The 144,179-nt window shown below is 39.7% G+C and overlaps 4 protein-coding genes across 4 annotated transcripts in view; all 4 read right to left on the reverse strand.

Moving 5' to 3' along the window:
• The window catches only part of LOC128520359 (desmoglein-2-like protein), a 25,231-nt gene extending 19,996 nt beyond the window's left edge, over positions 1–5,235 (reverse strand). Inside the window, exons 1-3 of the mRNA XM_053494563.1 lie at positions 5,047–5,235; positions 4,225–4,350; positions 642–788 (exon numbers count right to left, since the gene is read on the reverse strand). Coding sequence (XP_053350538.1) covers positions 642–788; positions 4,225–4,350; positions 5,047–5,235 — 462 coding nt within the window. The remainder of the gene's footprint in view (positions 1–641; positions 789–4,224; positions 4,351–5,046) is intronic.
• Positions 5,236–16,972: 11,737 nt separating this feature from the next.
• On the reverse strand, positions 16,973–59,846 carry LOC128509898 (desmoglein-2-like protein). Its single transcript, XM_053481802.1, has 14 exons — positions 59,762–59,846; positions 59,067–59,192; positions 55,943–56,089; positions 54,437–54,578; positions 53,168–53,334; positions 52,655–52,804; positions 47,758–47,943; positions 46,803–47,068; positions 43,074–43,216; positions 38,164–38,385; positions 37,820–38,050; positions 36,972–37,099; positions 19,209–19,472; positions 16,973–18,210 (listed from the first exon to the last, which is right to left on the reverse strand). The coding sequence occupies exons 1-14, from the start codon at positions 59,807–59,809 to the stop codon at positions 17,119–17,121; spliced, it is 3,312 nt and encodes a 1,103-aa protein (XP_053337777.1). The 5' UTR covers positions 59,810–59,846; the 3' UTR covers positions 16,973–17,118.
• A 6,225-nt stretch (positions 59,847–66,071) lies between these two features.
• Positions 66,072–105,283, reverse strand: LOC128509976 (desmoglein-2-like protein). Its single transcript, XM_053481928.1, has 13 exons — positions 105,176–105,283; positions 98,693–98,836; positions 97,056–97,200; positions 95,993–96,159; positions 95,463–95,612; positions 94,797–94,982; positions 93,821–94,086; positions 82,872–83,014; positions 81,959–82,180; positions 81,607–81,837; positions 71,148–71,275; positions 68,878–69,141; positions 66,072–67,625 (listed from the first exon to the last, which is right to left on the reverse strand). The coding sequence occupies exons 1-13, from the start codon at positions 105,245–105,247 to the stop codon at positions 66,639–66,641; spliced, it is 3,105 nt and encodes a 1,034-aa protein (XP_053337903.1). The 5' UTR covers positions 105,248–105,283; the 3' UTR covers positions 66,072–66,638.
• Positions 105,284–136,510: 31,227 nt separating this feature from the next.
• Positions 136,511–144,179, reverse strand: part of dsg2l (desmoglein 2 like) — a 23,230-nt gene continuing 15,561 nt past the window's right edge. Inside the window, exons 9-14 of the mRNA XM_053481697.1 lie at positions 143,969–144,111; positions 143,452–143,673; positions 143,073–143,303; positions 141,323–141,450; positions 139,748–140,011; positions 136,511–138,313 (exon numbers count right to left, since the gene is read on the reverse strand). Coding sequence (XP_053337672.1) covers positions 137,222–138,313; positions 139,748–140,011; positions 141,323–141,450; positions 143,073–143,303; positions 143,452–143,673; positions 143,969–144,111 — 2,080 coding nt within the window. The 3' untranslated portion in view covers positions 136,511–137,221. The remainder of the gene's footprint in view (positions 138,314–139,747; positions 140,012–141,322; positions 141,451–143,072; positions 143,304–143,451; positions 143,674–143,968; positions 144,112–144,179) is intronic.

A 144,179-nucleotide genomic window follows, 5' to 3' on the forward strand; every position in this document is an offset into this window, starting at 1 on the left:
AGTGTTGCAGACATGAAGCAGGCAGTCCGATCATCGCTTCATTGAGAAAAAGTTGAGAAAAAGTTCTATCTTGATGGTGTCCAAGGACCAGTGAAACACTGGGATGAGTGCATTAGTGTAGCCGGGGATTATATAGAGAAATAAAGTTTTTACTTTTATAAATGTGTTCTGTTATTTTTTATTTCCACTTTGAATTGAACCTTCCCCTTGTATTTAATGATGATATGCTCAACAACTTTAAAGGAAGTAAATGATGTAAATAATGGCATCTCCAATGTAATGACAATTTCTAATAGAAATGTGCTGTCAATGAAAATTTCAGTAACAAAGATAAATATTTTTTTTATACATTTAAAAAAATGTCCATGTTTAAATAATTAGACTAATATCATACTTGTTAAACAATTCAATTTGACTTGAATTTTTTTCAACATTTAAAGGGGCTCTTATATAAGTTGCAAAAACTTTAAGAACCCCTACAATAGTGGACAAATTAATGTTAGACATCTGTTAACTAACCTTTTTTCTTTACAGTAGACATAGTAAGTATATCTTTACATCTGCAGTAAAAAATTTTTTTTACCCTTTTGAGGTCCACAATAAATCCAGAAATCTGCAGAGAATGCAGTGAATCCCCTTACCTCATACGTAGCTGTCTTCTCTCTGTCCAAAATGCCATGGATCCTGACAAAGCCAGTCGTTTTGTCTACACTGAATAATCCTTCAACTACTGAAGGTCCTATCAGAGAATATACAATATCTGTCCTGGTCTCTTCATCCGATCGGATCTGAAATCAAACTCATACAATTACACACAGTACAGTATGTAACAATTATCACATGTGGGTGATATAATTGAATAAGAAATTGTTTAATTTCTAAAAAAAAAAAGTCAAATTGAGAAGCTTCTTTCTGAGAAATTATCTTTTTGCCCTCAGTGTCTTGTTTAATAAATATAGCATGATGCTGTTAAATTCTCCGTAAGTAAACTGTATGTTTTCTGCCATGGCAAAAGCCTTTGGGAAGAGTTTAGACTTTTTCCCTCCCAAAAAATGTTTTTCTTTAACAGGTGATACAAAACAACAAAAACAAGAAAGATTTTAGTATGTACTGGTACTCATTTTTCCACAAAGTGAACGAACATTCAAAACCAGGTGAGAACAAAAAGTACACCCTTATTACTTTTACGATCATTAAAAAAAAATTAGCAGGCAAGTGTTCCTCTGATAATGTACAGCACTGTGCCAAAGTCATGAGCCACACCTCATTTCTTCATGAGACAGACTTTCGTGTATTTTCAATGGAAAGCATAGTCCTCCAGGCTTTCAGAAAGACATTTTTGGCTTTTGTTTCTGGCAAGCTTGTGGGTCTAATATACAATCCAGTTTCTGTACCTGATTGGTTCAGAGGATTTTTATTTATTTGTTAAGCCACACATTGACCTATGAATCATTTAAACATGAAAAACATGCAGATGTTTTGCCAGTTTTGGAGCACTTAGCTGTGTGTCTACATTATGTCAAGAAGAACAGACCTCAGCCATGACCTGCAAAAAGCAACTGTTGCTATTCAGCAATCTGGGAACAGATATAACACCATCTCAATTTTTTTTAAATTGAAATTCATCATTGTACAGTGAGAAATATTATTTACAAATAGGGAACAATAGGGAAAAAAATGACAATTTTAGTTTTCTCAGGTAAGGGCACCCAAACAAATTCAGTCCTTGGTCAAACCCAAGAGGTACATCATGAGACATACATGCAAATGGAAGCACAAACAGGAATAAAAGGTCTGAACACGTATGTATGGCTTTCATTGAGTGGTGCCTAAAAAGCCCTTCTTTCCAACAATAACATGGTAGCATGACTTTAAACTGGAACAACATCTTTGGGAATAATGAGACCAAGGTGATGAAGGTTGTTCATTGTGTAAATACATTGTATTGCCACAAACAAGGGCATCATAGTGGTGAGAAAAGTGAAAATGCTATCCAGGGCCCCAATTGTGAGAGAGCTCTTGCAAGCCTGGAATAAAAAGTGAGAGATCATCATCACGGAAGCATCACAAAAGTAAGGGCATCCAATGAGACTGCTTATGTGTAGGAGACTTTGAAGCTCAGAGTTCTGCTTCCGGCCACAAACACCCCATACCAGCTACAAGACATGTCGGGGAAGCAGTGATAATTTGGTTTTCTTTTTTTTTTTTTTTGCAGATAACTTATAAAAAATGTGAAGCCATCTGTTTATTAGCTTAATCTACACCAAAACTGCACCATGGAATAGGAAATTAAATCCGAAAGGTATACCTTAGTATACCTTTTTAATGTTTGCCGTAATATATAAAAGATAAGGGAAGAAGTTTCTAAAACATGGTAACTGATCATTATTTATTTATAAATATAGTCAATCTTTTTTTCCATTATATTTTGCATATAACTTTATGTTATGTATAATAAAACTTTATGGTAAATGTTCACCACCCCAGATAATCCTGCATTGTTTGTCGTTAACCCATACGATTGTCTACACAGTCCAGTCCTTGCATGCACTTGTTAGCATCAACACATTGTAGCATGTGGGCTCATGTGGAAAAACACACAATCATAGCACCATGCTTGAAAGAGAGAACCAATGAGAGACGAGCTTACTTGTTGCTACCAGCCTTTGTTTGATTCCTGAGAAATTCTGATAGTGAAGTAGGTTGGTCTTGACTCTGATGTTATCTATTGTTTTATTCTACCCAAATCCGGTCATATGAGGGTATAATGTGTCAAACAAGATTTAGGAGAAAACAATCTGTAAAGATTATTTTTATGTTAGACATGTGGCTCACACATAAGCACTTCTCTTTGTCCTGTTCTAATGTAAAGTGCAGTGATGCATTTAAACAATCCTAAAAACAAGTGAAAAGTGAAACTAAACTGTTCTGCTTAACCTGATATACTGTAAGGAATGCAGAATGTCCCTCTTTCAGGTCCTCAGGTTGTAAGGCATTGCTGTCTTATGGGCCAAATAACATTCATAGATATCCTTAAGTAAGACGTGTACTTAATCTTATGAATAAAATGTTCCACCTTTGCGCTGTCATACTGGAGAGCTCTTATACAGGAAAACATGCACACAGACGGTGGAGCAAATCCAGCCCTGAACACTAAACTACTAAATAGTGCTATTGGAAACTGGGGTATCCAGGTCACAGTTAACAAGTAAGAAATCATAGAAGTTCTAACAATTCATTTAAGAATCAGGTGTAATAGGTACTTCGTAGGTAAATAGCACATGTTTTGTGATAATTCAGCATGAGGATGTGTTTTGCACGGTTTATCGGTGCATAGAATCATAGGTAATCACACTGTAATTACATCATACAGTACACTAAATTTATCTTAAAACTTTTTAAGTAGTTAGTTTTTTGGTGATTAGGGCATGTGATGTCGAATTTCAATCAAAGGCAATTTACTCCACCCCAGCAAACTCATTGAGAATGTGATGAAGAGCTCTTACTATAACCAGAGACATGCACTATGATGTAAAATTATGTATCGGTGGTGTCTTAGTTGAAATGATACAATTGTAGTGAATCTGATTTTAACCCCCTGGGTGTCTGTGTACTCAAGTATTCTTCGCATAGAGGCAGGTAAATGTAAATAAACTCTTAATACTAATTACACTAACACTAATACTAAGAATACTTAATACTCTTAATATATACGAGTAAACTAGTCTTTGCAGCTCTAGTCAGTTGGACCTGTGTTTCACATAAATAAACAAACATGATAGTAAGCAGATGAAAACAGTCTATGTAAACACAAGGATATATCCTTGTTAGAGGCAGTTAATGTTTGGTAACATTTAGACAATTGCTAAAAATTCTAAAAAAAAAAAGGGTAAAACTCCACAATTGGTAAAATGCTTTTTAAAAATATTTGAATCATACTTTCGAAAAGTCTAATTTAAAGTCAATACCAAAGTACACAAAGAGGAACTATTATAGCATTTTTATTTTTATAAGCCCCCAAGGTTACTCTTGTATTTTCTTTATGCTCTTAAAACACTTTTTTATGTTTTTTTCCATGCAACCTTTAACCACTATACTTAATTTTGGCAAATTTAATTTATTAATATGTAATTTTGCCTGCAGTGACTGTAAGGAAACTGTAATAATGGCATGTAATGATTATTCATACCAGGGACAGATAATAAGTTCAATATAACTACTCACTTTGGCAATATATTCGACTTTGGTATAATCCACATTTTCCATCAGCCTCTTTGGAGGGATGACCCAGGCCCTTTTCTGTCGATGCTTTGTTTGCATCTCTTCTTTACCACCTTGACCCCATATTACCTGTTTATTCATAAAAGCATAAATCTTGTTTTAACAATTTTGGCCATAACCAGACGTCAAACTTAAGCCGTTAAAAAATAGATCAGTGATATAGTTGAATAATAATTTATAAATTGACATGGTCAATACCAACTATTAACTATAATTTATCATGGTTATTACATTTGACATGATTAACAGTTTTCAACTGAGAACCATGCAAAGCCGGAAAAAAACAAAACAAACAAACAATAAATAAGTAAATAAATAATTTACCGAACGCACACACACGCACACATATAGTATTTTGTAAAAATAAACAACTACCTGGACTACTAAAAATTTTGGCTATAAAAATAGGCAAACAAAATTAGATATACCACTAGTACTACTATGATGACTACTACTACTACTACTACTAATAATAATAATAATTAAACAAAAACAAAAGAGCGAGTATAAATTTTATTACTCTAGTTAAGTAATAAAATTTATACTCCCTCTTTTTGTTTTTGTTTTATTAGTAGTATTATTGTTATTATCATTAGTAGTAGTATTATTGTTATTATTATTATTAGTAGTAGGGGAATTCCAGCCAATAGTTTACCCAAAAGAATACTTCCTACATATTTTACATGACTGCAACATTACATTGACAATGATGAAAGCCATGAGAAAGACATAAAATCTGTAATATCCTTCAAAACAAATACTTACAGTAGTACAAATTATAGCTGTTAAATAGAAAGTCAGAAGTGTCGCCATTAAAGCAGGAATCCAAAGAAGTAGAAGGATGTGTAAGTGAGAAGGTGGAAGTACTGTATGAGAGCTGCCAGCTGAAGGTCTCCGCTTTGCATCCTGCGTGTGGGTGGTGCCTAAATGTTGCGTCACCAGGCCATTGGTCATTGTAAGGGAGGGAGTCACATTTACTTTTTGAATTAGTACTTCTGGCGCAATTTACTTCAGTTCACACCACAAAGTACTGTCATCCACCCAGTTATAATATAATACGATATGATATGACATAATATAATAATCATTATATTTAGGTTTAACAGACATGGCCCTGTGCGGCATCAGATTTTTGTTAAATAATCTTATTTACACACAAGCCTACAGCAAAACTACAGCACTGACAGCAAATAAGAAATTAAGTACTCAAAAATCATATTATACTCAAACTATCCTAGTATTTTTTTATATTGTAATTACATAAACCAAATCTAAGATTAAATTAGACATCTTACTCATTTCCTGCAGTTAATTTGTCTTTTTTGAAAAAATGCATTTATTTTAAGCAAACTTAATCCATCAAAACTGTACATTTATTTTTTTTTTCTTTTATTTATTGTAGTCCTGTAATTGAAAATATTGAATATATTTATCCCCCTGGGAAGCTGTCAGATGACGGTTCCAGTCAAAGGTTGCACACAACTTCTAATCGACCATGCACTCCTATCACGTGAATATAAACCTTTTCGTTGTAGCCCAAGGTTGTTGTTCTACTGGAAGGTGAAGCCCCAGGTAAGTATTTTGCAGACTCTAACAGGTTTTCTTCCAAGATCGCCCTGCATTTGGCTTCATCAATCCTCTTAACAACTATGACCAGCTTCCCTGTTCCTGCTAAAGAACAGCATCCCCACAACATGATTCTGTCATCATCATGCACTGTTAGTTTTTCGCCACACATAGCATTTTGCATTTAGGCCAAAAAGTAAGATTTTGGTCTCATCTGACTAGAGGACCTTCTTCTTCTTGCTGTGTGCCCCACATGGCTTGTCGCGAACAGGACTTCTTATGTCTTTCTTTTAACAATGGCTTTCTTCTTGGCAATCTTCCATAAAGGCTAGATTTGTAGGGTGCACGACTAATAGTTGTCCTGTGGACAGATTCTCCAAGCTGAGCTGTGGATCTGTGCAGCACCTCCAGAGCAACCATGGGCCACGGATGCTTTTCTAATTAATGCTCTTCTTGCCCAGCCTGTCAGTTTAGGTAGCCATGTCTTGGTAGGCTTGCAATTGCGTTAAACTCTTTCCATTTTTGGATAATTTGGACTCTATTTACTTATTATTTCGCCTCTGAAGGCAATTGGTTCCAGTGGATTTTAGTTAGGTGTATCAAAGAAAACAGGGGCTGAATACAAATGCATGACACACTTTTTAGATTTTTATTTGACAATTTTTAAAACAAGTTATCATTTTCCTTCCACTTCACAATTATGTGACATTTTGTGTTGGTCTATCAAATAAAATCCCAATAAAATTGATTCACTTTTGTAGTAATAATGTGGCAAAATGTCTAAAAGTTTAAGGGGTATGAATACTTTTTTTATGGAACTATATACTGATTAAAAAAGTAAAACAGGTTAAGTATAATTTCTTGAATGTTAACACATAAATGAAGTTTAAAACAACTGTTTTGGATTCCACCATGCATTCTTAATAAACAATAGCACTCCTTTGCAGCCTGTACAGTTCTCTACTGTGACTGTACAACAGACAAAAACATGGTATTATATTCTCAAATTCTAGATATATGAGAGGCAGTGGAAAGGCCATGGTGTAGCTTAGAGTTAAATGAACCAAACTTTTTATTAAATTGGCCTGGTACACAGATACCACTCCACAGCAATGTTTACAGTGGTTGCTAAACAAGCCAATATGGCCTTGTAGTTTGCTGCTCTAAGAGAACTTTGTACTGTATGTGAATTTTTTAGGCTGATGTGTGGTTTGTTTTAGATGAGCTAGGCACCCAAAAATGTGAGCCTTTTCCGTAGCATTGCCATTGTGTTAATATTGGATTTACCACAATCCTGACCAGTGGATGAGAGTTTATTATAGGAGCACTGGGCTTGGTGCAGAGCCACACCCTCAGTGTTTATGCCGGGAATGGCCTACGTAAATTCCAGTTCTCAGCACACACACTTTTTGGGTTTCTAGACCTGGTATTCATAGATGCATAAATAAAAACAGCTCTGCCAACTGGGTACAAATGATGAACCTAGATTTTAGATTTAGGATCTGAAATGGAGCAGACAGATATAAGGCCTAGGAACACTGGATGTTTTTACAGGATCTGTCAGATAATACAAATACTAATGTCATCATTTCAGCAAGCAAATGTTTTTTTTTTTCAAATAAAGATTCATTTGTCAAGTTGGTATGCAATTATTAATATTGCAACATTGGAAGGATTAATGAAAATCAAACCATAATTTTGATTATAAAAACTTCTGCTAGATGGATCCAAAATAAATCCAAGGAAAGTTGAAGTACTGTATCTGACAGTTTGCTTAAAAAACACAATATAACTTATTAATATTAATTATTAATATTAGAAGAATAAAATTTACAGTACAAAAATAAGCGTAAAAGATATTAAAATACAACTTGAGAGAAAGATAAATGAACTCAAACTGTTGCTGTTTAAAGAGATGGCTGTAAGCGCTGAAGTCATCTTCTGACAAGCACAGACAGAAAGAACATGACTAATAAAAGAAATAGAACAGGATTAAATGACTTATGTTACATCTGAAGAAAGTTAGAAACTCAAATATTTGGGAGGTAAATCTTACAACACAATTAGGCCAAGAAAAACCTCATTAAAATGGCCTCGACTTTGCCATTTCTCTCAAGTCTCCAACCAAGATTGTTAAAATAGTCCCTAAATCCAATCTCATGAAAAGAAAGCTTTGGCACAGAAGAAACTAAAGAGAGATAAAAAAAAACCTGTTGGTTCCAGCAGACAAGAGAAAAACCACAGTAATAGCAGAGACTCGAAATTACAAACAGAAGATCAACAAGAAGTTGGAAGACTGAAACATCTCTAATGTATTGAAGAAAGACCATACTTTAATCTACAAGTGTAGACCAGCTAAGGTTTTCAGGTACAAAATCATCTTGGACCCACTTTACAACAGAATCTGCCCAATATCCAAGGAGATGCTGAAATTCTATGGCCTCTCTTAGGTCTATAAAAAGCCAGCCCTGTGAGGCCCATTGTATAAAGTATAGGAAGCATCACCTAAAGTGGGAGAACATCAAAAAAAAGATGATCAAGATAGACTCACACAACTAAACATCAAACTGTCATGACTGCCAGCTCCCTCTCATTTCATGTCCGAAGAAATATTCTGGTTAGACAGAGTTTCTTGTAAGGTGGTCACTCTACTTTGCTAAGCAGGAGGGAGTAGACACCAAAAGTGTTCACACTTTATCAACCTCACAGACAAAAATGCTCACCTGGGATGTCTTTTATAATCGTTGACTGAACTCATGAGCGTTTGATCATTCCCTAGAGGGGGAAGTGAATGGGGAGAAGCTCTTTAGCAGGAAATATGGCAAAGAGAATGCTGCTGATTATGCACAGGATTTAGAACACTGGCTATTGACAGTCAATGTAATAAGCCAGCATTTAAAGCTGAGTATTGACAATGATTACAGTTAAACATCTTCAGCGAGCTTCTCTGCTGTGATGAACAGAATTCATTCAATTAACTTCTTGACCTATCTGCCTTAGCCAACTTTGACTTTGGGAGCCAACAAAATGACATCACACACTGAATAAAAAAGCTATTTCTTAACTCATCATAGAACCCATGAAGGTATGTTAAACTACTAAAGAACTACAATCACTTCAAGCACCAGGAAAGTTAATTCCTTGCATTTTCTCCAACACTGATCTTGAAATTATTTAAAAGCAAATTTTCTTCTCTTATTGCATAGCCATTAAGCCTCCTTAAATTAATTACCTACTCAGTTTTTACCATAAAAGTACAGGTAAGACAATGCAGGAGATCAAATCCAGAGATAAACCGTTAAGCAGATCCAAAAACACTTGTCTTTTTTTTCCAATTGCTTCAGCAATGATGAATTCTGGAGCTGCAGTATTTTTGTCTTTCGACAAGTGTTTTTGGATCTTGCTCAGTTTGTGGGTTCATTTACTTCACTATTAATAAAACTGTTTACTTCCTCCAGATTTTCACACTGCTTAACGGTTTATCTCTGGATTTGATCTCCTGCATTGTTTTATATTTGCATGACTGGGTATGTCCTTTACTCTGTTCTTGAATTCTTAATAATTCAGTGGAATTTGGATTGTTCCAACATGTAAGTGTTTGGATTTTATTCAGCCATTACATTGTCTCACACGGAAGCATTCCCAACCACCATCGCCTTTCTCGTTTGGACCACCTCTTGCTCACGCCCCCTTGACACTGCATTGTGTCCTCTTTCTCAATCTCTCAAGCTGTTTGTTGCTGATTAGTCAATTAAACTATGAGAGTTCAACTGAACCAATTGTACATTATAGGTACAAATTGTAAAATCCACCAGTCTAAAACTTCATTTCTAGTTTGTTATCAACCATGACAGGGGTCCTAATGAACATAGACAAGGTGACCACCATCAGATAATAGGCCACTGCTATCAAAGTAAATGACCTTCGGCGAGTCCTAACTTCAAATTACTATTAATGATTTATATCTAAATTCAGCCTCATTACAATGTTGCTCACTTCCCTACTAATAAAAAGTAAAAACATTTAAAATAAATTTCACCTGTGGAACAAGCGTTTTTTTCCCATCAATTCTGTCCCCATCCTTAAGCGACATGACCCCTCTAAACAGGTAATTGTGAAGTTAGACAGCATGTACAGTGTATTTTCAAACAAGAGATTTGTGAATCTCTGTGTTGTGTCAGCAATTTGTAGACAAATCCAAACTTCATTCTGTTGGTTCTCTTTTTTTCTGTGGGTTGAATATATATGAATATGTTCAAATGATGTTTGATAGCGAGAGTGAAGACGGTTACACTCACTGATTCGTATTCAAGCCAAAAACAAAGGCAATCAAGCCGAAGCAGTTAAGAGTCCAGTTGATGTGCAAACAAAAGAATTAGGCATCGGGCGAGCTTGTAGCCAAGAATATTCACAGAGGGCGAAATTAATTAGAGCAAGCTACAAAGTAACTGACCGTAACAGCCTACTTCACAACGAAACTCTGGGCTTAAATGCAACGCAAATTAACTGGGAAAACCAAACGCAACTGTGACACATTAGGGAGGAAAAAGTAATACCAACTCGTGGCGGGTTTAAACATATTCGAATGTGAAAATCTGATATTGAGTGCGGCTTACACCACCACTTTGGGCCGTACACGCACTCACTAATGTGTTGACCATCTCTTCATTTTTAAGAATCGCAGCAACCAAGTTTCTCGCGGACTCATTCAGCCTTCCCAAAGATGGCGCTGTGTTTCAATGACGCCATGTTTCATTCAATATATTTAGACTTTTCATTCAATATATTCAGAATCCTTCAATATATATCGAGTTCATTCAATATATTCAGAATCCATTTAATATATATCGAGTTTTCATTCAATTCTCTTATGAATATTTTCCTAAACGGCTTGCCATAATATTCATATAGAGACGAGTGAGCTTCCTGGCTGCCCAATGAAAATGGCTGGGAGTACTTTATTGAGCACCAGCACAAAACAGCACATTCGATAGTCGCTACAACCCACATTCACAGTTACTAAAACAGACATCTAACACACACACATAACAACCCCTCCCGCAAAGCATGATGGTTGTCTCTCAAACCCCACCCACGCCACAATATATATATATATACATACATACTGAACAAAAATATAAACGCAACACTTTTGTTTTTGCTCCCATTTTTTATGAGATGAACTCAAAGATCTGAAACATTTTCTACATACACAAAATAACCATATCTTTCAAATATTGTTCACAAATCTGTCAAAATCTGTGATAGTGAGCACTTCTCCTTTGCCGAGATAATCCATCCCACCTCACAGGTGTGCCATATCAAGATGCTGATTAGACAGCATGATTATTGCACAGGTGTGCCTTAGACTGGCCACCTGTAAAAGGCCACTTTGAAAGGTTCAGTTGAATTACACAGCACAATGCCACAAACGTCGCAAGTTTTGAGGGAGCGTGCCATTGGCATGCTGACAGCAGGAATGTCCACCAGAGCTGTTGCTTGTGAATTGAATGTTCATTTCTCTACCATAAGCCGTCTCCAAATGTGTTTCAGAGGATTTGGCGGTACATCCAACCAGCCTCACAACTGCAAACGACGTGTAACCACACCAGCCCAGGACCTCCACATTCAGCATGTTCACCTCCATGATCGTCTGAGACCAGCCACTCAGACAGCTGCTGAAACAATCGGAGTGCATAACAAAAGAATTTCTGCACAAACTGTCAGGGAAGCTCATCTGCATGCTCATCGTCCCCTTAGGGGTCTTCGACTCCAGTTCTTCATCGTAAAGGATTTTGACAGATTTGTGAACAATATTTGAGAGATACAGTATGGTTATTTTGTTTATGTAGAAAATGTTTCAGATCTTTGAGTTCCTCTCATTAAAAATGGGAGCAAAAACAAAAGTGTTGCGCTTATATATTTGTTCAGTATATATTCATATATATTCATATGAATATATATCCAGCCCAGGGAATGCCATGATATTGCAGCCCAAACCTTCAATGATCCACCCCCATGCTTCACTGTGGGCATGCAACAGTCTGGGTGGTGCACTTCTTTGGAGCTTCTCCACACTGTAACTCTCCCGAATGTGGGAAAGACAGTGAAGGTGGACTTATCAGAAAACAGTACATGTTTCACATTGTCCACAAGATTTTTGCTGCTGGCACTATTAAAACCAACGTTTGCCATTGGCACGAGTGACCAAAAGTTTGGCTATAGCAGCCTGGCCATGTATTGGTAGTAACAGGGAAGTTGCGGTGTACATTTAATTAGTTTAGTTGGGTAGCTGTGGTTTAAATTTTTTTTTTAGGTAAAATCTAGGTTAGCACACGGACATCCCTTTCAGACAGCTTCCTCTTGCATTCACAGTTACTCCTGTTGAGTGTGCTTCGTTCTTCTTGGTAATATGCTGACATGACCCTGGATACCATGGCTCTCAACACATCACAAAGACTTGCTGTCTTGGTCAGAGATGTGACAGCGAGATATATAGTTAAGTTGGACTGCCAGGAGTTTCCCCATCCCTGATATCATAGTTACATTACGGGGAAGTGAGTTGCCAGAAGTGAGTTGTCCTGGGGGAATCTTTGTGAAGGAATGACTTCTACACCGGTCTCAGAAGTGTCTACCTCTATGACAAACTGTAGGGAGGTGTCGGGAAAGGTGAGGCTGGGTGCCGTGGTAAATCTGCGCTTAACTAGAACTACCAGGTTTTTCTGACCCCTCCAGCCCTACCAGAGGTAGGCCAAATGGCCCCTTGGTTTTAAACTAACAACTTAATCACCGACAATTGACTTCCATTCATTTAAGTAAGTAATTAAGTACAGTAAGTAATTGCCACATTTACAGAACAAAGGCAACTGTTCACTTGTGATTAAGGATATTAGGTAAAAACAACTGGGCCAAATGGCCCCTCTCTGGTAGAGCTAGGGGGATAAGGCCAAATGGCCCCTCTCTGGTAGTCCTAGCTTCTTAAAGCCTTTGTCTGCCAGGGGTTTTCAGTGAAACAGGATCTTGGTCGAAGTGAGTGTTGTGAGTGGAGTTGCCAACAAGTTGTAATATTTACATTTAGGCATTTGGCAGACGATCTTATCCAGAGCGACTTACTTTTATTTTATTTTTTTTATTTCATTACACATCTGAGCAGTGGAGGGTTAAGGGCCTTGCTCAAGGGTCCATCAGTGGCAACTTGGTGGCTGTGGGGGTTTAAACCAGGGATCTTCTGAACCGTAGTCTAATGCCTTAACCACTGAGCTACCCCTGGCCTCACGTAATACTTGTTGAACCAGTGATAAAAGTTGCCAAACCCCAGGAAGTGTTTGAATTCGAGCCTGGATGATGGTAGTGGGCAATCAGTGACCGTATTTACCTTGGTTGGGTCTATTGGGATGCCTGTCAGTGAGATGAAGTACCCTATGAAGGAGGTGGATGTGCAGTGAAATTCACAGGGTGTGAGGGGAATCTTGAATTGGTAGGCAACGGAGGAGGAGATCAGGTTTTGGTCGGCTACTAAGGTGTAAGTGACATATGACTAGTTGTCATGAATTAAGGTTATGGCTACTGTAAACATGATTGCTGGTCAGAGCACACAACATGGCTTATTTGGCGGCAGTAAAAGCAGGTGCCGTTGTCCCTCAAACGCTCCCTTGGTGAAATATGTGTGCGGCCTATCCTATCTACCTCATTTCATCAGTAAATGCTTCATATGTAAAACAAGAGATTAATCGAATCTTCAAAATTCTTTTGTGCATACATTAGCCTGCCATTTCGGCTGTCACGTGAGCCTCATCCAGTTGGAGTTTTTTAATACCTTTTATAAAGTAATTTCGCATGAGCTCTGTTCATGCTACTAATTATTCACGTTCACAAATTTTCTTTGCTTCGATTGATATCACACAATCCATATCCTGCACATATTTATTCATAGCTTTATCTAATAAAAAAGTGTTTATAAATGCTGATTACACCTTTTAAGTTATGCAGAATACTCAAACAATCACAGGAATAGAACATGAAAAATAAATGTATGCATCTAAATTTTGTCCTATTGTCATGCTTTAAAGATTGTCCAAAATAGTGTCTCTTGCCATATGTCTCTCTGTTCGTTCAGCCACGAGGAGAAACACAGGACATCCCATGTCCTGGGGTCAATGAGAGCGTCGAAGTGTGACTCGGTGGTTCCCCTTCCCAGCTCGGGGTGAAGCCGTAAAACTGTCTACTTTTTTTTTTTTAGAAGATCGCCGATTCACACCATTGTATTTGGGTTTAATTTGCGCCATCTGGTCTCGTTTTACAAACGCACCTTTATGTTTGCGTATGCGCTCCTTTATGTTCTCGGATGAGCAATAAGGTTATCAGGATGACGCCACTCGGCTGGGAGCAGGGTTCTCAAATATAATAGATTGATTGCTACCACCTCAGGTGCTTGAGAGACTTTAGACTGCCCTCCTAGATGCTCAGGAACTTTTACTCCTGCACTATAGAGAGTACTGTATCCTGAAACATCTTAAGCTGGTTCAAGAACGGCACCATGCAGGACAGACGAGCTCTACAGAGGGTTGTGCGTTCAGCTGAGCGCACCATCTGCACCGAGCTCCCTAACCTGCACTCGATCTACAGCAAGCAGTGCTGGACCAAGGCCAGGAAGATCGTGAAGGACCTAAGCCAGCCCAACAATGTTCTCTCTGTTGCGGTCAGGAAAGCGCTTCTGCTCCCTGAAGGCCAACACAAAGAGACTGAGGAAGAGCTTCTTCCCACAGGCGATATGGTCTCTCAACCAGATTAACACACTGGACTAATCATCTCCAGGTTTTTTTTGGAACATTGCACAGAAATAGACATTCATGGACATTATTCATCTGGGCATGCACCCCATTACACTGTAGACCGGACAATCATGGACATAGCACATTTGCACACACATTGCATCATTTGCACACACAATGCTCATTTGCACACTTCTGGACATTTTTCATTCATTTCACTTTTTATTTGCATTTAAATTTTTGTCCTGTACAGATTATACATACAGATATATATTTTTGTTTTATATTTCTTATATATTTTTAAAAATCTTTATATTTTGGTCTACCTTCTTACAGTTAAGCTATTTGTTTATTTCTTGCTTCTTTTCTATTTCTCTTATTTCTTGTTAATTTTTTTTTTTTTTAAATAAGGTCACAGGCAGTCATATAAGCAATTTACTACATATCGTACTGTGTATGACTGTGTATGTGACAAATAAAATTTGAATTTGAGTAAGGTATAAACTCTGCAATGAAAGCCGGCACGGGCGAAAGAAACTAGCTCAGGTTAATGGCTGCTTTGCGCAAATCATTTGTGGTTGTGAGACAGGGTTCAGCGCTTCAGAGTTTTGGGTTTAGAGCCGAGGAGACGAGAAAGTGGGTTTGTGATCCAAACTTGTAATTGTTACAGTAAACCAGCCCAGAGGACAATAACACAAAGATCCGTGAGCATGAAAATCTAAGGCGTGAGAAAAAGCAAGGAGCGTGGATCATGGAATGGGATCAGGTCCCATGTGCAGGTGATCTGGGGGTTGTGTTTTGTGACACATTCTGAGTATACTGTAGGTTCTTATTTAATCACAATAAGAATACAATCACATATTATTTATTTAATTACAAATGATTACTTAGAAAAATCCAGATTCTAAAACCCTATTTTAGTAAGATATTTTTTTTCTCCAGAAGTTGATCAGCCATAAATGGTATAGGTACAGAATTATGTTTAATTACATGCAGTTCAAAAAGCAGTTAATGGAATTTAATGATTTCCCATGGTTGCCACTGCATGTTGTGTAGCATCATTAGTAACATACATAATACTATATATACAAGTAAAAGCATTGGTTCTTAAGAAACTGGCACAGAAGATCCACGGCTCTGAAACACTACTGCATGGTAATTGTAATTTTATGAGTAAATTTACAAGAAAATAAACACAAATGCTTAATCCAATTGAATCTTGAAACTCATTTGCATGTTTATGTTATGCACAATTAGGTGTGTCTTTGGGACATTACAATTACATGTGGAGGATAACAAGGGAGCATTGAAAAACCAAAAAAACCCACTAGAAAATACCCATTTATGCGAGCACACTTAGGCATTTAAATGTTACTGCAAGTACTACACGCTGTATTTATACAAATCACAATGTTTATTGTTTTCAAGTTCTTTAAAAACGCTTTAATAAATCAGACCAATTTAAAAAAGAAACCAAATATCCTATTTTCATATTACTGGTCATATTTTTTACCAATCATTCTTGATATTACATTCATGGTTACTTCATAGTATTCTAATAAAATAAATAAGAAATAATACAGAAAAAATAACTCTCTCAAACTATTACAAATATACGTAAAATTTAATATAAAGGTTGTGTTATTGGTTACCTTGTGATATTCTTTAATTTTGCATATCTAAATACAGTAATAACACAGTCAAGCTCCAGAGTGCACCATTTCACCATAGAGACCAGAGCACAACACTCTAAAGTAGAGCTTACTGTATGAATATTACCAATTTCCAACACTATAATTATATATTCTTTCGCATCTAAAAACAATTAAATAATTTACAAAAACATGTAAATTAAGTAAAATAATAAATATACATTAAAATAGGCTGCTTTAAAAGTTAACCTGAACATGGCTCCCTTTTCTTCCTGTTACCATCCTTCCTAACATCCTTGGGACTCATGGTGCTATGCCTTCACTAAATCTTGTGCAAAAAAACAAAAAACATTTAAACTCACTTCCCTTGTCTTTCCACTAACACCCAAGTTTTGAACTGCTCCTGGAACTTAGCTGGCGTTCGGGTTGGCTCAGCTCGTTCGCTCCTATGGGTAATACTTTGTCTTCCAAAATTTCTTGCTGAATTTCAGTTTTTAAGGGGGACATTTGTGAAGCGGGGCATTTAGGGTATAACTTAAAAAATATTAACACTACTAATAAAAAAATTATAATAATTGAGATTGAGTGTGCTGGACGATACATGAATTGATTTTTTCTGTCTGTGAAAACAACTTATGCATTTATGTATTACAAAAAAAATGATCATGTTTAGTGAAAGCATCCAGACACTAACTAACTTCATATATGGTTTATATCTGTACTATTTTACTAATTAGGACACTATTCGATTATTTGACTCCTTATGGCAATCATGATAATGGAATAAAAATAGCACTATTGGCTGTACAATGTAGCACCTAGAGTGTTAGAGTGTCTTTGGAGTTGAATTAGGAGGTGGAGCTTGACTGGAAACTTCCTTCAACAACCGAAACCCTTTCCTCTCGCACCTCTTGGTGAGTGCTCCCATTTGAAGCAGCAAAAAGTGGCGCATCTTGCCGTGACAATGAAATTGGATTTTGGACAACTGGTGCACTTCTTAGAGCCATGACCCCTCCATTTTGCCCTTTGGCCTGTGTACTATTGTTTATCCTGGAGTGTGAAGAACTCTGTACAACATGCACAGGCTCCGTGCTCTCTACTCGTCGAGTCTCTACGACATGAACGGTACCAGAAACAGTGCCCTGATGCTCAGCATTGCCTGAGATCCCATGTACTACTGTGCCCCTAATACCCTGATCCACTCTGGTGTTTGCTTGTTTCAGTCCCAGCCTGGGAAGGGTGCTCTGGGGAGAGATTGCTATATTGGTAGCCTCTTTTTCCACCAACACCATGTTGCTTTCCTGAACACTCTTCCCATGTATCACTGTGCCTCCAATAACTTCATCCATCACTACTCTGGTGTTTGCTTGCTGCAGTCCTGGCCTGGGAAGGGTGCTATGAGGAGGTATTGCTATATTGGTAGTCCCTTTCTCCACCAACACCACATTGCTTTTCTGAACACCCAGCACTGGACCAGAGGTCAAAAGAAGAGTAGGTTGCTGTTGCTCCACTACATACATAGGAGTAGAGGGCATATAGACCATTGGCTGCTGGATCAGCAGAGTTTGGCCTATGGTGGCTAATGATGTGGCTCCTCCGGTGCTGTACATTTTAGTTATATTTGTGGTGGTGGAGGAGCTAGATGATGTTCCCTTAGTGTGAACACCACCAGCAGCATCTTTTACATTGATAGTCACTTTTGAACTAGAGGTGGGAGACGTGGAAATTGAGCTTTCCTCATGTGCAAAGGAGGAGCCATAGCTAATCTCTGCAAGCCTTTTGAACTGAGGCCCGAGGTCATTAAGAAAATCTAGATTGTTTTCCTTATGAAGATGGCTGCATATATCCTCCAAGGAGCCTGTGACCGAGTTGCAGGTTTCATAGTTAGACACAAGCAGATGATTTACACTAACTTCTTGCTTCGCCGTGTCCTGTGATTTCTGCAAAATCATAAGGAGTCAGATCTGAATACCACAAATCTACATGTTTTTCACAGAGAAGGTAATATCAAATAAAATAACAGTTATAAACAAAACAAGATCAAACTGTTTTAGCTTGAAAAGCGACAAAATAAAACAGCAGCATCACTCCTAACCAAATGGAGATCCTTTAACTGCCTAAAAACATCTCTAAAAAATGATGGCTATTTAGTTGAAAATAAAATTTTTAAGGTCACCATCAGATTTATTAAATTATTATTTTTTTTTTTTTTTGGGGGGGGGGTGTTGCAAATATACAATCTAATTGGCTGTTTAATTGACTTATTTTTATTAAATAATTTTTTGTAAAGTATATATTTTTATTTTCTAATTTCTTCATTGAAGCCAATTTTTGCTGAGCTAAGCAGTGGTGTTTAAACTGGTTTGCTACATTAAAACTGCGTCCTCTAAATAATTTTGAGCTTCAGCTCCCACTGATTTTAACGGTAAATTATGGACTCACAAATAATATTATTTTGAATGCCCTTTTTTAAAACAAACTTGCACACTAACAAGGCTACAAGTCTAAATCCGGTCTTTTACAAGCTCGGTACTAAACTATGGCAAGAATTAATGTAAACGAAGCATCACTTTGGTGCGGGGCGTAATAGTACAGAACCACAGAGTCACTGTCATCTGTGGACATTTTCATGTTTATGTTTGTGTGTATGTGTCCCTGGTTCTCTAACTTTTGCCCATCTTCCAAAACCAATGCACCAAATTGAAACTTAACTTTTAAACTGCTCCAAATGCCAATGAGTGCGGGAACATCCATGTTTAAATAGTGCCTTAATTGGCAATTTCTACAAGCCATCTTACACATGCATCCATGATCCCCTGAGCTGATTACGACTTTAAGATCATGTCTGTCTGATCATGTGTGGAGATTAATTATGATGTGCTAGAATTCTGTCTAACAGTTTTGTTGTTTTACACAGGCTGTATAAAAAAGTACTAACCTTTGCAAAATAGCTGCGTAAGTAGCTCTCAGACAGAGCCATGGAATCAAGGGTTCTGCTTGTAATAAGTTCAGAATGTCCTCCAAGTATAGTTTCAGTATTACGTTGTTCCAACATGCGTCTGATTTCCTCCAAAGACCAGCCATTCCAGCTTTCTTCTTCGTATCTGTCTCCGTATCTACGTCTTTCTCCACCTCCAAGTTTTCTACCACTGCTACCACCTCCGCCTCCACTCCCTGATGGCTGAGACAGCACCTCTAGTTCCTGAGGAAATAGAGTTAGTATCAGTTAGAATCAGTGGTGGACAAAGTACACAAATCCTGTACTTAAGTAGACTTAAAAGTACCCCATTTAAATGTCTACTTGAGTAAAAGTTTAAGAGTCAAATTTTTAAAAATGCAGGGCTTGATTAGCTCAAAAGAGCAAAAATTCTCTCTCTCTCTCTCTCTCTCCTTCCTGAGTTATTGCATGCTGTTTTTTTCACTGTCTGCAACCAGCTTCACTGCTGATTTTAAACATCTGTTACATTATCGGACAAGTTTTTGAACAAAATTATACTTAGTAATCAAAAAGTGGCGACAGACCAGATTCAAATACTACACATCAGTGTGGTTGGTTAGGTAATACAATACCATGCACAAATGTGCTCAAGTAAAGGTAAAGATATTTGCTAAGCAAAAACAAAAAGTACAGTATAATCTAATTAACCTATTCAAGGTTAGTAAAAAGACATGAAATTTATACTTACGCACAGGATTAACATCAAAACACTCAGTTACCTTTCAGTTCTGATTAGAACACTGAATTCCATTGTAGTACACTTCCAACAACAAAACTTAAATCACCCATTTTTTTTTTTTTTTATTATAAAAATAATAAAGGGTACATGTGTAAAAAACAAAAGCCACACTTCCACCTTAAACAGCCCCAATAACTAGATTGGATGCATATCTGGTATGCACCAGGCAACTTGAATGAGAATGGGCATATCATCAATCATGTGACTTTTTGCCTCTGCAAATGCGTAAAATGCTGATGTCATCAATCAGTAATGGCAGCACGGGGATTTGATACCAATAAGAACAAGTTAAACCATCTAAAATGGGACAACTGGACGCTTCTTTCTTCTGGACCTCAACATCCTCCAGACAAAATCCAGCGTATTTTTGCTAAAATTTTATCTATTGTTTAAAATAAATGAGTGATCGATCATACAACTGTGATGTGTAAACGAAACTTGTAATTATGATTGTGAACTGTTGTAATGCAAATCTAATCTGACCAGAAAATCGGAATTGAGCAGTGTTGCCTATAATGTGAACATGTCCCTAGATTTGCTGATTTGTTTATACTTCAAAATGCTTTTAAAAGAGGACATAGTTAACTTCCAGCAACTCAACCAAATCTTTACACAACCTGAGTAGGAATGAGTAATGGTCAGGAATAATAATTGCATCTTTTGATAGCAATCCAAATTATGCTGTCCTGGATTCCCTGGAATAGACAACCTTGGCATTGTTAACATACAAACTAAACGTGTCGGGTTACTTTGCTGTAACCCTGTTTCCTGAAAAAGCGGGAACGAGAAGCTGCATGAAAACGCTATGGAAACATCTTTTTGTGTTGCCGGTTGTGAAGCACCTCTGTCAGGTGACGTCATCTGATGAACCGCACCTGCAGGTTATAAATAGGAGTGAACCGGAAACATTCCTCAGATCAATTTGGTCTGAAAGGACGTCCAGTCACGCAAGCAGTGCGGCACTGGAGCGCAGCATCTCGTTCCCACTTTTTCAGGGAACAGGGTTACAGCAAAGTAACCCGAGATGTCCTCTATCAAAAGCTACACTCAATGCTGCGTGAAAACGCTAAGGGAATGAGAATATCAACGCCGCCGCACAGCAAGTGTCTGGGCCCCACTGGACCAACCTGCCACATGACACACTGGGCAGGGGGGGCACCTCTTGCCAGCGCAATAGATGAGGCAATTCCCCTGGTTAGATGAGCCCTGATTCCTAGAGGGGAAGTGAGACCTCGCACCTCATAGGCTAGGGCAATAGCATCTCTCTCCCAATGTGACAATGTGTATCCCGGGAGCTAGAGCACTGGACATAGCAGGTAATCTTAGGGCTCTAGGACAGCACAGGTTCGCCAAGATAGTGGTACATGCTGGAGCTAATGATATACGCCTTCGTCAGTCAGAGGTTAGTAAAAATAACTTTATAGAGGTGTTTAAATTAGCGAAGGCGATGTCCAATAAAGTAATATGCTCTGGTCCCATCCCAATGAGACGTGACGACATAGCTTACAGCAGGTTATGGTCACTGAACCGCTGGATGTCCAGGTGGTGCTCTGAAACAATGTGGGCTTCATAGATAATTGGAAGACCTTTGAGGGCAAAACTGGCCTGTTAGGGTGGGACTGTGTCCATCCCACTTGGGAAGGTGCTGCTCACATTTCTTGTAGTATAGCTCATAGTCTCAGAAGAGGCCTAGTTAATCAGTTACAATTCAGAGCCCAGGCCAGGGAGCAGACAGACAGGCTAAACCAACCGTCTGCTACAGATGTGGCCATTAAGACTGCGCGTGTTTTCCCGCGGGATGCCTCAATTTAGCGCGCGGCGCGCCGCGACTTGCCGTAAGCAACATTCGGGAATTTAAATAAATGTGTTGTGCTTCACTGAATATCCGCCAGATGGCGCATGGAAGGACTTTATTTAAACGCCGGACCAAGTACTGTACAACGAAGAATTGTGTATAATTACTTAGTCTAAAACAATATTGTTTCCAGTGCTGAAGCAAACATGAATTTTATTTTGCTTTACAACAGATCTTTCATGATAAATGTGTGTATATGTGCTTCATATTTTTTTCATAATGATGAAATGAGATGCCCAAATTCGTGCTTTAAAATTCTTAATAAGTTTCTTATATATTTTTTGTAATGTTTTAACAGGGACAAAACAGTAAAAGACATGGCAATGTCTCGGTTTACATGGTGTTGAAATTAATTTAATTTCCTGATAGTAGGCTATCTGATAGTCTTAACTATGCGAATGTCCTGATTCGTGAATATGCCAACATATTTTATTTAAAACGTCAAAAATGTGTCGACATCATCAGAAGACATGAATGAACTATATATATTATATTATTAAGTAAATATTATTTTATGATCACGAGCTCTTCTGGCATTTTATAATAATCATCATATTTGCTGTTTGTGTCCAGCATATAATAATTATTTCATACATTATTTAACCACGGCTGAAAATAATAGCTGGAATGTGATGTGATTGTGAATTCATGACTGAAATAAAGCAGTTTGTCTTTTGTAAAGTACTTTCACTTTACAAAAGGCAGCGTTTTTATAAAGCGTTTTTTAAAGGCAGCGTTTTTATTTAGGTTGATAAACGTGTGTTGTACAATATATACACCGCGACAGCGCGCGCAGTTACTCACTTCTCACCTTTCATGTAGGTCTGCTCGGACTAATCCGTTTTAAACCCCTCAAAACTGCGTGTATATACAGCTCAAAACCTCCATCAGTTATTAACAATAGCATCTATTTAGAAAAAATGCCCCAGTGATTTCGGAGCTTCAGAAAATCTCCCGGCGCTCTGCGCATAACACCGGGCCAACTCATGTCGGAAAGAATTTATAAATGGTTTCTAAACGTGGGCTATTGTTTTTTTTTTTTACTTATAGTATTTGTTAATTTAATTTAAATGAGGTTTGGGCTCAGGACTTCGATTCGGCATCGTGATTCTCCTCTTTAATTTACTCCATAGTTTTAATCAGCGCTCAGCCGCATGCATGGAGTTTTCCAGAGTGCACCGGCAGAAGTAGACTAATGATTACGAACGCGTCGGGAAAACAGCAAGCAGACTGACCATTTTAAAAAAACGTTTGCGTTCATTTTCTGACGCGCTCAAGTTCACCAAAAACAATACAAAGCAGCGCAGCTTATTTGCTTTCAAACATTTATAAAATCACGTTTTTTCGTTATTGTGAGTGCCCTTAAATAAAAGTTAAGTCTTATAAGGGCATGTAGTCTTATATAGTTTTATTATATAGTTTTTGCACATTAATCAGAGTCCTCATCTGTTACATTTTTGAGGACAATAGTTTTTTTTCAGCCTGTCACGGCGTGCGCCCAAATCAATATCGCTCCTCGCTCACTAGTAAGGCCGCCTCCCCTTCGGGGTTTGTTGGTTTACAGTGGATTTTACTATGCGGTGTGAGTGAGACGCGCGCACACAACGCGGAAGTGCGGCATGCAAACGGGGCAAATGGAACGCGGCCCAGAGACTTCAAAGAAGAGCAAGCGCGAGCGGACGGAGGCAGGAGCTGCTGTCCGCGGATGGCCGTCGTACTCGTATTTTATAGCGCAGGGTGCAAACCCGGGATCATTGGCATGGATGAGCCATGTCCAGCTCTGTACCAGCATGTCATGTGCGCATTATAAGACTAAAAAGTGGCAGCTGGCACGCCTAAAAATAGACGCAGGTTAATTTTTTTATAGTCTAAATTAAAATCCTCCTCTTAGTGCCTCCTATTCCTATTGTTCTTTTAGTGTCACTGCGTGTGCTTACAATGCCAGACAACATTCAAATGCAAATTATTCACTCTCCCCAAGTGTGAATCAGCTGTTCTCACCTATACATATTAACCTATACGTTCTCACCTAAAGTGTTTAGGTGAAATTCCACCTATACAAGTGTGACAAATATGCAAAGAAAAAAATAGGAAGGGGCAAATACTTTTTCATGGCACTTCACATGTAGTCAGATTGTTCCACTGGGCCGAAACTGTGGCAGGTGAAGTTATAGCACTTTTCAAATCACACTTACTATACACTGATATGAATAACTTTGAATGATGAATGCTACGTCAATATGATCTCGGGCTTGCTCCACTTTATAAAAGCAAAGCGCGGAGATGGAGATCAGGGAAGTACGCGATGTGGTGGAAAATAGGCAGTGGCGGTTCTACACTGAATTGCTACCCGGGCGAGAAAAAGCTTTAGAGGTAAATGCTGTGAAATGCTTCAAATGAACAGATTCTGCCTATAACAGGTCAGGGACAGTGAGGCTGGATCCAGCAGCGCACCACATCCCACATCATAATACATGCTGATGATGACCAACACGTCTCCCCTGATCTACCAGAGCCAAGTAAAAAGAATCGCAATCAAACAGAATAAAATTACTAGCAGCATTAACTTGTGCTAGTTATTATGATGGTGGTCAATATTAATTGAAATGTTTCTCAGCATTATTTCGTGTTCATATTGACTACCCTAATAATTAAAATAAGTAACTAGTTTACTAGCGTGAGCTACTGCTGCTACTGATTTTATTTCAGCTTACCTGTTCAGTTTTATTGCCATTCCTTTTAAAATATTGTCTTTATAGATTTATATGTTGTTTGTCTTGATGTTCTTTTTTTTTCGTTTCTTTGACCCAATATATGTTCAGTGATACTTCAAATAACATGTTTAAATAGCATTGATTTCTGTATTGTGTTATATTTTTGTACTAGTAACTGGTGTTAAAAATGTATCTCTACATTAATGAGCCAATGTATCATGGTGTGGGCTGCTGTGGGCCAGGAAGTCCAGGGCCACTTTTTGGTCCCAGTCCGCCCCTGTAATAACGAATGGAGAAAGCGCAGTCGAAGCCCGGGGATTCTGTGTTCCGCGGGGGCCAGTCGTGAATAGCTGACACTTAGTGACAGCCAATGAAATGAAAGCATTTTTGTTGCTTTACACGTGGTGTGGCGTTGCTTAAATAATATCCGTATAATATCCGTATATCCTAAAAAATCGTCCAGACCCTGGTTCCAATCCCGCTCTAGGTGAAAACGTAATAAATGTGAATCCTTTGTTTTACACTTTTTGCTTATGATAATCATTAAATTACAGCAACTGTGAGGTGAGTGCTAATGTGTTTCATAGCTTATGAAAAAAAAATTCTCAATTGCAAACATGCATTTAGTACTGAAGCATAACTTGATAATGTAATCGTATCGTGGTGTTTTAGCGAATAGCACTGGAATTTTGAGCACTGGCTGGGAATCGAACCCGGGTCTCCCGCATGGCGGGCGAAACACCTACCACTGAGCCACCAGCACCCATCTGCGTTTAAAGCGCATAAATGTAGGCTAACGTCATACATCTTTGTAGTCCTTTTGCACACGCGCGGGTGCGTTACAATAATAATAATAATAATAATAAATTTGGAGAACTACTACTACTAATAATAATAATAATTCTGAATGAAAATGAAGAATAAATACATATCAGTTTGAGCTTGACACGTTTATGAGCTCTGTCGCTTGCCGTCAATGGGCGCCTAAGAGACATAACATTTTTCGGCTTCAGTAGACACACAATACTTTAGACTGAAACACGACTGCCCCCTACAGGTATTGAAAGGCATTTTCACAGCTTGCCGCGCGCACTCGCGGCAAGTCGTGGGATCCCTTTTCCGAAAACGTGCGTTTTTAAAGGCCAGATGTGTTAATTGCTGGAGATTTTAATATTGATTTTGAGAATCCAGAAGACCCTCTGAGAACAGCATTTATGTCCATACTGGACTCGGTAGGAGTAAATCAGTGTGTAGTAGTGCTGCACGATTAATGATAACGCAATCGCAATCGCGATGTCAGGCTATGCGATTACATTACAGCAAATGTTGCAATTATATTAAATAAACAAATGCATTCGCGGATGTAACAAGACATTCATTCTAAGAGCTGTATGGCCATTTCTTATGTCAAAAATAAAAAATAACCAGTCAGACTCGTGCAGCTCGCGTGCTGGTGGTCACGTGACTTTCCGCAGCGCAGTGTGGAGACGGAAGAAAATGGATACAGAAGAGACCGACGCTGAACTTGTGCCCAGAAAAAATGCAAGCTCTATTATTTGGCGATATTTTGGTTTCAGGATATCGGACACTAAGCAGAAAGAGGTACTGCGCAAAATTGGCAAAACTAAAGTCGCTACATCAGGTGGCAACACGACAAATTTATATCAGCATCTGAAGCAACACAGAAAACTATGATAAATGCATCGCGGTAAAAGCCAAGAGTAGTAAAAAGACCAAACAAAGCACAACCCAGTGTGAGCAAAACAAAACAACACATTATTACAGATGTGTTTGTAAGTCTCAGTAAGTGACGTAGCGACGTTGAACTTGAAATAACTGCAGTGAAATTCTTTTTAACTCCTACGGACCTTTGGTTAAGCAGGACGACGGAGACATATATTAGCCTAACCGCGCACAATGAGTTTGAACTGAAAAGCTGTTGCCTGCAAACATCGTATTTCCCTGACAATCACACCGGAGAGAACATACTGTAGCCGCGAGTTTGAGAGAGGCACTGGCTGCATGGGACCTCTGTAAGGATGGTTTGGTCGGAGTCGCAACAGACAACGGCACGAACATCGCCAAAGCGGGGGGGGGGGGTTAATCACTGGACTAGGTTCCAGTGCTTCGGGCATAGACTTTATTTGGCTATCGGTAAGTTAAATTAATTTAATCTTTTCATATTTAAAGCTACTTAACTGTATGTTAGAGAGGACAGCTATTAACATATTTATCTAAGAATAAATGGAAATACAGTGTATGAGAGTGTATGACTCTAAAATTAATATGTTTAAAGGACACTTTTCTTTCCTTTAATCTCTTCTTCATCATTAGATTAAAAATGGTGAGTGATTTAATAAGAATACCAATAAAGTATATGTTACATCCTCCTTAAATGTCCCTGTTTTGGGACAAAATGTAAAAAAATATATATATATTTAAATGGGTATTTGTTTTATTTATCTGTACTTTTTACTTTTTCATTTTATTTTAAAGTTAATTTAATGTAATTTAATACAATAATGTAAAGATGTTACTGTTATTTAAATTTGTACAATTTTGTTTTAATTAGAAAACATTGTTCATTTGTTCATAGTTGCTAGATTGCACTGTACACTATATCTCAGTTGAGAAATTTAAATTTCTGCATTATTAGTAATGTGGGTGGATTTTCTTTGATAACAAGCAAGTTGAGTCATACCACTTGTTTATCATATCGCAATCGTAAATCGCAATTTTGACCTTAATAATCGCAATATGACATTTTTCCCAAATCGTGCAGCCCTAGTGTGTAGTAAGACCCACTCATAAAGCAGGTCACACTTTAGATTTAATAATATTATTCGGATTAAGTATAAGAAATTTATTTACAATTCCACTATCTGAAGTTATCTCAGATCACTATCTTGTCTCAATTCAAGGGTGTCACAGTCATAATGTATGCACAGTGCCGCGCTACCGTATGAAATGTACATTCACATCAACTACCAAACAGAGTTTTATCAGTAATCTCCCAGAGTTCCTAACTTCGATTAGATCACCTTCTGACCCCACAGAACTCGATCAGGCGACTGAATATTTAGAGTTGACACTAAGGTTTCACTATACCTTAGATAATGTAGCTCCAGTTAAAAGAAAAATTATTAGAGATAAGAAACTTGCTCCCTGGTATAACGATCACACGCGCACTTTAAAACAGACCGCTCGGAAATTAGAACGTAAATGGCGTCAAACTAAATTGTTAGTATTTCAAATAGCATGGAAGGAGAGCATCCTGAACTATAGAAAAGCTCTTAGTGTAGCTAGATCAACAAATCTCTCCACTTTGATAGAAAATTACAAAAATAATCCTAGAATTTTATTTAATGCTGTAGCCAAATTAACCAGAAATAAGACCACTGCAGAAATCTCCACATCATGCAATAGTGAGAACTTCATAAACTTTTTTAATAATAAAATTGTAAATATTAGGCATAATATTGAGGCTTTAAAACCAAACAATGTACTTGATGCAGATGTTAATTTAGCCATGTCAGATCAGAACCTAGAATACTTTACTCCCCTTGAAGAGAATGAACAAATTTCACTCATCTCTTCTGCAAATTCATCAACCTGTATATTAGATCCTGTACCGACACATTTTCTTAAACAGATAGTTTCAGCAATAACAGAACCCCTGTTGAGAATAATTAATTCTTCACTCGGCATTGGTTATGTTCCAAAATCTTTTAAATTAGCAGTTATCAATAATTAAGAAACCTGACCTTGACCCCTGTCATTGATCACGCTATTCTTTTTCACAGATTAGAAAATGTAGTAGGAATTAAGGGTACAGCCCTCTTCTGGCTCAGATCCTATCTGACCCATCGTTATCAGTATGTAGACTTAAATGGTGATTATTCTGCATGTTCTCTAGTGGAGTTTGGCGTTCCGCAGGGTTCAGTTTTAGGTCCACTGCTTTTTTTCCCTTTACATGCTTCCTCTGGGCAACATAATCCGTAAGCATGGTATTAGTTTTCATTGTTATGCTGACGACACACAGTTATACGTCTCAGCAAAACCTGATGAGAAAAAACAGCTACTAAAGTTGAGCAATGTGTGCAGGACATAAGAAATTGGATGCTAATTAACTTCCTTCTGCTTAATCCTGATAAGACAGAAGTTCTAGTCATAGGACCGCATACATCCTTTCATTTGAAGCTCATGTAGATAATATTACCAGGATAGCATTCTTTCACCTCTGAAATATTGCCAAGATAAGAAATATAAAAGCCCAATCCCAATTCTATTTTCTACCCCTTCCCCTACCCCTTGCCCCTTCCCCTTTTTCCTTGAAACGAAGTGGAAAGGGGAAGGGTTAAAATATTTCCCCTAAGAAATGGGACACCACTACAACACTGTTATACGTCATCATACGTATCCGTTCATTTACTGTACATGTCACATACTGTATGGCCGTAAGCAAAACAAACAATGCGTTATCAAAAGCTCGGCAAACTGCCGTGCTATTGAACTTTTATATTTGTTTGTAGCATGCAGTTAAGTGTATATGACATAAAAATATATTTTTGTAATATTGCACAATCGGTGCTATCCACTAGCAAACTTTAGCGTTTTTTTTGCAAACGTTTTTTTACAAAACATCACCATAATCACAAACACAAGACTAAAATTAATATACATATAATGAAAACTTGTCATAAAAATCCTTATTAGTGGCAAAAATTCGTTAAATTTATGGGTCTGCTTGCTCGAGTGAGCGGCCATCTTGAAAAATTTCGTTAGCCCTTCGTTTGAAGTGAGGTCCCGAAAAATCTTCGTTTGGAGGGCTATCTGGCCCTTCCCCTTAGCCCTACCCCTCCAACCAAAAGAGAAATGAGACAAGGGGTAAGGGGTAGAATTGGGATTGGGCTATACTGTCGCTAAACGATGCAGAAAAACTAGTTCATGCTTTCATCACCTCTAGGTTGGACTATTATAATGCCTTACTGTCTGGCTGTTCAGCTAGGTGCATAAATAAGCTTTAACTAGACCAGAATGCAGCAGCGAGAGTCCTCACTAAAACCAGAAGATATGAACACATCACCCCTATCTTATCTTTACTGCATTGGCTCCCTGTGAAATTTCACATTGATTTTAAAATACTACTCTTGACTAGGGCTGCAACAACTAATCGATAACATCGATAATTATCGATAATGAAATTCGTTGTCAACGAATGCCGTTATCGATTAGTTGGGCTGCGCTCGTTACTGAGAAGCGCGACCCCAAGATGCACAAATACACACAGCCGCTCGCGCGATGGAGGTTACAGAAACGCCGGCAGGAAAAAGCGCGCGCCCCGAGTCCTCCAGGGTCCGGGAGTGATTTACATTAAACGCCTCTAAGAAGACGGTAACCTGCACGCTATGCAAGACCAAGCTGTCACGGCATGTCATGCACTAACACTTAAAGAGAAAACGTGTTGGTGTTACGGATAGCGAAACGTCAGCAGGGTCAGTAAAAACTGTATGTCTATCGTGTAAAAGTTGTATAGTGTAAGTGCTTTTAGTTTAAACTGTTTGCTAACTCCGGGACAGTCGCGCTAGATCTGTTCACGCGCTACTCGCGAGCATTACATTGCGCAATCACCTCACGAGCAATAGTGATTAGTTACATGGCGCTATTTTAGATCAGCTTAATTTACACGGTGTGAATAACAGTAGAATATTACATTTAGTGATTGTTGTGATTTTCAGCGAATGCAAATAATAGTACATTTGTGACTATTAGCTTTTTGCATTTATACAGTTTTTTTTATAGTCCACTACAAAGTTAACTTGTAATTTACTGTGGTTTTACTTATGCATACATCATTTTATTATACAAAATTACATTATTTTAGCTGTTTGTCTTATCAACTGAATATATCAGTGTATTTTTTAACTATATATATATATATATATATATATATATATATATATATACTGTATATATTATATACTACATTTCATTTAAGGTTTAAAAATTTCCAAATTAAACATTATTAACTCTATATGTGGCTTTTGCATTTTTTAAAGTTTATTTTTATACATAAATAATACCCTGATTTATGTTTTTTTAAAATAGTTATAAGCGAAATATCTAATGAAAGAAGCGGTTAGGTTTTATCCGATTAATCGATTAATCGAAAATATAATCGACCAACTAATCGATTATCAAAATAATCGTTAGTTGCAGCCCTACTCTTGACATATAAAGCATTAAATAGTCTCGCGCCGCAGTACCTGAGCGAACTGCTAGTGTCTTACAATCCGCCACGCCTACTTCGATCAAAGGATGCAGGCTGCTTGTCAGTACCGCGTATTATGAAAAATACAGCTGGGGGCAGAGCTTTTTCTTACAAAGCTCCCAAATTATGAAATAGTCTTCCAAATAGTATTCGGGACTCAGTGTTCAGGAACACAGTCTCAGTGTTTAAGTCCAGGCTAAAAACCTATTTCTTTAGCCAAGCATTTTTATAAATAGATTTGCCTTAGGTAAGGGAGCAGGGGCCTCATGTACAAAGACTTGCGTTGAATTCATACTAAAACATTGCGTACGGACAAAGCTGTAAATGTGCGAACGCAGTAAAAAAAATCTGATGTATGAAACACTGCGGAATCCCATGCATATTCTCTTTGTACATCCGAATTAACGTGAAATTGAGCGCACGTGCACAAGCGCAAGACCCCTCCCTGCCTCCTCCCCCCTATAAATATGGTAATGACTCCACTTTGGCAGAACAAACGAAAAAGAAATGGCAAAAACAAGCAAGAAGAGAAACTTCACAGAATGTGAATTGGAGGTGCTCCTATCGGAGCTAGACGGGAGAAAAACTGTTATTTGCAAGTTTGTCCTCCGGAATTAAAAATAAAAAATAAAAAAACTAAGCTGGAATAATATATTTAAATACATCACTCACCAAGAAGCCACCCATTGCACACCCTGCCACCTTGGAGCCTTATCCCAACCATGCTGTTTGTAAGGATGAATCAATCATGGGTTGTCCCAGGCCACCTTGCCACAATATTTGTTAGGCGCATTTGAGCATCACATATTATTTGCACATTTATTAATTGGAAATGTTTCCGATTCACGTATGCAAATTCGTCTTCAGATGGCGCCTTTATAGTAATGTGCGTGCAGTCGATCGCTCTGATTACATTAAGGGAACGGGTAATGCGTGGCTCCTCGCTGTCTCTCGTTCCAAATTTGGACCAACCTCAGCACAGAGCTCAAAGAAAATAGCTCTTAGATAAAACAAACACACAAGAAATACACATACGCCAGACATGAAGTTGGCGTGGAAGAACGCACATTCTCACGTTCACTGTTAGTAAATCCGACCGTAAGCGTGAAAACTGGCGTGATCAAAGTATTTGTGCGTACGCAGCGTTGATACATGAGGCCCCAGATCTGGGAGACTCATGGACGTAGAGTATTATGGTGAACTGTTATGTTTAGATGCTGTCTTCCTTACTCTCATTGATCACTCAGGTTTGCTGACGGTAAGGTGATTGTTCATTTCAGGTGCTTTACATTTCAGGAAGCCCTCATGTTTGTGTTTCCTTCTGGCTCTTCCTTTTAGTTATGCTGTCATAGTTAGTCTTGCCGGAGTCTCTGCTTGCACTTTACAGTTAATATACACTCACATTATACATTCTGTGACTGTGACCATACCTAATTGCCATCTCTCCTCTTCTTCTCTTTTTCCCCCTCTCTCTCTTTCCTCTCTCCCCCTGTCTTCCCTTTCACTCTTTCTCTCTCGAGCTACACATGTCGTTCCTGAGCTGCCAGTGATCCAGACTCCCTCTGCCCTCCGAACCTGTCTGACCCATCCTGGTGCCCTGCTTCTGGTTGGAGATCTCGTCACATGGATGCCCTGTGTTTCTCTTTGGGATGCATCTCGTGTCTGGGAATGATTCTCTCTACCTAGAAGATGGTTCTGGCCTCGACTGGTGTTGGTAACTGTTTCTCTGGGGACTTGACAGTTCGATAGTTCAGGACTGGAACTTCCTACAATTCTACCTGAGTCTTAGACCTGGACTCCGATTAATATCAATTAACATCAGCTATTATAGCTGAACTGCCTGCCATCTAACACACTGTATAAATGCAGATGATTTACTGCTTTCTGTTTCACCCAAATGAGGATGGGTTCCCTGTTGAGTCTGGTTCCTCTCAACGTTTCTTCCAATTACCATCTCAGGGAGTTTTTCCTTGCCACTGTCGCCCTCGGCTTGCTCACCAGGGACAAACTGACCAGTTTGATTCATACACATTCACATTTCATACAAACTTAAATAATTCTTTTAATTGTGTTAAGCTGCTTTGCGGCAATGAGAACTGCTAAAAGCGCTATACAAATAAAATTAAATTGGTTCTCAGCCACAACTTGGATGCTCTCATGTGCAGAAGGCCCAAAAATATTACTGTGGATGCACCTGCCATGAGTGCTAAAGATCTCTGAAAGTGATAAACAGTCACTTTCTGGTCTAGCTTGTGTTCCTTGATGGTGTTGAGAATGGATTTGACACAAGCGGGAGACAGCTTGTCTCCGCCTTACAATCAAATTCTATGTGACACCCAAATATGTTGTCCTCTGAACAGGAAAGAGCACGCTTTTTGGGAGGGTAGAGGGGTTGTTAGATGTTTGGCATCCTGAAGCATGGCAGGAAAAGACCAAAGAACTAACATTTTATTAGAGACCGGTGTTGCCTAAAACACCAGTGGTGGCGGAGCATGAACACCGACCTGGAGTGGAGAACACATTCTCGAAAGGAATTCTACGTGCCTCTCCCCATTGGTGGGCCACCCCACGATCCTGGGCACATGAGCCTCAGGACTTCTTTGTGAAGAAGACAGTATGCCGGTCCGCCTTCTTTGAGGCGGATTGCGAAGTACGGTGCGCCGTACCCCAATTTTACGAGGGGCTGCCTGCCTCAAAACACTCGTGTGCTTCATGCCTAGCGAGAGTCAGACCCGGTTGAGATTGGGTGGCCGACAGTCCTGACTCTTGAGCACGGCGGGGAAGGATTTCCCGAAGGCTTGTTCATATAACTTCGCCTCACGAACCTAGTGGCGACTGAGTTAACGGAGTTGCCCAACAGGCCGGAAGGCGAGATGGGGGCATCAAGAAGGAATGCACGATCCTTATCCTTGATGCCTGTGAGATTCAGCCACAAGTGCCACAAGCGGAAACCATCGCAGCCATGGAACGGCCGATAGCACGAGCCGTCTGCTTTGTTGCACGAAGAGACAACTCTGTGGCTCGGCGTAATTCCAAAACGCCCTATCATCAAGAGCCCCGCCAGTGCTCAAGTCTCTCAGCAGGTCAGCCTGGTAGGCCTGCAAAACAGCCATGGTGAGCAGTGGAGAAACAACCTGATCAGCTGCCTGAAAAGCTTTTACCTCCAGGGAAAATGAAAGTCTACACAGCTTGGAAGGAAGTGTTGGCTTTTCAGGGAGGACGATGTCCCAGGAGAGATTGCCTGGAAGCGTCTCTTCTATCTGGGGCATCATCATATAACCCCGCGCTTCCACATCAACTATATTTAAATAAATAAATAAGTCGACGGCACAAAAACACGGGATAAATAGCTTACTCCATGAAAGGGTTAACCCATCATTTAGGTTGCTAAGGAAAGGGAGAAAGCCTCATTGAGGCTTCGCCCTCCGGCCACCCGACAGAAACGAGTCGTCTAATTCGAGTGCTTAGAGGCTATTTCCATCTCCGCAGATTTTTTCTTTTTTTTTCTTCTTTTTTTTAGAGAGAGAAAATGTCTATCCTGCCCATTTCACAAGAAGCGCAAGGCTTGAGAAGTGGACGAAGGAATTACCCGACCCGGTGAGCGCAAGAGAAAGGAGGGGAAATCCGTTTCCCGCAGCTCTGCCAGATGCACGCATTTTAAGCCCCAGGAATGCCCCCCGGCTCGTAGCTTCTCTTTAAGAATGCAAGCCGCACGCGAAGCACTTTAATTGAAACAGTAAGTGTGGAGATCGCCCTCCGGGATGGATTTATCACACGGAGGGACATCTCGCTTGAAACTCAGCCATATCGGTAAGTTAAACACATTCTTATTTTGCTGGTTTACACACGTTACACTTTTAAGAATGAGACAGCGCTCGTCCTTGGGCAACACATTCATTTCTGTAAAATAGTTATATGAAAACACTTTTAAACCCGGAGCACTTTCTTTCGCGTGTACACCTGCACTCACTCATTACATGCTGAATGCTTACACTCTATGTTGTCTGTGTTACATGACACAGGCCTTCTGCTATCAACCTAACAATAAACAAACAGTTTTAAACTTACATCACAAAGATCAAATTATACTGCTTTAACAGATTCATGACATCAATAAAAACCACAATATTTACAGTTATGAGGATGGCTATTCTATGTCCACTTATTCACATTTCCCCAGCATTAATCATCAAATCTGTCTCATTACATTAATCATGTAAATCACATCCTGAACTCAATATGAATTACAGTATATTAACTATTCCAAAAACTTGCTTTTAACTTTACACATCACTGTATTTAACCAATCACACTCTCACTAAATGTTAAACAAAATAACTTTTAACACCCAGTCTGACCCAATATAGCAAGATGCTGATTAAACTCAATGGCTGAAGGAATAGCATGGCTTTAGCATGGGAGCAGGTCAGTCTATACACATGTGCGCTTCTGTCTAGCTCCCTTAATGACCACACACGGCTGATTCATGTCCTTAAACATTAATTCAGGTCACAATCAGTTACTTCTTACCGACTTTCATCTGAACCATGGTATTTCAAGCATTTGTTCCTTAGTTTTGTACCTGCTAAAAGTTATGACCCGTTACCCAAATTATCGACGCCATTGTTTGCCGATTTAGGCGCGAGCACTCTTAATTAACACTAAATTCAATCATTTTGAAACCACTCTGATACCAACTACAGTTGCATAAACACATAATACTGTTGTGCATTACTTAAAGATTAATTAACATCAGCTTACCTGTAAAAATAGTTATATGAAAACACTTTTAAACCCGGAGCACTCTATTTCGCGTGTACACCTGCACTCACTCATTACATGCTGAACACTTACACTCTACTAGCGTCCACGCCCAATCCTCCGCCTAGTGTACTAATTAAGGTGCCTCCGCTAGTAGCTGATTGTTATAAAGAAACATGCGCAAAGAAACATGCGCAATATTATCAGTCAGTATCACAGTAGTTCCAAAACGCTACTTAATTTAAAAAAAATAATAATAATAATAGGGGCAATAGTTTACTCTCTTTTTAGCTGTACATAACCTTACAGGGCTACACACGCAAACACAAAACGTCATGAAGACAAAAAGATCTGAGGAATGTTTCGGTTCACTCCTATTTATAACCTGCTGGTGCACTTCATCAGATGATGTCACCTGACCGAGGTTATATGTGCCAAAATTTGGCGTGTTTAATACACACATGCTTCACAACCGGCAACACAGAAAGATGTTCCCATTGCGTTTTTACACAGCATCGAGTGTAGCTTTTGAAAGGGAACTTAGTTATGTCTCTGGCTGAGATGACGTATTGTATGGACTTGGATATTGCACATGACAATCTGGTAAAGATTATTCCTCCTCTCAAGAACTGTGTTCTTCATCTTTGGGATTCAATGTTCATCATGCAGCCATCTTTTGTTTTTATGTCTTACATGCAGTAATTTGGCAAATCCTGAATGGCAAATCCTGTGCATTTTGTTAACAACCTTTGTGAGATATAAAATAATGCTTATTCATGCTCTATCAAGTGAATAGGCATTTAGAAGAGAGATGTAAAAATGCATTTTAAATTAATCTCGAGCTACAATAATTTGCTGTCTCTCAAACTTCCATGTTTACTTGAGTTCCTTTTTTAATTATTCTATTTTTAAATGCCATCGTGTAATTGACTATGTACACAGCAATGTGGCAAACAAAGGAGTGCCACAGATTCAGGGTCAGTGTTTGATATTGTTAATGTTTATGCAGAGTTTTGCATGATCTCACATAATCTCTATGTCTACAAGGGTTTCCTTTAGATTCTCCTGCCACCTCCCACCCTAGGTGTAAGCATGTGTGTACTGTACAATGTAGGTGTCTTGTAATTCCTAATCTGCATATATTGCTGCTTTATACCCTGTGCACCCTTAATACTGAGAGAACTAATATAAATCACATACTGGACATGAATGAATGAAGTTTTAAACACCGCACAGTAACCTTCAGAGAAACTGTTCATACTTGGCCAGGATATGAATAGTCCTAAGTTCGGTTAACAGATGTTATTAGACAGCTAATTCACTTAAGAGGCTGACATCTATCATAATGCAGAACACGCATTACCTTATACTCTCCTTGGCCTTCAGTGTGATACGGGATGAGTTTCTGATTAATGTCGAAGGGAAATTCCTGGAATTTACCCAGAGCTGCAGCTCCTCCACACTCACAAAACAACAAAAACATTGGAATGACTGAAAAAAAAACATTTAACATTTTGTCATTACATTTAGACAACATTAACCCCCCTTTGTCCAAATTTTCTTAATCTTATATAGAGTCAAGTATATAAATTTTGGAACATTTTTAAAAATATGTTTTAAGCAATAACCATTCAGGACATACTGTACAGCAAGTTTCATACACACATTTATTTTGGGGGCTCATAAAAAATAGAACAAATGGCTGATGAGCAGTTGCATTGCCAGGTGTGACCTGTCCCCATGTTTTTCTGTAACTAATTAAGCACATAAAAGACCTGGAAGTGGTTCTGAGGGTGACATTTGCATTTGGTCTGTTCACTTAAACTCTCAACATGAGGTCCAAAAAAATTGTCTATGGAAGGGAAGGAGGCCCTCATTAGTCTGAAGAAACAAAATAAACCCAAGATAGAGCTAGCAAAAACATTGAAGGTGGCCAATACAAAAGTTTTTAACATTCTTAAAAATAAGAAATTAACTGGTAAAGGGGGTGATGGCTCAGTGTGTTAAATCTCTGTGTTACTGATTGGAAAGTTGGTGGACTGAGCTTACAGTCCACCAAAAAAACACTCAAAAACACCTACTATAGTATTTTATTTTCTTATGAGCAGTTATGGACTCTAATTATGATTATTAAATTTGTATGAATAACCCACAAGCAGAAATATACAGATCAGTGGAGATCATGGAAAAGGCTAAGTTGATGGTACTTACACAACAGAAGCAGGATTCCTAGCAGCAGTGCCAGAACTCCACCTGCTCCCATTAAAATGGGTGTGCTTTTTTTTCTCAGGGGTTGGCACACTTGTGCCTCTGTGCATTTGCACACAGTGACCTGAAGCTTTTGACCCTGGCAGGACTTTCCTTGCTGGTCTAGCACCTCCAGCTCCACTGTGTGGTACCCTGGCCAAAGGTCCTCCTGACTGCGTAAAATGACTGTCGTTTCTGGAAAAAGGAATTCAGAGACATACAAAGGAGAACCAAGATTTACATTTAGCATTACAAGAAAGGGTTAAAGCAATCATGCTAATCTGAATTAAAATAGTTAATAACTCCACCGTTGAGGCGTTCAACACTCCAGGTCTCTTTTGTGCCCTTGGCAACCACTCTGAATTCAAAAGGTTCTGCATTGGGGTATTTATCCCCATCTGTGGCTGTGACGTACATTACACTGTTTCCATAACAAAGCGTTTCGACTGAGTGAGTCAAAAGCGGACAGTGGTCATTGAAATCCTGGACCTGAATTGCAAGAGTTCCTGTTGCAGTTTTGGGAGAACGTTCTAAGGAAAGATTTAAGACATTAAAATACTGAAGACATTCTGTTATTACAGCTGAAAAAATTAAAATGGAAGATTTTTAAAATGGAACTAACTTTACTACTGTGCTAATACTTGAACAGTATGCATTGAGGTTCTAAACCATTTACAAAAGATTTCAAACAGAGCATTGAGACTGTTATCTGAAGTAAAACATCTGAAGGTGTTCCTGTGAACAGTCAGGAAGTGATGATCCTTGAAAATTGAGTGATAACATATGGAAATTTTGCGAAGGAGATGCATCTGTCTATAGGAAGTGTACACAAAAAGCAGTTCCACATGTTTGGCCTATTAAAGGAGTTCCTGGGAGGCCAGTGTTTTATACATGAAGCATGCAGTCCATTCATGGCTCTGGCATAATGAGTAAACTTTCTACCTTCATGGGATCCAAGCACTATTGAAACACTGAAATAAATGCATTTTTGTAGCAGGGGATTATATAGAAAACGTCTCGGGTTACTTTTTTGTAACCCTGTTCCCTGAAAAAGCGGGAACGGGATGCTGCGTGAAAACGCTATAAGAGCGCTCTTTGCATGATCGGTTGTTGAAGCATGTGTGTCAACCACAGCAAAAATTTTGGCATATATAACCTCAGTCAGGTGACGTCATTTGATTAGGTGCACCTGGAGGTTATAAATAGGCATGAACCGGAAACATCCTCAGGTCAATTTTGTTTGAAAGGACGTCCAGTCACGCATACAGTGCTGCATTGGAGTGCAGCATCTCGTTCCGGCTTTTTCAGGGAACAGGGTCACAGCAAAGTAACCTGAGATGTCCCTTTTTAAAAGCAACACTCGATGCTGCGTGAAAACGCTATGGGAACAAGAATACCAACGTCGCCGCACTGCAAGTGTCTGGCGCCCCAAAGTTGTGTAGTGTGCGCACAATAGCCAAAGAGGTCTCAGACATAACTTTGGGATGCTGGGATGCTGGGTAGCATGGACATCCAGACTATAGAATCTGACAAATGTGTGCGGAAAAGACCAACGTGCCGCATCACAAACTTGCTGCAAGGGGACACCTTTTGCCAGTGCAATTGGTGAGACAATTCCCCTGGTCGAATGAGCCCTAAATCCTAGAGGCAAAGTGTGACTACGCGGCTCGTAGGCAGGGGCAATAGCATCTCTCACCCAATGGGACAATGTTTGTCTAGTGGCGGCCGCCCTTCGGCTGCGGCCCATAACATATAAGAACCTGCTTTGATTTACGCCACTGGCTAGCGCGGTGGATGTACTGTAAATCTGAAGAACACAAACTAGACACAGTAAGTGAAGTCTTTTCTGCTCCGGAGCTGTAAATGGCGGAAGACAGAGGCTTCAAAAAAAACTGGGTGCATAGTCAAGAATGGAACCTTTGGAAGATGGTTGGGGTGAGGATGCAGAAAAGCTTTAACTCACCCAGGGGCAAAGACTAAGCAAGATGGGTAGGCTGACCAAGCCTGCAAATCTCCAATTCTTTTCAGAGAAGTAATGGCCATAAAAAAAAAACATCTTAAGGGTCTGGTGGCGCTGACTCTAGTGGTTCAAAAGGGGGTGTCAACCAACCCCTCTGTCACAATAGCTAGATCCCAGGAAGGGACTAACGCTCTAGTCGGCAGTCTCAACCGTTTATTGTAGTTCCACAAATAAAGCGGGCAACTAAAGGGTGCTTTTCACAGAAACCCCATCAGTCAGAACAAGGTAAGCCAAAATAGCGACCACGTACGTTTTAAGCCCGAGGTAAATTTTCTTGTAGCAACTCCAGCACTAAAACAATTTGACAGTGGACTGGGTCTACATGTTTTACTATGCACAAACTTTTAATACACTCAATTTGAGGGCATAAGTTCTTCTAGTGGAGGGAGTCCTAGCACTTAGTATAGTTTTACTTACACTGGCTGGAAGACCAGCCTCTCTTCACTGGTCCCCCTCAGAAGCCAGACGTGAAGGTAAAAGAGCTCGAGCCGGGGATGAAATGTCGTCTTCTGCACCTAAGACAGAAGCTCCCTCCTCACAGGAGAGATATTAGATCAGAAAACCACACACTGGTCGGCCAACGGGGCGCTATCAATACTGCAAATCTTGTTGACAGACCTTCGCCAGGAGTCCCGAGAGGAGAGCTACGGGAGGAACTGCATAAGATGCAATCTGGGCCACGTATGGGCCATCGCCTGACTACTTCGGGGTGGGGTTTCCAAACCCTGTGTGTCACAGCTTGCCTGAATAGCAAGTCTGCTCCCATATTCATATGCCCTGGAATGTAAATCGTCCTGAGGGACAGGAACTTGTTCTGTGCCCCAAAGCAGAATCTGGTGTGCTAGCTTTTCCCAGCTGCGTGAACAAAGTCTGCCCAGGCGATTATTTAAGAAGATGACCCCTCCAGATCCCTTGGGCTAGATGGCCATCTAAGACCAGACCCAGACGTTAGCAGTTTGCAATGACAACACAGATCTAGAGTGGGATCCAGAGTCAAAAACCCGGGGTCTGAAAGGGTATGAAGCGCTCAGCGCGTAACCCTTATTGCCTCTGGGGATTGGCCCTTGGATGGAATCCACTGTTTTTTAGCCACAACTGAAGCGATCTCATGTGCAGAAGGTCTATGGGTATCACCAAGGAAACAGCTGCCATGAGACCCAACACACTTTAAAAGTAGTAAAAGTTACTTTCTGGCCTAGCTTGATCTCCTTTAGGGTATTAAGAATGGATTCGACATGCCCGCATTGCGGCCGAATCCCATATGACACCCATAATATGTCGTACTTGAACAAGAAAGAGAACGCTTTCCATGGCGTTGAGTTTCAATCCTAAGAATTGAAGTGAGCTAGGATGACACCTCGATGTCGAAGCGCTAGCTGCTAGGACTAAGCCAGAATCAGCCAGTCGTCTGTGTAATTTAGGATACGGATGCCCTGGAATTATAGAGCCAGGGGTGCATCCGTACATTTTATATATGTGCGGGGTGACATGGCTAGGCCTAATGGAAGGACCAAATACTGGTAGGCTTTGCCCCCAAAAAGCGAACCTCAGGAACTTCCTGGGTTGTGGCAATAATTCTGTATAAAAATATGCATCCTTCAGGTCGATTTTCACAAACCAATCCTCTAGTTGGATTTAAGAAACACTTATTTTGGTTGTCAACATTTTGATATTCAGCCGACAAAGATGTAAAATTGGCACAACCCCCCGTCTCTCTTGGAAACCACTGACTGTAATAGCCTGATTCTTTGTCTGGCAGGGGAGCATGTTCTATGGCCCCTTTTTCCAGCAAAGTCTGAATCTCTAAAGTGCTTTGTACCTAAAAAGACATAACTGGCAGTAGGTTCCCCGCTGCCAGCTTCTCAAAAAGGGGCACAAGTTTTGGCACTTCATCAAGATTGGTGGGCGGGGGGCGTGTTAGAGGTTCGGCATCCTAAAACATGGCAGGAAGGAACCGAACACCTAACATTTCACTGGAGCCCGCTGCACCCCGAAACACCAGTGATGGTGGAGATTGATCCATGGCCTCCTGAGGGTGCTGGTCCTCTACAGTGCTTCGTACCTAAAGAGACATACCCGGCAGTAGGTTCCCCGTTGCTGGCTTCTCTAAAAAGTGCACAAATTTTAACACTTCGGCTAGATGGCGGGGGTGGGGGGATGCTGGTGGTAGGGGGGTTAGATGTTCGGCATCCTGAAACATGGCAGGAAGGAACCGAACACCTAACATTTCGCTGGAGACCGCCTCTCCCTGAAACACCAGTGGTGGCGGAGTTTGAACCACGGCCTCCTGAGGGTGCCAGGAAGGAGTCTATATTTCTTATAGGAAATATAATATAGACACCCCCATGGTCCTGGGCATGTAATGGGCTCGCTTATCACAAAGGAGCGCTCTGAAGTAAAAGTTTCCATCTCGCGGAAACGAGAGGGAAAGTTTCTTCCACCCCTTCACGAGAAGTGCTAGAGCGCGCTTGAGAAGTGGATGGTTAAGGCTCATGATCCCGCGAGAGAGAGCGAGAGAAAAGGAAGATTCTGTCTCGTGCGCTTCCGCCAGATATTCACGCGAAAAAAAATGCGTCACAGCTCGCTGTTTCATTTTAAAGACAGCGAGCTGAGCATGTCAAGCCAGAGGATAGCGTGCTCCTTCCCCAAACACTGGAAACAAAAAGCGTGGAGATCGCCCTCAGTGAGATATTCTTCTACGTGGAGGGACGGCACTCATGTCTAACTCTGCCATTTTTCTGGTGAATAATAAGACACTTTATATTTTCGCTTTCTTTTTGCTTTGAAAAAGTGCTTGCACACACGTACACAATGTCGGTCCTTGAAGACAAAAAGAGCTGAGGATGTTTCCGTTTCATGCCTATTTATAACCTCCAGGTGCACCTAATTAAATGACGTCACCTGACCGAGGTTATACAGTATACAGTATGCCAAAATTTTTGCCCTGTTTGACCCACATGCTTCAACAACGAGTCGCGCAAAGAGCATTCCCATAACGATTTCACGCAGCATCGAGTGTAGCTTTTGAAAGGGAATAAATAGAGACTTTACTCTAATAACTGTGTTCTGTTACTTTGCACAATCAAGTCGCAATTTGACTTGAACCCCTCATTTTTCAATATGTTTTTGCTCCATTCATGCAAACCAGGATGAAGCCAGATGTAAACACAGATGTAATACTATCCTTGGCTGACTTACCATTGGTGATGCATAAGATTTTGGGGTAGTATGTTCCATCAGTCAGAAACTTGGACTCTCGATCTGGATATTTTTTTAGTCTGATCTCGCCTGTTTTCTCATTAATGCTCAACCAGTTGTCAACATCCTCTCCTTTCAAATACCTACAACAATTAAAAAAATACTAGCATTTTTAAACATCAATTGTATTTCTTAGCTGTAAATTTAACTAAAGATACCATGTATATTCATACAAGCCTAAATATAATAATGATAATAATAATAATAATTATTATTATTAATATTTTTAATTTGTAATTTGTTGTTATTATTATTATTATTATTATTATTATTATTATTATTATTAATAATAATAATAATAACAATAATAACAATAATAACAATAATAATAATAATAATAATAATGTTTTTATTTATTTATTTATTTGTAATTATTATTATTATTATTATTTTTAAAAAATTATTATATTTTTTTTTATATAGACGCCTTTCTGGTTACCCAAGGTCGCCTACCAGATAAAAGATAAAACAAGATAACATGGATAAAGGTAACATTGAGTAGTAAGTAAAATTAAAACTATATGAAACAAAACAAGAGGCCTTGTCATAATTTAAGACATTTGAGTGCAGCCTTACATCATGTAGGATAAGTGCTTCTGAATAAATGAGTTTTAAGTTGGAATGTGAATTTGGTTGGAGAATTTATGTTACGGATTTAGGGGAAAAAATTCCAAAGATTTAAAGGCTCTGGATCCCATGGTGGTCAAGCGGGAAGGTAAATGGAAGACTTGATGAAGTAGAGCGAAGAGTGCGAGAGAGAGTGTAGAACTGAACGAGTTCTGATAAGTAAGGGGAAGCGAGATTAGGTTTAAGTTCTTTAAATGTAAGGAGAAGAATTTAAAACTCTATATAGTATTTGATGGGGAACCAGTGAAGCTGTTGAAGAGTGGGGGTAATGTAATGCATAAAGGGTATTTGGGTTATGATACAGGTAGCACAGTTCTGTATAAGTTTAAGTTTATGTAGGAGTTTTTGTGTTATGCCAGTTAGAAGTAAATTACAGTAATCAATATGTGGTGCTAGGTCAATAGGTGGTGACCAGTCTATTTAAGAGAGTGGCAGCGAGTGTGGGGTGAGGTACTAGCAAAAATGAGAAATGTTGTGAAGCAGGAGGAAACATTGCAGATAATGTTTATACGGGCCTTGAAGGACAAAGTGAAATCAAGGATGACCCCAGGTTTTTACATTTAGGCATTTGGCAGACGCTCTTATCCAGAGCGACTTACATTTTTATCTCATTACACATCTGAGCAGTTGAGGGTTAAGGGCCTTGCTCAAGGGCCCAACAGTGGCAACTTAGTGGTTGTGGGGTTTGAACATGAGATCTTCCGAAGCGTAGTCCAATGCCTTAACCACTGAGCTACCCCAGCTTTTTGACCTGCGTAGAGGGAGAACCTGAAGAACCATCAATGCAGAGTGAGAAAATGTTGGACTTGAATAGGGTTAATTTTGACACTATTAGGAGAGCCTCTGTCTTATTGTTGTTAAGTTTGAGAAAATTGCAGGAAAACCTAGTGTTTATTTCATTTAAGCAGTTGGTGAGACAGGAGAGTGGAAGAGCAGAGTCAAGCTTAGTCGATATGTAAAGTTGTATATTTTCTGCATAACAAAACAAATGCATACTGAATTTCCCGAAGATGTGACCAAAAGGGAGAAGATAGATAAAAAACAGAAGGGGGCCAAGAACAGAGCCTAGGGGATCACCACAGCTAGCTGGAAGAGGCTGAGAACAAAATGTTTTAATTGCACAAACTGAGTTTAATCAGAGAGGTATAAAGTGAACCAGGTGTTACTATGTTTAGTACAGAATCCAGCCTGAAATTATTCAAACTGGTTATTTTTACCAAGGTAAATGTGAACCTGTATTGCAACTACTTTTTCCAATATTGTAGAAATTAAATGAAGATTTAAAAAGGGACGAAATTTGTTGAGATCATTAGGATTAGAGCCATGTTTTTCTAAGGATTGGAGTAATTGCAGCTGTTTTGAGGGATTATTGGACATTGCCAAAAGTTAGAGAGAAGTGAATAATTTGAGTAATGAGAGAGGAGCGTAAGGACATACAATCTTTAACCAGTTGGATTGCAGTATGAATCTTTTTGACATGTTGTAGTCACCTCCAGGTTTGGACAGAAAAAAATAAAGACTATCAAAATTTCCAAGACCTCCCTTTCTCTTAATTGAAACTTTATTTGATTACTTGGCAAGATCAACAACTGAGGTGGATTATCTCTGTAGACATAACAGCATTTCAAATTTAGTTATGCATGAACAGTAATAGTTCAAATAACGTATTTAATAAGTTTCAGAAAGCCCTGTGTGCCAGTCAGGGTCACACTGAATTCGGCACCTATTCTTTAGATTGAATGTCAGTAAATTGCAGTATACTATGCACACATGCATGCAAATAAACTGCACACATGATGGGTTCGCTTTGCTTTTACAACAGTAGCTAGAGAGAAGAATAAAATTTATAAATATTTTTAAAGGTGAAAGAAGAAAATTAGAAAACATTTTATAAGGGTTTACATATTAAGTATTTTACTAAATAGCTTTTGGCAATGAATTTCTTCTATTCATTTTGTATACTGTAATTTTGAATCAAATTCAATTTAGTATATTGTCAACTGTGTAAAAATTCTAAACTTAGTTTATTGTAAAATTCTTGCAGCCACCTCACACTAGTCTCATAGCGGACACTGTGACATGTCTATAACTTGTTCATAGGATATGGTGGCCATATACAAAATTAAAATGTGACTGGTGTAGGAAAATAGGTTATAAGAATTAAATTATTTTTCTATACCAGCACAAGGTTTTATTTTTCATATTGTAATTACCTAATCTAAAATTTCTAAAATTATTTATATGTTTAAATCTTCCTGGTCCTGATACCGCCGCACTTCGTGATCATTTAGGTAGCACCGGTAAGGTATCAGGGCCAAAGAAAAAAAAAGAAAAAAGAAAAAAAGACAGACAGAAAGAAAGAAAATAAAAGACAGAAAGAAAGAGAAAGAAAGAAAGACAAAGTGACAAGCGCGCTATTCAGACGCAAAACCCCAGCCTCTGTCTGTCTAAGACGCTGGTGAGTCCAACACATCAGTCCAGTGTGCGCGTTCAGTTTTAGTTAATAGTTAAAAACACAAACTCTTCCTCATTTTAAAAGAAATTCTCGTTCAGGGCATAGGCCCCAAGAGGATATAGTTTTATTTTTAGTTTCAGAGCCCCATCTATTCTTGCATAGTCGTCAGAGCTCTGTTTATTTTAAGTCTTAAGGTTTTTTTTGGTTTCCTTTTAAGTTCTTTAATTAATAATCCCACACTATCTCTAAACGTAAAGGACTTCCCATGTGTATCATAAGCACTTTCCCAAACTCCTATTTCATTGACCCAATTTGAAGCCCTGCATCAGGACTCTTTACATAACATTTTGTGGTGCGGCTCTCCATACGGCACTATGTAACATACAATACAGATTTACTGAATTACCACATAATACAAATAAATTGACCATGTTCCTGCAAGGAAATAAAGTCTTCACATAAATTCCACTAGTTCCAATAAGGATCATAAAAGAATATCGTGATGTTTAACATAATGCTTATGGTAGCAACGGTTAGATAAAAAAAAAAAGTGCTATTGAGTTTAAGTAATCATTTATTTTTCTTACCTGACATTAGTGGCGGTTAACAGCGTATCACTGTCTGTGGCAGTGTAGGTGGCGATGACCTTCTTCAGGTCGATGGTGGTGCGGTCTTCCGAGATGGAGACGACTTTGACAGCAGGGTTGAAGTGAGGGGCTTCAGGTACATTCATCACTTTGATCTTGATAGGGTATGTTATAGGCTTTTCAATCACCACTGACTTGTGATAAGGACTCTTGTTGTTGACCACCACTATCAGATTAACCTCATTTAACTCCTCAAAATCCAGTTTCTAAGGAAATCAGATAATAAAATATAGAAAAGCATTCATACAGTAGATACATGTATATGTATATTTTATGTCATTATCCTTTGTAAATTATAATGGTTGCTTTGTTATTTATTTGAATGTATGTGTTTACATTATGCTTTGCATCTTTATTATAAACCAAAAATCCTGATGAAATCAATTACTTCCTATGATGACTATATAAAACTGTGGATCCCTCCTGACTTGTATTAATGGTTCAGGCTGCTGGTGGTGGTGCAGTTGTGTAGGGAAGATTTTCTTGGCACATATTTGGCCCATTAGAACAAATATAATAATCCACCATGTCATAAAGCTCACTGTACTCAAATAGCCTCCACAGTCACCAGTTCTGAATCCATGAGAGCAGCTTTTGGGAAGTGGGGGTCCACTATGGATGTGTAGCTGACAAATCTTCAGCAACTGAATGATGCTATTATGTCAATATAGATCAAAATCTCTAAGGACATTTTCCAGGACCTTGTTGAATCTATGCCACAAAGAATCAAGGCATGTCTGAAAGGAAAAGAGGATCCAATGCAATACTAACAAGGTGTACCTAATGAAGTGGCACTGTTTCCAAAGTCAGATTTACCCAGGAATGTCTTATTAACTAGAGATTTTTAAAATGACTAGTATAGTGCTGTGTATAGATAGTGTAAGTGCTATCTTACCTTATCGACCACCAGAATTCCCTCATTAGTTTTGGGGTCCGTACTGATGCTGAAGTGACCGGCTTCATTTCCAGAAATGATACTGAACACAGCCTCCCAGTTTGAAGTATAAATTTGATCCTTGTCTACTGCCTTAATCCTTATCGCTTCCACATTCATGATATTCTCCTTCACACTACCCTCATACTGCAAGACATGATGACAGTCATTATGACAGGAACCATGGATATAATAGTGGGCTTCATAGACAATTGGAAGAGCATTGAGGGCAAAGCTGGCCTGCTAGGACGGGATGGTGTCCATCCTACTCAGGAAAGTGCTGCTCTCATTTCCTATAGTATAGCTCATAGTCTCAGAAGAGGCCTAGATAATCAGTGACAAGCCAGAGGCCAGGATAGGAAGCAGACAGACAGGCTAAAACAACCGTCTTCTAGCTGCATAGATCTTAATATGATCAGGGATCATCATATTGAGACTGTGTCTGTTCCCCGAGCTAAGCAAAAATGTATAAAGACTCAGAAAGTCAGTTATAGTAATTTAATTAACATAGATACCACAAACTCGGATCACACTGAATGAGCAGCCAGCACCTCTGATCTGAAGCTAGGACTGTTAAATATTGGATCTCTCGCATCTAAAGCAGTTATTGTTAATGAAATTATCACAGGAATTTGATATACTCTGTTTAACTAAAACCTGAATTAAACAAGACGAGTATGTAGCTTTAAATGAAGCTAGTCCTCCTGGATACAGCTACACACACCAGCCTCAGCTAACTGGTAGAGGAGGAGGCGTCGCAGTTATTTACAATGATAATCTGTCTATCATACAAAAACACCGACACAAATTTAATGCGTTTGAAATTCTCTATAGTAAAATAACAAGTGTAGCTACAAATATTAGGTCTGCTCAGTCAATCCCACTAATTATGATTTACAGACCTCCAGGGCCGTATTCTGAATTTCTTAGTGAATTTGCAGATTTCCTCTTAAACCTAGTCATTTCTGTAGACAAAGCGTTAATTGCTGGAGATTTTAATATTTATTTTGAGAATCCAGAAGACCCTCTGAGAACAGCTTTTATGTCCATACTGGACTCAGTAGGAGTAAATAAGTGTGTAGTAGGACCCACTGATAAAGCAGGACACACTTTAGATTTAATAGTATTTTTTCGGATTAAGTATAAGAAATTTATTCCCAATTCCACTATCTGAAGTTATATCAGATCACTATCTTGTCTCAATTAAAGTGTGTCATAGTGATAATGTATGCACAGCACCACGCTACCGTATTAAACATACATTCACATCAACTACCACAGAGTTTTACCAGTAATCTCCCAGAGTTTACAACTTTGATTGGATTATCATTTAACCCCACAGAACTCGATTAGGCGACTAAATATTTAGAATCGACGTTCCGTTATACTTTAGATAATGTAGCTCCAGTTAAAAGAAAAATTATCAAAGATAAGAAACTCGTTCCCTGGTTTAACGAAAACACACACACTTAAGACAGACCGCTCGGAAATTAGAATGTAAATGGCGTCAAACTAAATTGTTAGTATTTTAAATAGTATGGAAGGAGAGCATCCTGAAATATAGAAAAGCTCTTAGTGTAACTAGATCAACGTATCTCTCCACTCTTATAGAAAATACCAAAAAATATTTTTTTTAATACCGTAGCCAAATTAACTACAAATAAGACTACTTCAGAAATCTCCACAACAACATTCTGCAATAGTGAGGACTTTATGAACTTTTTTAATAATGAAATTGTAAATATCAGGCATAAAATTGAGGCTTTGAAAAGGGACAATGCAATTGATGCAGATGTTAAACTAATTATGTTGGATCGGAACCTAGAATACTTTACTCTCCTTAAAGAGAATGAACTGATTTCACTCATCTCTTTTGCAAATTCGTCAACCTGTATATAAGTTCCTATACCGGCACATTTTCTTACACAGATAGTACCAGTAATAACAGAACCCCTGTTGAGAATAATAAATTCTTCACTCAGCATTGGATATGTTCCAAAATCTTTTAAATTAGAAGTTATTAAACCAATTATTAGGAAACCTGACCTTGACCCCTGTCAGCTGTCCAATTACAGGCCAATATCAAACCTCCCCTTCATCTCTAAGATTCTCAAAAAAATGATACATAGAAATAGCATACATGAACTGTATCAGTCAGGATTTAGGCCTCATCACAGTACAGAAACAGCACTCGTTAAAGTAGTAAATGACCTTCTATTGGTCTCTAATCAGGGTTGTGTAACGATGCATGTATTACTCGACCTGAGTGCAGCTTTTGACACCATTGATCATAGTATTCTTCTTCACAGATTAAAAAATGTAGTAGGAATTAAGGGTACAGCCCTCTCCTGGCTCAGATTCTATTTGACCGATCGTTATCAGTATGTAGACTTAAATGGTGATTATTCTGCATGCTCTCTAGTGGAGTTTGGTGTTCCACAAGGTTCAGTTTTAGGCCCACTGCTTTTTTCCCTTTACATGCTTCCTCTGGGCAACATAATCCGTAAACATGGTATTAGTTTTCATTGTTATGCTGTCGACATACAGTTATATGTGTTAGCAAAACCAGATGAGAAAAAACAGCTCACTAAAGTTGAGCAATGTGTGCAGGATATAAGAGATTGGATGCTAATTAACTTTCTTCTGCTTAATCCTGATAAGACAGAAGTTCTAGTCATAGGACCGCATTCAGCTAGAAGTAAGATTTTAGATCACACTGTCACTTTAGATGGCCTTTCTGTTCCATCGAGTGCAACAGTAAAAGACCTCGGTGTGATTATAGATTCCAGCCTTTCATTTGAATCTTATGTAGATAATATAACCAGGATAGCATTCTTTCAACTCAGAAATATTGCCAAAATAAAAAATATACTGTCGCTAAACGAAACAGAAGTTCATGCTTTTATCACCTCTAGGTTGGACTATTGTAATGCCTTACTGTCTGGTTGTTCAACTAGATGCATAAACAAGCTTCAGCTGGTCCAGAATGCAGGAACGAGAGTTCTCACTAGAACCAGAAGATACAAGCACATCACACTTATCTTATCTTCACTTCATTGGCTCCCCATGAAACTTTGCATTGATTTAAAAATACTATTCTTGACATATAATGCATTAAATGGTCTCGTGCCACAGTATCTGAGCGAACTGCTAATGTCTTACGATCCGCCACGCCTACTCTGATCAGATGCAGGCTACTTGTCAGTACCGCGTATTATAAAAACTACAGCTGGGGGCAAAAAAATTTCTTACAAAGCCCTTAAAAATGGAACAGTCTTCCAAATAGTGTTCGGGACTCAGACACAGTCTCAGTGTTTAAGTCAAGGCAAAAAAACCTGTTTATTTAATCAAGCATTTTTATAAATTGATTTGTCTTGGGTAAAGTAGCAGATCTGGGGGACTCATGGACATAGAGTATTAGGTAACCTGGTATGTTTAGATGCTGTCTTCCCCACTCTCATTGATCACTTAGGTTTGTTGACGGTGAGATGGTTGTTTGCTTTACATCTCAGCGAGCCCTCATGTCTGTGTTTTCCTCTGGGTCTCTCTTTTAGTTATGCTGTTATAGTTAGTCCTCCCAGAGTCTCTGCTTGCACTTTACACTAAATATTAATTTATATTATACATTATGTGACTGCGACCATACCTAACTGTTATCTCTCCTCTTCTGCTCTCCCCTCTTCTGTTTCCTCTCCCCCTCTCTCTCTTCGCTCTCTCCCCCTCTCTCTCTTCCCTCTCTCTGTCAAGCTACACATGTCATTCCTGAGCTGCCAGTGAGCCAGACTCCCCCTGCCCTCTGGACCTGTCTGACCCATCCTGGTGCCCCGCTTCTGGTTGGAGATCTCGTCGCATGGATGCCCCATGTGTTTCTTTGGGATGCGTCTGGTGTCTGGGGATGGTTTCACTCTACCATGAAGACGGTTCTGGCCTTGACTGGTGTTGACAGCTGTTTCTCTGAGGACTTGACTTGGCTGAAGTTGCTCGATAGTTCAAGACTGGAATTTTCTACAAGTCTACCTGAGTCTCCAATAACTACCTGGACTCCATATTAACATCAATTAACATTAACTGTTATAGCTGAACTGGCTGCCACCTAATACACCTAACACATAAATTCAGATCAATTTCTGCTTCTTGTTTCACTCAAATGAGGATGCGTTCCATGTTGAGTCTGATTCCTCTCAAGGTTTCTTCCTATTACCATCTCAGGGAGTTTTTCCTTGCCACTGTTGTCCTCGGCTTGCTCACCAGGAACAATCTGATCAATTTTAATTCATACACATTCACATTCCATACAAACTTAAATAATTCTTTTAATTGTGTAAAGCTGCTTTGCGACATTGACAATTGGTAAAAGCACTATACAAACAAAATTTTATTAAATGAAATTGAATATAGCCAACTGTAAGACCTTTAAGCTCTGTTTTGATAGTCTGAACAGGACACAGAAAATTGGTAAAAGTTGCAACCAAGTCCCACAGGGTGGTACGGGACTTAAATCTTAATTGAAGCACTTTCTATACACTGAAGTGAGTGTGTGGACTTTGGGTGGATTTCACAACATATGATTAAATTTTCATGATTAGATCAAGATTTATAAAACTTCTCCTTTTCTCTGTAAACGCAAACTGTTTGAGAGACACATGTAAAAGCTAAAGTGGGTAATGCTTAATATATAAAAAATGTAAAAAATTATTTATTGTTTTGATTTTCTTCAGACAACATTATTACAACAATAATATACTGTATTAGCAACGCTTATGTCTGTAAGTTTATTCAGCACACATATGCACAAGATATATAAAGAACTGCCATTAGATACTATTAATAACAAAAAAGTGCATAAAAAAACACTTACTGATTCCTTCTCTAATTCGGGGATGTTGTCATTAACATCACGTAAGTTGATTGTCACGGTCCCTGTTCCCGTATTTTGAATGTTTTGGGAATCAGAATAGCCTCCATCCAGGTCTGTAGCTGTGATTATCAGTTTGTATGTGTCTTGTGTCTTTACAAAAATAAACAGTAAGTATAATAGCAAAGATATATATAAAAAAATAATAACCTTGCAGGCATTGTTTTATTTTTGTTGTTGTTAAAATTTATTTAATAGGATCAACTTAAAGTTCAATATTTTCAAATTAAACACAGACTTTTTATTGGAATCCTTTTTGAAAATCCATCTTTACCAAGGATGTCAATAATTCTGAAAACTCAAATTTTATAAAGTTCAGATTTTGGACTTTTCTGAATAAATATCGTCTCACATCATGTCTTTTCAGACAGCTTTTGGAATTATTCACATTCAGTAAGGCTGCTTTTGACTTAATAATCAACGAGATGATGGCCTTTTTGTAATTAATGCACTCACCTCTCTGTCCAGAGTGTTCAATTTAACATTGATTTCACCAGATGATCGCTCAATTCTGAACATTATTTCTCCCGCTGGCTCCTGTTGTATCACTTTGTAGGCAATTTTTGAAAAAAGTTTGCCTTGCTCATCCGCATCAAAAGCTGTGATTGCAATTACATGGGTGTCTGGAAGAAAGATTGTTAACAATCAAACAATTAAATGTATTGATTAGGCTATATACTGAGAACCATAATCCAAAATTTAAAATAAATTGTGAAAAATTGGACTAAGTAATATGATGATGCAATATTAATCTTGTGATCAAAGACCTTAAATTATTTTCCTGAGATATCACAGATATGGCCATTTATGAAACAGCTGATTCTTACCCTATGTGTAGATAGTTACACATTAACATTTTTTAAAGTAATTTCTCAATTTTGATTGAGCAAAAAATATCAATTAAGTTTGTAACAGTCAGTAAGCTTTCTAAGGAAATTTTCCTTTTCTTCAGGACAATTTAAAAAGACGAAAGAAAGATGCTCATGGGGAAAGACACTAATGTTTTTACAGTAGCTATTATACAGTATTGTAAATCATAACAGGAACCAAAATGTCTTGCAGATGTTCCACAACTTTAAATGTTAAATATAATATTAGGTATGGCCATATATTATTAAAAATCACTGTGATATAAGAATAATAAAATACCATGGCGTGTGCTGTTATTAGTAAATAAATAACTTAAAGGGGGAATTGGTAACTCTGCTTCATATTGTATTACATTGCCAAGGGTTATGTGACAAGGCTTTAACTGCAGGCAATTCTTTATTAGAACAGAGAATTAATACCAACAAAAAATCCCTCTCTAAAAACTTGTTCCAGATATGACTACCGGTGGCTCAGGTCAAGCGTGCAACTATCTCTAACTGGTTCACCTGATGCTGAGGCTCTGCCTAATACTAAAAGCCACTATGATCAGATGATGTTTATAATGATTTTACACAAAAACATCTAGAATTAAAAGTGGGGGTAATAACTTTTGAACATGACTGTATGACTTCTTGGAACTAGGCAGTGGCACCAGTACGCCTCTGCACCTACTGGTGCTCTGTGTTTCAGTCCCTTATCAGTATAGGATACAAGGGGCAGTCTTGTCTGTTTCAAACATATGCTTTGTGTATTAAAACAACAACAACAACAACAAAAAAATCCCAAATCCAAATGCCATGTCAAAAAAAAAAAAACAATTAAACAAACAAAACAAGTAAATCAAAGTCAAAGTACCTTTGTCACTGAGCTCATCAACAGAACCAATCATCTCATACTTAAACTCAGGAGCGTTGTCATTCTGGTCTAAAACTATGATTTTCAAATCAAGGTCCTTTTCAACAAGTGTTCCATCTTTTAGCGCAGCTCTCCCTTTGAGCTAAATAAAAACACAAATGTACACACACACACACACACACACACACACACACACACACACACACACACACACACACACACACACAAACACACCATTCATATAAATGATTAACACTTGCTAGACTTTAATCAAGGTTCTATTTTGAGCCATGTCTAATTCTGCACAGTACAGGACAGGCAGATCTCTGTTAAACATGTGTTACAGGTGATTTATAAACAGTAACTGTGAATATCCTGCAAATTATGATGAGAAAACAAAATATTTAAATGAAGATTTAGTGAGCACTATTTATTCTGTAGTAGTTTGTTTTAAAACCGAATTGATTCTTTAACATTTCATTTCGATGAATTTGGCTAAATCTGATCAATCTAAACTTCAAATTGCACTACTATGCCACTGAAAATTTTGATTTAGCCATGTGTATATAATCTCTTACAGGAACCAAGCACAGCTGAGTTATATTTATATTTTGTACTTATGGGGTGTCTATTCATGTTTGATTCTTATCTTCCAAAAACATCCATTCATGTTTGATTCTTATCTTCCAAAAATATAGCTTGATTTTTTTTTTTTTTCAATGCATTATTTTATTAGGGTGCTGGTGGCTCAGTGGTGGGTGTTCAGCCCGGGGTCGATTCCCTGCCAGGGCCCAAACCCCAGCCACTGGATGCAGTGCCAGTCCCAAACCCGGATAAAAGGGGAGGGTTACATCAGGAAGGGCATTCGGTGCAAAACCTGTGCCAAACTTGTATGTGCGGACCAAATGGTCCCCTGTGGTGACCCCAATATTGCATTATCTTAATAAGCGGGTTTTATTGTAATATTATAATCTTACAGATTTTTATTTGGGTGTATGTTCGCATGTTTTCTCCCCTGTTATGTAAAGTTCTTTAAGGTTCTGAATTTCCTCTTTTTCACCAATCCCTCAAAATTCTCATGGTTATAGGTGGATAACTATTAATTGTCCCTATGAAAAAGTTTTTTTTTCGTTGTTGTTCCTGCCAAAATAGCAAAAAAAACTTTCAACAAAATTGAGTCTTATTTAGCTTTTAATTTTTTTTCAGTAGCAGAACGCTTTGACTTCAAGTACAGCACAATGAATAAATCCTTACCTGCAGTTATAGATTTGAATGGTGCAAACCATTTTTCTACATTTAAAGGGACTCTTTTGCATATAAGCTGCAAAATTGGACCCCTACTATAGTGGACAAATTGATGCTAGACATCTGTTAACTAACTTTTTTCTTTAAAGTAGACATAGTAAGTACAGTACAGTATGTCTGTACATCTGCAGTAAATGTTTTACCCTTTTGAGGTTCACAATAAATTCAGGAATCTGCAGAGAATGCAGTGAATACACTTACCTCATAAGTAGCTGTCTTCTCTCTGTCCAAGATGCCATGGATCCTGACAAAGCCATTTGTTTTGTCTACACTGAATAATCCTTCAACTACTGAAGGTCCTATCAGAGAATATACAATATCTGTCCTGGTCTCTTCATCCGATCGGATCTGAAATCAAACTCATACAATTACACACAGTATACACATGTGGGTGATATAATTGGATAAACTATGACAAATTGAGAACCTTCCTTTTGAGAAATTATCATTTATCATTTTGTACTCATTGTCATGTTTAGTAATTATAGCATGATGCTGTTAAATTATCTGCAAGTAAACTATATGTTTTCTGCCATGGCAAAAACCTTCGGATGGGTAGAGTTTAGATTTTGGTGTTTTTCTTTAACTGGTGACAAAGCCAACAAAAACATGAACGATTTTAGTATGTACTCATTTTTGCACAAAGGTAACCCAACAATCAGAAACCAGGTGGGAACAAAAAGCCTATCCTCCTTCTTTCACAATCATTAAAAAATAATTAGCAGGCCGTGTGTCTATATTATGTCAAGAAAAACAGACGACAGCCATGACCTGCAAAAAGCAATTGTTTGTGATCAGCAATCTGGAAGGGTTTTAAGGCTTCAAAAGGGTTTCAAGGTTTTAATCTTCAAAGAAATATTGAAATTTAATATTCTACAGTGATAATAATTACTCACAAATAAAGAACCTTCAATTTAATTTCTCAAATGCAAGAGGTACATCATGAGACTATCCAGGGCCCCGATTGTGAGAGGGCCCTTGCAAGCCTGAAATGAAAAAATGAGAGATATGTATCACCAAAGTAAGGGGATTGAATGAGACTGCTTATGTGTGGGGCCCAGAGTTTAGGGTTCTGCTCCTGGCCACAAACCCTCCATACTGGCTGTGAAGCATGCTCATGAAGCAGTGATAATTTGGGCTTGTTTTGCAGCCACATGGCCTGGGAAACTTGCATTTACAGGGGTAGCTCAGTGGTTAAGGCATTGGACTACAGTTCGGAAGATCCCAGGTTCAAACCCCACAACCACCAAGTTGCCACTGTTGGGCCCTTGAGCAAGGCCCTTAACCCTCAACTGCTCAGATGTATAATGAGAAAAAATGTAAGTCGCTCTGGATAAGAGCGTCTGCCAAATGCCCAAATGTAAATGTAAATGTAAATTTACTGAGATGATAATAAACTATAATAATAAATACACGCTGCATCGGCAAAAGCCACCAGCATTGTGGCTGATCGAACCCACCCATCACATTCACTCTTCACCTTCCTGCCATTTGGAAAAAGTAACTGAAGCATTCGGGCACACACATCCACTGGACTGATTAATCAACACATGCACATATACATTGATCTACACTATCAAACTATTGTACACACCAACCTGTAAATGCTCTTTTTGCACAATATTCATAAATCGCCAATTTGCACAAAAAAAACTATTCCTTTCACTGTGTACTTACTGTATTTGGTTGAAGTGACAATTAAAGCCTTGACTTGAAACTATTCATACAAGAAAATTCACGGAAAATTTAAGGCCATCTGGTCATAAGATTAATCTATGCCGAAACTGTCATGCAACACACATTATTTTTAAAAGGCTCCAAAGAACAGTTTCAGTTAAGATAGAACCAATGAGAGACAAGCTTACTTGTTGCCTCTAGTGTCTGATTCCTGAAAAATTCTAATAGTGACGTAAGTTGAACTTGACTCTGTTGGTTCATTCTAAATCCGGTCATATGAGGGTATAAAGTGTCAGAGAAGATTCAGGAGAAAACAATCTGCAAATATTATTTTTATGTTAGTCTTGTGGCCCACGCATGAGCACTTCCCTTTGTCCTGTTCTAATGTAAAATGCAGTGATGCATTCAAATAATCCTTAAAACGAAAAAAAAGTGAAAATGAAACTAAACTGTTCTGTCTAACCTGATATTAGGAATGCAGTCTAGTGAACTGGCTCTCTCTTTTAAACCCTCAGATTTTAAGGCATTACTGGCTTTAGGGCTTAATAACTTTGATTAATAATACGATAATACTAAAGTTAGACTTGTTAATTTTATAAATAAAATCTTCTATTTTGTACAGTGTGATTCAAAGGTATCCAGATCACTGTTAAAAAGTAAGTCATCATGAAGTATAACAAGTTCTTCATACAGTAGGTAAATAGTGTACGTTCTACAATGTTTTGTCATGATTCAGCAAGAGTAGTTTTGTACGGTTTATCAGTTTATGACATACGTCCATCTTAAAACTTACTTTTACTTAGTGATTAGAGCATGTGATGTCAAATTTCAATCAAAGACAACTTAAAATGCTCCAGCAAAACTTTTGGAAATGTGAGAAAGAGTTCTTATTATAAGCATTATGCAATATGATGTAAAATGATGTATTGATGCCATTTAAGGTAAATAAAATAACATGACGTCTACAGTATTTATAGCTTTAAAAACCATACAAGCAATGTTTTGTGTCATTAGCAATCAGCTTGATGGCTAAATTAAAATGATGGTTTTATAGTGAACCTGATTTTAACTTTTTGGCTGACCATGTACATGTACTAGTTTTTCTTACATTAAGTCAACTAAATGTAAATAAACTGTAAATAAAAGAGTAAAATACTGTTTGACCAGCTCTACCCAGATGCATCTGTGTTTCACACAGATAAAAACAAAACAAGGAAGTAGATAATTGTGTAAACATGAGGATATGTCCTTGTTGGAAGAAGTTAATGTACTTTTGTGTGTTTGTGTAACATGTAAACAATTACTAAAAATAAAAAAGAAATAAAACTTTCACAGTTGGTAAAATTAAATCAAATTGTTTCCATTTCCCTTTTTAAAGGTATTTGAATCATACTTTGAAAATCCAAAGTTGAATATAAAGTCAATACCAAGCTGATCCTTTTGAAACCAAGTCGTCCTTTTTTGCAAGTACAAAAAAAACATTATGGCATTTTACAAAAATAAAATAAGCCACCAAGATACTTTTCTTATGCCTTTCTTTTAACAGACATTATAATAATTAATATGCAACCTATATCCACTTTACAATTTCCCCCTTTATATGTAATTTGCCTGCAGTGATCATAATTAAATTAATATAAATACCCACTTTGGCAATATATTCTTTATTGGTATAATCCACATTCTCCATCAGTCTCGTTGGAGGGATGACCCAGGCCCTTTTCTCTCTATGATGTATTTGCATCTCTTCTTTACCACCTTGAACCCAGATTACCTGTTCATTCATAAATGCATGAATCTTATTTTAACAATCATTGTCATAAACAGTTGTCAAACTGAAAATTTTAAAGAAAGAGATCATTGCTGTAGTTCTTAAGAACCCAGGAGTTTGGAGTTCTGGGATTTTTTTTTTTTTATTAAAGTTAAACGTAAAATTGACAATCTCGTGACTAACTACCAACTATTAAGTATAATTTAGCATGGTTAATTTGGAATGATTTACAGTTTTTTAGCGAAAACCATACAAAGCAGAAAATACAAAACAAACAAACAAACAAACAATAAATAAATAAATAAATAAATAAATAATGTAACAACCACACATATATTTTGTATTTTGTACAAATGAAAAATCAATAACTTTATAAATGAACTACCAAACAAATAGACAAAATTTGATTTAAGAAATATGAAAACATAAAATATAATTCACAAAACTACAACAAAAAAAGGGAGTATAAATTTTAGCGAATAGTTCACCCAAAAGAATACTACCTACATATTTTTTGATGAAAGCCAGGAGAAAGAAACAAAAAATCTCTGTCTTTCAAGACAAATACTTACAGTAGTACAAATCATAGCTATTAAATAGAAAGTCAGAAGTGTCGCCATTAAAGCAGGAATCCACAGGATTAAAAAGATGTGTGAGTGTAAGTGTTGGTGTTAATATGAAAGCTGCACTTGAAGGTCTCTGCTTTGCATACTGAGTGTGGGTGGTGCCAAAATGTTGCGATGAAGCAATTGGTCATTGCAAGGCAGGAAGGCACATTTTCTTGTTTGCATTACTACTTGTGGCTCAATTTACTTTAGTTCACACTACATAGAATCATTATCAGAAATGTGAGTTCTGTACAGTAAAGCACCCAACATCCAGTAATAATAATAATAATAATAATAATAATTATTATTATTATTATTATTATTATTATTATTATTATTATTATTGTTATTATTATTATTATTATTATTATTATTATCATCATATTCAAGTTTAACAAAAAAGCCCTGTGCAGCATCAGATTTTTGTTAAATAGTTTTATTCACACACAAGCCTACAGCAAAACTACAGCACTGACAGCAAATAGAAAACCTATCCTTGTATTTTCTATTGTAATTACGTATTTTCTATTGTAATTACGTGAGAATATAAAATAAACCTAGACATTTTACTCCTTTCCAGCAGATAATTTGTCTTTAAAAAAAAAATAAAAAAATTTAAGACTGTAAATTTAATTATCTTTTACTTCTTGTAGTCCTGTAATAGAAACTACTAAATCAATCAGTAGTAAATAAACTACTGTATATTCGATATATTTCTAGTGACTTGCCAGTGGCGGCTGATGCAAAATTCTTTTGGTTGGACGCAAACAAAATCAAAATGAAACTTTTAATAATCGCCTGTTAATAGCCATAAGAAGTGCTGAAAAAACACAGTGTAAGCTTGGCCACAATCACTTGACTGCTGCTTAATTAAAAGATCAGGTCGATCTGTTCCAAGCTCTTTAACTTTTTTCTTTTTTCATCTGATCACATGAGCCCAAGTATTTAAAAACAATATTGATTCGCTAAGAACAAAAGTGGAAGGGTTCGGGGCGAACAGTGCTGCGCCCCAAGGATGAATTGAAAAAAATCAAATTGGAGCTCAGCCTCAAATCACATGCTTTTCAAAAATTTACTTGCCTTCATAGACATTCATTTGTCTGCCGCCCTGCGTACATGAACACAAATGAACGTAATATAATAATATAGGTTAGAATTTTTTTCTTTATTGTACATAAATTATATTTAGAATAATGTGACTAAATTACTTTATTTCATTATTAAAATGAATAATTACTATGGTAAATAATTACATGTTAAAGTAGCATTCTTCTCTACCTAACACTGGACATTTAAGAGGGCAACGCCCCAACTAAGCATGTAGAAATAAAGAATCAGAAGAAGAACCGGGGTTAGTAAGATTAATATTGGGTTTACTACTGCCCTAAGGGAACAGTCCTGGTTAGAATGGTTAGGCTCTACTGTTCAACTGTGGCAGGTGCATAAGTAGAAGTTGGAAGGCGAAAAGGAAGAGCTCCTGACAATGCAGTGAGTCAAGGAGCTGAAGCCACTGATGTGCCATCTCTAGATGACACAAGAGATGCATGAGAGACAATCGGGGCAGCTGGTAAAACTCTTTTGTATGGCTTCAATCTGTTATGGTGGACAACCCATGGCTTTAACTGTGCTTCCCTTGAATTCGTGATCTCATATGTGACACCTTGGCGTTTATTTTTTCTCATCCATCGCTGAACCACAAATATACTTTTACATCTAGGAGCCAGCTTCTGCATCTTTTGTGTAGGTTTTTCCAAAAAAACAATGTCACCTGGTGGTGAAACACCAATTTCTTGACATACTAAGTCTTTTGATGCTGTTTATTTCTAGCAGTGTTCTGAGCTGCACCTTTGAAAGCATGAAGGCAAGGTGCTTAGCCGTACCTGGTGTTGAGGTCAATGCAGGACTACAATTTAACATGATATCAAGTGACAAATTTGGTTCTCTTTTATGAACAAGGAAGAACGAGGAAAATCCTGTGCCAAAATTAGTACTTAAGGTATATGCAAGTTCAGCTTGTGAAAAATACTGATCCAATTAGCCTCCCGTGTGTGATATATATTTAGTGAGTTGATCTTTCAGTGTCCTGTTTAGTCTCTCTACCAGGCCATCTGATTGGGCATGATATGGAGATGTGTGCATTTTGTTAATGCCCAGTAACCTTCATAGATGTTTAACAAGGTCCGATTAAACTTGATCTGTGTGAATGGACTCTGGTAAGCCATGTTGTCGTATGTAGTCCTCAAAAATACACTTTGCCACAGTAGTTGCGGGTTGGTCTTTCAGTTAGAAGAGATTGACATAGCGTGTAAAATAGTCCATTACTACCAGAACATACCTGTTGCCTTGTATAGTGACAGGTAGCTCAGTGATGTCCGTGGCAATCATTTGAAATGGCCTCTCTGCTTGGATTGGGTGTAGTGGAGCTCTTTCATGTGGCGTGGGAGAACCATGTGTTTGACATGGCAAGAACTTAGTACAAAACTTGTGAATATCACATGACATGTATAGCCAGTAACATATGTCCTGGGCTCTCAGCAGCGTGCGCTCTGCACTCAGATGACCACTAAGTGGATTACCATGCAATGCTACCAGAGCTGTGGTGATGAGCGCAACAGGCAAAACAACTTGAAAAGTAACAGGCGTGTATGGACTTGTTGTGGTTTTCCTGCACAGGATTCCCTGGCGAATGGTCAACTTGGGATATTCTTGCCACCGTATCTGCAAGATGGGAGATGAGTGTTTTAAGTGGCCTATTGTTGGTCTGGCTTTTTGTTCTCTAGCCATGGAAAGACTCTACTGAGACATTTATCATAACATTGTTGTTTTTTGCAATATGTCCAAATCCACCGAGTGTGTGACTGATGTCAGTGAGACCCAAAGGATTATTGGTATTGCTGTTTTTGCCCATGGGGTTAATTCTGTCTGTAGCGATGATTGCTAAGATACATTAAACAGCGTTGCACTGGGTATGGTGTTAGGACGCCTGTACATACCATCAGCGTTGGTGTGCTGTTTACCTTCCCATTGTATGATGGTGTAATCATACAAATCCAGCTCAAGTACCCATTAACTGCGTCTACCAGTTAGATCATTTTCCACTAGAGTCTTCTTCAGGGGTTTATGATCGATGACCACAGTGGATGAACTACCAGACAAGAAATGTTTTAAAATGTCTTACAGAAGGCCATGATGTGGCTTAGAGTTAAATAAACCAAACTCTATTAAACTAGCCTGGTACACAGATACTACTCCACAACAATGTTTACAATTGTTGCTAAACAGCTCATTATGGTTTTGTACAGTAATTTTCAAGATAATAATAATAATAATAATAATAATAATAATAATAATAATAATTTAGGCTGAAAATGTGTGGTGTTTTGGATGGTCCAGGCACTAAAAGATGTGAACCTTTCAGCATTGCCATTGTTTTAATATTGGATTCAGCACCATCCTGACCAGTGGTTAATCTTTGGGTTAATTCAGTTAAAGAAATTCTAGACCTGGAATTCTGGGTCCAAAGAACCTGTCAGATTCCACACAGGATTTAGAATCTAAAATGAAGCAGACTGATACACTATAAGGCCCAGGAACACTGGACATTTTTACAGAATCTGATGAAGAGTCAGATAATTTAAACAGTTATGTCATCATTTCAGCAATCAAATGTTTATTTCAAATGTAGACTTATTTGTCAAGCTGGCATGCAATTATTTATGTTAAAACATTAAATCCAGTTTTAAACTACGATTTTAAAGGGGAAAAAAGGTCAATATTGGACATTTTGTGGACCTGATCGAATCCTAGATAATCCTAGAATTTTCTTTAATAGCATGGCAAAATTAACCAGGAATAAAATCGAAACACCAATAACATGCAGTAGTGAGGACTTTATAAACTTTTATCAACTTAATAACAAAATTGTAAACATTTGGTAAAAAATTCAGCCTTTGATACCAAACAATTTATTTACTGCCGATGGTAAACTAACCATATATCAGTACAATACCTTACTCTCCTTGACAAGAATGAACTAATTTTACTCATCTCTTCTGCAAAATCATCAACCTGCAAATTAGATCTTACGCTGACACATTATCTCAAGCAGATAGTACCAGTAATAACCAAACGCTTGTTACAAATAATCAATTCTTCACTCAGCAGTGGGTATGTTCCAAAATCTTTTAAATTAGCAGTTATTAAACCACTAATTAAGAAACCTGACCTCGACTCCCGTTAGCTGTCCAATTACAGGTCGACATTAAACCTTCCCTTTATCTTGAAAATCTCGGAAGAGATAGTCGCGCAGCAGCTATGTTCATATCTACATAGGAATAGGAGAATTTAGGCACAGTGACAGCACTTGTTAAAGTAGTAATTGACCTCCTATTGGCCTTAGTGAAAACCTTGGATTGCGAGTAATGTAGTTAATACAAATCTACTTTATTATGGTACACTAAAGGTGTTTAGGATAATTTACAAATACTGAATGCATTTTTACACTATAACATGTTTTTAAAACACATTACATCAGTAATTATGAGAGAGATTTTATTCATGAGTTCAACATTTGCACAAGGATACAAAAAAACAGCAATATTTATTTGTGTTCAACAAAATGTCAGGTTGTCTTATAAACACAAACTAAAATATAAACTGTTGTCTGAACAACGACAGACATAAGTATTAGAAAATACAGGTACAGTATTAGTTCAAACCTGGTAGGTTGATTCTAGCTGTTACACAGAGACTGAAAACAGAAACAAAGTACATACTGTAAGATTTATTAACAACACATTAGACAAAGCATTTTATAGTTGTATAGTTTTATAGTCGTTATATGTACTTAATTACAAACTACCAAACAAAAACCATGAAATCTACCTTATGCTAATGAAAACGAAGGAAGAACAACACAAACTAAATCACACAATGATGCAGCTTCAAGCCGTTAATTTAAACTAGACACGGACGACTGGGTAGCCAATCAGAAAACAGACAGTCAGAATCTGCCCGCCTCCAGTTTCTGATTGGCTGGTGTTACCCTACTCTAGTCTCTGGTTGGCTGAAATAGTTGCAACAGTAAAAGGCACAGAAAAGAGAAAGTCCAAACACACATAAATCATCTTGAACGTGCAAAAGGATGCAGTTTAGAGCATGCCACTGGCAAAATTATAAAGGAAGAGTGAGCTCAAATACAATCATATACAGCAGTAACTAAACATACAAATTACAATAAGAGCATACAAAAAGTTCTTAAGGTGGAAGTTTGTATTGTGAAACACATTTTCTCATAGGAAATAATGTAAATGCAGATAATCCATTCTAGGCACCCAAACAATTACCCATTTTAAACACTATAATCATATTCCTTTGCATGTTCAGTGCACAAAAACGAGTTTGAGAGCATGCTCGAGAGAGGGAGAGAGATTCAGTGAAAATATACTGGGACCACAATATATTAAAATTTGTATTCTAATGTATACTTTCTTTACATTGTTACAACGATTATTTTGAGCATATATTTAAAAAAAATATAACAACAATAAATTGAAAAACAATTTTTAACTAAGTGTGCTTTGGAAATTACACTGACCTTTCATTTTAAGTATATTTTCCTAAAATATATTTTTTGAGTTTAAGTTTTATTTTTTATTTTAAGTTTGTACCAACATCACACAATTATTATCTGTATTTATACACAATATACAGAAATCATTTATTTTAATTCCAGTATTTTCTTCCAGGAGGTGGCACTGCGGCGTTGTCGCTCAGGAAGTGCATCAAGAATCAAAATAGGGAATTGTTCATGTGCATTTGTGTGATTTTTTTTTAACCAGTGGAAAATCTTTTTTTTTTTTATAATAAAGAGAGGGTAATATGAAGGAAAAAACTGTTCACTTTATAACTATTACTGCCTTAGAAATTAAACAAGTCAACTTAATAGAGAAACCAAAACAACAAAATGCTACCTGAAGATAGTAAAATATTCACTGATGATACACACTGTAAATTGTTTAGACACCCATCTCTATTACATGAAATACACACCAGGGTAAACACCTTCTATTCTGCTAATTATTAGTAATAAGCCAAATACTTAAACGCACTGACACTATGAAACCATTTTCTATTTACTCAATACTGATGAAATTTCTTATAACAAAGAGCCTCTTATACTGTGTTTTGGTTTTCATAGCAACATCATAACTATAATAGTAAAGTACACAGTAAAATCCCCTGCAATGCATGGTGAATTAAAACACTATAGTGTTTATATAGGTGCAGCTGGACTCAAAGTGTTAAATCAACATTGGAGTTTCAATGTGTACTTTGGCATTCATATCACAAAAAAAAAAAAAAAAAAGTGAAATATGTGCTCCCATGCTTTTTCTGCTTTTTACTGAGATTTTCTACTGATATTATTAATCAAATTAGTGGTTCTGCAGGCGGATTAGTGGTTAACTAAAGCTATGCTAAATGTATAAATTTGCTTTATATTTACATATATCATTAAAAATTGTATGATTATATTTAGTAATTAATGAAGAAGCAGGAAAATCTGGCAGTTCCTTATTTATTTACATGGATACGATATCACGTTACCTTGGGATAGATTCGATTTGTATTGTGTTTTTATAATTATCAGAATTTTATAAATATCTTGATTTTATATTATAGGTTTTTCTAATTTGGTTACAATTCTAAACAAATAGCAGGTGTGTTGCTCCCACCACCTAGGATGCAGTTTAGAGCATGCCAGTGGACCTTAGATAATGGAAACAGCACAATTGACTGTAGAATGTAGCACTTAGAGTGTGAGAGTGTCTTTGAAATTGCATTAGGAGGTGGAGCTTGACTGGAAACTTCTTTCAACAACCGAAACCCTTTCCTCTCGCACCTGTTGGTGAGTGCTTCCATTTGAAGCAGCAAAAAGAGGCGCATCTTGCCGAGACAATGAAATTGGATTTTGGACAACTGGTGCACTTCTTAGAGCCATGACCCCTCTATTTTGCCTTTTGGCCTGTGTACTATTGCTTATCCTGGAGTGTGAGGAGCTCTGTAGAACATGCACAGGCTCCGTGCTCTCTACTCGTCGAGTCTCTACGACATGAACGGTACCAGAAACAGTGCCCTGATGCTCAGCGTGGCCTAAGATCCCATGTACTACTGTGCCTCCAATACCCTGATCCACTCTGGTGTTTGCTTGTTTCAGTCCCAGCCTGTGAAGGGTGCTCTGGGGAGAGATTGTTATATTGGTAGCCTCTTTTTCCACCAACACCATGTTGCTTTCCTGAACACACTTCCCATGTATCACTGTGCCTCCAATAACTTCATCCATCACTACTCTGGTGTTTGCTTGCTGCAGTCCTGGCCTGGGAAGGGTGCTATTAGGAGATATTGCTATATTGGTAGACCCCTTCTCCACCACCACCACATTGCTTCCCAGCACTGGACCAGAGGTCAATAGAAGAGCAGGTTGCTGTTGCTTCACTACATACATAGGAGTACGCATCAGCAGAGTTTGGCCTATGGTGGCTGATGATGTGGCTCCACCAACAGCATTTTTTACATTGATAGTCACTTTTGAACTAGAGGTGGGAAACGTGGAAATTGAGCTTTCCTCATGTGCAAAGGCGGAGCCATAGCTAATCTCAGCAAGCCTTTTGAACTGAGGCCCGAGGTCATTGAGGAAATCTAGATTGTTTTTCTCATGAAGATGGCTGCATATATCCTCCAAGGAGCCTGTGACCGAGTTGCAGGTTTCATAGTTAGACACCAGCAGATGATTTCCACTAACTTCTTGCTTCGCTGTTTGCTGTGATTTCTGCAAAATCATAAGGATGTCATCTGAATACCACAAATCTACATGTTATTCACACAGAAGGAAGTATTAAATAAGATAACCATTATAAACAAAACAAAATAAAACTGTTTTAGCTAGAAATGTGACAAAATAAAACAGCGGCATCACTCCTAACCAAATGGAGATCCTTCAACTTTTTGTGAGCAGGTGACTTGAGGCTGTTCTCTTATTGGGTGGTTTAGATTTGCAACAGGTTGTAGTTCCCTGGACACGCTGACTTTTATGGGTAGTAGATAGCTATTGTTTACAAATTTTTGATATCATATAATTGGACAGTATTTTGACATTGTTTATCTCTTCCACAACCTCTCTTTACTTATGTGCATGTGACTGCAGCTAACGCTCAGCAGCAAGTCACCTAAATAAAGCTGGACAGCTGGAGTAATGTAACAAAGTCTGGGTAACAAAACTCCTGGAAAATTTCAGGGCTATAAGACTTAAAACATTTCTGAAAAATGAAGAGGTAAATCAAATTTTTAAGGTAACCATCAGATTTATTAATTTATTTATTTATTTATGGGTTGTTGCAAATATGCAATCTAATTGGCTGTTTAATTGACTTATTTTTATTAAATAATTTTTTGTAAAGTATATATTTTTATTTTCTAATTTCTTCATTGTAGAAACCATACCAAATTGAACTCAAATTCTCTGATTAGTGGGAAGCTATTGCATGCTTCAACAGTATTGATTTGCCAATTTTTGCTGAGCTAAGCAGTGGTTTCAGTGGAAAATTATGGTCTCACAAATAATATTACTATGAATGCTCTTTTATCAAACAAACTTGCTCACTAACAAGACTACAAGTCTAAATCCAGTCTTTCAAAAGCTCGGTACTAAACTATGGCAAGAATTAATGTAAACAAAGCATCACTTTGGTGAAGAGCGTAATAGTACAGAACCACAGTCATCTGTGGAGATTTTTATGTTTATGTGTGTGTCTCCCTGGTTCTCTAACTTTTGCCCATCTTCTAAAACCAACGCACCAGATTGAATCTTAACTTTTAAACTGCTCCAAGTGTCAATGAGTGCAGGAACATCCATGCTTAAATAGTACCTTAACTTCCAATTTCTACAAGTCATCTCACACATGCATCCATGATCCCCTGAGCTGATTATGACTTTAAGATCATGTCTGAAGATTAATTATAATGTGCTAGCATTCTATCTAAGAGTTTTGCTGTTTTACACAGGCTGTGTAAAAAGTACTAACCTTTGCAAAATAGCTGCGTAAGTAACTCTCAGACAGAGCCATGGAATCAAGGGTTCTGCTTGTAATAAGTTCAGAATGTCCTCCAATTATAGTTTCAGTATTACGTTGTTCCAACATGCGTCTGATTTCCTCCAAAGACCAGCCATTCCAGCTTACTTCTTCGTATCCTTCTCTGTATCCATGTTCGTCTCCACCTCCAAGTTTTCTACCACTGCTACCACCTCCGCCTCCACTCCCTGATGGCTTAGGCAGCACCGGTAGTTCCTGAAGAAAACAGAGAGTTAGAATCAGTTAGAATCAGTGGGGGACAATGTACACAAATCACGTACTTAAGTAAATGTAAAAGTCCCCCATTTAAATGTCTACTTGAGTAAATGTGCAAGAGTCAAATTTTAAAAAATGCAGGGCTTCATTAGCCTTAAAGGAGCAACAATTTTCTCTCTCTCTCTCTCTCTCTCCTTCCTGAGTGTTTATATGCTGTTTTTTTTCACTTGGTGCAACCAGCTTCACTGCTGATTTCAAACACCTGTTACATTATCTGGCGAATTTCGAACTAAAGGTGAATAAAAGTAAATATATTTGCTGAGCAAAAACAAAAAGTATCATCTAATAAAGGCAAATAAAAAGACATGAAATTTCTACTCACGCACAGTATCAACGTCAATACACTCAGTTACCTTTTAGCTCTGATTAGAACACTGCATTCCATTGTAGTACAATTCCAACAACTCTTAAAACTTAACCACACATTTTTTTAAATTATAAAAATAATAAAGGGTAGTACGTGTGTAAAAAACAAAATCCACACTTCCACCTTAAACAGCCCCAATAACTAGATCGGATGCATATCTGGTATGCCGCCAGGCAACTTAATTAAGAATGGGCATATCATCAATCATGCGACTTTTTGACTCTGCAAACGCGTAAAGTGCTGATGTCGTCAGTCAGTAGTGGCAGCACAAGGATTTGATAGCAGTAAGAGCAAATTAAACCAACAAAAATGGGACAATCTTTTGCAGCCACCTTTAGTTTTTGGCCTGCCTTCTTTTTTCTGGACCTCAACATTCTGCGGATTTTTGCTAAAATCTCATCTATTGTTTAAAATAAATGAGTGATCATACAACGGTGATGTGTAAAAGTAACTTGTAATTATGAATGTGAACTGTTGTGATGCAAATCTGATCTGACAATAAAATCAATAAAATCGGAATTAAGCAGTGTTGCTTATAATGTGAACATGTCCCTAGATTTGCTAATTTGTTTATACTTAACTCTTGAAAACGCTTTTAAAAGAGGGCATAGTTAAATTCCAGCAACTGTATCAAACCTTTACACAACCTGAGTAGGAATGAGTAATGGTGAGGAATAATAATTGCTTATTTTGATAGCAAGGCAAATGATGCTGTCCTGGACTCCCTGACATCGACAGCCTTGGCATTGTTGACATACAAACTCAACCGAGTAATGTCTCCGGATGAGATGACATATTGTATGGACTTGCATATTGCACAGGACAATTTGGTAAAGTTTATTTCTCCTCTCAAGAACAAAGTTCTTTGTCTTTGGAATTCAATAGATATCATGCAGCCATCTTTTGTTTTTATGTTTTTACATGCAGTAATTTGGCCAATTCTGAATGGTTTCCTGTTCATTTTGTTTGCACCCTTTGTGAGATATAAAATAATGCCTATTCTTGCTCCATCATAATGGGCATGAGAGATGTAAAAATGCATTTTAAATGTATTCCGAGCTACAATAATTTACTGTCTCTAAAACTTCCATGTTTACTTGAGCTTCTTTTCTAATCATTCTGTTTTTAAATGCCATCGTGTAATTGACTATGACTTTGTACACAGCAATGTGGCAAACAAAGGAGTGCCACAGATTTAGGGTCAGTGTTTGATATTGTAACTGTTTATGCAGAGTTTTGCATGATCTCACATAATCTCCAACACTACAAGAGTTTCCTCTAGGATCTCCTGCCACCCTAGGTGTGAGCATGTGTGTACTGTACAATGTATGTGTTTTGCAATTCCTAATCTGGATATATTGCTGCTTCACACTCTCTGCACCCTTAATACTGAGATAACTAAGATAAATCGCATACTGGACATGAATGAATGTAGTTTTAAACACCACACAGTAACCTTCAGAGAAACTATTCATACTTGGCCAGGATATGAATAGTCATTAGTTTGGTTAACAAGTGTGATTAGACAGCTGATTCACTTAAGAGCCTGAAATCTACCATAATGCAGAACACACATTACCTTATACTCTCCTTGGCCTTCAGTGTGATACGGGATGAGGTTCTGATTTGGGTAGAAGGGAAATGCCTGGAATTTACCCAGAGCTGCAGCTCCTCCACACTCACACAACATCAAAAGCATCGGAATGACTGAAATAAACATTTAACATTTTGTCATTACATTTAGACAACATTGATCTCTCTTTGTCCAATTTCTTCTAATCACATATACAGTCAAGAATATTTTAGAAAAATATGTTTTTCAGCATTTGGCCCCTGTACACCAGCACAATTCATTTGAAATGAAACACTCAAAATGTGACCAAAGTCATGACTTTCAGTTTTAACTAAAGTATTTAAAGCATTAACCATTCAGGACATACAGCAAGTTACATACACACACTCATTTTGGGGGCTCATAAACAATAGAACAAATGGCTGATGAGCAGTTGCACTGCCAGGTGTGGCCTGTCCTCTTGTTTTTCTGTGAGAAATTAAGCACATGAAAGACCTGGAGATGGTTCTGAGGATGACATTTGCATTTGGTCTGTTCACTTGAACTCTTAACATGAGGAATTGTCTATGGAAGGGAAGGAGGCCCTCATTAGTCTAAAGAAACAAAATAAACCCAACACAGAGATAGCAAAAACATTCAATAGCAAACCCAAGGTGGCCAATACAACAGTTTAGAACATTCTTAAAAATAAGGAATTAACTGGTGATGGGGGTGATGGCTCAGTGTGTTAAGTCTCTGTGTTACTGATTAGAAAGTTGGCGGATTGAGCCCCGGCTCCTCCAGGTTGCCACTGTTGGGCCATTATCCCTGCCTGCTCCAGTGGCGCTAATGGCTGACCTTGTGCTCTGACCCCAGCCTACTAACAAAGCTGGGATATGCAAAGAATAAAGAATTTCACTGTGCAGTAACGAATTTTTAATGAATAAAGGTAGAACTAATAAACTGAACTCATAAAAATAACCTGTTCACAACATCTCATTAAGGTACTGTACAAGCATGCCTGGTGAGGTAGGCAGGTGTTAGGCAGGTGTTTATTGGTGACCTGACTGCTAATAAAAGTAGTAAGGTTGATATTTATGAAAGTTTATTCCATTAAATATAAGCCAAATGCCAAACTGTTTGTTAATATTTGTAATTTGTACTGGTGTCCAATTTTGTGTTACTCTTTAATTAGTTTCTCTAAGTGAACTCTACCATTTCTCTGTTTAGTCACAAAGCCTTATCGTGCATGTTTATGTCTACATTAATCTTGCTTTTGTTTTAACTGTTAAAACAATTGTTTTTTTGACCCCACCCTTTAACAAAGACAATAATATACTGTACTGTACTGTGCTATACCATACTGTAGTAAACTGCAGGATTTACTATAGTAATTACTACATGCCGTAGTAAACTTAAAGTGCCCCAATTATGCCATTTTAAAGGTTGCTAATATTGCTTAATGAGTCTCTTAAAACCGGTTTACATGTATGCAAGGTCAAAAAACACTTTAGTTTTCTCCAAAAATAGATTTAATATTACCCCGTTTCTAAATGATTTGTAAACGACTCGTATGAAGCAGTTCGAAGATTCAGTCTGGCTAAACTCCTCCTTTCCGTGAGCCCTCACTGCTGTGATTGGTCAAATGGCGCGGTGATTTATGATTGGTCTACCGCTACAGCATGTGTCGGAAAACAAAATGCCCATGACCATAACTGAACCACGACTCAGAAGACCCGTCAATACATAGAAAAGATGGCGTCGGTTTTACCATGTAACGACCAGCTAATTTTATATTAACTGTGGCAACAAAAATCAAGAGGTCTTTTATCTTATGTCGGTGTTGCGTTTAAAAGGCCGGTGAGCAAAAAGGACAAACACAAACAAGTAAATAAAGCAAACGTATTATACAAAACTACACTGAACAAAAATATAAACGCAACACTTTTATTTTTGCTCCCATTTTTCATGAGCTAAACTCAAAGATCTGTAACACTTTCTACATACACATATAACACATATACACATATATGCCTGCACTGCGTGAGGCACATGGTGGCGACAGTCTAAGACACACCTGTGCAATATTCATGCTGTCTAATCAGCACCTTAAAATGCCACACCTGTGAGGTGGGATGGATTATCTCGGCAAAAGAGAAGTGCTCACCAACACAGATTTAGACAGATTTGTAAACAATATTTAAGAGTAATCGGTCTCTTGTGTATGTAGAAAATGTTACAGATCTTTGAGTTTAGCTCATGAAAAATGGGAGCAAAAATAAAAGTGTTGCGTTTATATTTTTGTTTAGTGTAAATAAAGTAAACAAAAAAAGTGCACAACAACCAAACAAAGATATAAACAATATTTATAAACTACATATAATAAACAGTATGTGTACAGTGGGAGCCATGTCAAACAGCCACCTGGAGCATGACAGGTCCATGACAGGATCATGACAGGACCATGCACGATTCGTGCACGGAATATGATCCCCCGCGATGACGCAGTTAACGATGCCCCGTCCCATAATGATAATTAGTCAGTGATAATTAGTTTCTGCCAAATCACTAAAACTAACAATGGACTATGAGAGGTGGTTAGAAGTTGTTATTCATGTATTTATTTTCTACAGGGGCACTAACTACATAGACCAAACTGTTACCTTCTTGTACTCTTATAAAAATTCTAAATAGAAACAAACAAAATACAAAACCACAGCAGATAATAAACTATGCTATGTCATAACCGAAACAAACACCACGATTATGACTTGTTTCGTTCAGTGTTGCTAGGCAATGGACCACGCGCCTAATCGGTGGAAACATGGTTCACTTGGCCGGGGTGTATTATAAACCTGCGGAATGTTTTACTGCTTATGCTCACATAAGAATCATGTAATAAAAGCGAAGGAAATGTGGAAGTGGCCACTCAATGAGAACATTAACAACACGGGAATAAATGGTGCATTGTCCAAGTGCAAGTTGATCTTGGAGCTAAACTATTTGCTTTGGGTGAAAGCGCCATCTAGCGATCATTGTGTGTCAGCAACAGCTTTCCATTCAAAACAATAGGCAGTCAAATGACCGCTGAACCGCATTATAAGTAGGTGACACTGGCGTGGCGCTTCTAGTGTTAATTAAGGACAAAAACAGACCCTGCGCTTGTGTTTAGGACTGATGCTTGTTTCCCCCAAAGTATCAGACATTTTTTAAATTCTATGTTCAGAATATAGACCTGACCAAACATCATTCTAAAGCTGTTGCACTGTGACATCATTCCTACTACAGCTTCTTCAACAGCTTGTTCGGACTCCTCCAGTATCTACAAAAGGCCACCCGTCATCCATCTGACCCCATCCTCCTTTAATCCAGCGAAGCTCTGATTAAATAGAACAGGAGAATTTAGTAAAGACAAAGATAAATAAATTTTACAAAAGTTGTAATGAAAATAAAAGATATTAGTAAACCTACACCACGGAGTGTGTAAAATACTGTTTATGGGAATTCTGGAATGTAAATAAACTATGCTAATGTTACCCATTGAACTTTTTTAGCATTAACCCCGGTCTGTCTGTATTATCGACTGCTATCGCTCGCACTATCGTGCAAACTCCAAAGTGAGGAAAATATAAACCTGGTTATGAGCCTTTAGCTCGCTAGCTCCTATACATCTATCCTCAGCTTATGTCTTTCATGAACTGCATCACGTTATATTCACAGAAATAACCTGCAGATTAACTCTTACCTAAAGAATAAATAAACGCTGAATTCATCCAGACAACACTCAGTCAGATTCTGAAGGTATTTTCAGAGAGCACAAACTCTTTTTCGGGTAGTGCAGTTTTTGTAATAGTGACATTAATAGTATTTTCGAAGCTTTAGCGTCTTTTTGATTAAAAGAGAAGTGACATTGTGAGTTTGTGACACTGACAGTAAACTGTAATGTTAAATCCAGACTTGGTAAACAGATCATTTAGTTATCTAAAGTTACATCTGACCGCTGCTGGTGCTGCCAGTGATTTTTAAAACGATTAAAGGGGTCATACAGGCCTACATGCACTTTTTTAAGCTGTTTGGACTGAACTGTGTGTTAGGAGAGTGCGTACACAACCACTCTACGATGATAAAGAGCTGCCCAGTGGTTTTCTTTTTATTTACAATAACATGCCCCTTCTGAAATCAGGCCAATCGCAAATGCCTGTCACTGTGACGCCACACCACAAGAAGCCGCTCCTACACTAGTTGATTGACACTGGTGTTTTAGCAAAGACCCGCCCCGAGTGAGAAGAAGTGAAAATGTTGCCTAAGCGAGTGTGGTGTACAGTTGCTGGGTGTAATAGCGAACACAGCAGTCGTCATTCACTACCGACATCTGAGCCGCTGAGGACGCAGTGGCTGAATTTTGTTTTTAAAGCTAACGTCCCCGCCAATCTACCTAAATGCGTTCATGTTTGCACTAATAATTTTTCACCAAACTGCTTTATAAACGCAGGTCGATATAAAGCAGGTTTTGCTAGGAAGCAGCTCCTAAAAATGGATCTATACTAACGCTTCATGTTACTGCTTTATCTTCACCAGGCTCAGTGAGTAATTTCTTTTTCTATGAAAATGCCTTTTTATGCCTTTTCTAATAATCACGATGAATGCGGAGTGTAAGTTAACTTACACTCTAATAGAACATGGTTATGGCTTCTTCTCCATGTACATCTGTCTCTATATAATCCCTAATCGCCCGTTTATAATAAACAATGCACTAAGGTGATTGTCTAGTTGCAAACTGTGTACGTAGTCGGAAAACTATATTATGCTTACCTTTGTTACGTTAGATGATATATAACGATGTCTGTCGAAGATTAAGAAGTCATGTAAACACATCAGTAAACACATCGCGTTTGTATCTCTCTCTTCTTCGCTTTTGTTGTTGTTGCTCGCGGCAGCGTAACAGCCCGTTAATTCATGCCCATGCAGTTATGAGAAAGACAAATCGAGTCGATGCATGTCCATTCTTTTAATTTCTGCGTTGTCAGGCGATATTACAAACTTCCGCGTAGGTTCCGTACTTAAATCAAACCAAAAACTACTTAAGAAAGGCTCAGGCTCTATATTCCAGCGTTTTCCAGTTTAGACTGCATTACCCACAAAGCACTGTGTTGTGGGCAATGCTTTGTGGGTAATGCAGTCCAAAGCATTGCCCGCACTGGACTACACTCCCGTGGCTATACCCCACGTGTGTTGTGAAGACACGCCCCACAGAAATGGGGGGGGGGGGGGGGCTCAGCAGAGATCATAAGCATTTAAGGGAACATGTACTGAAATAGGTTGCTGAGAACAGAGCTAGTTTTTGCCAGTTAAAAGTAGTGTTTTTTTTTTTTTACACTTTTTACATTGAGAATTTTGAGAATGGTAAAATCACGTGATTGCAACTCAGCGCAGCTAAATTTCTGGCTTGTGTTAACGTGTTCTTGAGAACAAAGCACCATCTAGTGGTGGCACCAGGTAAATAAATAAATAGGGCTTGAATGGGCGTGTTTACTGTGAAATCTTGACACGCCTTTCTGGCAGGGGATCACGCCCTTACACGCCATTCACATGCGGCTATTTGCTGTGGCTCCATCTGTATGTGTGCGAGAGAGTAAAAAATTTCCGAAGTCCGTGTTTATTGTATGTGTGTTAGAGAATTATTCAGAAGTTCTGTCTCACCAGGGTATATGGAGTCCGAGAGGACGACAACGGAGGGTGAGAAGTCTGGGGAATATGTCCAGTCAAAGATAATCCGGGTAAAAGTCTTTGAAAGAAAATTATACACAGCAATCTCCCCTTCTCTCACCCAAATAAATAACAGCAGCGCTAGTCCACCATTACTACTCGAGTATGTAGCTCTAAATGAAGCTAGTCCTCCTGGATACAGCTACATACACCAGCCTCGGTTAACTGGTAGAGGAGGAGGCGTCGTAGTTATTCACAATGATAATTTGACTATTATACAAAAACACAGACACAAATTTAATTCATTTAAAGTTCTCGATAGTAACATCATAAGTGTAGCTACAAATATTAAGTCAGCTCAGTCATTTACAAACCTCCAGGGCCATACTCTGAATTTCTTAGTGAATTTGCAGATTTCCTCTCAAATGTATTTGTTTCTGTAGACAAGGCGTTAATTGCTGGAGATTTTAATATTCATTTTGAGAATCTTGTATCTAGTATGGACATAAATGCTTTACGCACAGAAGACCCTGTGCGTAAAGCATTTATGTCCATACTAGACTCAGTAGGAGTAAATCAGTGTGTAGTAGGATTCACTCATAAAGCAGGTCACACTTTAAATTTAATAATATTTCTTGGATTAAGTATAGGAAATTTATTTACAAGTCCATTGTCTGAATACAAGTCCATTGTTATCTCAGATAACTATCTTGTCTCAATTTAAGTTTGTCATAGTCATAACGTACGCACAGCCCCGCGCTACCGTACTAAATGTACATTCACATCAACTACCACACAGAGTTTTATCAGTAATTTCCCAGAATTACCAACCTTGATTAGATCACTGTCTGACCCCACAGAACTCGATCAGGCAACTGAATATTTAGAGTCGACGTTCCGTTATACCTTATATAATGTAGCTCCAGTTAAAAGAAAAATTTTTAGAGATAAGAAACTCGCTTCCTGGTATAATGATCATACAATCTTTAAAACAGACCGATCGGAAATTATAACGTAAATTGCGTCAAACTAAATTGTTAGTATTTCAAATAGCATGGACGGAGGACATCCTGAACTATAGAAAAGCTCTTAGTATAGCTAGATCAACGTATCTCTCCACTCTTATAGAAAATAACAAAAATAATCCTAGATACTTATTTAATGCTGTAGCCAAATTAACCAGAAATAGGACCACTGCAGAAATCTCCACAACAGCATTGTGTAATAGTGAGGACTTTATGAACTTTTTTAATAATAAAATTGTAAATATTAGGCATAAAATTGAGGCTTTGAAACCAAACAATGTAAGTTATGCAGAGGTTAAACTAGCCAAGTCAATTCGGAACCTAGAATACTTTACTCTCCTTGAAGAGAATGAACTAATTTCACTCATCTCTTCTGCAAATTCATCAACCTGTATATTAGATCCTGTACCGACACATTTTCTTAAACAGATAGTACCAACAATAACAGAACCCCTGTTGAGAATAATTAATTCTTTACTCAGCATTGGGTATGTTCCAAAATCTTTTCAATTATCAGTTATTAAACCATTTTTTAAGAAACCTGACCTTGACCCCTGTCAGCTGTCCAATTACAGGCTAATATCAAACCTCCCCTTTATCTCTAAGATTCTGGAAAAGATAGTAGCGGAGCAGCTATGCTGATATCTACATAGAAATGGCATACATGAACTGTATCAGTCAGGATTTAGGCCTCATCACAGCACAGAGACAGCACTCGTTAAAGTAGTAAATGACCTCCTATTGGCCTCTGATCAAGGTTGTGTAACCATGCTTGTATTACTCGACCTCAGTGCAGCTTCGGACACCATTGATCATAGTATTCTTCTTCAAAAATTAGAAAATGTAGTAGGAATTAAAGGTACAGCCCTCTCCTGGCTCAGATCCTATTTGACCGATCGGCATCAGTATGTAGACTTAAATGGTGATTATTCTGCATGTTCTCTAGTGGAGTTTGGTGTTCCACCGGGTTCAGTTTTAGGCCCACTGCTTTTTTCCCTTTACATGCTTCCTCTGGGCAACATAATCCGTAAGCATGGTATATGTGCACAGTTACATGTCTCAGCAAATCCTGATGAGATAAACCAGCTTACTATAGTATAGTATAGTATAGTATCTATAGTATAGAGCAATGTGTGCAGGACATAAGAAATTGGATGCTAATTAACTTCCTTTTGCTTAATCCAGATAAGACAGAAGTTCTAGTCATAGGGCCGCATACAGTTATAAGTAAGATTATAGATCTCTCTGTAACTTTAGATGGCCTTTCTGTTCCATCAAGTGCAACAGTAAAAGACCTCGGTGTGATTATAGACTCTAGCCTTTCATTTAAAGCTCATGTAGATAATATTACCAGGATAGCATTCTATCACCTCAAAAATATTCCCAAGATAAGAAATATATTGTCGCTAAACGATGCAGAAAAACTAGTTCATGCTTTTATTACCTCTAGGTTGGACTATTGTAATGCCTTACTGTCTGGTTGTTCAACTAGATGCATAAACAAGCTTCAGCTAGTCCAGAATGCAGCAGCGAGAGTCCTCACTAGAACCAGAAGATACGAGCACATCACACCTATTTTATCTTCACTTCATTGGCTCCCTGTGAAATTTTGCATTGATTTTAAAATACTACTTTTGACATATAAAGCATTAAATGGTCTCGCACTGCAGTATCTGAGTGAACTGCTAGTGTCTTACGATCCGCCATGCCTACGTCAATCAAAGGATGCAGGCTGCTTATCAGTACCGCGTGTTATGAAAACTACAGCTGGGGGCAGAGCTTTTTTTTTACAGAGCCACAAAATTATGGAATATTCTTCCAAATAGTGTTTGCGACTCAGATACAGTCTCAGTGTTTAAGTCCAGGCTAAAAACCTATTTATTTAATAAAGCATTTTTATAAATAGATTTGCCTTAGGTAAAAGAGCAGATCTGGGGAACTCATGGTCGTAGAGTATTATGGTAAACTGGTATGTTTAGATGCTGTCCTCCCCACTCTCATTGATCACTCAGGTTTGTTGACGGTGAGGTAATTGGTTGCTTTACATTTCAGGGAGCCCTTATGTCTGTGTTTCCTTCTAACTCTCCCTTTTAGTTATGCTGTCATAGTTAGTCCTGCTTGCACTCTACAGTAAATATACATTTACATTATACATTATGTGACTGTGACCAGACCTAACTGTTATCTCTTCTCTTTTGCTCTCTCTCCCGCTCTTTCTCTTCCCTCTCTCCCCCTCTCTCTGTCGAGCTACACATGTCATTCCTTAGCTGCCAGTGATCCAGACTCCCTCTGCCCTCCGGACCTGTCTGACCCATCCTGGTGCCCTGCTTCTGGTTGGAGTTCTCGTTACATCGATGCCCCATATGTCTCTTTAGGATGCGTTTTGTGTCTGGGGATTGTTCTCTCTACCTAGAAGATGGTTCTGGCCTCGACTGGTGTTGGCAACTGTTTCTCTGAGGACTTGACTGTTCGATAGTTCAGGACTGGAACTTCATACAAGTCTACCTGAGTTTTCAATAACTAACTTGACTCCATATTAACATCATTTAACATCAACCGTTATGCTGAACTGCCTGCTAACTAACACACAGTATGAATGCAGATCAATTACTGCTCTCTGTTTCACCCAAATGAGGATGGGTTCCCTGTTGAGTCTGGTTCTTCTCAAGGTTTCTTCCTATTACCATCTCAGGGAGTTTTTCCTTGCCACTGCCGCCCTAGGCTTGCTCACCAGGGACTATCTGACCATTTTGATTCAAACACATTCAAATTCCACACAAACTTAAGTTTTTTGATTGTGTAAAGCTGCTTTGGGACAATGCCAATTGATAAAAGCGCTATACAAATAAAATAAAATTGAACTACTCATGCATTTTCCTGTGGACTTACACATCGCATGTATGCGTGTGATGCGCGAAGTGCGCATCCCCCATGCCCTTACTCTTCACATTTGTTTGTGTGTGTGTGTGTGTGTGTGTGTGTGTGTGTGTGAGAGAGATGCGCAAATGCGCATGCTCTGTTCCCTTACTCTTCGGCATTTTTCCCCTCTGGGCTTGCCGTAGATAGGCATGCGCACTTCGCGAGTGTTACAGTTCAGTTTTGGGGAATGGTGGAAAATAAACAGTTAAAAAGGATTTTGTGTGCTCTCGTTTTTTATTGTTTTTTTTTTTATATATTACAAAGTCTTTAGGCGAACCTGGCAAGAATGCTCGGTCACATTAACAAGAGTGTGGTAATGTTAATTGTAAGATGGCGGGCAAGTTGTTCGTGACGTAGAACGTGGGCGGGCAATTTGTTCGCTACGTAGAACGTGGGCGGACATTATGCAAATATGTATACAGAGTGACGTGGATCCGTAACAGAGTAAAAATAGATTTGCTAACGACTTGTAAATGTGAGCCGAGTCTTTTTTTTAATAGACAGAAACTTCATTTATTGTGCACTGTCAGCATCACAGATAGTGCAAATAGTTTACGTTCACATACAGCTACATGACACACTGCATGAAAAAAAAAAAAATTGAAAAAGCATAATAGTGGCACTTTAAATATGTGTTATAGTAAATATTTTAGTTACTACTACATGTTGTCTTAAACTGTAATTATTATAGTAATTTTACTACAATAAGGTTAAAAAACACTTACTTATTTTTTCCTAATGGCCACTTATGATTATTATATTTGTCTGAATAACACACAAGCAAAAATATACAGATACGTAGAGATCATGGAAAGGGCTAAGTTGATGGTACTCACACAACAAAAGCAGGATTCCTAGCAGCAGTGCCAGAACTCCACCTGCTCCCAGTACAGGAGGGTTGCTGCTTCGTCTTTCGGGTCGGCACACTTGTGCCTCAGTGCATTGGCACACAGTGATCTGAAGCTTTTGACCCTGGCAGGACTTTTCTTGCTGGTCTAGCACCTCCAGCTCCACTGTGTAGTACCCTGGCCATAGGTCCTCCTGACTGCGTAGAATTACTGTCGTTTCTGGAAAAAAGGAATTCAGAGATATAAAAAGGAGAAACAAATATAAAGTTTTACATTTAGCATTACGTGAAAGGGTTACAGCATTTATGCTAATCTGAATTAAAATAGTTAATAACTTAACCGTTGAGGCGTTCAACACTCCAGGTCTCTTTTGTGCTCTTGGTAACCACTCTGAATTCAAAAGGTTCTGCATTGGGGTATTTATCCCCATCTGTGGCTGTGACGTACACTACACTGGTGCCATAACAAAGCGTTTTGACTGAGTGAGTCAAAAGCGGACAGTGGTCGTTAAAATCCTGGACCTGAATTGCAATAGTTCCTGTTGCAGTTTGGGGAGACTGTTCTATGGAAAGATTTAAGAGATTAGAATATTGAAGACAATCTGTTATTACAGCTTAAAAATTTAAATGTAGATTTTTTTTTTAAATGGTACTAACTTTACTACTGTGGTAATACTTAAATAATTTGCATTGAGGTTTTAAACCATTTACAAAAGATTTCAAACATAGCAATGAGGCTATTATCTGAAGTAAAACATATGAATAATGCAAATATTTTGGACTGAGGTGGCTCAGAGTGGACTGCAGCTGTTCCTGTGAACAGTCAGGGAGTGGTAATCCTTGAAAATTGACTGAAAACTCATGAAAATTTTGCGAAAGAGATGCATCTGTCTATGGGAAGTGTACACAACAAGCAGTTCCACATGTTTGGGCTATTAAGGAAGTTCCTAGGAGGCCAGTGTTTCATACATAAAGCAGGCAGGTCATTCATGTCATTTAATGAGAAAACTTTCTACCTTGATGGGATCCAAGCACTATTGACACACTGGGATAGAATCATTATTGTAGCAGGGGATTATATAGAGAAATAAAGGGAGATTTTACCCACATAACTGTGTTCTGTTACTCTTCACAATCAAGTCGCAATTTGACTTAAACCCCTCATTTTTAAATTTGTTTTTAATTTTTCATTCATGCAAACCAGGATGAAGCCAGATGTAAACACAGACGTAAGACCATCCTTGGCTGACTTACCCCTGGTGATGCATAAGATTATGGTGTAGTATGTTCCATCAGTCAGAAACTTAGACTCTCGATCTGGATATTTGTTTAGTCTGATCTCGCCTGTTTGCTCATTAATGATCAACCAGTTGTCAAAATCCTCTACTTTCAAATACCTACAACAATTAAAAAAATAATAATATTATTATTATCATTATTATTTATATTATTTATATTTCTGGTTACCCAAGGTTACCTTCCAGATAAAAGATAAAACAAGGTAACATGGATAAAGGTAACATTGAGTAGTAAGTGAAATTAAAACTATATAAAACAAAAAAAAAGAGATTTAAGACATTTAAAAATAAGACATTTAATTTAAGACATTTAAAAACAAATGATGATTCAAAAGGAGATTTAAGTGCAGCCTTACATCATGTAGGATAAGTGCTTCTGAATAAATGGGTCTTTAGTTGGGATGTGAATTTGGTTGGAGAATTTATGTTACTGATTTAGGGAAAATTCCAAAGACATAAAGGCTCTAGATCCCATGGTGGTCAAGCGGGAAGATAACCGGAAGCTTTAATAAAGAAGAGCGAAAGGTGCAAGAGAAGGTGTAGAACTGAACAAGCTCTGATAAGTAAAGGGAAGCGAGATTATAGGGTGTTTTAAATGTGAGGAGAAGAATTTAAAACTCTATACGGTATTTGATGGGGCAGTGGTGGCTCAGTGTGTTATGTCTCTGAGTCATGGATCGGAAGATCAGCGATTCAAGCCCCAGCTCTGCCAGGTTGCCCTTACCCCTGTCTGATCCAGGGGTGCTGTAAAATGGCTGACCCTGCGCTCTGACACCTGCCTAACAACAAAAATGTCAGTAGAGACGAAACGAGCAGGTGCAGAGAAGCAGGTTGTGATGTGAGGCATTGGGCGAGCTATGCGACGAGAAGAGATGAGGAGCAGAGCTGTAGTCGAAGGACAAAAGGAGGAGTTTAAAGCCGTGTGATCCGTCAGCAGGGGCGTCGCTTAGAGTACAGTTTATGATGTGTCATAGCTGGGACATGTGGAAGGTGGAATGAATGCGTCGCATGGATGAAGGAAGTAAAAGTCGGACAGCGCACGGATTGATTAACTTGGTTATTTTAAATGGACCAATGAAACGTGGAGAGAGATTGCTCTGCCTCCTCTCGGCGGAGGGAAGCTTGGGGAGTGGAACCAGGTGGACGGACTTGGAGAAATGGTCAACGATGGTCATGATACAGGTGTTCCCATCGGATCAGGGTAGGCCCGTTACGAACTCCAGCGAGATGTGCGACCAGGGGCGGTGAGGTTTGAATAAGGGTCTGAGGAGACCAGCCAGTGGGCAGTTGTTGGGTTTGCAGCGGGTGCAGATGTCACAGGCTGCCACAAAGCTGGAAATATTCCCCCCCATCATGGGCCACCAGAAGCGCTGTTGAAGGATAAAGAGTGTCCAGGCAGAGCCTGGGTGACAGGACAGCTTGGATCCATGATTCCATTCCAGGACCTGTGAGCGTAGACAGAGGGGAATGAAAAGACCTGGGGCCTCATGTACAAAGACTTGTGTTGAATTCATACTTAAACATTGCGTACAGACAAAGCTGTAAATGTATGAAACACTGCGTACGCGGAATCCCACGCATATTCTCTTCGTACATTCGAATTAACATGAAATTGAGTGCACGTGCACAAGCGCAAAACCCCTCCCTAAGAAGAGAAACTTCACAGAATGTGAATTGGAGGTGCTCCTATCGGAGGTAGACTGGAGAAAAACTGTTATTTGCAAGTTTGTCCTCTGGAATTAATAACAAAATAAAAAAAAAAAACTAATATAATATAACTAAAATAATATCTTTAAATACATCACCAAATACATCACCAAGAAGCCACCCTTCGCGCACCCTGCCACCTTGGAGCCATATCCCAACCATGCTGTTTGTGAGAATGAATGAATCATGGGTTGTCCCAGGTCACCTTGCCACAATATTTGTTAGGCGCATTTGAGCATCACATATTATTTGCACATTTATTAATTGGAAATGTTTCCGATTCACATATGCAAATTCGACTTCAGATGGCCCCTTTATAGGAATGTGCGTGCAGTCGATCGCTTTGATTACATTAGGAAAACCGGCAATCGCTGCAAATTGTGCTTTAATATTTGGCTGGTCAACTGCATGATATGGAAAACTTATATGATGATGCCGTCCCATACAGCTGGCATTGCACGGTTCAAAGACGACTGGCTTGACCCCGAGCGGTCTGCCAGTTCCCTTTGGAAAGGACCAGTTGCCAGGAAACCAAGCGTTGTCAGCACCTGTAAGGGAATGGGTAATGCGTGGCTCCTCGCTGTCTCTCTTTTCAAATTTGGACCCAACTCCAAGAGGATAGCTCTTGGAAATCTGAAATGGCTAATAAGCCAGTCATCATCGTGGGCCAGAAAATCACTGTGATCCCTAAAAATGTGTTCCCTTCGGATTCGGCCATTGACAATGTCCTCTAATAAGGCCAACACTGCCATTGCCATAGACTAAGGGTTGTATACATTTGCAAATGCTTTTATATGTTCTAAATCAAATAATTGGTAAAAAAAAATTGTGTCAATTAACCCATTTTATCAATTATAAATTAATAGCAATGTTTTTTACATGTGTTGGTGCGATACTTTGTAGTGTGCAATTTAACATAATTGGCCAATCCGTCGCGAGGCTGAGGTTGGCCAGTTGGAGACCTTAGCCAGTTCCATCTCCAGCTGCGAGGGGGAGATGACAAACCCTAAAAAGGTGGTAGTTGTCGTGTGAAAATCACACTTCTCTGCCTTGATGTACAAGTTGTTTTCTAGATGTCTCTGTAATACTTGGAAAATGTGGCACTGGTGCTCCTCCAGGTTGTGAGAAAAGATCAAGATGTCATCTAAATAGGCGAATACATGAAGGTTCAAAAAGTCTCTGAGTATGTCATTGATCAGGCTCTGGAAGACGGCAGGGACATTGGTGAGTCCAAAAGGCACTACAAAATATTCATAATGCCCGGTCGGGGTATTTAAGGTGGTTTTCCACTTGCACCCTCCCTGATTCAGATGAGACGATATGCATTGCGCAGATCTAACTTCATGAAGATTGTGGCTCCCTGGAGAAGCTTGAAGGCTGTGGACATGAATGGTAAGGGGTAACGATTCCTGACAGTTATTTTATTGAGCCCTCTGTAATCTATGCATGGACGGAGTGACCCATCTTTCTTTATGACGAAGAAAAACCCCGCTCCTGCGGGTGAGGAGGACGGGCAGATGATGCCAGCGGCAAGAGCCCCCGTGATGTATTCGTTCATGGTTCCTTGCTCTTGGCCCGTCATGGCCTCGCTGACTTGCTGCCGGGGGCAAAAAGTGCATTTTTTTCTGGTAACCGTGAAAAGAGTTTAAATTCTCCGTCGTGTTTAATCACACACATTAGTGTAGTATATCATTTGAATCTGTAAAGGGTCTACTTTTATTCATGTATACTCACAATATCCAAAAAACAATGTGCTTTTGTAAAATAAAGAAAATGAACAGGGTGTGCTTTTAGCCGCCTTAGTCTCCGCGAAAATCTTTTTGAAACACGTCACTAAAATAAACTGAAACTCCGCGAATACTGCACAGACATACATGGGAAATATATCTATAGCAAGCTTAAAGGGTCTACTTTTAAATGTTGCAAGTCACATTGAAAACAAATATTCTCAGTTTATGTAATCCGTATGAAACCAAGGAGAGGCACTGAATTTCTGTCGCACTTCATTATTTGCTAATGACCCGCGGCAGGACACGCCCACACGCCATTCACACGCAAAACAGTTACAGGGTACTATACATACGAGGCCACGCCCCCCGGACATCGGCGTAAAAAAACACACAGACAGGCTCGAAAACACAGAGTTTACACTCAGATTCAGTGAGTTTTCTGCATGTCTGGAAAATGGCACGCGCTACACAACCAAGGAAGCTCTTCAGATTATTTTGGACAGTGAGGAGGAGTTTACATTTACCACAGAAGAAAACTGTGTGACTCCGACGATGAACAGGAGCATTTTGAGAAGAGAATAGATCCAGCAGAGGACATTGAAGCAAGCTGCTATGACAATGGGAAAGTTATTAAGTCTTATATAACTCTTATTGACTATATTAAACTAATATTAGTAAATATTTTCCTCACTACAGCTAGCTTTTGTTAGCTTGTGTGACACATTGGCTTTCAATGTAATTTATATAGTTTAGTGTAGCATGTAGATAACACTGCTAACATGCTGCCTTATGGAGCAAACATGTTATTTCCCGGTGGCTAAGCTAATGCCTTATGGGGTTTACAGATATTTATAAATGTTCTAATGTATTTCACCTCGTTTTGGATAGCTTTAGATTATGGTTGCTAATATATATTTATATCTGCTGAATATCACATTCTCAGGAAGGACTGCCCTGGGAATGCAAATAATTCAATCTCAAAAAAGTCTGCCAGGGTATTCGTCAGGTGGATTCGGGATGGACCTCTTGTATTTGTGAAGTGAATGGACACACGAGAAGTATCTGTCTGTTCTACCATCCATTTTGCTTATACTGAAGACATTGAAAAGGAGAGTGAAATGATAAGGTACAAGTACAAAGACATTTCCATGTCCAGCACCTGTGACTTCATACTGTACAACCAGCACATGGGTGGCGTTGATCTCTCTAATCAGCTGTTACAGTACTACACTGCACAGCACAAAACAATGAAGTGGTACAGAAAGATTTTTTTACACTTCTTGGACATCGCTGCCACCAATGCTTTCATTGTGCATAAAGAACTATATGGTAACCTGTCCCATAAAGAGTTTATGGAACAACTCATCAAAGAGCTTTGTGATGTCTCTCAGGAAGTAGCACCAAAACGGACAAGTACTGTAGTGACCATGTACCAGTTCCAGGAGCTGAATTGACCTTGGATACCAGAGATGTTGCCACTGCTGGTCGCAGGTTATGTGCTCATTGCAAAGCAGTGCGTGGCAAGTGGCAAAAAACACCTTGTTCCCCTGTGTCTTCAGTTGAACAGAAACTGCTTCCAAGAGTGGCACAGAGATGTGACTATAAAAATCATACACCCATTTTATCTTGCACTGTTCCTGTTTGCACAATTTGCCTTTAAATGTCTGGATTTTCAGTTTTTATTTTGCATTGTTCCTGTTGCAGTTTAATCCTGCATGTATGTTTTTGCACAATTTATATTATACACTGTTTTTTGTTTGCACTATTTTACCATGAACAGTGTTTGCACTTTTTGCACTTTTTATTTATTTTGAACTGTTTCTAGAATTTTTGCAAATGAATCATAAGTTATTCTATATAAACAACAAACAAAGAAATATGTTTCTGTCTTCTAATTATTTTCTTGTAACACTTTCCTCTGTGTAACACTTTCCACATACCTGACTGAAAGGGGTAATTATACAGCTCATTATGCGGGTCTTTGTCTTCTCTGGTGTGAATTACAGCATTATTCATGATTATTTACACTCCTCGCATACTGCCTTTCTAAACAAAAAGTGTCTTAGAAAATTTAAATGAATGTATTGTTTTTTGTAAATTAGTGAGGGAGGTAATTGTCACATAATTTTGAAGTAAAACCTCTACATTATAAGATCCAGGTCACAAAAGTCTTGTGCACAAATGTCATGAATGTGTTTTGTGGTCTTATTTCAGTGAGTTGTTTTTTTGTTGTTTTCAAAAATCACGCATAACTGTTTTTTCCTCCAATATACAAACTTGTACATACATGCTGGTCATATATTATTGTTGCCCAATTTGTGCTGAATAAAATGATATCAGACTTTAGACATTTATATGTTTATAAGTAACTGAAAAATACACAAATGTCAGGACACGTCAGAATCTCTTCAGGGCTCCAAAACACCCTCAGACTCCTAAGGGTTAACTGGAGTAGAAGGGAAAGCTGAGAGAAGGCAAGACCTGAAACATGAGGGACCCCAGCCCGTGATCTGTGGGCAATGAAGGGCTAGGCAGGGAAGCCCAAGAACTACTATCGATCTATCAATGAACAGCAGGCAGATCTCCTCAGAATGGTTCCCTGAGGTCCTTAGGGTAAGTGGGAGGGTGCGTCGTGTGATGGCGGGTAGTGGGCTGTCGTCTAGGGCCTGAACCAAGAGCAGGGGTTCAACAGGAGCACAGGAGGCCTCTAGCTTCCTGACTGTAGCGGTGCTAATCAGATTACAGTCAGAACCGGAGTCGATGAAAGCCTGAATCATGTGAGCTTCGCCGCCGATGATTAGCATAGCGGGAAGTAGGGGACGTGGTTCTGGGAGTTTATCTGAAGGAGCGCCCTCTAGTGCTCCCAGTCTGACTAGAGGATGCCTCATTTTTAACGGGCAGGTTTTGAGTGAGTGTCCTGAGGCCCCACAATAGAAACAGGCGGCGTTTCTGGTGGCGGCGGCGTTTCTCCTCCTTTGAGATTCGGGTCCTATCTAGCTGCATAGGCACTTCCTGATCAGTCCGTCTCGGAGGACAAGGTTTTTGAGATGTCCTGGGAGGAGAGGGTCTCCGAGCGGAGGGTGGTCCTCTGGAGGTCTGCCTTAAACGGAGACGCACGTTTCGACCCGGCTGGCGAGGTCCATGAGTCCGTTAAGGTCAGCGGGTAGCTCCTAAGAGACCAGCTGGTCCTTGACTGCCTCTGACGAGCCTTTGAGGAAGGTGTCAGATATGGCCCTGTTGTTCCACCTGTTGTTCCTGGTGACAATGAAGGTCCGAAATTCAATTGCGTAATCATAAGCGGAGCGTGATCCTTGGTGGAGCTTCAACAGCCTGCACCCAGCCTTCCTGCCGACATGAGGTCAGTCAAAGACCCTCTTCATCTCTTTGGAGAAGGCATTAAAGTCATAACAACATGGATCGTGAGCCTCCCAGAGAGCCGTGCCCCACTCCTGGGATTTGCCTGTAAGGAGGGTGATGACGTAGGCCACCCGCGACGAGGAGAACGTGGAGTCTTGTAGATCAAAAGCATTGGATGAGGAAAGATCTGCATGTACCTGGCTCCCCTCCATAGGTGGGTGGGGCTGGCAAGCATGGTTCACGCGGGGTTTCAGGGCTTGTGAATCGTGCTGAGTATAACCGGAGTTGTTGCATCTCTGTGGTTACACTAGCGAGAGTTTGCCTGGTGTTGAGGAGCTGCAGGGGTGGTTCTCCAGGGCCACTCTCATCGTACATCGTACTCTGCTGGATCCATAACTTGGCTGGATTATTCTGTCAGGAGAGACGAAACAAGCATGTGGAAAAATGGATCCAGGGGCAGAGAAGCAGGTGGTTATGTGAGGCATTAGGCAAACTGTGCGACAAGAAGAGATGAGGAGCAGAGCTATAGTCGAAGGACGAAAGGGGGAGTTTAAAGCCAAGTGATCCGTCAGCTGGGGCGATGAGCCAAAACAGAGGCAAAGCAGGGTCGTAGTCGAGGGGCGAGAGCGGAAGTTCAAAGCCGTGCAATCTGTCAGCGAGGGCGACGAGCCAAAACAAACACGAAGCAGAGCCGTAGTCAAGAAACTAAACTGAAAGTTAAAGCCGTTAAATCCGAGTGCATTAATAAATCCAGAACGTGAGACGAGGAGCAAAAAACGAGAAACAAAGCGAGGTCGGTAACGTGAAAAGAATCATGAACTGAAACGCGAGAAAACTGCGGCAAAAACACACAATATTCAAAAAAACTAAAGAAATCAGCGCCAGATGAGAAACCGGTGTGCCGGCGAGGAGAGATGAGAGCGTGGGAAAACAAGAAGAGAGATGACAGCGTGGGAAAACAAGCCAAGAGCATTGTAAGGGCCATATTTCATTCTTGTGATTTGTTGTTATGTTTATCTTATTTCAGTTTATTAGTTAAGCATTAAGCATTAGGTATCATACATATAATTTGTATTGTGACATCACTTCATGGGTTGTTCTGTGACATCATCCCACAGTTATGCAGTTCCATGTCTATCACGCACGTTAGTTGTAGTTGTTGTTAAGACACGGAAGGATACAGAAAGGTGTGGAGCACACAAGCTTTTGACCGTGAGACAGTAAGCTAAAAGGAATACAGTAAAATAAGTTGTTGTAACTGTAATCTATCGAAGCTACAGAACACAGCAAGCGACTCGTCGTGACTACAGTGGATTTATGCAAGAAACTGTAACAACCGTAGTTTTTGATGTTGAAAATAAACAAGAGACAAAGAAATCAACGAAACGTCTGATGTCGTCAGTGACACTGTGTAACTAAAGACATGCGTCAGAACTTGTGAATAACATGCACCTACAAGCATGACAGCGTGAGAAAGGAAATGTCAAGAGGCGGAAGCGGTCTTTGATCAGCGTGGCACGCTGAGAGCGTGACAAAAAAGCTGGGATATGTGAAGAACTAAGAATTTCACCGCATATTGGACTGTGTATGCGACAAATAAAATTTGGATTTAAAGTTGTTGAAAAGTGGGGATAATGTGATCCATTAAGGGTATTTGGGTTATGATACATGCAGCACATTTCTGACAAAGTTTGAGTTTATGTAGGAGTCGCGCGTGTCAACCCGGCTGGCGAGGTCCATGAGTCCGTTAAGGTCGGCAAGAGACCAGCTGGTGCTTGACTGCCTCTGACGAGCCTTTGAGGAAGGTGTCAGATAGGGCCCTGTTGTTCCACCTGTTGTTTTTGTGTTATGCCAGTTAAAAGTGAATTACCGTAATCAATACGTGGTGGTAGGTCAATAGGTGGTGACCAGTCTATTTAAGAGAGTGGCAGCAGAGTGTTGGGTGAGGTTCTAGCAAAAATTAGAAATGTTATGAAGCAGGAGAAAACATGGTCAGCAAATGTTTTTTTTATAGGGGCCTTGAAGGACAAAGTGACATCAAGAATGACCCCAGGTTGACCTGAGAACAGGGAGAACCTGAGGAACCATCAATGCAGAGTGAGAAACTGTTGGACTTGGATGAGGTTAATTTTGACGCTATTAGGAGAGCCTCTGTATTATTGCTGTTAAGTTTGAGAAAATTGCAGGAGAACTTTTTTTTGCATTGTCGATATGTAAAGTTGTATATTTTCTGCATAACAAAAGAAATGCATACTGAATTTTCCAAAGATGTGACCAAAAGTGAGAAGATAGATGATATGGATAGGGAGATAGGGAGAAGGACAGAGCCTTGGGGAACACCACAACTGGCAATACAGAATCCAGCCTGAAATTATTTAAACATGTTATTTTCACTAAGGTGAGTGTGAACCTTTATTGCAATAACTATTTCCAATATTGTAGAAATAAAATGAAGATTTGAAATGGGACAAAATTTGTTGAGATCATTAGGATTAGAGCCATGTTTTTTTTAGGATTGGAGTTATTGCAGCTGTTTTGAGGGATCATTGACCATGCCAGGAGTTAGAGAGGAGTGAATAATTTGAGTTATGAGAAAGCAAAGTAAGGTCATACAAACTTTAACCAGTTGGGTTGCAATATGAAATTCTTTGACATGTTGTAGTCACCTCCAGGTTTGGACAGAAAAAAATCAAGACTGTCAAGATTTCCAAGACCTGTCTTTCTCTTAATTAAAACTTTAGTTGATTACTTGGCAATAGATCAACAACTGAGGTGGATTATCTCTGTAGACATAACAGCACATCAAATTTAGTTATGCATGAACAATTATAGTTAATATATAGTCAAATACTGTATTTAATACGTTTCAGAAAGCCTTGTGTGCCAGTCAGGGTCACACTGAATTTGGCGCCTATTCTTTGGATTGATTGTCAGTAAATTGCAGTATACTATGCACACATGCATGCAAATGAACTGCACGCATGATGGGTTTGCTTTGCTTTTACAACAGTAGCTAGAGAGAATAGAATTAATAAATATTTTAAAAGGTAAAAGAAGAGAATCAGAAAACATTTTATAAGGGTTTACATATTAAGTATTTTACTGAATAGCTTTTGGCAATGAATTTCTCTTATTCATTTTGTATAATTTTAAATCAAATTGAATTTAGTTTATTGTTAACTGTGTAAAAATTGGAAACTTAGTTAATTGTAAAATTCTTGCAGCAACTCACCTCACACTAGCCTCATAGCAAACACTGTGACATGTCTATAACTTATCGATAGGATGTGGTGGCCATATACAAAATTAAAGTGTGACTGGTGTAGAAAAAATAGGTAATAGGATTTTTTTTTTTTAAATTCTGTACCAGCACAAGGTTTAATTTTTCATATTGCAATTACCTAATCTGAAATTTCAAAATTCATTTATAATTTTAAATTTTCCTGGTCCTTATACCTCTGCACTTTGTCATCATTAAGGTAGCACCGGTAAGGTACCGGTAAGCGCTATTCAGATACTAAACCCCAGCCTCTGTCTGTCTAAGACGCCAGTGAGTCCAGCACATCAGCCCAGCGTGCGCGATCAGTTTTAGTTAATAGTTAAAAAAACAAAAATAAATCCTCGATAAGATCATAGGCCCCAAGAGAATATAGTTTAATTTTTAGTTTCCAGAAAAGCCCCATTCATTCTCATGTAGATGCTGGAGCTCTGTTTATTTTGAGTTTTCTTTTGGTTCCTTTTAAGTTCTTTAATTAATAATCCCACACTATCTCTAAATGTAAAGGACTTCCCATGCGTATTATAAGCACTCTCCCAAACTCCTATTTCATTGGCCCCCTCTGAAGCCCTGCGTCAGGGCTCTTACAAACTTTATAACATCTCGTTGTGCGGCTTTCAATACCGCACCATGTAACATACAATACAGACTTACTGAATCACCATAGTTCACAAAAAAATGTTCCTGCAAGGAAATAAAGTCGTCACATAAATTCCACTAGTTCCGATAAGGATCATGAAAGAATATTGTGATGTTTAACATAATGCTTATTGTAGCAACAGTCAGATAAAAAAAAAGAGCTATGGAGTTTAAGTAATCATTTATTTTTCTCACCTGACATTAGTGGCAGTTAACAGCGTATCACTGTCTGTGGCAGTGTAGGTGGCGATGACCTTCTTCAGGTCGATGGTGGTGCGGTCTTCCGAGATAAAGATGACTTTGACAGCAGGGTTGAAGTGAGGGGCTTCAGGTACATTAATCACTTTGATCTTGATGGGGTAAGTCATAGGCTTATCGATCACCACTGACTTGTGATAAGGACTCTTGTTGTTGACCACCACTATCAGATTGACCTCATTTAACTCCTCAAAATCCAGTTTCTTTAAAAGATAGAACAATAATAGGGAAATCAGATAATAAAATGTAGAAAATCATTCATAGACACATATATAGTATGTGGATATTTTATGTCATTATCCTTTGTAAATTATAATGGTTGCTTTGTTATTTATTTAAATGTATGTGTTTACATTATGCTTTGTATCTTGATTATAAATCAAAAATTCTGATAATATCAATTACTTCCTATGATGACTCTATAAAACTGTGGATCCCTCCTGACTTGTATCAATGGTTCAGGCTGCTGGTGGTGGTGCAGTTGTGTGGGGAAGATTTTCTTGGCACATATTTGGCCCATTAGTACCAATATGATAATCCACCATGTCATGAAGCTCACTGTACTCAAATAGCCTCCACAGTCACCAGTTCTGAATCCATGAGAGCAGTTTTTGGGATGTGGGGGACCATCATGGATGTGCAGCCGACAAATCTTCAGCACTGAATGATGCTATTATGATGCTATTATGTCAAAAAGGATCTAAATCTCTAAGGAAATTTTCCAGGACCTTGTTAAATCTATGCCACAAAGAATCAAGGCACGTCTGAAAGGAAAAGAGGATCCAATGCAATACTAACAAGGTGTACCTAATGAAGTGGCACTGTTTCCAAAGTCAGATTTACCCAGGAATGTCTTATTAATTAGAGATTTTCAAAATGACTAGTATAGTGCTGTGTAAGTCATCTATCTTACCTTATCGACCACCAGAATTCCCTTATTAGTTTTGGGGTCCGTAGTGATGCTGAAGTGACCGGCTTCATTTCCAGAAATGATACTGAACACAGCCTCCCAGTTTGAAGTATAAATTTGATCCTTGTCTACTGCCTTAATCCTTATCGCTTCCACATTCATGATATTCTCCTCCACACTACTCTCATACTGCAAGACATGATGACAGACTTCATGGATATAGCCAGCTGTATGTCCTTTAAACTCTTTTTAACTCTTTTGATAGTCTAATAAAAAAAAAAATGGTGAAAGTTGCAACCAAGTCCCACAGTGTGGTACAGGACTTAAATCTTAATTGAAGCACTTTTTATACACTGAAGTGAGTGCGTGGACTTTGGGTAGATTTCACAACATATGATTAAACCTTCATGATCAGATCAAGATTTATAAAACTTCTCCTTTTTTCTGTAAACGCAAACTTGTTGAGAGACATGTAAAAGCTGAAGTGGGTAATGCTTAATATATAAAAAATGGGAAATTTATTTATTCTGTTTTGATCTTATTCAGACAACATACTGTATTAGCAACACTTGTGCCTGTAAGTATATTTAGTGCACATATGCACAAGATATATAAACAACTGGTATTAGATACTAATAATAACAAAAAAGTGCAGAAAAAAACACTTACTGATTCCTTCTCTAATACGGGGATGTTGTCATTAACATCACGTAAGTTGATTGTCACGGTCCCTGTTCCCGTATTTTGAATGTTTTGGGAATTAGAATAGCTTCCATCCAGGTCTGTAGCTGTGATTATCAGTTTGTATGTGTCTTGTGTCTTTACAAAAATAAACAGTAAGTATAATAGCATAGATATATATAAAAAAAAATAACAATCACCTTGCATTAAGGCATTTTTGTTAAAATATAATATATATATTTTTTGTTACAATATAATTAATAGGTTTAACCTAAAGTTCAGTATTTTCAAATTAAACACAGACTTTTTATTGTAATCCTTTTTAAAATCCATCTTTACCAAGGATGTCAATAATTCTGAAAACTCAAATTTAAAGTTCGGTTTTTGAACTTTTCTGAATAAATATCGTCTCACATCATGTCTTTTCAGACAGCTTTTGGAATTATTCACATTCAGTAAGGCTGCTTTTGACTTAATAATCAAAGTGATGATGGCCTTTTTGTAATTAATGCACTCACCTCTCTGTCCAGAGTGTTCAATTTAACTTTGATTTCACCAGATGATCGCTCAATTCTAAACATTATTTCTCCCGCTGGCTCCTGTTGTATCACTTTGTAGGCAATTTTTGAAAAAAGTGTGTCTTGCTCATCTGCATCAAATGCTGTGATTGCAATTACATGGGTGTCTAGAATATAGATTGTTAACAATCAAACAATCAAATGTATTGATTAGGCTATATACTGAGAACCATAATCCAAAGTGCCAAATTTAAAATAAATTGTGAAAAATTGGACTGGGTAATATGATGATGCAATATTAATCTTGTGATCAAAGACATCATATTATTTTCCTGAGATATCACAGATATGGCCATTTATGAAACAGCTGATTTTTACCCTATGTGTAGATAGTTACACATTAACATATTTTAAAGTAATTTCTCAATTTTGATTGAGCAAAAAATATCAATTAAGTTTGTAACAGTCAGTAAGCTTTCTAAGGAAATTTTCCTTTTCTTCAGGACAATTTAAAAAGACGAAAGAAAGATGCTCATAGGGAAAGACACTAATGTTTTTACAGTAGCTATTATACAGTATTGTAAATCATAACAGGAACCAAAATGTCTTGCAGATGTTCCACAACTTTAAATAAGAACATCGAATTAATACCAACAAAAAATCCCTCTCTAAAAACTTGTTCCAGATATGACTACCGGTGGCTCAGGTCAAGCGTGCAACTATCTCTAACTGGTTCACCTGATGCTGAGGCTCTGCCTAATACTAAAAGCCACTATGATCAGATGATGTTTATTATGATTTTACACAAAAAACATCTAGGATTAAAAGTGGGGATAATAACTTTTGAACATGACTGCATGACTTCTTGAACCTAGGCAGTGGCACCAGTTCACCTGGTGCTCTGTGTTTCAGTCCCTTATCAGTATAGGATACGAGGAGCAGTCTTGTCTGTTTCAAACATATGCTTTGTATATAACAAAAAAAAAAAATCCAAAATCGAAATACAATGTCAAAAACAAACCAACAAACAAACAAACAAACAAGTAAATCAAAGTCAAAGTACCTTTGTCACTGAGCTCATCAACAGAACCAATCATCTCATACTTAAACTCAGGAGCGTTGTCATTCTGGTCTAAAACTATGATTTTTAAATCAAGGTCATTTTCAACAGGTTTTCCATCTCTTTTTGATGTAGCTCTCCCTTTGAGCTAGATAAAAACACAAATGTGCGCATACACACACACACACACACACACACACACACACCAACCAACCATTCATATAAATGATTAACACTTGCTAGACTTTAATCAAGGTTCTATTTTGAGCCATGTCTAATTCTGCACAGTACAGGACAGGCAGATCTCTGTTAAACATGTGTTACAGGTGATTTATAAACAGTAACTGTGAATATCCTGCAAATTATGATGAGAAAACAAAATATTCAAATGAAGATTTATTGAGCACTATTTATTCTCTAGTAGTTTGTTTCAAAACCGAATTGATTCTTTAACATTTCATTTCAATGAATTTGGCTAAATCTGATCAATCTAAACTTAAAATTGCACTACTATGCCACTGAAATTTTTTATTTAGCCATGTGTATATAATCTCCTACAGGAACCAAGCACAGCTGAGTTGTATTTATATTTTGTACTTATGGAGTGTCTATTCATGTTTAATTCTCTCCCAAAAATATAGCTTAAAAAATATTTTTTTTTAAGTGCATTATTTTATTAGGGTGCTGGTGGCTCAGTGGTAGGTGTTCAGCCCGGGGTCGATTCCCTGCCAGTGCCCCAGTCCCAGCCACTGGATGCAGTGCCAGTCCCAAACCCGGATAAAATGGGAGGGTTACATCAGGGAGGGCATCCGGCTACTGTTAATTGTTCCTATATGGCAAAGTTTTATTTTTTCCCCAACTTTCTACAAGTTTAAAACTGTAGCTCATTTAGCTTTTATTATTCTTTTTCAGTAGCAGAACTCTTTGACTTAGCACAATGAATAAATCCTTACCTGCAGTAAAATATTTGAATGGTGCAAACGTTTTAAAATAGGCTATACAGTAGGTCTGTAAATTACGATCCTGGCCGAGGTGACTCAGGGAGTTGAACGTCTGATTCTTAAAAAATTAAGAGTGCCAATCGGTGCATTATAACATATACGTGCATTAGAGTAGCAGGGGGTTATATAGAGAAATAAAAGAGAGTTTTTACTCTTTAACTGTGTTCCGCAATTTTGCAAATTCAGATGGATTTGAATCTTCCCCTTGATATGCTCAATAACTTACTGTAAAACCAAATACTTAGTACTGTAAATAATGGCATCTCCAATATAATGAAAATTTCTAATAGAAATGTGCTGTCAAATAAAAATTTTAGAAACAAATTAATTTTTTTATACATTTAAAAATATTGTCTATGTTTAAATAATTAGACTAATATCATAATTGTGAAACAAATAAATTTGACTAGAATCTTTTTCTACATATACAGGGGCTCTTATATGAGCTGCAAACACATTAAGGACCCCTACTATAGTGGACAAATTGATGCTAGAAATCTGTTCACTAACCTTTTTACTAAGTAGACATAGTAAGTACAGTACAGTATGTCTTTACATCTGCAGCAAATGTTTTACCCTTTTGAGATTTACAATACTGTAAATCCAGGAATCTGTAGAGAATGCAGTGAATACACTCACCTCATAAGTAGCTGTCTTCTCTCTGTCTAAGATGCCATGGATCCTGACAAAGCCAGTCGTTTTGTCTACACTGAACAATTTACCCACTTCAGGTCCTATCAGAGAATATACAATATCTTTCATGGTCTCTTTATCCGATCGGATCTGAAATCAAACTCATACAATTACACACAGTATACACATGTGGGTGATATAATTAAATAAACTATGACAAAAAAAAGATAAAATTGAGTAGCTTCCTTTTGAAAAATTATCATTTATCATTTTGTACCCAGTGTCATGTTTAGTAATTATAGCATGATGCTGTTAAATTATCTGTAAGTAAACTATACGTTTTCTGCCATGGCAAAAACCTTCAGGAGTTTAGATTTTGGTGTTTTTCTTTAACAGATGACGAAGCCAACAAAAACATGAACGATTTTATTATGTACTCATTTTTGCACAAAGGTAACCCAACAATCAGAAACCAGGTGGGAACAAAAAGCCTATCCTCCTTCTTTCACAATCATTAAAAATAATTAGCAGACAAGTCTTCCTCTTATAATGTAGAGCACTGTGCCAAAGAAATAAGCCATCCCTCATTTCTTCCCTCATTTTGCTTCCAACAAAGACAGACTTTTTTGTATTTTTAATGTATTCACAACATTTTGATGTAGCTATGACCTGCAAAAAGCAATTGGTTGTAATTAGCAATCTGGAAGGGTTTTAAGGCCATCTTCAAAGAAATATTGAAATTCAACATTCTACAGTGATAATATTCATTCACAAATAAGGAACCTTCAATTTAATTTCCAGGATTCCTAGTTGAGGACCCCCAAGCAAATTCTGTTTAGACCCTCAAATGCAAGAGGTACATCATGAGACTATCCAGGGCCCCAATTGTGAGAGGCCCTTGCAAGCCTGGAATGAAAAATGAGAGATATGGATCACTAAAGTAAGTGGGTTAAATGAGACTGCTTATGTGTAGGTCCCTCGCCACAAATATTTCATACCTGCTGTGAAGTATGTTTGTAAAGCAGTGATAATTTGGGCTTGTTTTGCAGCCACATGTAATAAACACACACACTGCTCAGGCCTCCAAGGGGCGCAGTGGTAAAGTGCTCGCCCTATCATTCGGAGATCATGAGTTCGATGTTGTGATGCTGTAACCTCTCACAGCCAGAGGTCTAGAGAGAGCTGATTGGCTGAGCTCTCTCAGAGTGGAGGGATGAGAGGTACTTAGTGCTCCCACATTAATCATTGCTCCACAGCCAATCAGGGGCGTTTGTGAGCTCACACAACCAGAAGGAGCGGATAGCGCTGTCCTCTGAGTGTGTTACGCCGCTTCGTAGGCAAGCAGTTCGAAAAAAAGTGCTCAATGACGTCACGTGGTTTGGACAAAACGTGATAGTCTTTGGCCCTCCCGACTGAGGTAGCTTAATGTGGAAGCCCCCTAGGGGGGAGTTGGACATGATTAAAAATAGGGAGAAAATTTGGAAAAAAACAAACAAAAAACACACACACAGTATCCGCAAAGCCACCAGCATTTTGGCTGATCGAACCCACCCATCACACACACTCTTCACCCTCCTGCCATCTGGAAAAAGGTACCTGTTAGATTAAATTGAAGTCCGAGACAAGTTTTAGGCTAAGAGAAGAAGAGTTTTAGCTTGTTGGATCCGCTGCAATTTGATCCATTTAATTTGAGAGACAAACAAACACACACGCAGACATGATGTCTGAAGATCTCTGTTTATTTTCAGCAAAGAGAGGACATTTAAATGGTGCTACGTCCCGAACATCAAAAAAAAAAAAAACAGTCATTAACATGTCAGTCATAGAGGGACCTGGAGACAGACAGGAGAGAGGAAATACATTTACATTCTTCTGATTAAACAGAAAAGAGCCATTTGTATGTATATTCAGCTGACATAAAAAGTGTTACCACATAAGGCATAAGGAAGCAAAGTGAGGGGTCTGTTCTCAAGGCACAGGAATCTTCTTATTAGATTACAATGTCTAACAATATTAAAAAACCTTACAGTGTCCCCTTAAATTCTAACAGAATTTACTACAATTTGCTAATAAAATGACAATAAATGAACAGTCAGGCATTGGCATAGTAGAGATTTACAAAATCAAATAAAAAAAAAAATAACTATTCAAAACTCTGTGCCTATGTAAAAAAAAAAAGAGAAGATATGGCCCCTTTTGTGGTTTCTTCACAACACCTGAGTTCTATTAAGTTACAGGAACTGATAATGAACTTCCTCTCTGTGAGTGTAATATTTAACTCTAGAGACTGAGCCCTGAACTCCAAACCTCCGTTTAAGAATTCAGCAGGGCATCTCCAGTCCTTCTGGCCTTTTATCAATAGATTCCATTAAATACCAGTAACCCAGACCATGAAGCCAAACATCTCTCTCCACAATTGACTAGGAAAGAGTAAAAGTCTGACTAATATACCTGTACATCAGATATAACATGTCAATGTGCAAATCATAACTTAAACCACCTATAATGTGTGTACAAGTTTTCAAATTAATACAGTAGTGTTTACTATATGTGTATGGAGTAAGGTGAGAAAAATCAGTGACCAAAACATTCAAGTCCTTATCCAAGCTGATTTCTTCTTCGACCCAGATACTTTACATATAATAGAGAGTCAGTTGTAGCCCAGAAGAAAGGTTACTAGCATTTCATTATGGGCCCGTGCCTTCAATCTTTCACTACAGAAGATAGGCATCAGCATATGAATAAGTAAGATCTCAGTTTAGAGTTATATATGGATGATTTAGCGATATCGCTGATAAATGCAAGAATTCCTCCTTGTTGACTGTGTGCTGGACGGCGTCTTACTACGGGTGCTCGTGGACACCGGCTCCACTGTTTCGCTGCTGTGCTGTGGATTACTGGGGCAAAGCAAGCGCGTCTGCAGACTGCATGATCCTGTCTTCAACGGGTGGGTGATCGAACTTATGCACACGAGTTCTTAGTGGGGAATGTCGAGGAGGACTGCATTTTGGGGTTGGACATTTTGGAGAGATGGTGTGCGGTGCTGAAATTGGCTAACGGAACTCTGCGTGGTAACTTTGGGATAGCCAGGTTGCTAGGACCCATACCACAGCCGAACAGGTTAGTAGCACACACCCGGGGGGCGGAACTTCCGGTAGCAGACCGAGGGGAAAACCTACGCGCTAACGCCAGCGCTTTACCCCGCCGGCCGGGCAGCAAAGCGCATGGTCGGTACTGCGAGCAAGTGGAGCGCTGTGGCGATGTAGAACCCTCGACGCCGAACATTCTCCCCGTGCAGTCGTCCAGGCTCTCCAGCGGTGATCAGCCGTCCGAGCCAGCGTGCAGCCGAGTTACAGCATCACCCAGAGAGTCACCCGCAGTCGCTTCGCTGGTGTCACAGCTGAACCGTGATCCATTCATCGCCAAGCAGAAGGGCCCCACCCAGCCCGCGAGGGCACCACTGCAAGACTTTCGGGTGGGGCCACCTATGGGGCGTATGGGCGTGGACACTCACAGCCAGGGGCGAGATTTTGCTGCTGGAGAGCAGGTATGGGTGTGTTCCTCCGGAAGGAGGAGGGGGCTCTCGGACAAGCTTATGTCACACTGGGTGGGCCCCTGTACAGTAATTGCTCGGCGGGTACGAGTTGTGCTCCACCGAGACCGTCTTGCGCCCTACCAGCCACACGCCGACGAAACATCGAACTTTGTGGAGGCCGGACCGCCTCAGGACAATGTTCGCAATCATTCCTCACTCGCCAAAGGACTCCGGCGTTCCCAACGCCAGCGCCGACCGACTCCACGCCTCCGAAACAAAGATCGTCCTGATGACCCGGGACGGTCACAGCTCGGGTGGGGGCAGTGTGGCGTGGGCGGGGCGGCGGCTAACGACCAGCATGCTTTGCGGGGATGTCGGTGTGTTCACCATGTTGGGAAGGGGTGTTTAGGTTAGTGGCTTCGGCCCTGTTTGTGTGTGGTGTGTTTGTGACGTGTGGAATGCGCTCCGGTTCATGCTTAGGCTGAATTGGAGGTAGGCTTCGTGTGAATGTGCTGTTCATGCTTTTGTGTGACTGTGTGTATAAAATAAAGTACTCCCAGCCATTGCATTGGGCAGCAAGTAAGCTCACCCGTCTCTCCAACATTCTTCTCGGCGGTAAAACGCCACAACATATACATAAAACTGAAGAATACTGTAATTTATAAGTGTATTATCAAAATGTGCAAAAGCTCCACAGACAAACAAACCTTGGGTGTGCCGTGCCGAGTTCACACGCCTTTACGTCAGGGAGAGAATCAACACAAAATCATGCACATCACACGTGTATAACTGCAACTGCATGCCACTCCCTGTTCCAAAGAATACTCTAAGGAATATCGTTATTATAATCAATTTATTTATTTATTTTCTAACCACATGCCTCTATGCCAGGGCCAGCTTATACACAAAGTGCACACAACAAATGGCTCACTACATTACAAATATTGTAAAGTATAAAATACATAAACAACAGAAGTTAGCGAACGTATAACTTTTTAAAACACGCCCTCTAAAGGGACGTGGTTTTAATGACGTAGGTTCTTAGCGACAGAAGCGTTGTTATGTTTCTATTTCAAGTAAAGAGGTGTTGTAAATAACAGGGTATTTCGCATTCTTGTTATAAGAATTTAGCAAATACCATATCTATTTCAATTGTTTTAACCAAATGAATTAATGAGTTATTTAATGCGGGACTCGCGGAACGAATATAGTTGAAAAAAATGAACAACGGTCCTATAAAACACAGCAAAACTGACACCACAACAAAGCTTTTTATTTCAAAACACCGCAGATGTTTATTTATATATGACGTAAGGAAAGCTATATTAAACTTGCTCCAGAAAACAAAACCTTTTAGACAACACGATTAGAATTAATTACAGTGAACAAAACTTACTTACAAAACATAACGTGAATGAAACTTTATGGGAAATTACCTAAGCATTTAGGCACACACATGGAACATTTACTGTTTTCTGTTTCTACCCACACTACCTGAACTCATCACCTCATTACCATAGAGTATTGTAATGTCATGTTTGTCGCATTGTCACTTTGTCGCTTTTATTTGCACATTTGCAGCTACATTTTATGTTGTCTCTTTTGTACAAAAAACATAGTTCTCTGTTTAACTTAAAATGCCAATCTCTCGTGTCCCAGCTTGCCAGCTAATTAGGTCTAATTGGTCCTGAAGGAACTTTGTTTCGTTTCACTTTGTACTAACTGTATTTGGCTGAAGTGACAATAAAAGCCTACTTAACTTGACTTAACTTGAACCTCTTCATACAGGAAAATTCATGAAAAATTTGCGGTCATCAGCTTAATCTATGCCAAAACTGTTATGCAACAGCACATTATGTTTAAAATTTTCCAATGAAATTGTTTCAGTTAAAATATTACCAAATGAAAGACAAGCTTAATTGTTGCCTCTGGTGTTTGTCCAATTCCTGAGAAATTCTGATAGGGAAATAGATTGGTGTTGACTTGCTTGGTTCATTCTACCTCAATCCGGTCATGTCAGGGTTTAATGTGTCAAAGAAGATTCAGGAGAAAACAATATGCAAATATTATTTTTATGTTAGTCTTGTAGCCCACAGAAAAGCACTTCTCTTTGTCCTGTTCTAATGTAAACTGCAGTGATGCATTCAAACAATCCTAAAAGCAAGTGAACAGTGTAACTAAACTGTTCTGTTTAACCCGAAATTAGGGTTAATAATATGTCAAATGTCAAATTTCAATCAAAGACAATTCAACATGCTCCAGCAAAACTTTTGGAAATGTGAGAAAGAGCTTTTACTATAAGCTCTATCCACTACGATGTAAAATTATGTATTGATGTCTTTGAAGGTAAAAACAAAATATATATAAAAAAAGAAAAACGTGCAAGCAATATTTTGTGTCATTAGCCATCAGCTTGGTGTCAAAATTTAAATACTGACACTTAAGTATTTCTTAAATGAAATGTAAATAAACTGTAACTAAAAACACAGTTGCATCTGCAAACAAGGGAGTAGATAATTGTGTATATAAACATGGGGATATGTTCTTGTTAAAGGCAGTTAATGTAGGGTAACATGTAAACAATTACTCAAAATAAAAAAAAATAAATTTTCACAATTAGTAAAATTAAATCAAATTATTGCCATTTTACTTTTTAAAGATATTTGAATCATACTTTGAAAATCCAAAGTTGAATACCAAGTCGATCCTTTTTTGCAAGTACAAAAAAAAAAATCATTATGGCTTTTTTATTTAAAAAAATATAAAAAAGATACTTTTTTTATGTCTTTCTTTAACCAGATATTATAGAAATTAACATGCAACCTAAATGCACTTTAAATTTTCCCTTAATATACTGTAAAATTTGTCTGCAGTGACCGTAATTAAACTGTAATGATGTCATGTAATTAATCTTTATATCACAGGCAGATAATAAACTCAATATAAATACTCACTTTGGCAATGTATTTTTCATTGGTATAATCCACATTCTCCATCAGCTTCTTTGGAGAGATGACCCAGTTCATATCTATTTGCACCTCTTTTTTATCACCTTGACCCCAGATTACCTGTTCATTCATAAATGCATAAATCTTATTTTAACAATCATGGTCATAAACAGTTGTCATACTTAAGATTTTAAAGAAAGAGATCATTGCTGTAGTTCTTAAGAACCCAGGAGTTTAGAGTTCTGGGATTTCTTTCAAATTTAGGTTGAACGTAAATTTGACAATTTCGTAAATAACTACCAACTATTAATTATAATTTAGCATGGTTATTACATTTGGAATGATTTAGCATTTTCAAGCCAAAACCATGCAAAGTAGAAAATACTAAAGAAACAAACAAACAAACAAATAAGAATATTTTTAAATAATGTAACAAACACACATACAGTACTGTATCACTAGTCGTCATTACTGCATAATTCTGTATTTAGGGTCGTGGGGGGCCTGGAGCCTATCCCAGGAGGCTTAGGGCACGAGACGGGGTACACCGTGTACAGGGTGCCAATCCATCGTAGGACATACACACACTCATTCACACACTATGGGTAATTTGAGAACACTAATTAACCTAACCTACATGTCTTTGGACTTTGGGAAGCACCTAGAGTACCAGGAGGAAACCCACCAAGCACAGGGAGAACATACACACAGAGACGGGAACCGAGCCTGGCCAGGAATCTAACCCGGACCCTGGAGGTGCAAGGCGAGAGTGGTAACCATTACACCACCATGCTGCATCCAAACACACATATATTTTATAAAAATAAAAATAAAATACCGAAACTTCCAAACAAATTGGCAAACAAAATTGCATATAAAAAATAGGAAAACATAACATATAATTCACAAAACTACAACAAAAAAATGGAGTATAAATTTCATCACTTATGGTCGAAAGGGAATTCCAGCGAATAATTTACTCAAAAGAATACTACCTACACATTTTACATTACAATGACAATGATAAAAGCCATGAGAAAGACATAAAATCTTTAATATCCTTCAAAACAAATACTTACAGTAGTACAAGCTATTAAATAGAAAGTCTGAAGTGTCGCCATTAAAGCAGGAATCCACAGGATTAACAGAATGTGTGAGTGTAAGTGTTGGTGTTAATATGAAAGCTGCAGTTGAAGGTCTCTGCTTTGCATACTGAGTATGGGTGGTGCCTAAATGTTGTGATGAAGCAACTCATTATTGTAAGGGGGGGAGGCACATTTTCTTGTTTGCATTACTACTTGTAGCCCAATTTACTTCAGTTTACACCACATAGAACTGTCATCAGTAATGTCAGCTCTGTACTGTAGCACACCCCACATCCAGTAATAATAATTATAATTATCATATTCAAGTTTAACAGAAATGGCCCTGTGCAGCATCAGATTTTTGTTAAATAATCTTATTCACACTCAAGCATACAGCAAAATGCAAATTATCCTAGTATTTTTTATTGTAATTACATAAAATGTAATATAAGATTAACCTAGACATTTTACTCATTTAATTTGCAGTTAAAAGCAGTTAATTTGTCTTTTTTTTAAAGAAAAAACTTAATCAATACTGTAAATTTAATTATCTTTTAATTATTGTAGTGACGTAATAAAAAAACTGAATGAATGTGACTGGAGACTGTAATGTGACTGTATATTCGACATATTTCTACTTGCTTGCATTCTAGTAAGCAAATAGAAATACAGTATATTAAATATATTTATTACCTTGGGAAGCTGTCAGATTTGCAAAATCGAGAAGTTCATTTAGAGTTACCAGACTCAGAAATCACCAATTTACAAACAGCACCTCAGATTAGAGCCATTATGAAGGCTTTACAGAGCATAAGTATCAGATACATTTCAATATCAACTTTTTAAAGGAAATTATTGCATATTGTGAATGCGATCAACATTGTTTTAGAATATAGAACAAAAAACTCATGTCTTAAGGTCTGGACTTATGGACACTTAGACCATAAGAAACAAAATTCTCAGGTCTAATGAGACTCTCTGGCCACTCTACCATATAGGCCTGATTGGTGGATTGCTGCAGAGATGGTTGTCCTTCTGAAAGGTTCTCCTCCCTCCACAGAGGACCTCTGGAGCTCTGATAGAGTGACCATCGGGTTCTTGGTCACCTCCTTGACTAAGGCCCTTCTCCCCCGATCGCTCAGTTTATTAGCCGTCTAGGCAGCAAGAGTCCACACTCAAACCAAAAAATATGAGTGCATCACCTCTATATTATCCACACTGAATTGCCTCCCTGTGAAATTTTGCATTGATTTTAAAATACTACTTTTGACGTATAAAGCAGTAAATGGGCAGCAGGGGGCAGAGTATTTTCTTACAAAGCCCAAAAGTCTGCTTTAGTTATAGTTAGTCCTGCCAGAGTCCCTGCTTGCACTCTGCATACATTTAACTTATAATATATTGTAGCGTTTTTACCGCTAGAAGAATCTTGGAGACACAAGTGACCTTGATTGCTGTCCAATGCAAATGGCTGGGGAAATTTATTTTGTTACACAGTCACAGTACAGCATGGGAAACACATTCACTCGAGAAACACATCAACTTAATTCAGCCGAAGCATGAACTGGAACACAGTTAGCATGAGGTAGCACACACACTTAACACACAAACATGGCTGAAGCCACCAACCTAACTAAACTTCCCCAACAAGGTGAACACATAGAAACCCATGATGCATGGCATGATGGTCGACAGCCGCCGCCCCGCCGACGCCACACTGCCCCCATTCGAGCTGTGACCTTCCCCGGTCACCATGACTATCTCAGTCTCTGAGGCGTGAAGGTGGTCGGTCTTGGCATTGTGAACGCAGGAGTCCTTTTGTGGGGGAGGGAGGAACGCGAACATTGTCCTGAGGCGGTCCGGCCTCCACAGAGTTCGATGTTTCGCCGACGTGCGGCTGGTAGGGAGCAAGACGGTCTCAGTGGAGCACAACCACTTGCGCCCGCCCCGTCAACCAGTTCCTCACATGCTGCCACTTTATGGTCACCCGCGCCAAACCGGAAGTGGAGCGACCCTCGTAGCTTTAACCAGTCCTTCCGCTCACCGATCTTCCAGCGCCCGGAGCGTGTTGCCTTCTAGCAAGAGTGTTACTCTGACAGCGGTTTCCATCAAGGACCAGCCTGCGAAGTCGGCAGCTAGCTCAACTTGCGCGAAGAATGCGTAGGGTGCTGACGGTGCACGGAGCAAGCTACTCGCCTCATCAACTGTAGCTTGCTCCGGCGCTGGAACTCTTGATGAGTCCGTTCCAGAATCCGCTTCCGAATCGAGATCCAGTGCCAGAATCTTCATTTTCAGGGTGGGTTTGAACTATAAAAGGAATCCCTAAACCAGTATGCGGGGTCAGTTTACCTGGCGAGCAAGCGTGCAACTGTGGTGCCATGAGCGATTTTTAAATAAATTGCTTGTACATACAGTACATTTATCTGGTTGTTTATTTTTTGTATAGTGTTATTTTGGTACTTTGTATATAGCTTTGGTTTGGTTTTTCCACTGGGCTTCATACACCTCTCAAGCACTGTAAATAAATTAATACCTTTCACTTAACACCTCTGCGAGTATTGGCATTTTTTAAATAATTATATATAAATGATAATATATATTATGATAATTTTTTCTTCCCTGTTTCCCTTTTTTTTTGGGTGTCGATAACCCCTTTGCCGGACAACAGGCCACAAAGTGCAGTTGTGTCACAATTGGTGTTAGAAGTGGGATGGCTACTTGCAAGACAGTCATGAGCGGCAGGAAGCCTAGGGTGGGGCTTCGCTCCCAGTCCAAAGCTATGGCTGAGTAGGATGTGGCCTGGAACACTGTCAACTCTATAAAGGAGGAGAGAGAAAAGGATCTTGCGACTGCAGGGTTATCTCCTGGAGCTACAGAGTCTACGATAGTCAATTCTGCAAGCTGTTCTTCCAGCTGAGGGGTCGGGTGATGATCCTCCACGGATGGAGCTCCCAACACCAGCTTAGCACAGGAGAACTCGCTTACCAAAGAGACAGAAACACACCAACATGGGGAGCCAAAATTGTCAGTCTTCCAGCAGGGGGAGGACAAGTGGAGTTATCGTCTTGTTTCACTGTTAACTGGGCAACTGAAATTTCCCATCGGCTACAGAACTTGTATCGTCGTTGGGTGAGGCCTGAGCTGCACATCAAGGAGGAGATCGGTGGGATAGTATTTCTGGAACAGAAATACTCTTCCCTATGACATCCGAGTGTGGGTGAAGGAACATGAGCCAACAACTGGACTTATAGCTGCTAAACTGTCTCTGCAGTACATCAATGTTTACCGTGGTAGTCAGTGCGCTCAACCCCCAAAAGGTAACTTTAAAAGTTATATCAATGGCCCTGATGCACCTCATGTTGACTTAAATGTTGCTTATGCGCAGAAGGTAGCTCCAGAAATAAGACTTGCTTGCTATTATTGCCAACAACTGGGTCACAAAGCAACGGTGTGTCCGGTTCGTAAAACAAAATTGTGTTACACTTAGCACACAGTACTCAACTTAACTTTATTTGTATAGCACTTTAACAACAAGAATGCCCCAAAGTGCTTCACATAAATAATAAAATAACAATCATCTTAATAAAATAAAATACAAAATAAAAACAAGATAATAATGAAAATAAAATATTTATAAAATAATAAAAAAGGAATATAATTAAAATCACATCACACGCATATCTAAGCAAAACAATATGTAAAATCAACATCTCATGTTGGTTTAAATGCCAGGACTTAAACACCCTCAATGATGTGGAGGGCCGCCACAGAGAATGCCCAATCACCCCTGAGCTTGCATTTGGTCTTGGGTACCATCAGCAAACGTTTATCTGATGATCTGAGAGACCGGGGTGGGGCATAGGGCTGGAGCAGATCCGAGAGGTAGGGAGGGGCAAGGCCATGTAAATATTTAAACGTGACCAAGAGAGTTTTAAATTTAATTCGGTACTGTACCGGGAGCCAATGAAGAGAAGCCAGAACTGGAGGGATATGTTCTCTTTTACACGTAGATGTTAATAGTCGAGCAGCAGAGTTTTGGATCAGCTGTAGATGATGTAATGCTGTCTGGGAAACCCCAAAATACAGAGCATTACAATAATCAATGCAAGTGGTGATAAATGCGTGGATGGCTATTTCGAACAGCCTAAAGGACAAAACAGGCTTAAGTTTTGTCAATTGCCTTAACTGAAAGAAACTGGACCGAACCACAGCACTAATCTGTTTTTCAAATTTAAGGCCATGATCAAATATAACCCCTAAATTTGACACTGTAGGTTTCACATACTGCTCCAAATCCCCTAAATCCAGAGGTAGAACTTTACCCCTGGCACCAGGACCAAATACCAAAACCTCATTAAAATTTAACAAATTTTGGGCTAACCATGCCTTTATATCATCTAGACATGATAACAGTGCCTTGACAGAGTAGCCTTCCTTCTGTTTTAACGGGAGATAAATTTGACTGTCATCTGCATAGCAGTGAAAGGAGATGCCATGATTTCTCAGGATATAGCCGAGCGGCAACAAATACAACAAGGAAAGAAGGGGTCCAAGGATAGACCCCTGTGGGACCCCATATGTAAGAGGAGCTGATAATGACTCAAGATCTCCAAGGCTAACAGAAAAAGTTCTATCAATAAGATAGGACCTAAACCAGTCTAGAGCTGTCCCCCTAATTCCCACCCAAGCATGACAGAAGAATGTCATGGTCAACTGTATCAAAGGCAGCTGTTAAATCAAGCAGCAGAAGAATCGCAGAGTTACCAGAATCTGTAATACGATAAATGTCGTTTTAGACGAGCTGTTTCAGTACTGTGAAGAGCCTTGAAGCCAGACTAAAAGACCTCAAGCATTCCATGCTCACCAAGATAACGTAGTAGTTGTGTATGAACTACCTTCTCCAGAATCTTAGACAGAAATGGTAGCTTAGAGTTTGGTCTGTAATTAGACAACACAGACAGATCAAGATTAGTTTTTTTTTTTTTAACAAAGGCTGCACAATGTCTCGGGTTACTTTGCTGTAACCCCTTTTCCCTAAAAAGGTGGGAACGAGATGCTGCGTGAAAACGCTATGGGAACATCTTGTCATGTTGCCGGTTGTGAAGCATGTGTGTATCAAACATGCCAAATTTTTGGCTTTTATAACCTCGGTGGGTGACGTCATCTGATAGGACGCACCTGCAGGTTATAAATAGGAGTGAACCGGAAACATTCCTCAGATTGATTTGTCTGAACGGACGTCCGGTCACGTAGGCAGTGCGGCATTGGGACGCAGCATCTCGTTCCCGCCTTTTCAGGGAACAGGGTTACAGCAAAGTAACTCGAGATGTTCCCTTTCAAAGGCTACACCCGATGCTGCGTGAAAACGCTATGGGAACGAGAGTGCCAGCGCCGCCGCACTGCAAGTGTCTGGACTCCAAGGTTGCGTAGCGTGTGCGCACAAGGCCGAGAAGGTCTCAGAACTATGTCTGGGTAGCTGATTCGAGGACCCGTGGGCCCGGAGTAGCATGAACATCCAAACTATAAATGTAATAAATGTGTGCGTAGAGGCCAACGCTCCGTGTCAGACACTTGCTGCAGGGGAATACCTCTTGCTGGTGCAATAGATGAGGCGATCCCCCTGGTTGAATGAGCCCTGATTTCTAGAGGCGAAGTGAGCCCACGCGTCTCATAGGAGAAGGCAATAGCATCTCTCAAGCAGCTTGCTGCCCCAAAACATGTAAAAGCTGCTCTGACTTACGCCACTGGCTAATGCGGTGGACGTAAATCTGAAGAGCACGTACTGGACACAGTAAGTGAAGTCTCTCCTGCTCCGAAGCTGTAAAGGTGGAGGACAGAAGGCTTCAAAACAATAGGATGCATATTGGCAAATGTGTACGGAGAGGACCAACCCTCCGCGTCACACACTTGCTGCAGGGGAATATCTCTTGCTAGTGCAATAGATGAGGCGATCCCCCTGGTTGAATGAGCCTTGTTTCCTAGAGGCGAAGTGAGCCCACCGCCTCATAGGAGAGGGCAATAGCATCTCTCACGCAGCTTGTGGCCCCAAAACATGTAAAAGCTGCTCTGACTTACGCCACTGGCTGATGTGGTGGACGTAAATCTGAAGAGCACGTACTGGGCACAGTGAGTGAAGTCTTTCCTGGTCCGAAGCTGCAAAGGCGGAGGACAGAAGGCTTCAAAAACAATAGGGTGCATGTGGGGAATGGAGCTTTTGGAAGATAGTTAGTGAGGATGCAAAATGGCCATGACTAGCCCAGGGGCAAAGTCTAGGCAGGATGGGGAGACTGACAGATCTCCGATCCTCTTAGAAAGGTAACACCATTTAGAAAAACCATCTTGAGGAAAACCTGAGGCGCTGACTGTAGTGGTTCAACAAGGGGGCACAAGCCAGAGGACAAATTTTTCCTGCAGAAACTCCAGCACTGAAACAATTTGGCAGTGGACTGGGTCTACCTGCTTCGTTATGCACCAACTTTCAAATATATTCCATTTGAGGGCATAAGCTCTTCTAGGGGAGGGAGCCCTAGCACTTAAAATAGTCTTAATTACGCTGGCTGGAAGACCAGCTTGTCTTAGTTGGTCCTGTTAAGGGACCGTCAAGGCGTCCAGACGCAGGGGCTGGAAGTCAGAGAGTAGTAAAGGGGACATTTGCTGATCTTGCGAGGCAAAGAGGTCCACCTCCGCTACATGAATTTTTTCCAGAATGTAAATCGCCCTGAGGGACAGGAACCTGGTGCGCTAGCTATTTAGCGGCGCGAGCACAGTCCACCCTGGCGATTAATATATGAGACTGCCATAGTGTTGTCCGCCCGCACTAGGACATGGTAGTCTCAACTGCTGGAGGAAGTGCTTTAGGGCCTGAAATAGAGCCATGATTTTGAGGCAATTGATGTGCCATGAAAAAAGATGGCCTCTCCAGCTCTCTTGGGCTGGACGGTCATCTAAGACCGCATCCCAGTCCATGAGGGAAGCATCTGTCGTTAGCATCTGCGACGACAAGACGAACTTAGAGTGGGACCCAGAGTCAGAAACCGGGGTCTGAACCACATAGGAAGGGTATGAAGCACCTGGCGCGTAGCCCTTATTGGGGATTGGCCCTACAGTAAAATCCCCTGGTTCTTAGCCACAACTGAAATGCTCTCATGTGCAGAAGGCCCAAAGGTGTCACCGTGGATACAGCTGCCATGAGAGCTAAGATCTCTGAAAGTGATGGTCACTTTCTGGTCTAGCTTGATTTCCTTGACGGTGTTGAGAATGGATTCGACACGAGCGGGAGACAGCTGTTCCCGCTTACGCTCAAATTCCTTGTGACACCCAAAAATGTTGTCCTCTAAACAGGAAAGGACATGCTTTCATGGCATTGGATCTCAATCCTAAGAAACAAAGATGAGCTAGGATGACATGCTGATGTCAAAGCGCTAGCTACTGAGACTGGGCCAGCCAGTCGTCTATGTAATTGCCCTGGAGTCGTAAGCGCCAGAACTACATCTCAAAAAAAATCTAAAAATTGGACGTAGCCCTCCGTTCCTCTTGGGAACCAAGAAATACCGACTGTAGTAGCCTGACTCACTGTCTGGTAGGGGAACATGTTCCATGGCCCCATTCCCCAGCAACTTCTGTCAGCAGATGCGCACTTTCCGGTTTCACGGAAGTGGAGACCACGCAGTTGAAACACGGAGGGTGATGTGAGAACTGCATCCTGTAATTTCTCTCTACAGTGCTTAGTACTGTAGAGAGAAATTTTTGACTTTATTGGAGACTGGTGTTGCCCAAAACACCAGTGGTGGCGGAGCAAAAACACCGACCTCCTGGGGTGCCAGGGAGAACACTTAATTTTCGAAAGGAATTCTGCGTGCCTCTCCTCATTGGGGGGCCACCCCCATGGTCCTGGGCACATGAACCTCAGGGCTTCTTTGTGAAGAAGACAGTATGCCAGTCTGTGCTTTTTTGAGTCGGATTGTGAAACGCAGGCACGACGCACCCCAATCTTTACGAGGGGGTGCCCAGCTCAAAAACACTCTCCTTGTGTGTTTCACGCCTTGCAACAGTCAGACCCGGTCGAGACTGGGTGGCCGACAGTCCCGACTCTTGAGCACGGCGGGGAAAGAATTTCACGAAGGCTTGTTATATACCTTCGCCTCATGAACCTAGTGGCGACCTCCAAGTAGGCCGGGAGGCGAGATGGGGCTTCGAGGAGGAATACACGATCCTTCTTCTTGATTCAACCACAAGTGCCTCTCCGCGGAGACCATAGCAGCCATAAAACGGCCGATAGCACGAGCCGTCTGCTTTGTTGCACGAAGAGACAAGTCTCTGGCCCGGTGTAAGTCCAATACGCCTTACCTTGCAGAGCCCCGCCAGTACTCAAGTCTCTCAGCAGGTCAGCCTGGTAGGCGTGCAAAACCGCCATGGTGTGCAATGGAGCACCAACCTGACCTGCTGCCTGAAAAGCTTTTCCCTCCAGGGAAGATAAAAAGTCTACACAGCTTGAAAGAAAGTAATAGCTTTTCAGGAAGGATGATGTCCCAGAAGAGAGATAGCCTGGAAGCGTCTCTTCTATCTGGGTGTCATCATATAACTCTGCACTTCTACCTCAACTACAGTATATTTAAGTAAATAAATAAGTTGATTGCAGGAAAACACGGGATGAGTACAGCTTACTCCATGAAAGGGTTAACTTATATGGAGATTGCTAAGAAAAGGGGAGAGAGCATCGTTGAGGCTTCGCCCTCCGGCCACCCAACAGAACCTGCCGTCTATGTTTTAATTATTTATTTATTTTAATTAATTGATTTTTTAAAGTGCTTAGAGGCTATTACCATCTCCGCGGAAGCAAGAGAGGATGTTTATCCTTGCCCATTCACAAGAAGCGCCAGGGCGCGCTTGAGAGCGGACAGAGAAATTTCCCATTCCGATGAGAACGCGAAAGAAAGGAGTTTTTAAATCCATCTCTCACTGCACCGCCGGATGCACGAGTTTAAGCCCCAGGAATGCGCGGCGGCTCGAGGCTTTTCAAGGAATGCGAGACGCGCGCGTAGCACTTAATCAAAGCAGTAAAGTGTAGAGATCGCCCTCCGATATGGATTATACACACGGAGGGACATCTCATTTAAAACTCTGCCATTATCGGTGAGTTACTGTAAACACCTATTTTACTGGTTAGACACAACACGCTCACAACTAGGTGAAGACAAGAATCAGAGGAATGTTTCCGGTTCACTCCTATTTATAACCTGCAGGTGCGTCCTATCAGATGACGTCAACCACCGAGGTTATAAAAGCCCTAAATTTGGCGTGTTTGATACACACATGCTTCACAACCGGCAACATGACAAGATGTTCCCATAGCGTTTTCACGCAGCAACGAGTGTAGCCTTTGAAAGGGAACGTCTCGAGTTACTTTGCTGTAACCCTGTTCCCTGAAAAAGCGGGAACGAGATGCTGCGCGAAAGCGCTATGGGAAACGATTCCTCGTGACCGGTTGTGAAGCACGTGTGTGTCAAACACGCCAAATATTTTGGCATCTATAACCTCAGGCAGGTGACGTCAACCGATGAGGTGCACCTGGAGGTTATAAATAGGCATGAACCGGAAACACCCTCAGGTCAATTTTGTCTGAAGGATGTCCAGTCACGCATGCAGTGCGGCATTGTAGCGCAGCATCTCGTTCCCGCTTTTTCAGGGAACAGGGTTACAGCAAAGTAACCCGAGACGTTCCCTTTCAAAAGCTACACTCGATGCTGCGCGAAAGCGCTATGGGAACGAGAATACCCACTCCGCCGCACTGCAAGTGTCTGGACCCCCAGGGTTGTGTCGTGTGCGCACAGTACCCCCAAGGAGTCCTAGACCCCGTAAGCATGGCATCAAACCATGACGCCTGACCGATGTCTTGCGGAAAGGCAGCCTGCCGCATGCCATCTTTGGAAGCCCCTCTTGCCGGAGCAATAGACAAAGGCAAGCTTCCTGGTCGAACAGCCCTAATCACTAGAGGCGAAGTATGCCACGCGCCTCATAGGCTAGAGCACTAGCATCTTTAACCCAACTCGTCTAATGGCGGCGGCCCTTGGGCCGCGGCCCCACGACATATGAGACCCTGCTCTAATTTACGGCCCCGGCTTAATGCAGAGGTGCGCTGTAAATTGAAGAGCATGAGCTGGACACAGCGAATGAAGACTTACTGCTCCGGAGCTAACGGCGGAGGACCGAAGGCTTCAACTGTGGGAGATAGTTGGGTAAAAATGCAGGACGGCTTTTTTTTTTTTTGCAGAAACTTCCAGCACTGTAACAGTTTGGCAGTGGACTGGGTCTACATGTTTTATGTCCTGGAATGTAAAAGATCCTGAAGGACAGAATTTGTCCTGTCCTCCTAGGCTAGGGCACTAGCATTTCCAACCCAACTCGTCTAATGGCGGCTGCCCTTCGGCCGCGCCCCCAAGACGTATGAAACCCTGCTCTAATTTACGGCCCTGGCTTAATGCAGAGGTGCGCTGTAAATTGAAGAGCATGAGCTGGACACAGCGACTGAAGTCTTAACTGCTCCGGAGCTAGCGGCGGAGGACAGAAGGCTTCGACTGTGGAAGATAGTTGGGCTGGAGTGTAAAAGGTCCGAGGGACAGAATTTCTCCTGTACTCCTAGGCTAGAGCGCTAGCATCTTTAACCCAACTCGTCTAATGGCGGCTGCCCTCCGGCTGCGGCCCCAAAACATATGAAATCTGCTCTGATTTACGCCACTGGCTAGTGCGGTGGTGTACTGTAAATCCTAATGAGCATGAACTAGACGCAGTTAATGAAGTCTTACTGCCCCGTAGCTGTAACGGCGGAGAACAGAAGCTTCGAAGACAACTGCAGAAGATAGCTGGGTGAGGATGCAGAATAGCTCTAGCTAGCCAATGGCAAAGCCTAAGCACAATAAGAAGGCTGATGAGGCCCGTGAATAAGCCTGCAACTAAGGGGTGCTTTCCACCAGCCCCATCAGTCAGGACGTAGGCGAGGAGCGGCTACGTATGTTCTGAGTGCACTAGGGCAAAAGCCTGAGGTCAATTTTCTTGCAGAAGCTCCAGCACTGAAGCAGTTCGGCAGTGGACTGGGTCTGCATGTTTTGCCATGTCCTAGTGTAGTTTTCCACGCTAGGACATGTTAACCTCCTGACTGCTGGAGGGAGTATTTCAGGGCCAGAAGTAGAGTCATCGTTTCGGGGCAATTGATGTGCAACACGAGCAGATGACCTCTCCAGATCCCTTGGGCTGGGTGGCCATCTAAGGCCGCACTCCGGCCCCTAAGGGAAAAACGTCTGCCGTTAGCAACTTGCGACGACAGGACGGACCTAGAGTGGGACCCAGGGTCAAGGACGAGGGTCTGAACCACATAAAAAGGGTACGAAGCTCCCGGCGCGTAACCCTTATTACCTCTGGGGATTGGCCCTTGGATGAAATCCCCAGGCACTTAGCCACCACAGAAGCGGTGAAAGTTACTTCCTGCTTAGCTTGAACTCCTTTAGAGTGTTCAGAATGGACTTGACGCGCGCAGGAGACAGCTGTGCCCGCAGTGCGGTCGGATCTCACATGACACTCAATGTATGCTTTGTGTAGGAAAGAAAACGCTTTCCATGGCGTTGAGACTCGATCCTAAAGAAAACGAGGTGAGCTACGATGACATGTTAATGCCAAGGCGCTAGCTCCATGAAGAGGGTACGAAGCTCTCGGCGCGTAACCCTTGTTGCCTCTCAGTTGCTGGAGGGAGTATTTCAGGGCCAGAAATAGAGTCATTGTTTCGGGGCAATTAGCGTGCCACACGAGAAGATGACTCTCCAGCTCCCTTGGGCTGGGCGGCCATCTAAGGTCGCGCTCCGGCCCCTAAGGGAAAAACGTCTGCCGTTAGCAACTCGCGACGACAGCACGGACCTAGAGTGGGACCCAGAGTCAAGGACGAGGGTCTGAACCACATAGAAAGGGTACGAAGCTCCCGGCGCGTAACCCTTGTTGCCTCTGGGGATTGGCCCTTGGATGAAATCCCCCGGCACTGAGCCACCACTGAAACCACTCTGGGAGCGGTGACGTTACCACCTCGCCTAGCTTATACTCCTTTAGAGTATGCTTTAATGAGTTCGGCGCGCGCAGGAGACAGCTGTGCCCGCGTTGCGCTCGGATTCCACATGACACTCAACCTCATACCTCATGTAGGAAGGAGAACGCTTTTGGGCGTTAGAACTCTGCCCTGAGGAGAAAGATAGGTGAGCTAGGGCGACGTGTTGGCGCCGGATGGCTTCGTCTGGGAGGGGAACATGCGCTATGGCCCCCTTTGCCAGCCAGCCTGTGATTTGAATTAACAGAGGTGCTCACTGTGGTTTCACGGAGGTGGAAACCCACGCCGTAGAAACACAATGGCTGAATCCTGTAGTCCAGGAGACATGCTTGGCAGTAGCTTTCACGCTGCCAGCTTCTCCAAAGGGGCGGTAGCTTTTTGCTCAGCTAGGCAGAGGAGTGGTGGTGATGGTGGTGGCTGTTAGGTGTTCGGTTTCCTGAAACACGGCAGGAGGAACGCGAGCAACTAACACTTTGTCCTGAGGATACTGGTTTTCCACAGTGCTTCGTGCTTAAGGAGACATAGCTGGCAGTAGGTTCCCCGCTGCCAGCCTCTCTAAAGGTGCACGAACTTTAACACCTCGGCTAGATGGGTGTGTCACTGGAGACCGCTGCTCTCCGAAACACCAATGGTGGCGGAGATTGAACCACGGCCTCCTAAGGATGCTGGTCCTCTTTATAGCTTCGTACCTAAAGAGACATAGCTGGCAGTAGGTTCCCCGCTGCCAGCCGCTCTAAAAGGTGCAGCTCTCAGTAGGTCAGTCTGGTCTGCCTGCAAAGCCATCGTGTGCAGGGCTGCACCAGGCTGACCCGCTGCCTGAAAAATCTTCTCCCACCAACGAAGATGTTAGTCTACACGCTTGGTAGGGAGTGTGGATTTTTCCCAAGAGGATGAGCTCCCAGGGGAGAGATAGCCCGTGAGCGTCTCTCTGATCTGGGACATCATCATAAAGGACCGCGCTTTCATCCATGACATTGGAACAAACCAAATGTCAATAGCACAAAAACACAGGATAAATATGGCTTATTCCATGAAAGAGTTAACTCATGGAGGTCGCCAGGAGGGGAGGGGCCATCACTGAGGCCCCTCCTCCTCCGGCCACCCGACAGACACCAGTCGGCTGACCGTGAGCGTTTGGGGGATTTATTTAATTTATTTATTTTTATTTTTACCGCGAATCGAGGTGTACGCGTCGGACCGCGCGTTACCACCTCTAACACAAACTAACACACCGGCTCATCACTAGAGGAGCGGTCTGGAGTGATAGTTTCCATCTCCGCGGGAGCGAGAGAGAAAGTTTTTTCCCCCCTTCACCAGAAGCGCCGAAGCGCGCTGGAGAAGTGGAAGGTAAAAGACTCATGATCCGGCGAGAGAGCGAGAGAAAAGGAAAATCCTGTCTCGCGCACCTCGGCCAGATTGCACGCCAGAAATGCGCTGCCGGTCGCGGTTTCACTTTAAGACGGCGAACCCGAGCGCGCGGGACTTTAATAGGGAGAAAATCGCAATACTTACCTGCTCCCTGAAGCCCGAGATAGCGTGCTCCTCCCCCAAACACTCAGACAGAAACGCGAAGATCGCCCTCAGCGAGATATTCTTCTACACGGAGGGACGGACTCGTGTCTTACTCGGCCATCTTTTTGGTGAGTAGTAAGACACTTCTATTTTCGCTTTCTGTTAAAATGCTTGCACACACGCACACACACAACATGGATCCTGAAGAGAAAATGATCTGAGGGTGTTTCCGGTTCATGCCTATTTATAACCTCCAGGTGCACCTCATCGGTTGACGTCACCTGCCTGAGGTTATAGATGCCAAAATATTTGGCGTGTTTGACACACACGTGCTTCACAACCGGTCACGAGGAATCGTTTCCCATAGCGCTTTCGCGCAGCATCGAGTGTAGCTTTTGAAAGGGAACTGCATGTTTAAAATTTCTGGGTACCACCCCAGATCCCAAGCTGCTATTTATAATATTTAAGACTATAGGACGTAGAATAAGAGCCAACTCTTTAAAAAGATGTGGAGGAATGGGATCAGCAGGAGATCATGCGGGCTTCATAATATTAATAATCTCTAACAGAAAGGATAGAGAGATGGGCTCTAACTGGTAAAAAACAGCAAAGCTAGAGGCAGAAATGGAAATAGATGGGTTACATGCAGGAGATGTACTAAGAGCCCTTGTAGAAGAAACCTTATCAATAAAAAAACTGGAGAGTGAAAACTGAAAACTGAAAGTGTTCACACAATTTATATGAGCTTTCGAAACTGGCAATTTGACTGAAATGAAACGCGAGGCTTATGACAGTTCCTTAAATTAACTTAGAGTAATGTTTGGTTTTTGCAGCTTTTACAGTTTTCTGATAAAGATGCCAACTATCTGTCAACGAAATAAAAGACACTTGCAATTTGTCCTTTTTCCATTTGTGTTCCACACGATAATCACGTCTGACAGCACGAGTCTCATCTTTAACCAGGGTTCGGATTTAACTTTGGGGCGCCTGATTTTTAATGGTGCCACAGAGTCCAAGGCAGCCATACAGGTGGAATGGAACCAGGATGCTAATGCATCAGGGCTGAAGCCAGCAACAGAAGTGTACTTCGAGATGTCATCATCACAGCTCCGGTTAAATGCATCAAAGAACTGAGCAATGGTGGAGGAGTTAAACACGCGACAGCGCCGTGCACGCACACAGGGTTTAACATCATTTGGTAGAACGGAGTTAAACAAAACGGGCATATGATCAGAAAATACTGCATCACAGACTTTAATGGTAAAAATAGATTAAACCATGAGATAAAACAAGATCAAGGGTGTGCCCCTGCTCCTGTGTGGGGCCAGACACTGACTGCACAAAACCAAATGAATCAATTAAACTTAAAAAATCTTTGGCCAGCAGATTCTCAGGGCAACAGACATGAACATTAAAATCACCTACAATAAGGACACAACATATTTCGGCATCATTTCAGCCAAAAAGTCTGACAAGTCAATTAAAAAGTCCTTATTATACTTAAGTGGACGATAAATCACTCCACACAGCACTGTGTTAGAGCGGCCAAGCTCAAATAAGTTCAGCTCAAAGCTGGAAAAAGTCATTAATGAGAGGTGATTACAATAGAAGTTATCCCTATAGACCACCGCGATTCCTCCTTCTCGACCCGATGTTCTCGGGGAGTTTAGATAGGCATATGATGAGGGAAGAAGTTCAGAAAAGGCACTGTACTCACCAACACTCAGCCACGTCTCTGTAATAAAAAGAAAGTTCAAACCACGTAAGGTGATAAACTCCTTTAGAATAAAAGTTTTGTTGGTTAGTGACCTCACATTTACCGGGCCAATCTTGGTCATCCTGTTTAGAGTCGAGGGCCCTCGCAGCCGGCGAAAACGCGGAGCGCTATGATGCGACCGAGAAAATTCATCCGAGCCAACCACAGGTACCAGGCAGGGTACCGCGTCCATGAAACCCAGAGGCATAATACGGTGCTGATCAGTTCCATAGATCGATCGGAAGGTCTCAGGAAAACACGCCAAACAGGCTTTCAGCATCACTTGGCGACCGCTGCGTTTGTCTCGGCGACGGGAGCGCTTTTTCCGGCGACCTGGAACTGCACAGCGGTAGAGGTGAGCAGGTACTCCAGATAACAGTGGGGGCAAGTGATTTTGCTCAATATTCTCAAACCGTGTAAAATCTTTTACAGCAGGCTGAAGGTTCAAGAGTGTTTGGCGATCATACTGTACACCAACAGAGAGTTAACTTTTTGAGTGACAAATGACAAAAACGATAATAATCCAAAAAACAATGTCAGCAGAAAACGGCAAGCCACACACACCGGCGCCATCATGTTAAAGTTAAAGTTTAAGTAAAAGGAGCTATGTCAGTTCAAATGCATCTTTAGCTCGTTTAAAGGCAAAGGCCGAAAAGGCAGCTTTGATGGAACAGGCAAAAAGAAAGAAAGCATCAGCTGGAAGAACAAAAAAAGAAACTCAGAATGGAAAGAGTTAAGCTGAGGAAAAGGAAGGAACAACTAGAACTCGATGCACAAATTGCTATGGCTGCTGCAAGGCTCTCAGTGCTAGAAGGCAGTGACGTGGGAAATGTAGGTAACATGATGGCGCCGGTGTGTGTGGCTTGCCGTTTTCTGCTGACATTGTTTTTTGGATTATTATCGTTTTTGTCATTTGTCACTCAAAAAGTTAACTCTCTGTTGGTGTACAGTATGATCGCCAAACACTCTTGAACCTTCAGCCTGCTGTAAAAAATTTTACACGGTTTGTGAATATTGAGCAAAATCACTTGCCCCCACTGTTATCGGGAGTACCTGCTCACCTCTACCGCTGTGCAGTTCCAGGTCGCCGGAGAAAGCGCTCCCGTCGCCGAGACAAACGCAGCGGTCGCCAAGTGATGCTGAAAGCCTGTTTGGCGTGTTTTCCTGAGACCTTCCGATTGGCTCTTGACGAAGGCGGTCGCATCTGCTCTCCCTCCCTTATCTCTCCCCGCTTGCTTCTCTTGTCTGTCTTGTGAATACTATTCAGAGACTCTCCTCGCCTTGCTCTTGAAAATATAAAGGAATATGGATTTGATCAAGTGGTCTCTGAATGCAATTGACACGATCTTCTCGACGAGAAGTGTGGGTTCTGGGGAACCTACTTGTCCTGCTGGGACGTTTGCTGCTGGATACACGATGGACGGTTGGGAGAAGTGGCGCATTGTGTGCCTGGCCGCACTGTCTCTGGAGGACGTTGAAGATATCTACCTAGGGATTCTGCTGATTGGATTAGGTGGGATACTTGGATATCGAAAAATCTTAAAAGCAGTCAGTCTCAACCCCAAGAGACTGGCTGGCTGGGAAATAGTGGTGACGAGAGCTGTCAGTAATCAGACTGTGGTTCTAGACCGCAAATTGGATAACATCTTGGTGAGACTAGCAGCTATGCAACGTGATTTGGACAGACCTGGAGACCAGTGATGGACATTAAATATCTGTGAAATTGGCAGATATTGACCGAAACCTGGAAAATATGATTTTCTTTTCGGCTGCCCCTTTTCTTTCCAGCTACTGCATTTCAAGGTCGTGGCTGGAGACATAACTAACTCCCCGAAGACCAAGATAACGAGACGCTCTGGAATCTTACCCCCCCCTTCAAGGACACCTGGCGCAGACTATTACGGGATGTTACAGGCTTACAAACTGATACGCACGCACTCACGCACACACATAACAGCTACAGATAGACATTTTACCTTCCCCATATCCAACGCCTTCGTGTGCTTATTCCCTTCAGTGTGGGTAGGCGGAATTGGGACCAGCGCTCTCTAGCTGCAGGGACTGGAGCTGTTTGCCTACATTGGACATTTCCTATCCCCTGTACCCTAATCGTTGCAATGTTTATGTCCTGTGTTTACATGTTTTTATGTGCTTGTTGCTGAGGTATTTTTGTACCCCTGATCGCACACTGCCCTTTTCGAAGGACAGTCTGGGAGGGGATTTTTTACCCTCGTTATCCTAATGTATCTATTTCTTATCTTCTATGATGGCGCCGGTTAGGTGGCTGCCGTCGCGACTCTGTGGTCGCACAAAATCATTTCACTGCATATTGTACTCTGTATGATTGTGTATGTGACAAATAAAATTAGAATTTGAATTTAATGTTCTATCAGATGGAATGAATTCATATCCAAGCAAGGCGCATGAGAGACAAAGTTCTAAGCTTAATCCAAATACTAATAAACGTGTTTTTCAAAGCAGCATTATGATGAATCAATCTTCAAGTGCGCTACCTGTTTCCTCTGCATATGATGATAGTCTTTCTGCGAATGTGATGCTTTTTTTTCTGCAATGCTTAAGCAACCACTGTAAATTATCTTTACAGGGCTGAAAGATTTCTTATCATTGTTTGTTTCAGTCAGCAAGAAACATACTGTATAAAGAAGAAATTTCAATGTTAAGAGCTGGAGCATCTGGTGTAAAGAAAACAAGTGACATTTACAGATTAGATCCTGTATTAAAGGATGCTTTGTTGAGAGTAGGTGTCGTGGTGATCAGTCGTGCAGCTATGCCTGGGGAGTTTAAACATCCTGTAATTTTTTTCTAGAGGTCAGCATGTATCCAGTCTCATTTTGCGGTCAATACACCAACATGGACATGCTGGGAGAAATCATATGCTTTCAACCTTGCGAAGAAAGTATTGGATTACGAATGCCATTTCTGCTTGTCTGAGGATAATATCTAAGTGTGTTGTCTGTAGAAGGTATCGCAGACAGCCGAATGAGCAGAAGATGGCCGACATGCCTAAGGAAAAAGCATCTCCAGATCTGCTGCCTTTTACAAATGTGGGGGTGGATTATTTCGGACCCATTGAGGTCAAGACAGGTCGTGCTATGGCCAAAAGATATGGAGTTATCTTTACCTGTATGGCCAGTAGAGCTGTGCATTTAGAGGTGGCATATTCTTTAAGCACAGATTCTTGTATAAATGCTATTAGAAGATTTGTTTGTTGCAGAGGTCAGATCCAAAGCCTAAGATCAGACAACGGTACAAATTTTGTGGGAGCAGCACACTCTTTTGAAAGCAGGCATCGACTAGATCTTTAACACTTCCGGTGCTTCACATCACTGTGGCGTTTGGAAACGTCTTATTAGGATGGTTAAATGAGTCCTGCATTCAGTTCTGCAGGAACAGTCATTGGACGATTAAAGTCTTCCTACCATTTTTTGTGAGATTGAAGCCATTCTCAATGACCAAGGTATCCAATGACATTAACGATCTGGAAGCTCTTACTCCCAATCACATCCTTTTATTAAAAGGAAAATCTTCTCTAGCCCCTGGACTTTTTCAAGAAAGTGATCAATACGTTAGAAGACAATGTCAATATCTTGCGGACTTGTTCTGGAGAAGGTGGATCAGGGAGTACTTACCACTGTAACAAGAACGGCAAAAGTGAACAAAGGCTAGTAGAAATCTTGTAACAGGAGACATTGTCATCATTATGGATTACAATACTCGTCGGGGATCATGGGTCATGGGAAAAGCAATAAGGACTTACACAGGTGGTTGGGCATCACAAGGGAATAGAGTGGTGGAGATCATATGATTACATGGATCTTTTGTGATAAACCTAACAGTCAATTTATGCTTAGAAATTATTAAGGTTTAACCTAGCCTGTCATCGATCCTGCCTGTTTCTCGGATTTCTCCCTCGTCTGCGCCCTCCCCATACTTCTGCTATTGTCGGACTGATTTATGTGTATGACCTCGCTTCTGGTGGCCCACCATGAGAGACGACATCCACCGCTTTGTGAGTGCCTGCGATGTCTGCGCAAGGAATAAGACCAGCAATAAGCCACCTGCTGGCCATCTCAGAACTCTTTCAATCCCGCACAGACCCTGGTCCCACATACTGTAGCTCTTGATTTCCCCAAGTCCGAAGGTCACACCTGTGTTCTCACAGTAGTGGACCGTTTCTCCAAGGTGGTTCACTTTATTCCCCTGTCTAGTCTCCCCACCGCCAAGGAGACGGCAGAACTACTAGTCACTCATGTTTCCCGGCTTCATGAACTCCCGGGAACGCCCCAGTTTGCAGCTTAATTCTGGGCTGCCTTCTGTAAACTTATCAGTGCCACACCCAGTTTATCTTCGGGGTATCATCCACAGACTAATGGCCAGACGGGGCGGGCCAACCAGGACCTGGAGACACCCCCCTGTTGTATGACCTCAAAGGAGCCACGTTCCTGGAGCCGAATGCTCCCGTGGATCGAATACGCCCACAACTCCTTACCCACATCGGCTACCGGCCTCTCGCCTTTTCAGTGTTCCCTTCGCAGAAGGAGGAAGTTTCGGTCCCTTCTGCTCAAGCCTTTATTCATAGATGCCGGAGAACTTGGCTAAACGCAAGATCGAAGATCCGTCAAGCTGTCTTAGCCTTCAAACAACAAGCCGACCGGTGCCGTTCCAGGGTGCCGCTCTATCGAGTGGGTCAAAGGGTCATGTTGTCCACTCGTAATATCCCTCTCAAGACCATCTCTCGGAAACTGACCCCCAGGATTCTTCGCCCATTCACAATCATTAAAGTCATCAAGACTGCTGAAGGCTGGACGACAAGGTAGGGGTCTCCAGTACCTAGTAGATTGGGAGGGCTATGGCCCAGAGGAGAGAAGTTGGATTCCGTCAAAATTTATTTTGGACCCATCCCTCATTGAGGATTTTCACAAACAACATCCTAATGCACTGGCCAGAACGCCAGGCGACGTCTGTAGGAGGGGGGCACCTGAACTCAATCAGGTAATCATCTCTAGGCTTTTTAAGCACGCCGAGAGAACCATTCAGTGCCGCAGTATCTCACTCGTGTGCCTCGCGTTTATTTTGTCAGCAAATTCGGTTTAACCTAGCCTGTTATCGACCCTGCCTGTTTCTCGGATTTCTCCCTCGTCTGCGCCCTCCCGGTACTTCTGCTATTATCGGACTGATTTATGTGTATGACCTTGCAGGCTCACAGGACGAATTTTTACTCACGATTTGGATTCGTTCACTCCCCCTGCTAGAGTTCCCGGATATCGACCCCAGCCTGATCAAAAGACGATTTTCCTAGCCACCACCTCTCCCTCTTCGCCAAACCGGCTATTCCTCTGACGCGGGCACTTCCGAATTAGAGCTCTCTTCTCTTCGTGGACCGCAGAAAGAACATTCGCGCTACGCGCTGACCTCCGCTTTCGCTGAGGAAAACAAACTCCTGCCTTCCACTTTTGAAAAAATAAATGGCGACAATGGCACGCCCTTTGTAAACCAGGCCCTCCACCAAGTAGGAGAACTAAATTTCTGGAAATAGATTTAAGACAACATTGTGCATACCACCCAGCTAGTGGGGGTGCAATAGAAAGAGAAAATGCCACATTAAAGAACAAACTTGCAAAATGTTGTAATGAAACAGGAATACCGTGGACCAAAGCACTTCCCATAGTACTAATGTGAATGAGAATTAGACTACGTTTACACTGTCAGGTAAATGTAACCCAATTCCGATGTTTTGCCCATATGTGACACATATCCGATATGTTCTATGTCTGTGTAATCAGGAAAAAAACGCATACATTCCAATATTTCGAGATCGGTTTCAGGCCTCCTTCATATGTGGAAATAAATCAGATATAAATCAGATATGTGCTAATGTGATTGTTGTGTAAACAGACAGATCGTATTTCCTGAGGCATTGTGTTCTGTACGTCATTAAAACTGCAACCACTTCACCGTTTAATGACGTAATGTTATTCTCCGATGTAAGCGCGTGTGAAATTATAACATCGCAGGTGACATGGAAAAGGAAAAGCACCCAGCACAACCCCCCCCCCCCTTTTTTATGCTTATAAGGGCTAAATAAAATTAAGAAATCAGTATTTGGTGAATGAAGCATATGCACAGGCTGCAATGATGTTGTTTTCTTCTCCTCCGTTTTAAAACCATGGTGACGTTTCGCGAACTTTGCATATATCGCAGAGCATCAAGCATATTTCACCTTCGTCTATCTTGGCTAGTGTGTAGCGCAAGAACCTCCCTTTAAGTATGCACGATGTTTCAGATGGTATGGCAAGTGTAAACACGTGAATCAGATATGAGTCATAGTTGAAAGAATGTGATATCAGATATAGGCAACAAATCAGAATTGGGCATCAAGACCTGCAGTGTAAACGTAGCCTTAGAGTAAGAGGGAGAGCAAACTTAAGCCCTTTTGTTTGGCAGACCACCCAATACTGGAATTGGACCAAAACCTATCGCTAGAAATCTAACAGGTCATTGTGAAAATAAAATGTTGTGTTATTGTGCAAAACTCTCCGCTGTTTTATCTCAAGTACAGGCCCAAGTAAAAGAAGCCTTGCCACAACTAGCAGAGAGAATCCTGCATAACCTGAAGCCAAGGGGCCTGGGTAATGGTAAAGGACTTCAGGAGAAAGAACTGGAGGGCTAGAAGGTGGCTGGGACCGTTCCAGGTGCTTCTTGTGACAGCCGTTAAGGTAGCAGAAAGAGCGACATGGATACACGCCAGCCATTGTAAGCGCGTCCCAGAACCAGAGAATCTGAAGAGAGAACACATCAAGGTCAACAAGGGCTAGTAACCTCTCCTGTAGACCCCAACAGACCTTTACCTGCACGCAAAGTGCATGGGTCAGAAGAACCAACTAGAGTGACAAGTACACTACAATTTGAGGATAACACGTGAGAAAATTGTAGGGTGTCAAAGTATCAGTAGCACAGAGTAACATATGATGACATGTAAAAGTAGCAGCAACTAGAGTTAAAAGTAAGTGTTATAACTACTGACAGAACAGAAGACTGTTTTAGAGGACGGAGAATAGTAGTGACTAAGATTATTCACACTACAGACATTGAATTAGCTGGACTGGACCAATGAGAACTCAACATCAACAACACCCCAAAGTAATCTGGGTAATATTAGAAATAATACTAGCAATTGTTACCCTGACGTGCCTGCTTATTAAGAATTCAGAGAGAAAAGGCAGTGGTAAAGTCTATTTAACAAACTCAAGCCACATGCATTTAACTAGAATAAAGAGAGTAGACAGCATGATAAAAAGGCATAATGCTAATCTTAAGAGATGTGCTGGAAATTGGGGATGTGCTCTATCATTAGACATTGCTAATATATTAGCTCATAATTAGCTAATAATATTAATAATATATTAATAATATTATTATCTAATATTAACATTAGACATTGCTAATAATATTAATAATAGGGCCAGGGGTAGCTCAGTGGTTAAGGCATTAAACTACAGTTCGGAAGATCCTAGGTTCAAACCTCACAACCACCAAGTTGCCACTGTTGGGCCCTTGAGCAAGGCCCATAACCCTCAACTGCTTAGATGAGATAAAAATGTAAGTCACTCTGGATAAGAGCGTCTGCCAAATGCCTAAATGTAAATGTTAATATGACAGCTATACACAATGGCTTATGTTGGATATGCCATGCCATGTCCTCGAGCTGGGTAGGTTTGTTTACTAAGGGGTTTGTTGTGCAGGTAGATGCTTCTGCTGTGGGGATTGGTGTAGTCCTGGCCCAGGGAGAGGCAGGTGAAGAAAGACCCATTTCTTACCTGAGCAGGAAGTTGTAACCAAGAGGGACACAATACTCCACAGTGGATACGGAAGGCCTGGCATTTAAGTGGGCATTGGAGAGCCTCAGGTACTACCTGCTGGGAAGGGAGTTAATAATAATAATAATTTTTATTTATATAGCGCCTTTCCAGAGCTCAAGGACACTTTACAATGGGGAAGGAGGGAAAAAAACATGCAGAGGACAGGTGGATTCAAGTGTAACATTCTGAAAACAAATGAGTAGAGATTTAAATATGTAGATGTTGTTAACAGAACGGAGAGAGTGAGGTAGAGAGTTCCAGAGTTTGGGAGCGATAACACTGAATGATCTGCCGCCCATTGAAGAGAGGCGTACCGAGGGACAGCAAAGAAACCAGAATCGGAAGAGCGTAATGAACGGAACAGTCGGAATGTAGGGGGCAAGCAGATTAAGAAGGTAAGTGGGAGCTAAGCCATGTATAGATTTGAAAACAAGGAGAAGAATTTTGAATTTGATACGGGAGCCAATGGAGAGCAACTGGGAGCCAATGGAGATCAGACAGGATTGGGGTTATATGAGCAGAGCGTTTGGTGTGAGTGAATATTCTAGCCGCAGAGTTTTAAATATATTGTAAGATGAAGCTGGCAGGTAGACCAATTAAAAGAGCATTACAGAAATCAATGCATGATGAGACGAATGCATGGATGAGAGTTTCAGCATCTTTGGTACTGATGAATGGACGCAGTTGAGCAATGCGGCGTAAATGAAAGAATGCAGATTTAATGTGAGGCTGAAAGGAGAGTGCGGAGTCAAAGATTACTCCTAAATTTTTGAAAGAAGTAGATGTTTTGATGTGAAAGCCAGCAATCTCACAGGTGAAATTGGTGGAGATGTTGCTGGTAAGTGCTGGGGTTCTGATGAAAATTATTTCAGTTTTGTCCATGTTAAGTTTCAGAAAGTTTAGGTTAAGCCAATCTCTAATGTCCTTCACGCAAGCAGAGATTTTGTCAATTTGGGCAGATGGAGTAGATGTACAGATAGAGTAAAGTTGAATGTCGTTGGCATAAAAGTGATAGTTAAGACCATGACGTTGAAGGATCAGACCGAGTGGGATTATGTAAATTGTGAATAGTGGGCCAAGAACAGATTCAATTCAATTCAATTCAATTCAATTCAATTCAATTCAATTCAATTCAATTTTATTTGTATAGCGCTTTTAGCAATTTTCATTGCCGCAAAGCAGCTTTACACAATCAAAAGAATTATTTAAGTTTGTATAAAATGTGAATTTGTATGAATCAAAATGGTCAGTTTGTCCCTGGTGAGCAAGCAGAGGGCAACAGTGGCAGGGAAAAACTCCCTGAGGTGGTAATAGGAAGAAACCTTGAGAGGAACCAGACTCAACAGGGAACCCATCCTCATTTGGGTGAAACAGAAAGCAGTAAATAATCTGCATTTATACAGTGTGTAGGGTGGGAGGCAGTTCAGCTATAATAGCTGATGTTAATTGATGTTAATATGGAGTCCAGGTAGTTATTGAAGACCCAGGTAGACTTGTAAGAAGTTCCAGTCCTGAACTATCGAACTGTCAAGTCCCCAGAGAAACAGTTGCCAACACCAGTCAAGGCCAGAACCGTCTTCTAGGTAGAGAGAATCATCCCCAGACACCAGACGCATCCCAGAGAGACATACAGGGCATCCATGTGACGAGATCTTCAACCAGAAGCGGGGGAGTCTGGATCACTGGCAGCTCAGGAAAGACATGTGTAGCTCGACAGAGAGAGAGAAAGAGTGAAAGGGGGAGACAGGAGGAGAGAGGAAAGAGAAAGAGGGGGAGAAAGAGAAGAAGAGGAGAAATGGCAGTTAGGTATGCTCACAGTCATACAATGTATAATGTGAATGCATATTAACTGTAAAGTGCAATCAGAGACTCCGGCAGGACTAACTATGACAGCATAACTAAAAGGGAGAGCCAGAAGGAAACACAAACATGAGGGCTTCCTGACATGTAAAGCAACCAATCACCTCACTGTCAGCAAACCTGAGTGATCAATGAGAGTGAGGAAGACAGCATCTAAACATACCAGTTCACCATAATACTCTACGTCCATGAGTCCTCCAGATCTGCTCCTTTGCCTAAGGCAAATCTATTTATAAAAATGCTTGGCTAAATAAATAGGTTTTTAGCCTGGACTTAAACACTGAGACTGTGTCTGAGTCCCGAACACTATTTGGAAGACTATTTCATAACTTTGGGGCTTTGTAAGAAAAAGCTCTGCCCCCAGCTGTATTTTTCATAATACGCGGTACTGACAAGCAGCCTGCTTCCTTTGATCGAAGTAGGCGTGGCGGTTCGTAAGACACTAGCAGTTCACTCAGGTACTGCGGCGCGAAGACAGATCCCTGGGAAACACCTCGCTTCAGTGGGACGGTGGGCGATCGAAAATCCTAAACAGAAATATAAAATTGTCTATCTGAAAGATAGGAAGAAAACCAAGAAAGAGCAGTACCAGAGATACCCAGACCAGATAGATGGGAAATGAGCAAATCATGGGAGACAGTATCGAAGGCAGAGCTGAGATCAAGAAGCAGCAGTAAAGACAAGGAACTAGAATCACAGGAAAGAAGTACTGTAGATAATTCACTACCTGAAGTTCCTACTTGACACAGATCACAGAGCCTTGACATGGATCCATACAATGAAGGATCACAACTTCAATGTCACCAGATGGTATCTTACCCTGCAACCATACCAATTCAAAGTTCGACATTGACCCAGGCCCCCAAAAAATGATAGCCGACCACCTGTATCGGTACCCGACCAGTTCACGGCCTGGAGAGGGGAAAGGTGATGTCACAAAGTGACCTGTCCCTGTTGTTTTCCACAGCACTTACACACCCACACACACCACATCTTACCCTACTCCTCCTCTGTATACCTCTCAAGCACTGTAAATAAATGATCACCTTTCACTTAACACTTATTTAATAAGTAAAGTATTGCCATAATTTTTCCCTTTTTTTTGGGTGTCGGTGAACCCCTTTGCCGAAAGTGCAGTCGTCTCACAGTTCCACTTTACCATGAAGATGGCCCTGGCCTTGGCTGATGCAGACAGCAGTTCTCTGAGGACTTGTTACTGCAGTCACTCGATAGTTCAGGCCTCAAATTTTCTACAGTCTACGTAAGCCTCTAATAACAAACTGGACTCATATTAACTTAAAGACAACAGTCTAACACACAGTATGACCTCAGATCAATCCCTGCTATCTGTTATCACCCAAATGAGGATGGGTTTCCTGTTAAGTCTGGTTTCTTTCAAGATTTCTTCCTATTGCTATCTCAGGAAGTTTTTCATTGCTGTCACCCTCAGCTTGCTTATCAGGGACAATCTGATCATTTTAATTTATACAGTACACGTTCACATTTCATACAAACTTCCATAATTTCTTTAAATTTAATATACTTTATATATTAAGGTGTCTTAACTCTTGCCAAACATGATGGCCTTTTTTTCTCCCGGTTATGCTTATTACTCTTTTATAGGTTTAGGTTTATAAGAACCAAAGCATATTTACTATTTTGTCTCTACCATGTACCACCAAAAAACTACGTTCTGCATTGTGAGCATGATTTCCTATGATACTGACAGAGAGATAACCCAGGTCACAGGTGACCTTTTATTAGTGGACAATGTTCTACTTATAGCACCCCCAGCATCCCTTGACATGCAATCGGTTGTTGTAAAGATCCTCAACTCAAGTCATAACGGGAGCAATCTCTAGCACATCTGTAACTGGCAGGGTATGGCAAAGAGAAAAATTCTATATAATTATCAGTTCTGAATGTCCAATTCCTCTAACCCAAGAGGCAGTCTCATGTGTACACCAACTCCCAGATTCCTGCCCAAACTACACGCCATAAACTGCAGTTCCCTGAACAAACTCTCATTCTCATGTTTACAGTTACCCAACTACTGGTGACACACCCCTAGATTTAATCGCCAATTCCCAGACAACTTTACATAGGCACACATCAAACACCACTCAGACCTGAACTTAAGTGTTTACTGTATGTTTTTTATTTGACAAGCCTTAAAACAAACGGTATTTTAATACCCTGAGTGTTCTGGATTAGCTATTGTGCTTTTGTTATTCTCCTTTTCCTAGTGTTTTCTTTGCTAATCACCGGACATGCATGTTTTTGATCACTGTTTTACGCCACATTCCTGGATTGTGTGTTGCCTGTGTATTGTTAAATAAAAGCCGGTTTTTGCAACTGCAGCTGCTTCTGACACATAGAAAATTGATATTGATAAAATTGATATGTTTTGTCAGAGAAGAGCTAATAAATCAAAAGGGACATACTGTATGTGGCATAAGGGGTGTGGTCAAGCGTTGGCTGTGAATAGTAAAGAGGCAAACAAAGTAATAAATATATGGCAAATTAATTAATGTATTATATACTTAACAGTTTTTCATTGAGCATGCAAAACACAGGGCCAGTACTCAAAGAGATGAGAAGCCCAGAGCTGTGTGTGTCTGTGTTCATTAACAAAGAGAATTCTCTAAAAAGCATAACTTAAAAGTTCAAATAAAACACCCCGTGTAAATTGTCACAAGTCTATCTTCCCCACTCTACATATTACAAACAAAATGTTTATTGTTTGTATACATTGTAAAATGTATATATGTATATAATGTTGATGGCAAATTCATCATTAAAGATCATCATACTGTTGTAATAAGGTTTTATATCAACTACATATTTAGGGGCATAATGGTATTTAGGTGAGTGAGGTTGTAAGGAAAGTTATAGACTGAAAAGGCAAAAATGCGTCATGTTCAGTGTTGTCCACCACTGTCATTAAAATAAATGTTGTTGGTACAAAAATCCCTTTGTGAATTAAATAATTTCTCAATTCATGTCATTATTAATACAGTATAAAGATAGCAGTGTACAGATATGTTAATGACATCCATAATACTGAGGCACAGAAGATCCACGGCTCTACAACACTACTGCACGGTAAATGCAATTTTATGAGTAAAGTTACAAGTAAATAAACATGAATGCTTAATCCAAACCATGAAATCTTGACGCTCATTTGTTAGTTCAGTGACGTGCATAATTGGAGTTTGCATTTAATACATTACAACTACATGAGGAGGATAATAAAATTTATGCAAGTACATTTAGGGATTTGATGGTACTGCACGTACAACATGTGTTTATACAAATTAGAATGTTTATTGTTTTCAAGTTCTTTAAAAAAGCATTAATAAACCATACCAATTTAAAAAAAAAAAACATTTTCATACTGTATTAGTGTCCATCTTTTTAACCAATCATTCCTAATGTTACAATCATGGATACTTTATAATTTTCTAAAAATAGAAATAAGGAAATAACTATTGCACAGGCTATTCAATCAAGCACCCTTTCTTTACACAATAAAAAACCTCGAATTTTTGTATAATTACTGTTTAAAACAAAAATCATGTGTTATCGGTTACCTTGTAATATAATTTTTTTCTTTTTGCATACGTCAATATAGTATTAACGCAATCATGCTCCACAGTGAAACAGTTTACCATAAAGACCAGACACAATACTTTAAAATAGAGCTTTGTGTCAGGAACTGTGCAAAAAAAATTGGCCTGCAATGTAGAAGAGGGCAAGATTGGACAGAATTCTTACAAAAACAGACATGGCAGTTTGACTGCTCGGCAGGAACGGACAGGATTTTGAGAAAACTTTTAATAGATGGCAAGATTGGTCAGAATTTCTTTAGAAAAAAAACCCCAAAAAAAACAGACATGCCACACTTGTATTCTAAAGAACTAGATTACCGGCAATTACGTCATCAGTCAGCTTCATGTACAGAAGAGGATTATGGCAACCACTGAAAAAAAAAACCTTGGAGTTAAACTTAATCTCTAAAATCTTTCTCAGGAGTACAACTTAATGTCACTTTAATCTTATTGAAAAGTTAGAATTAAAATCTAAATTTATGTATGTGTATATATGTATATATAATTTTTAACATTTGCGACAAAACAGGTACCAACATCATACAATTATCGTCAGTATTTATACACAATATACGGAAATCATTCTTTTAAATTCCAGTGTTTTCTTTCAGCAGGTGGGACGGCAGCGTTTGGCACTTGTCACACCTGTACCTCCACAGTCCGGGGAAATAAGATCTGGCTCTCCAGACTACTGAGCCGCAGCTTTGTCCCCCCCTAGTGTGTGAACGTTGGTATGTCTCCCCAGCACTAATTACTGTATGTTCACCCCTGTCTCTCCCCTGTGTTTCTATTTAAGCCAGTCGGACCCGGAGAGTCACGGCCGTTCACTGTTGTCACTATGTTAGTCTGCTGCTGGTCACTAACCCGAGACATGTACGTGTTTCCTCCTCAAGACTAAGCAAGAGTCTGCAGGGTCGGGGGTAAAGCCTGTCAAAGACAGGCACGTTTCTGTCAAGTTCAAGGTTGAAACGCCAGACAGAGAGGCAAGAAGCCCTTGTGATTGTCATTTTCCATTTGAGAACTAATCTCTTGTGTTTGTGCATGTATCCGCCTGCAGACCCAGCCTGGGGAGGTCTCTAGAGAAGCACATTTGCTTAGTTTGTTTTGATTTCATCTTTTTGTGTGTTTTTTGTTAAAAACTTTGACTTTAAAGAGAAGTAATATCCTAAAAATAAAAAGATAGCTAAAAAGCTGTATCTTCACTATTCCTGCGTTTGCATCCTTTAAATCTATAGCAACATGACATCACTCAGGGAGTGCATCAAGGATCAAAATAGGGAATTGTTCATGTGCATTTGTGTAAAATTTTTAACTAGTGGACAATCTTTTTTTTTATATAAAGAGAGAGTAATATGAAGGAAAAACTGTTTAGTATATAACTATTACTGCCTTAGAAATTAAACAAGTCAACCTAATAGACCTAATATCCACAAATTATACACACTGTCAATTGTTTAGACATCCATCTCTATTACATAAAATACACACCAGTATGTAAAAACCTCCTATTATGCTAATTATTAGTAATGAGCCAAACACTCAAACACACTGACACTATAAAACCATTTTCTATTTACTTAATACTGATTTAATTTTTATAACAAAAAGCCTCTTATACTGTACTTTGTTTGCAGTAGGTGCAGCTGGACTCAAAGTGTTAAATCAACATTGGAGTTAAAAAAAAAAAGTGAAAAAGTGAAATATGTGCTCTGGTGCGTTTTCTTCCCTTTTTTGGTTTTGCTTTTTACTGAGATTTTCTACTGATATTAATAATTAAATTGTTAAACATTTTACCATTTTGTTCAGACAGACGGAAGTTGGCGATTGCCATAAGAAAAAAAAAATCTCCACAATGCAAAATTAACAAATTAATGGTCCTGCAGGCGGATTAGTGGTTAACTAAAGCTACATGTATAAACTTGCTTTATATTTACATATATCATAAAAAAATGTAATTATTCTATTTAGTAATAAATAAAGAAACAATCAAATCTGGCTAAAACAGTTAAATCATCCAACACCCGATACACTATTATCATGATACCTAACGATAGATTTAAATTGTATTGTGTTTTTGTAATTATCACAATTTTATAAATATCCTGATTTTATTTGATAGGTTTTTCTTATTTGATTACAATTCTAAACAAACAGCACGTACGTTGCTCCTATGACATAGGATGCAGTTTAGAGATGCCACTGGCAAAATTATAGAGGAAGAGCAACCTTGTAGCACTTAGAGTGTGAGAGTGTCTTTGAAATTGCATTAGGAGGTGGAGCTTGACTGGAAACTTCTTTCAACAACCGAAACCCTTTCCTCTCGCACCTCTTGGTGAGTGCTCCCATTTGAAGCAGCAAAAAGAGGCGCATCTTGCCGTGACAATGAAATTGGATTTTGGACAACTGGTGCACTTCTTAGAGCCATGACCCCTCCATTTTGCCCTTTGGCCTGTGTACTATTGCTTATCCTGGAGTGTGAGGAGCTCTGTACAACATGCACAGGCTCCGTGCTCTCTACTCGTCGAGTCTCTACGACATGAACGGTACCAGAAACAGTGCCCTGATGCTCAGCATTGCCTGAGATCCCATGTACTACTGTGCCTCCAATACCCTGATCCACTCTGGTGTTTGCTTGTTTCAGTCCCAGCCTGTGAAGGGTGCTCTGGGGAGAGATTGCTATATTGGTAGCCTCTTTTTCCACCAACACCATGTTGCTTTCCTGAACACTCTTCCCATGTATCACTGTGCCTCCAATAACTTCATCCATCACTACTCTGGTGTTTGCTTGCTGCAGTCCTGGCCTGGGAAGGGTGCTATGAGGAGATATTGCTATATTGGTAGTCCCTTTCTCCACCAACACCACATTGCTTTTCTGAACGCCCAGTACTGGACCAGAGGTCAAAAGAAGAGTAGGCTGCTGTTGCTCCACAACATACATAGGAGTAGAGGGCATATAGATCATTGGCTGCTGGATCAGCAAAGTTTGGCCTATGGTGGCTGATGATGTGGCTCCTCCGGTGCTGTACATTTCAGATATATTTGTGGTGGTGGAGGAGCTGGAAGATGTTCCCTTAGTGTGAACACCACCAGCAGCATCTTTTACATTGATAGTCACTTTTGAACTAGAGGTGGGAAACGTGGAAATTGAGCTTTCCTCACGTGCAAAGGCGGAGCCATAGCTAATCTCAGCAAGCCTTTTGAACTGAGGCCCGAGGTCATTGAGGAAATCTAGATTGTTTTCCTCATGAAGATGGCTGCATATATCCTCCAAGGAGCCCGTGACCGAGTTGCAGGTTTCATAGTTAGACACCAGCAGGTGATTCACACTAACTTCTTGCTTCGCCGTGTCCTGTGATTTCTGCAAAATCATAAGGATGTCATTTGAATATCACAAATCTACATGTTATTCACACAGAAGGGAGTATCAAATAAGATAACCGTTATAAACAAAACAAGATCAAACTGTTTTAGTTAAAAAAGTGATGTACTTAAGTAAAAGTACTAATTAAGCTACTTAAGGTAAGTAAAAAGACATGAAATTTTTACTTATGCACAGAATAACGTCAAAACCTAGCACTCCTAACCAAATGGAGATCCTGAATGGAGGCTGTTCTCTAATTGGGTGGTTTAGATTTGCAACAGGTTGTAGTTCCCTGGACACGCTGACTTTCATGGGTAGTAGATCGGTATTGTTTACAAATTTTTGATATCATATAATTGGACAGTATTTTGACATTGTTTATCTCTTCCACAACCTCTCTTTACTTATGTGCATGTGACTGCAACTAGCGCTCAGCAGCAAGTCACCTAAATAAAGCTGGACAGCTGAAAATGGTGATAGTCTTTTATTAATGTCCCTGTTTGCTTCTTTAAAGTCTGGGTAACAAAGCTCTCTGGAAAATTTCAGGGCTATAAGACTTAAAACATCTCTGAAAAATGAAGACTATTTAGCGGTAAATCAAATTTTTAAGGTCACCATCAGATTTATTCATTTATTTATTTATTTATTTATGGGGTGTTGCAAATATACAATCTAATTGGCTGTTTAATTGACTTATTCTTATTTTATCAAATTCTTAAAATGTTGATTTTTATTTTCTAATGTCTAGTGTAGAAACTATACACTACTCAAATTCTCTGATTGGTGGGAAGCTATTGCATGCTTCAACAGTATTGATTTGCCAATTTTTGCTGAGCTAAGCAGTGGTGTTTTAACTGGTTTGTAACATCAAAACTGCATCCTCCGAATAAATTTGAGCTTCAGATGCCATTGATTTTAACGGAAAATTATGGTCTCACAAAATATTACTATGAATGCTCTTTTATCAAACAAACTTGCTCACTAACAACACTACAAGCATAATCCAGTCTTTTAAAAGCTCGGCACTAAACTATGGCAAGAATAAGTGTAAACAAAGCATCACTTTGGTGAAAAGCGTAATAGTACAGAACCACAGAGTCAGGGTCATCTGTGAAGATTTTTATGTTTATGTTTGTGTGTGTGTGTGTGTGTCTCCCTGGTTCTCTAAATTTTGCCCATCTTCTAAAACCAACGCACCAGATTGAATCTTAACTTTTAAACTGCTCCAAGTGTCAATGAGTGCAGGAACATCCATGCTTAAATAGTACCTTAACTGCCAATTTCATCTCACACATGCATCCATGATCCCCTGAGCTGATTACGACTTTAAGATCATGTCTGTCTGATCATGTCTGGAGATTAATTATAATGTGCTAGCATTCTATCTAAGAGTTTTGCTGTTTTACACAGGCTGTGTAAAAAAGTACTAACCTTTGCAAAATAGCTGCGTAAGTAGCTCTCAGACAGAGCCATGGAATCAAGGGTTCTGCTTGTAATAAGTTCAGAATGTCCTCCAAGTATAGTTTCAGTATTACGTTGTTCCAACATGCGTCTGATTTCCTCCAAAGACCAGCCATTCCAGCTTACTTCTTCGTATCTGTCTCCGTATCTACGTCCTTCTCCACCTCCAAGTTTTCTACCACTGCTACCACCTCCGCCTCCACTCCCTAATGGCTGAGGAAGCACCTCTAGTTCCTGAGGAAACAGAGAGTTAGAATCATTGGTGGACAAAGTACACAAATCCTGTACTTAAGTAAACGTAAAAGTCCCCCATTTAAATGTCTACTTGAGTAAACGTGCAAGAGTCAAATTTTCAAAAGTGCAGGGCTTGATTCTCATCTCATCTATTGTTTAAAATAAATGAGTGATCATACAACAGTGATGTGTAAAAGTAACTTGTAATTATGAAGGTGAACTATTGTGATGCAAATCTGATCTGATCATCAAACCGGAATTGGGCAGTGTTGCCTATAATGTGAGCATGGCCCTAGATTTGCTAATTTGTTTATACTTAACTCTTGAAAACGCTTTTAAAAGGTTTGGGCCCAACAACTGTACCAAACCTTTACACAACCTGACTCGGAATGAGTAATGGTGAGGAATAACAATTGCTTATTTTGATAGCAAGGCAAATTATGCTGTCCTGAAAACCCTGGAATCAACAGCCTTGGCATTGTTGACATAAAAACTCAACTAAGTAATGTCTCTGGCGGAAATTATGTATTGTATGAACTTCTCAAGACAATCCAATAAAGTGTATTCCTCCTTTTAAAAGTTATTTGCCATTGGGATTCAATGGACATCAGCATGCAGCCATCTTTCGTTGTTATGTCTTTACATGCAGTGATTTGGCAAACCCTGGATGGCTTCCTGCTCATCTTGTTTCCACTCTTTGTGAGAATAAAATAATGCCTATTCATGCTCTATCATGTGCCCTCATTAATAGGCATTTAGAAGAAAAATGTAAAAATACATTTCAAATTAATCCCAAGCTACAATAATTTGCTGTCTCTCACGCTTCCACGTTTACTTGAGCTTCTTTTCTAATCATTCTGTTTTTAAATGCCATCGTGTAGTTGGCCTTGCTGTGTTAAATGTACACAGCAAAGTGGCAAACAAAGGAGTGCCACAGCTTCAGGGTAGGTATTTGATATTGTTACTGTCTTTGCCGAGTTTTGCATGTTCTCATACACTCTCCATGTCTACAAGGGTTATCTCTAGGTTCTCCTGCCACCTCCCACATGTGTACAATGTCCATGGTGTCTTGCAGTTCCTAATCTGGAAATATTGCTGCTTCTCACTCTGTGTACTCTTAACAACACTAACTAAGATAAATCACTAACTGGACATGAATGAATGTAGTTTTAAACACCACACAGTAACGCTCAGAGAAACTGTTCATACTTGGCCAGGATATGAATAGTCATTAGTTTGGTTAACAAGTGTTATTAGACAGTTGATCCACTTAAGTGCCTGACATCTACCATAATGCAGAACACACATTACCTTATACTCTCCTTGGCCTTCAGTGTGATACGGGATGAGTTTCTGATTAATGTCGAAGGGAAATGCCTGGAATTTACCCATAGCTGCAGCTCCTCCACACTCACACAACAGCAAAAGCATCGGAATGACTGAAAAAAAAAAAACATTTAACATTTTGTCATTACATTTAGACAACATTGGTCTGCCTTTGCTCAATTTCTCCTTATCACATATACAGTCAAGAATATAAATTTTGGAACAAAAATGTTTTTCAGCATTTGGCCCCTGTACACAAGCACAATTCATTTAAAATGAAACACTCAAAATGTGAGCAAAGTCATGACTTTCAGTTTTAACTAAAGCATTTAAAGCATTAACCATTCAGGACATACAGCAAGTTACATACACACACTCATTTTAGGGGCTCATAAGCAATAAAACAAACGACTGATAAGCAGTTGCATTGCCAGGTGTGGCCTGTCTTTTTATTTTTCTGTGACTAATTAAGCACATGAAAGACCTGGAGATGGTTCTGAGGATGACTTTTGTATTTGGTCTGTTCACTTGAACTCTCAAAATGAGGTCCAAAGGAATTGTCTATGGAAGGGAAGGAGGCCCTCATTAGTCTGAAGAAACAAACTAAACCCAACACAGAGATAGCAAAAATATTGAAGGTGGCCAATACAACAGTTTGGAGCTCTTCTATTACTTTCTCTAAGTGCACCTTACCATTTTTTTTGTTTAGTCACAAAGCCTTGTCATGCATGTTTGTGTCTACATAAATATTGCCTTTGTTTCACATATTTTTATGGCTGTCTTGTGTTTCTTTTTTACCTCACCCATCAAAATAAAATACAATAGTATTCTGAACTATACAATACTGTAGTAAACTTTAATATTTATTATAGTAATTAATATTGTAAACTGTAGTAAATACTATAGTTACTACTACATGTTGTATTAAACTGTAATATTTGTTATAGTAATTAATGTAGAACAGTTGGACCTTGGATTGCGAGTAACTTGAGCTGCTAGCGTCTTACAAGACGAGCAAAATTAAAAAAATAAATTTTAACTTAATAAACAAGCGAGTTCTTGATATACAAGTAGTATGCATGTGCTTTCTCTGCCGAGTGTCACTTAATCACAACTGAGCCAATGGTTCTAATGGTTAGGAATTATGGGTAATCGTCTCCCATGTTCAGTCTAGCGTTTGTCACTCGTATATTTAACATTTGTGTGTGCATTTCCTGTTTATTATAACATTATATAGATATTCCTTGTTATAAATCCAGAATTTCTCTGTCAGAAAACAGTGATTCCATTCGTGTATGTGTGCGTGCAGGTGTCATTAGAGAGGTTCCTTGTTAAAGAAGTTTCCTATTTCCGTTGGTATGTGTGTGCGAGAGTGTGTATGTGTGTGTGTGTATGTGTGTGGGTGTATGTGTGTGTGTGTGTAAGACACACACACCCACACCCACACGCCTGCATGCACAAACACACAGACGCTAACGGAAACACTGCTTTGTCAGGATTTTTGCAGGTTAATTTGTTTTATTTTGTATAAATTATTTTCATATGAATATTTTTGGGCTGTGGAACGAATCATCAGAGTTTTCATTATTTCTTATGTGGAAATTCAAAACAATTGTTTTGACACTTCCAGAAAAAAATTATGTTAGCAATCCAAGGTTTGACTGTATACTGTAGTAGAAACAAAAATACACGACACAGTAAAGATCATGGGAAGGGTTGAGGTGATCGTGCTCACAAAATAGAAGCAGGATTCCTAGCAGCAGTGCCAGAACTCCACCTGCTCCCAGTACAGGGGGGTTGCTGCTTCGTCTTTGGGGTCGGCACACTTGTGCTTCGGTGCATTTGCACACAGTGACCTGAAGCTTTTGACTCTCGCAGGACTTTCCTTGCTGGTCTAGCACCTCCAGCTCAACCGTGTAGGATCCCACCCACAGGTCCTCCTGGCTGCGTAAAATGGCTGTTGTTTCTGAAAAGGGAATTCAGCGATCCATCAGTCATTAGATATACAAAGGAGAAACAAGTATCAGGGTTGTACATTTAGCATTTACATTATGAAAGGGTTACAATCTAATCTAATGTTAATCTGTAAATGTTAAAATAGTTAATAACTTAACCATTGAGGCGTTCAACACTCCAGGTCTCTTTTGTGCCCTTGGTAACCACTCTGAATTCAAAAGGTTCTGCATTGGGGTATTTATCCCTATCCGTGGCTGTGACGTACACTACATTGTTGTCATAACAAAGCGTTTGCGCTGAGTGAGTCAAAAGCGGACAGTGGTCGTTGAAATCCTGGACCTGAATTGCAAGAGTTCCTGTTGCAGTTTTGGCTATAAGGTCTATGAAAAAGATTAAGACATTTTAATAGTTGTGTTATTACACTTAATACAACAGTTTACTAATGCCATAAGAACTGAGATAATGCTGCTGTTTTGGTATAGGAGAAAACCTCATATCATATATTGGTGATCTATTGTTATTTAAGGTAAAGAAAACATTTTAGGACATGTTCGTATATAAAAATGATCAACTTCAAGGTGATACCAGCAGCACAGCACTACAAAACTAATGCAGTCATCTATAGCCCTGGGTTACACAATACACATTCTGAAACACCATATTTGGCTGACTTACCATTGGTAATGCATATGATTTTGGTGTAGTATGTTCCATTGACCAGGAACTTCGACTCGCGGTCTGGATATTTGTTGAGTCTGATCTCGGCTGTTCGCTCATCAATGCTTACCCAGTTGTTTACATCCTGTATTTTTACATACCTACAACGATAATTATACAAATGTTTTATTAAATGAAATTCAATTTAACCAAAGATACAGTATTTTTT

This window comes from Clarias gariepinus, chromosome 1, assembly GCF_024256425.1.
Source record: "Clarias gariepinus isolate MV-2021 ecotype Netherlands chromosome 1, CGAR_prim_01v2, whole genome shotgun sequence".
In the NCBI taxonomy this organism is placed as follows: domain Eukaryota; kingdom Metazoa; phylum Chordata; class Actinopteri; order Siluriformes; family Clariidae; genus Clarias; species Clarias gariepinus.

Coding starts and splice junctions, on each gene's coding strand:
- LOC128509976 (XM_053481928.1), bottom strand. CDS start 105,247: ATGAACTGGGTCATCTCTCCAAAGAAGCTGATGGAGAATGTGGATTAT. Junction 83,015..93,820: donor TTAACTGCCACTAATGTCAG/GTGAGAAAAATA, acceptor TAATTGTTGTAG/GTATTTGAAAGTAGAGGATT. Junction 67,626..68,877: donor TACGCAGCTATTTTGCAAAG/GTTAGTACTTTT, acceptor ATGATTTTGCAG/AAATCACAGCAAACAGCGAA.
- LOC128509898 (XM_053481802.1), bottom strand. CDS start 59,809: ATGGCGACACTTCTGACTTTCTATTTAATAGCTATGATTTGTACTACT. Junction 38,051..38,163: donor GAGTGTTGAACGCCTCAACG/GTGGAGTTATTA, acceptor TCCTTTTTCCAG/AAACGACAGTCATTTTACGC. Junction 19,473..36,971: donor AAGGCCAAGGAGAGTATAAG/GTAATGCGTGTT, acceptor CTATTTCCTCAG/GAACTAGAGGTGCTGTCTCA.